Source organism: Elgaria multicarinata, chromosome 3, assembly GCF_023053635.1.
Source record: "Elgaria multicarinata webbii isolate HBS135686 ecotype San Diego chromosome 3, rElgMul1.1.pri, whole genome shotgun sequence".
Lineage (NCBI taxonomy): Eukaryota > Metazoa > Chordata > Lepidosauria > Squamata > Anguidae > Elgaria > Elgaria multicarinata.
In genome coordinates this window covers 15,298,570-15,406,635 of record NC_086173.1, presented here as the reverse complement: position 1 = coordinate 15,406,635, position 108,066 = coordinate 15,298,570, and the positions used below count along the sequence as shown (strand labels likewise).

The window sequence follows — 108,066 nt, the reverse complement described above, 5'->3', positions numbered from 1 at the left end:
TTTCTCCTTTCCTAGCCCCACCCCAAGCAGAACAGAGTTCTTGTGAACTTTATCTCCCTCTTGGGTGGATCCTGCAGAGGCTTATGTGGAACATGAGACTGCTTTGGACCAAAGAAGTCAGGAGCGTCAACTTGGGAGGAAATCAGGAAGCCAGAAACAAGGAATCCCACGAGAAGTTCTGACAAAATCGCTCGGATTGCTGCTTCCAGTGCACATGGCAAGGGGAAGCGACACAAGGGTTGAAAAGAAGATGTCAGTGGGGGACGGATGCTTGCCCTGCAAGTGACCACAAAAGGGTCTTTCATGGACACACAGACCCATACACCCCATGTTGAAAGTCTGTGCAAAGGGGGCTGCATGGGTTACCCTGCATCCATTGCAGGCTGTGGCCATGTCCACCCCCCCGCCCATGGCGGAAATATTCCCTCAATCATCCACGCATTCAGACAGTATGGGACAGGACTGACGTACACATCTCCCACACACCACAGACAACAGCAAAGCATTTCCCCCGTGAGCGCTGGGGCGGGGGAAGAGAGGGGCTTGTATGACCCACCCTCAAGAGTATAGATAATAATTGTGTAGTGACAATAGTACAGTGGTCTTTTACTTCTTTGGAAAGCGAATGCAAGTGCAGCCGAAGAGGGAACAGGAGGGACCCACCTCTTCCGCACGTGCAGAGAGACATACTTGGCATTGAAGTTCTCGATCATGGCACGTGAGGCCTGGTCCATCAGCTTTTGAGCCAGGCCCAGGCGGCGGTGGGAACGCTTGACCGCCTAGGGAAGAGGAAGGGCAGTTAGCAAGCATTTCGCTTTCCCCCAGAACGGAAAGGATTTGTCTAACCCAGGACACCACCACCACCTATTTGTAAGCTGGACCTAACTCCCACTAACAGTATGCCGACCACCTCATTGGCGCAGTGATGCAAATCCCCCGAAGTTCACGAGTACCTGGAGATCAGAGCGATTTGATGATGAATAACATTTTAGCAGGGAGCACAAACGGATTCCACCCTTTTGCCTGGGGCTTGACCTGAACGGCCATGATGCTTGAAGGGTTACTGCTCAGGATCTCCGAGAGAGATGATCGTCAGCTGCAGAGGATCAGGCCCGGAGTTGTGGCTGTCATGGCCACCTGGGGAACCTCCAGCCTAATACCCGGATAGGGGGCTCTTCCCTTGCCTGATGGCTTTGCCTGGATGCCCCACCCCTCAGAGAAGGGTGCCCTGATCTATCCATGCAGGAAGAGAAAAAATCTCTTCCTCCATGGACAGATTACTCTGTTTTCTCTGTGTGTGGGGAAAGGGGCTGCCCTTTTCTCCGTGCACAGATCCGTGCAAGTGTAAAAATGGGGGACGTGTCCCTGTCCATCACTGGCATGCAGCCCCCGGACATACTTTTGGGGTGCCAGTACAGTTCTTAGGGCAAAAAACATTCCCCACCCCTGACCTGTGGTCCTTCAGATACTTTGGCCAGCAATTTCCATCAACCCTTCCTCTCTGATGGAAGTTTTAAACCAAACCACCTGGAGGCCCCACAAGCTGCCCACCCCTGGTCTAGCAGAAGATCTCAAGTCCTGCTAGCAGCCCTGCGATTCACTGCTCTCAACTTGCCCGTCTTGGGGCCAGAACAAAGGAAAGGAAACGGCAAGGAGGTATTACCAGAGATGTGATGTGTCCATGGGGCACGTCATCGGGGTCTTCTTCCCTAGAGACAAAAGTGAGATCGTCCGCTCAGCTCCAACCACACCCACCACAGACAGCACTAGCTAAGTATCGATGTATATACAGCCTTTAAGTCCAAATTGCCCATAATGTCAAAAACTGTTGATTTAAGGTGCAACCCTTTGCATGCCTAGATGGAAAAAAGACCTACAACTCCCAGCATGTTCCAGACCAGAGCTTTCCAAACTTTTCATGTTGGTGACACACTTTTTAGACCATGCATCATTTCGCGACACAGTAATTCAGTTTTACTAGCAAACCGGAGGTTAAACTAACCCCTTATAAGAGATGCAGACACATACATAAATTGTAATACGTTCGCACAACACACCTACACACTGCAGCCAACACGCTAACGTGTCGCGACACACAGTTTGGAAAGCTCTGCTCCAGACAGTCATGCTGGGAGTTGTAGGCCTTTTTTTCTGTCTAAACATGCACAGCATCACACTTTTGATGCTGTGAAACCACTTAGCGTAATGACACCTTTTTTTTCAGTAACTGGACAAAATTTGAACTCATTTCATGAAAAGGAGATTAAATCTCTCCATTTAATACAACTTGACGTGGGGATTAACAGATGGCCAGCAAAAGTGAGTACTGAGAGCCTTTAGCAAAGAGACTTGTACTCCAAGCATGGAAGGAAAAACACCCTCCACCTATCACTCAAATGATACTGTTCAGACGACACACTAAGCCATGGTTAGTCCACTAACCCTTTTGCAGCAAATGGTTAGTGAGCGAGTTTAAACTGTGGTTCGGTAGCCACCATGGTAAGGAATGGTTCACACAATGTGCTAAGCCATAATATCTCGCTCAAAATGCTTAACCACTGTGGCTTAGCATGTCGCCTGAAGAGGGCCAATATATTTCCCTGCTCTTGCTATGTTTGAACATATCTCCTACAACCGTCAACATCAGATGGATGTATTATTTAGATATAATTGCTTATTTTAACATATATATATATATATATATATATATATATATATATGAATGAAATGGAAGTGTTAAATCCTTTTCCCCGCCTCTTTGTGTTCTTCCCACCCCCATTGTAAATAAAGATATATATATATATATATTAAAAATGTTACTGAGCAGAGTAGAATATTGCCTGCACATTATTCATTGTATTTCCTTATGTGAAAGAGCTACAGACCTTGGTCTGATGAAAATTCAGAGAAGCGGTTTGGAATATCTCTGAGCTGAACATACCTCCTTTGTGCCTACAGCTCCCTCCCAATTCCCTTTCCTTTTGTGTCATGTTTTTTAGATTGTAAACCTGTGGGCAGGGACTGTCTTATGAATTATTTTTGTAAACTGCCTTGAGAGCCTTCTATGGATAAAGGGCAGGATAAATGTGCTATAATAATAATAATAATAAAAGATGCAACTTCTCTAAAATGTATTACGCTTTCTTTCTATTACTTCCCAAAGGGCTTTGAGTTGCTAAAATTTAGATTTTTTGCCCCCCTGAGAACTTCGCAAGGAAGACGCTGAACAACAAGCTGGTCTACGGCCAAGAAAGGATTCAAAGTTCATTTCCTGTGGCGAAACCCAACGCCATATCTACTTCACCCAAATGCCACTGTGGACATGTTATGACAAAAACCAGCACTCTATGCTGACGTGAACAAAGACTTTCCCAAAGCTAGGAGGGCTGGGTTAGCATTTCTGAGGCAAGAGGCTGCCCCTAAACCAGTTGGAACTTCCATTTCTAGAACAGCGGAGATGAAACACGTGCCAATGAGGTGGCAAAAGAGAGAGGATGCCAAGTATTCTAGAAGGCCTGGGGGATCTTGAAGGTACCAACAAGAATGGAGCTGACATGCTTCACTGCCTCTGTGCCAACTCTCCTGACCACCATCACCAATGTCCTGTTTATATGGCTGAACCCCCTCTTTGCCCAACAGCCACAACCAGTCATCAGAGGGGAAAAGGAGATTGCACACCCTCAGAATTTAGACGCATAACCTTCAAATTACATGTAATACTAACATATTCTGGAGCCTCTTGTGTAATCTTTTTGCCATTGGGAAAATGGAATTGCAAATATAACACACACACACACACGCACATATACACACACTCCAATCAAATTTCCTACTCACATTTTAGCCAGCACATAGCCCACAATCTTGCCATTCTCATCCTCAGCAATGTAGGAGAGCTAGGGAAGAACAAGAAGGTAATTAGAGGGACAAAGATCATAAACACCCACAGGCAGAACAGGAGGCATCATTGGCCTGAGAAAAGGAACCTTATTTTTGGAGCAAGATTAAAAGGCATCAGTGCAGACTAGCAGAAAAAAACTGCTCTTCCACATGCCAAGCCAAAGGAAGAGATGGAGGAATATTCCATCAGTCTACCCCATCTCAAAGTCTGAGCCCATCCCTTAAGAATACAATGTAGCATGTAGGTCCTTCCCCATGAACCCGCCAAAGGAAATGAAGCCAGTGGTTACCAGGAGGAGGATCTTTTCTGCTGTGGCACCCCAGCTGTGGAATGAGCTCCCTAGAGAGGATCACCTGACACCTACTTTGTACTCTGTCCAGCGACAGGTGAAGAGCTTTATATTTTCCCATTAATTCAGCCATTTATTAGCTAATCTTTTAACTCTGCTGCTTTAAATGTCTGCATTGCTGCTTGGTTTTATTCTGGTTGTATTTGCATTATAGTTTTATGTTGTGGTTTTAAGCTTTCATATATTTTATGCTGTAATTATGGTTTTAATTTTTGTGAACCACACAGAGAGCTTCAGCTATTGGGCAGTATAAAAATGAAATAAAAAATAACTAAAAAAATGTAGATATCGATGTTTGAGTATTTAAGGCCCCTCACGTATAATTTCATTAAGATGCCTTTTAAACAACCACCCTGTAGGTAAATCAGAATTATTATTATTCCCATATCACAAAAGCAGTAAGATACCATTTTGCCTGGTTGCAACCTGGAGAATATGCACAGGAGGCAGGTTTAGTCATTTCCCCTCACCTTAGCAATGGTGTACTCCCTCTCCCCACCTGCTGTAATGAAGCAGGATTTTGGGTATACTGCAAAGCAGAGAAGTGGACAGACAGGACTGGGATGCGTAGCGTATGTTTTGGGAGCGGGGAGACGGGGGGGGGGGGGGAGAGAACAGCCATTAAAAACCACAGCTGCCTGAGGTAACTTAAACTACACACACATTGTCTGGGTAGCAACCTCATACTACCCAGGGAGTAGCAGAGGTGAGATTTGAACCAGAAATTTCCCAACTCTAATCCCATGCCAAGAGTAATGAGCATTAATTAGATCACGTGGCTGCAGGTATTACTAATTACAGGCCTGTAAAACCTGCCCTGTAACTTATTTGCTATCATGGCCACTCCAAACTGGAGGAGAGAGGCTAGAGGCCTAGTTCTCAGACACAGACTGGGGCAGAGAGTATACATTAGCGGTCAGTAAATGGAGGGTCCCGACCCAGAACTAGCTTCTGGAGTTGCCCTACTACCACCACAGCTCCCAATGCAAAGGCAAATGAGAAAAGGGGGGTGGAGGGAGCCATGGTTTGCGGCAATGAGGTTTGCAGTTAGGCCCTTTGAGGGGGTGAGATTGTGTATTTTCCGTGCCTTTATCTTCCACAATCTTGACAAAAGTAGCTGCTGACCAGGGATGAATACATAAAGGGAGTCACCTGTGGCCAGGAGAGTCCATGATAGAAATAATACTTCATCTGATAGTTCTCAGGCAAGCAAAGAAGGTTGCAGTGTTGCATGTTCATCAGGTCCTCAGGCTGGTGGTAGGGGAAAGAAAGATATTTGAGACAATTAAAAGGAGAATCCAATTACCACCCCACACATACCCCAATGGCTGTTAGATGTAATTGCTGAATGGAACATCCACATTCAAGGGCAGTATATCTCAGAATACAAGACACTGGAGGCAACCAATAGGAGCCGTCCATCAGGGCCAGCTCGTCACTTTCACAAAGGCATCAGGCTGGCCATTGCTAGAAACAGTATATTGCACTAGAGGTCAAAATAATGTCTGATTTAGTAAGAATCTCCGTTTTGGATGAAGCTGATGACTGTCGGCAACTCTTAGCTGCAGTGGCCTAACAGAACCTCCGTATTCAGAAGCAGAGGACTCATCTCCGAGTACAAAATGCTGGTGACCTCTACTAGCCCACCTCATCAAGCATTTCCTTTCAACCAGTAGTTACCCCTGGTCACTCACAAGAAAGGAAATAGTTGCCCCCATCATCTCACAACCCAGGTATACTGCTCTTGAACGGGGAGGTTTCACTCACCCCTCACAACTAGCTAACCCACCATTGACAGGCTTGAGGTCAATTTGATGCAAGGAGGCTGTTCTCGGGAAATCAGTGAGACTTACTTCAGAGTAAGCCCTCTTCCTTCAGACAGAGATGTTGGCTACCAGAGGGGAATCCGGTTTAAATTGGGTAGGATTTGGAAGGCAGGTTCAAAACACGCGGCCCACGAACCCACCCACCCCCGGACAATACGGAGCTGACTATTTGGGTTCTCTACGAAAAAAGATGAAAAAAACAGAAGCTTGCACAAATTCAGACCGACTAATTATTGATGGGGAGGGAGGGCTGAACAAGGGCCTTCACCGCCTTTTCTCCAGAACAGGTTACACCTATGCCAGGCCTCCTTATTTCCCCCCACCCCCCCACCCCCTGGACCCCGGCCCATCCTCTACACCACGCGGCCCCCTCCCACATCAACGCCCTCCCGTGGACCCCGGGACTCGAACCCGCGCATTCCGGATATTCATGGTGTCGGCGTCGACCCTTCCTTCAGATCACGCGGCGGCCAGACTTTGTCAAGGCAGCTAGTTCTAGAGGGGGGGAAAGGAGGTGGGTGGAGGAAAGAACGCGTCCATCTCTGCTCCTCAGCCAATCCCTGGGCACAGAAGAAAATGCCGTTAGCCAATCCCGATACACAGCTCGCATCGCCGTCCCTCCCGATCGTCCAAGAGCAAATAATAATAATAAGCCAAGTCCTCCTCAGCATCCAATCAGAACGCCCTTAAGTCTGGTCACTTTGACCAATTGCGGAGCTGCTTACTCTTCTCTGCCTTTTCCTTATTTGCAGTCCTGTGTGGTTCTCTTCGTTTGGCGCTTCCGCCCGTGTCTGGTTAGGAAGAAGTGACGTTAATCCCCGCCCCTTTAGACTCAAGGAAACAAATCATCTGTCTCTGGCCCGCCGTTCCGCGCCGAAGAATATTAATTGATTGCCAATTTAACCAATCGTAGAGCTCGGAGTTTCAGAATTTTACCGACAGACCAATGAAAAGGCGGATGGACCTAGATGTGGGAAATGAACCAAGAAAAATAGAGGAATTGCCTAAAGAACTGCCTTTGGTTGATAAAGTGGCAGTTTACCGTCGTGGCTAAACTGTGAACTCAGAATAGCTTATTTCAAATAACTTTTCTGCCTTGAACTCAGTAGGTGGCCCTAAGCAAGCCCGTCTCAGGCCATCTCCACTCCTATCTGCAATGTGGAGATAATAACACTGACCTACACTTCAGGGTTGTTGTGAAGCCTGCACTCTGAACACATACAAATGCTAAGTATTATTGGTGAGGGCGGTGGTGGAATTAAAACGTTGAATGTGTGGGGGAAATCTATTTGCCAACTCTTAACTAGGTAGTATAACTGTGCCTTTAGCAACAAAAGAGTCCTGCCGTACCTTATAAAGATGTAACTTTTTTTCTGGCATAAACTTTCCTTGACAATATCAAGTGATAATATTTAGCTCCATGCTGTGAAAAGTTTCACCTAATTTCTGCATATCAAAAGTCTGTTAAAGACCCAGAAGCAGACCAGGCTGCTGTTTTCTGTCCACTTCACAATCCTACTTGCCTTTCATTAATTTGGGAATTGACAAGGAGAACATGGAAATAGAGCTGGAGATGTTAAAAGTAGGAACTTTCTCTCGCTTGTGTGTGTGCGTGTGTAGAATGTTTTAAAAGTTGTATGCAAATATTGTAAAATAATTTTATTTATTTAAAATTATAACTTGCTTTTCCTCTGTTAAAAAGACATTCCTCAAAGAGTGGCTTACAAGATATAAAAACAATAATCCAAATACAATCTCATATACAATCACCCACAACCAGTAGGAAAAACAAAGACACAACAAACCAAAACTAACAGTCAATCGATTACATCAAGCAGCAGTAGAGGCAAATGCTTGTTTAAAGAGAAGTGCCTTCACTTGCCAGAAGAACACAGCTAAAGAGGAAAATGACCTCAAAGAGCAGGGAGTTCACACATATTGGGCACCACCAGCAAGAAAGCCCTCTTGTTCGTTGCCATTGATTGTGCCTCTGAAGGCAATGAGACATGCAGGAGCACAGCAGCTATCTCAAAGGACAAGCAGATTCATGCAGGAGGAGGAGGTCCTTCAAGTAGCCAGGTTCTGAGCTTTTCAGACCCTTAAAGGTGATAGCTGGCACCTTGAACTGCTCTGGGAAATGAACTGGAAGCCAAAATTGTAGCAAAAGCAGCATTCTGCACTAGTTGAAGGTTTTCAGTGGCTTTCTGGGGCATCCTCACAGAGTGTGGTACAAGCAGGCCAATTGAGAGGTGGGTTCATGGCCAGGTATGGCCATACCAGGAGCAGATCTAGCTGGCATACCAGGTGAACCTGGGCAAAAGCACTCCTGGCCACAGCCAATGCCCAAGCATCGAAGAACACCGCTGGGTCCAGGAGAAGTCCCAAGCTATGAATCTAGTCTTTTAAAGGGAGCACAACCCCATCCAGAATAGGCTGACATGCTATCCCTGGGCTGGTAGGCTTCCTAACCCCATAGCACCTCTTTTTCTTGTCCGGATTTAATTTCACTTTGTTTGCCCTCATCTAGTCCAGAGACAGAAATGAGAGAGACACCTTGATCTGACTCAACTTCTAGGCTAGTAGCAATTGCCATCTGAAGCCGAGGACTGGTTTGGTAAATGAGACTAGGTTTTTGTCTCTTAAGGATATGGGCATTTTTTGGTATTTTCCTTGGGCTCCAATGTGGCTGTTTCCAAGGAATTAGTGCATTAAAATACTGTGTTATTATGTTTTAGTACAGATTTGTTTTATAGGCCTCTTAAAGGACACTTGTTGAAAGGAAGCATCAATAAATCCCATCAATAAAATAAAATAGTTGCTGGAGTTGAGATTAGTTGCTTGTCCAGTAGGTGGCAGTCACATAGCACCTATTTAGGCTCTGCTGCTTCTCTGGTATTAGGAGCTGAGCTCAAAGGTGTAGCAGTGATTGAGGTTTGCTTCAGTGATGATGGGTCTTGTGAATGGACCCTTGATTTGCAAATGGTTATTTACCTGGTTGTCATTCTGGGCTGAATCGTCTTCTTTAGGGATCACTGCAGGGCTCATCTGACCTGCTTTGTATGCGCTGAAAACATTTGCAAAGTGTCATTTGTCCAAAATTCAAATGCAATTGTCCTCTCTGGTACTGATGTGTGGACAAAAATCTTGCAAATCATGTTTTGCTCTTCCCTGATTTGCAGGAGAGGGGGCTGGCTCCTGTTGTTTGTTTGTTTATTTATTGCATTTCTATACCGCCCAATAGCTAAAGCTGTAATTTCACTGCAGTACAATTGGGAATCAATCAGTGGATAGTAGAGCAAGCAATATAACAATAAATTGTTTTTTATGACCTGGGACAATGGTTTGCTTGTGTAGCACAGTGGCTAAGAGACCACTCTTTTATCTGCAACAATGAAATGCAGGCCTATCATACAGCATTGTTGTGAAGATTACAGTAAGAAAATGGGTGTTTACTAACTTTAGTTTAGCTTTCTGCACTACAACAAAATCAGCAGCTAGACTTTTAATCTGCAAAAATAAGCCATAATATTCATATTATGTAACGTTGTAAACCTATGCTTTCTTCCGAGCAAACTTGCATAGAATCTGTCTGGAAAGCAGCTTTTCCCAACCTGGTGCTCTCCAGTTGTTTTGGACTACAAGCCCATCATCCCTGACCATTGACCATGCTGGCTGTGGCTGATGGGATTTGTAATCCAAAACAGCTGGAAGGTACCAGATTGAGGAAAGCTGGCCAAAAACTTGTCAATGGAAAAAACAAAAGGCAGACCTCACTTCTTGTTTTCTGAACGCTTTATGATATTCCAATAAAGCTATGAATTTGACAGAAAACCAAGACCAGCCAGTCTAGATGTATTGAGCATGAGATTTCTTTAAGTCCTGGCAGCAGCTTTTTGACACTTCAGTAAATTAGGTATTATGTAGATCTCTAGTCTAGATTAACTAATCTTTAAAGTATACGGGACTCTCAATTAGAATGCAGCAAGGTGAGAGGAATACATGTAGAATTGTTTGATCAAAATGCATTGGCTTGCTCAAAAACAAAGACATGTCTGCAGATTTTTCCTTTCCCAAAAAAGAGCAAGCGAGTCAGAACGGACAATAATAATAATAATAATAATTATTATTATTATTATTATTATTATTATTATTATTATTATTATTTATATAGCACCATCAATGTACATGGTGTTGTACAGAGTAAAACAATAAAATAGCAAAATCCTGCCACATAGGCTTACATTCTAATAAAATCATAATAAAACAATAAGGGGAAGAGAATGCACCAAACAGGCACAGGGTAGAGTAAAACTAACAGTATAAAAGTCAGATCAAAATCAAGTTTTAAAAGCTTTAGAAAAAAAAGTTTTTAGCTGAGCTTTAAAAACTGCGATTGAACTTGTAGTTCTCAAATGTTCTGGAAGAGCGTTCCAGGCGTAAGGGGCAGCAGAAGAAAATGGACGAAGCCGAGCAAGGGAAGGAGAGACCCTTGGGCAGGTGAGAAACATGGCATCAGAGGAGCAAAGAGCACGAGCAGGGCAATAGTGTGAGATGAGAGAGGAAAGATAAGAAGGAGCTAGACTGTGAAAAGCTTTGTAGGTCAACAGGAGTTTATATCCTAAACCTTCTCCTCATCTTCCTCCTAAACCTTCTCCTCATCTCTCATTCTCTCTTACTGTCAACGATGTCACGCTTACTCCGGTCAAGGAAACTCGTAGCCTTGGCTTTATATTTGATTCCTCGCTCTCCTTTATTCCTCATATCGAGGCAGTAGCTAAATCTTGTCGTTTCTTCCTGTATAATATTGCCAGGATTCGACCATTTTTGTCTGTCTCTTCTGCCAAGACTCTCGTTCACGCACTGGTTATCTCTCGGTTGGACTACTGCAACCTCCTCCTCTCTGGCCTCCCCTCATCTCACATCAGTCCGCTGGTCTCTGTCCACCACTCTGCTGCTAAGATCATCTTCCTGGCCCGCCGCTCTGACCATGTCACTCCGCTTCTGAAATCTCTTCATTGGCTCCCAATTCATTCCAGAATCCAATATAAACTTCTCCTGTTGACCTTCAAAGCTTTTCACGGTCTAGCTCCTGCCTATCTCTCCTCTCTCATCTCACACTATTGCCCCGCTCGTGCTCTTCGCTCCTCTGATGCCATGCTTCTTGCCTGCCCAAGGGTCTCTACTTCCCTTGCTCGGCTTCGTCCATTTTCCTCTGCTGCCCCTCATGCATGGAATGCTCTTCCAGAACACCTGAGAACTACCAACTCAATCACAGCTTTTAAAACACAGCTAAAAACTTTTCTTTTCCCTATAGCTTTTAAACTTTGAGTTTGTTCTGACTCTATACTGTTAGCTTCACCCTTCCCGGTGCCTGTTTACACTTCCCTGTGCCTGTTTGCATTCTCCTTCCCTTCTTATTGTTTACTACAACTTTATTAGATTGTAAGCCTATGTGGCAGGGTCTTGCTATTTACTGTGTTATCTGTACAGCACCATGTACATCGATGGTGCTATATAAATAAATAATAATAAATAATAATAATAATATATTGGATTCTGAGGTGAATTGGAAGCCAATGAAGAGATTTCAGAAGTGGAGTAACATGGTCAGAGCGGCGAGCCAAGAAGATGATCTTAGCAGCAGAGTGGTGAACAGAAACCAACGAACTGATGTGAGAAGGAAGGCCAGTGAGAGGAAGGTTGCAGTAGTCCAACCTCATGAATCTTTTCACCTGTATCGCTACTATGCTGGCGAACCTCCCGCCCCGTGCCCTACGTTCTCCTTTCCCCTGCAGTTAATTTTTTATTTTTTAAAAAAAGATTTATTTCTTCCCAATACAATAGTTCAGCAGCCTGAAACTGCACAATTAAGGTAAAACAACACACTATACTTTCCCTTAAGATAATATTAAACAAACTCCAAGGAAGGGAAGCCGTTTGTAGGAAGCAGAAGGGAGCGCATGGGCTGAGACTGTTGCTGCTCCTTGGCTTGGGAAAAGTTTACAGATAGGGAGGAGTGAAGGTGTGTTTTGCTTGTTTCAAAGGGTGGGCAGCTGGACAATCACTTTAACTAATTTCTTTTGTAAAGGTGGTCAGGTCCCCTCCTTTGCTCTAAAGTAACCAAAATGCTTACATCTGTGTAATTTTTAAAGATAAAGAGATCAAACTTAGCATGGTGATAGTTCTTAAGGAGGGCTTTAGCCATGCCAAGTTTGAATCAGATCTGTTCATGCCTTGATTTTTTAGGATTTTTTTCATTTTCCCCCTTAAACCCTTTTCCTGATAGCCCACCAAGGCGAAACTCCACCTGTTTGCATTTGTGAAGGATCTATTTTCCTTTACTTTGATCATGCAAAGCTGTGCGTAAAATAGAGGCCTGCTGGCTCCCTTACTCAAGAGTAAATCCCATTGATTTCAAGTGCATTTACATCCAAGTCATGCTAAATTCCCATGCTTACCTTTGAGTAAACCCCATTGAACAGAGAGAGACTTACTTCTGAGTAAACAGAAGACCTCAGAAGTAAGCATGGAGTTGCAGAGCATTTCTTTCCAGTCTGCTGTTTTAAGGCTTTAAAAAAAAGCTTCTGAGTGATTATTAAATGTCAGTTCTATATGTGTCTACTCAGAAGTCTCGCTATTCAATGGGGTTTACTCAAAGAGAAGCATGCATGAGATTTAGTATGACTTGGATGTAAATGCAGTTGAAATCAATGGGATTTAGTCTTGAGTAAGGGAACCAAAGATGGTCATTTTCAAATAGTCTCTCTCTCTCTCTCTGCGCAATTACAGGCTGCTGCTCTTCTTGAACTTGCACTGGGGCGCCTGTGCTTCAGCCCTTGCTCAAGAGGTGCCTTAAGACGAGAAGGGATTGGGGAGCAGCAGCCTGGAGACTAAGGAGGCACCGCCTGTATATATTTTCCCCCCAGTCGTGAGGAGGAGAGACGTGAATTAGGGGTGTGCACGGACCCCCCCCGCTCCGCTTCACTTCCAGATCCGCAATTTGCGGATCAGGCTGCTCCGCCCCGCCCCTGCTCCGGCTATGTCCACTCTGCTCCGCTCGGAGCTACGGATCCGGATCAGAGGTCCGTTTCCCCCCCCCCCCATAGGCTTGCATTAAGCTAAATAAGTAAACAACTTTTTTTCTGTGAAAGTTAGAAACCTCAAGTTTGGCACCATGACACCTCATGGAGGTATACACACGCACGCCAAGACTCAAGGCAATCCCATCATCCCCTGATTTTTGGGGAATTTATGAAAACCGGGCACCCCATTCACACCCCTTTCCATAGCTCCGTCAATTTGCACGTTAAAAATCTCAAACTCGCCACCATGAAAGCTTATCCAGGGGTGCACACGCACGCCAAAACTCAAGGCAGTCCCATCATCCCCTGATTTTTGGGGAATTTATGAAAATCGGGCACCCCATTCACACCCCTTTCCATAGCTCCGTCAATTTGCACGTTAAAAATCTCAAACTCGCCACCATGATAGCTTGTCCAGGGATACATACGCATGCTGAGACTCAAGGCAGTCCCATCATCCCCTGATTTTTGGGGAATTTATGAAAACCGGGCACCCCATTCACACCCCTTTCTATAACTCCGTCAATTTGCATGTTAAAAATCTCAAACTCACCACCATGAAAGCTTATCCAGGGGTGCACACGCACGCCAAGACTCAAGGCAGTCCCATCATCCCCTGATTTTTGGGGAATTTATGAAAATCCAACACCCCATTCACACCCCTTTCCATAGCTCCGTCAATTTGCACGTTAAAAATCTCAAACTCGCCACCATGATAGCTTGTCCAGGGATACATACGCACGCCGAGACTCAAGGCAGTCCCATCATCCCCTGATTTTGGGGGAATTTATGAAAACTGGGCACCCCATTCACACCTCTTTCCATAGCTCCGTCAATTTGCACGTTAAAAATCTCAAACTCACCACCATGAAAGCTTATCCAGGGATGCACACGCACGCCAACACTCAAGGTAGTCCCATCATCCCCTGATTTTTGGGGAATTTATGAAAATCGGGCACCCCATTCACACCCCTTTCCATAGCTCCGTCAATTTGCATGTTAAAAATCTCAAACTCGCCACCATCATAGCTTGTCCAGGGATACATACGCACGCCGAGACTCAAGGCAGTCCCATCATCCCCTGATTTTTGGGGAATTTATGAAAACCGGGCACCCCATTCACACCCCTTTCCATAGCTCCGTCAATTTGCACTTTAGAAATCTCAAACTCGCCACCATCATAGCTTGTCCAGGGATACATATGCACGCCAAAAGGCAGTCCCAGCGGCAGAGCCCGGTAAAGGACCAAGGGAGAGGACCTTACCTGCCTCCGTCCCAGGCTTCCTGGTGGAACCACGGGCTCAATTAAAGACGCGGACGGAGGCAGGTAAGGGAGAGGAGGGCGGGGAGGGGGGTTACCGTGCCGTGCCGTGCCGCCGTCGCCACATGGGCGACAGCGGCAGGGCCCGGTAAACCCCACTTACCTTTCCGGCGGAGTTCTGGATCAAGGCGAAGGATCCGTCTTCACCTCGATCCTCTTCGCCACGCTCCGCCGGCCCCCCAATCCTCTTCGCCTCCACCTTAAGGGCAGGCGAAGCCCCCCGCTCCGCTCCTGCTTCTCCGGTCCGATTATAAGCAGAGCACATCCCTAACGTGAATGAAGGGGAAAGGAGTTAGGGCTTTTCCTCTGCTTGTTTGCACCAGCAACTAGTACCGGTTGAAGTAATGCAACCCTCCTCAAATCCAAGAAAGTTTCCTGTTTGCTTGTTCAAGGAACCAAGGTGTGTGTGTAAGCCCCACTGAGCTCTTTAAATCTGAGGGAGAGAAGGCAGGCGGGGGGGGGGAATGGAGAGAGGGGCAGAGAAAAGAAAACAGTGAAATTCAACTGGAAAAAATGGAAGGAACAAGCAAGGAGAGGCTAAGTTGCTCCCTGCAGCGACGGGACTTCCGAGCAACGTGGGTGGGGTGGGAATGTTTCTCTGCTCCGATGGTCAACATGCCCTTTCTGTACACCAGATCCGCCTCCTGGGTGGCCAGAGCTACCTCCAAACTGACCGAGGAACTGGGCTAGGGGCACATCTTCAGGCCCTTCAGCTGACCTGGTGCGCTGTGCGGAGAGTTTATCTGGGGCCCCACCCTCTTTCATCAGCTAGACTCGACCCAACAAAAAATGGGATGGTCTGATAAAACGCAAGGACAGCGATACACAGGAGGGAGGAGCGCATTTATTTCGCATGCAGGGGGGGGGAAAACCAGACTTCCCTCGCTCCAAAAAGAAATGAAACATGGAAGGGAAGAGGTGAAATGAGTGCAGGACAGGGACGACGTCATGTGAGTACTGGCCTGCAAAACCCGCATGCCAGGCATGGTGAGTACGCGATAAATAGCTGGTGTGATGGAGCTCTAAAGCTATGCCTAGCAGCTACATCTTTTTTATTTTTACTCTAGATCAGAATTTTCAAAGCAGACCTATCCCCATGCTCAAGTCCCAATCTAGATCAGGGTCCTTATGCCTACTCTAGAGCAAAAATAATAATTAAAAAAACGTAGCTACTAGACAGTGATTTGGTGTAATGTCTGTTTGGACCCTCAGGCCGGCTTACCAGTGTGAGCTGTAGTTGGAACACCAGGAGTTCTTCCTGCCCAAACCCAGAGCACAAATGACTAAAGAGGAGAGAGGAATCTAGAGAGCAAAGATCACCCCAAAGTTAACTAGCTCCTCTCAGTTTCACGTAATGTGAACACACGTTTCTTGCTCAACCGTATCGAAGACAGTGGTGTAACCCAGAGCAGATCTACACCAAGCAGGATAAAACACTTTGAAAACTGTACACATGGCGTGTGTCCTGGGCCCCAACAGTTGTCAATATGTTATAAACCCTTTTAAAGCAGTAGTGTAGATCCTGCCCCAGACAGGCCTTCTCTCCTCAGTGAAACTTAGGCATCTATTAGAACCTCAGAAACCCTTCCTTGTGTCCCTCTTGCACCTAAATAGGAAGAAAAACAAAAAGAGTAGATACAGCTCTTGTAACAATAATTTTTACAATGATTCTCTATTGCACAGATGCAGAAGAAAGGGCAGGTGTTAAGCAGTGATTAATCGGCAGGCTCCAGCAAAGGCTCCATAATAAGGGTGAAAATGGGGGCATTAAAGAAAATATCAACTGACACTCTGCTCCTTGTTCAAAATGATGCTGCCAAATCAAGTCTGGTCAGGAGCAGAAAGATGGCTGTTGGAGCTGGAATGAGAAGCAGATGGAAGGGAGTTCTTCAGTCTTCTGTCATAGTTGGAGAGAAGTATGGGTGGAATTGAAGTCCATCAGAGAGAGACTATGGAGAAGACTCTGCCCTTAACTTAATACAAGAGGCAAGGGAGCATCCTATTCCTGGGTAGTAGATTCAGTCTCCTTGATGAGCGATTCCAGAATTTCTTCACACATATGGAGAGTACGGGGGACGTGGAAGCAGCCTGCAGAGTGAGAAATAGGAGAGTGAAAATGAGCAGGACACAGGGATCCTGGCTCCCAAACGGCTTCCCTCATTTCCTAATCACAGCATGGTATCCCACTCTGGGCCATTTGAGTATTGATGGCTGTGAAACTTAAAACAGTGAGCAAGAGTTCAGTGGCAGAAGCAGACTGTAGTATTCTCTTGAGAGAAGGACACCACTGTTTAGGCAAGATGGTTGAAATATATTTATTAACTGAGATACCAACTGGTTAACTCATACCAAGAAGAAGCTTCTGCCAGGCTCAGACCTCCCTTCAAGAGTTGCTTGTAAAGCAATAGTAGCATGTGCTATACAGGCCTACTATGAGGCCAAACGAGGCAGCACATTTGAGATCTCAAGGGCATTTCAGCAAAGCTTGCACGGAGAACTTTCTGTGCACCACATTGCAGAGATGACCCACAATCTGGAGGTTCTGCTCAGGCCCTAAATCATCGTGAGACCAGGACTGGACTGGAGTTCTCACATTGGACCTGAATCTGGCTAAACCAAGTTCACCGACTGAGAGGCGTTCCATGCTCCAGTCAGTTTTATTGTAATCAGCCATTCTACAACTGCAAAATGGGAACTAAGCCTGTAATCCAGTTAAGAATTTCTAGTTGATTATGCAAACTTAATTAAAGACCATACAAATAATTTGCAAATCAATAAAACAATGATTGGGGACGGGGGAAGGGAAAAGCTTGCTTTCTTCAGCTTGAAGAGGAGTATGAGCCTCTGTCCCATTAGAGAAGAGGCATTCCTTCCTGTGCGAGGGATCGAGTCCTATTAGGAGACACTGCCCACTATCTCCATCTTTTAAAACCAACTATATTACAAATAATTAACCTTTCTTTTAAAAGAATAAAAAATGGGTTACCAATGAAATCAGGGGTACTTTGTTGTCTATGAAAAGGGTTTAGAACAACAATCTAACCAACCCACCCAAAGTGGCAGCCCTGATGTGAATATTCAAATGCTCCCCGCAATATTTGTCAACAGGCTTTGCATAATAAGATTGCTATACAGCAGAAGCCACATTTTAAAGCAGGAATGCTCCATGTCTCCAGAGCTGCCTTCCAGTGGTGGGTGGGGTGAAAGGCAAAGTGGGTGGAGGCCCAAATAGCAGCATATTGCAGCTTGAAGCTGTTACTGCCGGAAGCTGAGCCTTAGGAGAGGAACTTCAACTTCTTAGAATGTGGGGTGGAGGACTGCACAAAAACTAGGAAACCACCCTATGCTAGGTGGTTGGGAAAAGAGGGGAGCCATCTGGGGAACCCCAGAAGAGCCAGATTGGCCCCCGGCCCAGAGGTTCCTCACTTCTGTTTTAAAGGGCAGGAGTAGTTCCCCGCCCCCCAAGCCCTACTGATTTACAAGGACAGGCTGCAGGCCTGGTAATAAAGGGTGCGTTCTATTTTGCTCCAAAGCAGGGGACCTCAATACCAGAAGCAGAGACGGTATTGCTGGAGATGGATCCCTCTCTCTCTATCTTCCTGTCCTAAAAGCCTACACTTCTAATTCTAGATATCTGTGAATGGGCTGTGGTTGGAATACACACTCTGCATATAGCTCAGAGGCACTCTTGTCTTTTATTGAGCCCCTGATCCTGGAAGCAGGCTCTTGTTCGAGTGAAATTCTATTTCTGCCGAATCTCCCCACCTCCCATCAGTATCTAGCCATCACTCTGAGTCCTTTTACCTTTAAATGGCCCTCCTTTGATGGTGAGAGCCACCTTGCCCTCCTGAGTCAAGTAGCCAAACCATTCGCCTGTCTCTGGGTCACGAAACTAAGGGGGGGAAGGGGGAAACAAGCACAATGGTGAAACGGAATGAACATCTGATGATCCACATGCTGGTAACATGGAGGAACCAGAAGGTCCAAGTGTGATGTAGGTGACGGGATGCTCAATTTGGACCAGGAGGATCAAAGCTCAATGGACGGCCCTTGTGCAAGTCAGTTAGCCCAGCTTTCCCCAACAGGATGCTCTTCATATATATTGGACTGCAACTCTCATCATTCTCTGGGAGTTACAGTCCATCACATCTGGACAGCGCCAGGTTGGGGAAGGCTGTTTTAGCCAAAGCTGCCATCCATGCGTGCTGTGAAGACAAAATGCAAAAAATTCAGTGTAAGCCATTCTCAGAATAATCCAAAGGGCCCAACAGATCACAGTCACATTTTTTCTGCGTTCTCAACTCTTGCCCTCTACATCACAAAGTTTGCTCTTTTACGCACTCAAAATAAACCTTTTCAGGAGTATGAGCAAAGTGTGACTCAGCTAACAAGAGTCTGATAAACCAAGCATGCAAAAAACTGGGAAGTCGTAACAGATATCTGTGGTTAATCAGTAACATTATTCCTGCTTTGCGGACAGGTATGTTATTGTGTTACTACCAAAGGATAACTAATCACACAATACCAGAGTGATTTAAGTCAGTAGTTATACCAAACTGAATCCAAAAATGGACCCAACAACAGAATCCTGCCATTTTTCCAACACCCATTTAGGAGACCCACCTGCAAACTTGTGAATTATCCCTTTTAGTGCTTTTTGCCATGGGGAAAAATGTTTGTGCTTGAACACACTTAGAGGCTGGGAGAGGAGTGTTAGAGGGGATAGAGCTGCATTTAGGATCCCAACGTCTTGTCTTCTGACCATTAGGAACTCCCCCTCCAAATCCCAGATACGTTGGATTCCAACGGTGACCATTGGCCATGTTGACTTGGGGTAGTGGGAGTTGTACTTGTTAGATCAATGTTCTTTTCACCCAAGGACGAGATCCAAACAGCCCTTAAGCACGACTCCACCATTCCAACGACAGAGGGTTCAAAAGCGCTTTATTGATTAGTAATCAAGGCCTGGTCTCTTCAAAGGGAGCAATCAGATCTAGATAGCGTTAGGCTGGGGAAGGCTGTGAATAACTTTGGAGCCTTCAGCAGGCCCATCTTGTGTGTGTGTACCTGTCTCCAAAACCACAAGGGTGGGAAACCTGGCTATACTAAAGGAAAGCCAAGGCTTTCAGCTTCAGCTTTTGCGATCTAGTCCTGCACTTCACGTTTTTAGCTACGCAGGTTTTAGATTCCAAAAGTTACTCTCACAATGAGGGCTCCAATTGCACCCTGAGTTTTAAATTATATAATTTTAGCCTTAACTGTATTTAATGTTTTGTTTGATTGGAGATACTGAGTTTATATGTTAAAGACTTTGTTTTTTCTTGAACTAAGGACATTTATTGTCTGTTTTATGCCTTATGTTCAGTTAATTGTTCTAAATTGCAATGGCCAGTGGCTTGGTGCAAATAAAATTTGATTGATTGATTGTTACTCTCACAAGCTTGAAAATTGCCTAACTTTCATATGAACATCATTAAGTGTCTTATAACAAATCAGAGAATCATAGAATAGTAGAGTTGGAAGGGGCCCATAAGGCCATCGAGTCCAACCCTCTGCTCGATGCAGGGACAGGAATGGCCCATTTAATCTTTGATTCTGGCTGGCAGTGGCAACAATCCAAGGGTCTTGCCCAGCTCCATGAGCCTTTTAACAGGAAATGCCAGGAACTGAACCTGGGACCTGCTGCATGAAAAAGAACACACTGCTGAGGTATATGGCCTCCCTAAACATCATCTCCCCACCTCTATTCCAACCCGTTGGAATCCACCTCTCCCCCAAGCTCAAATAGACCCCATAATTCTCAATGCCCAGACTTACCTTGGCAAAGGTGTATTTAGCCACCTGGTCAAACAGCTCTAGCAGCTCTTGGTCTCGAGTCTCAGCAAAGCCCATCAGGAATGCAATCATGGCCTCTGTGTGTGGCCACCAAAGCTTCATTTTCCACTCTAACTGAAGAAGAGGGTAGGAAAATTTGAAAAAACAGGACATCCTTAGGGTGTGGGAGACAGAGAGAAATACATAGTGAAAGCCGGCCGAGCTCATACCTGTGTAGGGCAGAACCTGTCGACATCCTGGAAGGCAAAGAGTCCCTCGTGTTCAGGGTCCCAGCCTGAATGGAATGGCTGCTTGATGAATTTCTCCACAACCTGGGACAGGAGGGCCAAGTCATGCTGGCGTTGGGCGTAACGGAGCAGGAACCAGCCTGCTTCAAGTGCATGGCCTCGGAATGAAAACAGAAAGGAAGGAACATCCCAGATCACCCAGCAGTTCCAGCTGCTAGCTGCACCCAGCTCCTAACTCAGTAGACGCGTGAGTGTGCAAGTTGTGACCCTCTAGAAGTTTTGGCATACAAAAGCCAGGGTAGTGGGGTGGTTAGAGTTTTGGATTGGGACTCAGGAGATCTGAGTTCTAGTCCCCACTCAGCTATGAAGCTCACTGGGTGACTTTGGGCCAGCCATTGACTCTCAGGGGTGAGGATAAAATGGAGAGAAGGAGGACCGTGTAAGTTGCCTTGGGTTCCTTGCAAGAGGCAAAAAGGCGGGAAATTAGTGTAATAAATACAGGAAATGAATAAACAGATTGCTCCCATGATCCCTCGCCATTGGCTATGCTTGCTAGGGCTGATGTGAATTGCAGGCCAAAACATCTGGAAAGCCACTAGTTGACCACCCCTCTAGTAAAGCTTCCTCAATGCTCCTCATACTCTGCAGGTGCTGAGATCCAAGTTCTGTCCCAGGGCAACCCAAATTCCATTAGTAGAATATAAACAAGATTCAAGGAGTTCTCCCAATGCTAAATTCCTCAGCAAGGCACAAGATGCTTCACTTGCGCCACAAACCTGCGCCATTCAGCCCTGCAAGTACTTCTCCTTCGAGACTCCAAAAGCATCCCGGCTCCCGAGTCCCTTCTTACCAGCATTCTGTTGTCTTCCCAGACACCCTGGCAGTTCCTTGCCGTCTTCAGAAACGTTCTCCAACACAGCAGCGCCATTCCTCTGCAAAGAAATAAGAAGGATTCCGTTGTTGTGCAAGCTGCATATAAGGGGAACCGGACAAAGGAGGGGTGGCAGGTGTGGGTTGTTCCCGCCCCTTTACCTGCACGTGCATGAGTATTCGCTGAGCAGACCACCTCCCCAGCTCGCTGAAGCGGCTTGCAGCCTCTGCATCTCCTTCCGACAGCTGGTCCACCAGGTTGAGGAGCATCATGGGAACAGCCATTGAGTCATGGGGGGTAGCTCCCGCCAGCCGTGGCCGCCCCAGCTCAGAGGGGTCCTCCCTCACCCAGCGCACAATGGCTTCCATCATCGTCAGGGCTTCCCTCTGCCAAAAGGAAGACCATTACAACCCCAGAGGTGATTCGCTGCTAACCTACAGAGATACCAGGTACCAGGTTGACCAGTACTCTGTGTGTGTACGCATGTGGACTCACCTACATCTGCCGAGCTACTCGCCTATAGGGAAGATTAAGAGCAGGCCCTATACCAACCCCTGCAGTTTACTCTTTTGGACAAGAGTCAACAGTGCTCAAGGGCAGGCTCAGCCTGCTGACAGGCCTCGTGCCATACAGAGCATGTTTATCCTCCGTCTACTTCAGCCTTCAACAACTTGGTGCCCTCTGGATGTATTAGACTTCAACTCCCATCAGCTCCAGCCAGCTTGGGTAGTGGCCAGGAATGCTGGGACTTGTAGTCCAAAACATCTGGAGGGCACCAGGTTGGTGAAGGCTGGCCTAGTTCTATCAATAGAATCCCAGTAACCATAGAGATAAGGAAGGCCGTCCAACAGCAGCACCATGAGGTAATGAGCAAGTCTCTCCGCCCTAGGCCAAACCTACTAGCGCTGTACCAAGGCTTTGGGGGAGGGAGGGTGTTTTTGACAGGCTAATTGAGGGGTGGACGGAGAGGGAGGGAGGATGAACAGGCTTAGAGGGGCATTGTTCCCCTAGGGCAGCCTTCCCCAAGCTGGTGCCCTCCAGATTATTGGACTTCAGCTCCCATCAGCCCCAGGCAGCATGGTCAATAGTTGGGAATCCTGGGAGCTGTAGTCCAAAACATCCAGGTTGGGGAAGTCTGGCCTAGGGGGACATCTACATTCAGCATTCCCGGCCTCACCTGGTAATGGGATTCTCCCGTTGCTCGTCCAAGCTCATCCAGCCCAAGGACGTAGAAGCACTCGCTAAAAATGGTGCGCTGGATTTTCACAGGGCGCCCGTCCCGGGTCAGAACAAAGGCACACTTCTGGGAAGGTGCCACGCGCGCGTGCTGCAGCAGGAACTCCCCACCTGGGGGGAAGAAGTGGATTTGGGGAGCGGGATCTCCACCGGGGTTTCTCTCTATCACTGGCAACTTGCACTCACAGTGCTTGGGCTCAAGCCAGCCCTCCTCCGCCTTTTTTATGGGCTGCTTCACTGACAGCCACCATGGCACAGCGGCCAGGACACGGAGCGGCTCATTAGGAAACCCTTTCACCTCTGCCATGAACAGCCTTAGGGGGAATAAGGTGCCGCCCATCTCAGCCTCGCTCTCTACAAGACTTCTGGCCTACCTTACAGGGTTTTTACAAAAGCCACTCCGTTGATGGATGGAAAAAATAATATTAAAAATCACAATCATGCTCATAATACAATACATGCTAATAATAATAATAGGCATCAGTTATTATTATTATTATTAGGCGTTCAAGTCCTTCAGCTCCACTGCCATTCCAAAACATCAGAACATTCTAGATTTTAATCTATCCTCTCTCCTTATCCCAATCTACTCTTCAAAAGTTTCCACCCGCCCATGATTACCTTCCCTTTGCCTGCGTTCCCAAACCTCATCCTTGACATGCATAAACTGCCCAGAGAGCCTAGGCTGTTGGGCAGTATTAATATGTAATAAATAAATAAGGCAGAGAAAATTACCTGCTCGAGCTGCCTGCAGGAGTTCAGGGCGCCTAAATCTTGGCACTTTTCGATACAACCGACTGTACATCCACACCTGACAAGGAAGGATTTGGAGGGATCAAAACTAAGGAAGGAAAGGAAAGGGACCTCTCGTGCAAGCACTGAGTCATTACTGACTCTTGGAGGGACGCCAGCTTTCGCTGACGTTTTCTTGGCAGGCCTTTTAGCAGGGTGGTTTGCCATTGCCTTCCCCGGCCGTGATTACCTTTCCCCCAGCTACCTGGGTACTCATTTTACCGACCTTGGGAGGATGGAAGGCTGAGTCGACCCGAGCCGGCTGCCTGAAACCAGCTTCCCCTGGGATCGAACTCATGCCGTGGGGAGAGTTTCAGCTGCAGAAACTGCTGCTTTACCGCTTTGCACCACACGAGGCTCATTTAGCTTCTCTAAACTCATTGCTTAAACCCCATGTAGGGGGCGCCTTTTTCCCTCTGAAAGCTGTTGACCAATCGATCAAAGGTCCCGCTAGCCAATGGTGGGTGGAGCCAGAGCTATAAGTGGGTGGAGTTTGCAGGTTTGCATCATTCTCTGTGCCATTCCATTCCCCACCACCACCACGACCAACACACATTCTGCCACATGAAATTAGGCTGAAGGCATGATGTTCCCCACCCAGGCTTAACCCTAGCCTATGCCTGGCATTAAGGGTGTGTGTAGGGTAGTAGTGGGCAGGCTTTGGGCTTACGGGATCTGTGTTGTTGTTGTTTACTAAAATCCTGAGATCTGGCACCCAGAGACTGCCTGGTGCAAAAGACATACACCTGGAATGGAAGCATTCTGAACTGTTTTGAGTATCGGAACTGAATGGACCTCAGAGTCCTTCCACACAACAAGCTATTCTTGGAAACTCAAAGCTTTCTCCATTTCAACAGTATTGTTTGGAGTGGGATGGGGTTGGGTCATTTTCTTCTTGTCATTGTGAAACAGTTGGGAGTCAGAAATCCTTGTTGATCTGCAAATCCCCCAAAGAGATCTACCAGTAGATCTAGATCTACCATCTGCCCATCCCTGATGTAGCAACTAACCCTCATCAGCCTCAGTTCCACCCCCCACAACCATGCAATGGGAATAATGTCAGAAAATCTGAAAACATTCAAAACTCCACCGCTCTGAGGGGCCCTACCTGCCTGCCTTGCAACCAGACATATTTCAGGTCATCGTAAACTTTCCCATCCTGGCCCAGACATGTAAAGAACCCCCTGAAGAGAAAGAAGAGACAGCAGTTATAACAGAGATTTCTTTAATATTGGGCTTTAGTGGCTGGGGCGGATATGAGTTGCAGGCCAAAACACGGCCTCCAGTCATGAGACAAGCTGTTTTTATTAACCATTTTCATGTTATATTTCTAATTTATTTATTTATTTATTTACAATATTTATATACTGCTCCCTATTGAAAATTTTCGAGCAGTGTACAAGATAAAGTAAAAATAAAAACAGAATAAAACACTTTAAAATAGATTTTAAAGGAAGCAAAATGTACAGTGAACCATGGCTGGTCGTTAAGGAAAGGCTTCCAGGAATAATGACATTTTCAGGCGCTGCCGAAAGGAATACAAAGTTGGCGCCTGCCTGACCTCCAGAGGCAGGGAATTCCATAGGAGGAATTGTACACCACCCAGAGAATTTGGATTACTGGGTGGTTTAAAACTGCATTAATTAATTAATTATGCAAGCAAGCAGCACCCCAGGTGGCAAATTTTGAGTGCCATTAAAAAAGGATGTAAGCCATGAAAAGCACAATCTACTAGGATAGGGTTGGGCAATCTCCAGCCATCCAGAGGTTTGTTAAACTACAACACCCATCATCCCCGACCCTTGGCCAAGCCAGCTAAGCCTTATGGGAATTGGAGTCCAACAACTTCTGACCACATCCCTGCGCTAGGAAGCTCTCCTATGCAAGCCCCACTAAAATGAAAAGAGAAGAATCTGGACACAGCTCACTCACAGCTCCTCTTCAATTCACTTAGGCTTGTGCAGGAGAACCTCCAGGTGGCACAGCCCACCCTTCATGTTAATTAATAAGAGCAATGCTGGGGGTTGTAGGACTTTTCCCCTTCTAAACATAACATAGGATTGCACCCTACATTTCTCTGCCCCAGAAAACAGGGCCTTGTTTTGGGAGGGTGATGGTGGTGGTGGTAAATGTCTCCCCATATCTCAGTGGGACATTTTGCCTCTAGAATCATAGAATGGAAGAGTTGGAAGGGGCCTACAAGGCCACTGAGTCCAACCCCTGCTCAATGCAGGAATCCACCCTACAGCATCCTTGACAGATGGTTGTCCAGCTGCCTCTTGAAGGCCTCTAGTGTGGGAGAGCCCACAACCTCCCTAGGTAACGGATTCCATTGTCGTACTGCTCTAACTGTCAGGAAGTTTTTCCTGATGTCCAGCTGGAATCTGAGAAGAACCACTCTCCATTTCACAGCTTCCCCGTTCTCCATCTCAGTTCAGGCAACATTGTTTAGTGACACCCCTATCAGTGGCCTATCAAAGCCTCAGCGCTCCCCACCCACCCAATATCAGACTGAGACAGTATGGTGTAATGGGTAGAGTACAGAACTCGAATGGGAGGGGGGGAAACCTGTGCTCAAATTCTCACCCATAGCACTCACTGGATGACCCTGGGGCAAAGAGATAGGATAGATAGATAGATTTTAAATAGATAACCCATATTCTTCATCATGGGAGTGCCGCAGCCAGAAATCCATCACTGTGTCCAGCTCTTGAGAGATCCGTCCATGCCAGCTCCGCAGGGTCTGCAACTCCATTCTTGCTGCAGCTTCGGCACAGACCAATATACAAGGATGTGATCACTACGGCGGGTGGAGACGTGCTTGTATCAGCACATTCCTGGATATGAGCCAGTGAAAGGCCCAAACCCAAGGGGCAATCTGGGGAGGTAACAGAATAACACGTTCAGGCGAGGGGGCGGGGCGGTGTATGCGTGTACGGTAAAATAAGAAAGCTAGCAAAAAGTTCCAGGGCTAATTAGGGAACTGACGGTCATATGATTTCCCCAAGTCACCTGACACAAGTCCAACCTTTCTTCCCACGTGGGGGAGAAAAGACCCTGATTTGTTAAAGTTTTCTATACTTTTAAGAGGCTTGTTAACCCTACGGCTGCCGTGATCTATTCCAGAGATCCGCAGGAGGGATCCCGCAATAACAACGTGGGTGGCTGGTTGTGAAAGAGGACGGGGTTCTTGCACCTTAAGTAATAGCGTAAGAAGAGGGAGCTTCATCATATGTCGCTTGCATGAAGTTCCCTCCTCTACATAACTACTAAAGGTGCGGGAGCCCCGTCCTTTTTGCATCCAGCATTTGAAAGCATCTCAGTAATCCTTACAATGGAACAGGGCAGTGTTGTTGTCCCCATTCTGTGGGTCCGCGAGAACAGGAGTTTGTCTAAGGACGCAGAAGGAGTTTAAGTAGGGTGACCCTATGAAAAGCAGGACAGGGCTCCTGTATCTTTAACAGTTGCATAGAAAAGGGAATTTCAGCAGATGTCATTTGTATATAGGGAGAACCTGGTGAAATTCCCTCTTTAACACAACCGTTAAAGCTGCAGGAGCTATACTAGAGTGACCAGATTTAAAAGAGGGCAGGGCACCTGCAGCTTTAACGGTTGTGATGAAGAGGGAATTTCACCAGGTTCTCCATATATACAAAGGACACCTGATGAAATTCCCTTTTCAAAACATCTGTTAAAGATACTGGAGCCCTGTCCTTTTCATATGGTCACCCTAGTTTAAGGCTGAGGTGAGATTGGTACCGCTGGGACATCACCTGGCTCCACCCTAGAGGTGGCTGCATCAGGTGACTAAAATAAATGGCAGAGAATGGCTATTGAAATGCCGACTGGCGCACCAGGTCATGGATGTCCCCCAACACCAATCAGCAGCTGCCACAATCCCAGGCTAATCGTTGCTTCTACAGCACCTGGAGGCAACCCTGGGGCCTCCAGATGCTTTGGACTACAGCTCCCATCAGCCTCAGCAAGCAAGGCAAATAGGGATGATGGGAGTTGTAAACCAAAACGTCTGGATGGTTGGATGGGAGACCTGTGTTTGTTTTTAATTTGATCGCAAAATGGAAAAGAGTTCATTTCCAATACATTCTGTGGCAAAGTATCCAAACATCGAGTGGAGGCTGGTGGCTCCAATTTCAGAGTACTGTGAATCCATTTTGGGTTTCAATCAGGATCAGCCAGAACTCTGAAGAAGCTATCCAAGGTGCGGGATCTATTTTGGGATTTGGGTTCAGAACCTTGGTTAACTTCTTTAGAGTTCCAGCTGGTTCTGACTGAAACCCAGAATATTTACTTATTTATTTATTTATTACATTTTTATACTGCCCAATAGCCAAAGCTCTCTGGGCGGTTCACAAAAATTAAAACCATAATAAAACAACCAACAGTCTAAAAACACAAATACAAAATACAGTATCAAAAGCACAACCAGGATAAAACCACGCAGCAGAAATTGATATCAGATTAAAATACAGAATTAGAACAGTAAAATTTAAATTTAAGTTAAAATTAAGTGTTAAAATACCGAGAGAATAAAAAGGTCTTCAGCTGGTGACGAAAATAGTACAGTGTAAGCGCCAGGCGGACCTCTCTGGGGAGCTCATTCCACAACCGGGGTGCCACAGCAGAGAAAGCCCTCCTCCTAGTAGCCACCTGCCTCACTTCCTTTGGCAGGGGCTCACAGAGAAGGGCCCCTGTAAATGATCTTAATATGGGAGGAGGCATTCCTTCAAATAACCTGGCCCCAAACCGTCTAGGGATTTGAATGTTAATACCAGCACTTTGAATCAGGCCCGGACCTGGACTGGTAGCCAATGTAATTGTAAAAGGACTGGCATGATGTGATCTCGCCGGCTGGTACATGTTAGTAAACGAGCTGCCCTGTTTTGTACCAGCTGAAGTTTCCCGACCGTTTTCAAAGGCAGCCCCACGTATAACACATTGCAGTAATCCAAATGAGAGGTTTTCAGAGCATGGATAACTGTAGCTAGGCTTTCTCTGTCCAGATAAGGGCGTAGTTGGTATATCAACCTAAGCTGATAAAAGATTAGATTCACAGCCCTACTGAAATCAGAGCCACCAACCTCCACTGCAAACACCCAAGGAATTAATATATTTTAATGTCTAAATATATGGGGTGGGGGATAGAATCTGTTCTCTAGTTTACTTCTGACCCCCGTCACAGAGTCACTCCATAAATGGGTGGAATAAGGAATTTTGGCAGGTGCAGCTTCTTTCAGCTCTGCATCATGAGAAGGTGATCCTGCCAAATTCTTTCTTCTGCTATGCAATGATTAGGGATACAGGATACTTGTCCCCCTTTGAATTCGCTCCCCCTGCACAAGACAGATTTCTTCTGACACTGAGATCACTTCCGTATCAGAAATCGCCAGCATAGCCTCGCACGTACACTGTAGCGCAAGGCAGATTCATGCACATCTTGCATTTTGTCATGTACATGGCGGTGCACACAAGACACTTTTGGTGTCTGAGATAGACAATTCAAATGATACCATCAGCCCTCCCACCCCCTTCTTACTATTTAATATGGGGTAAAATCCTCTAGGTCTAGGACACTCATGCACCAGAACTATTGAAAATTAATGTGAGCACAAGACCTTATTTCCCATAGATGCCCCTCTCCTGTCTCCCCTACTATCAAAACATAGTGTGTAAGCGCCTAATAATATAAAAATGCACACCCCATTGTTCTAGGAGATTTTCCCTGTATTCAAGATGTATGCAAATGTGTTTGCTCAGTAGTAAGATAAAGGGAACATGCATTGACTTAGATGTGCTCTTTTTAGTGCAACCTCAGTAGTGTTCCAGAAGTGACCTCAGGGCATTCATTCATGCTAGACTTCCCGTCCCAGCCCTTGCACAAGACATACTACCTCATCACCATTATAAGTGTTCATATGATGCTCTAGGTTGTTCAGAACAGTTCACATCAATTATTCTGTTGTAATTGTTGTAGGAACTACATTGTAAGCCATTTTAGTAATGCCCGTATTGCAGATGGGGTGGGGGGATGACTGAGGCTGAGAAAAAGTGACTTGCTTAGTCAGTTCTTGGCAAATGCAATCTTCAAATCAAGGACTTCCCTTTTCGTAGCTCATGCTCATGCAGTGCACTCCTATGCATGTCTGCCCAGAAGTATGTCCTACTAAGTTCATTGGGGACTTCCTCCCAGGTATATGCATATAGGATTGCAACCTTAGCCACAACAGCTCCTACAACAAGGTTTTATGCACTGAAAACTAGGCCTTGGAGTTTTCACAATTACCTGCAGCCTGAGCATTGCGCCTCAGGAACACGGCACGTCTCGCCCCGCTCCACTCCTAGGGCGCACTAATGGACTGGAACCTCCTATCAACATTGCCACCCCAAGGGATTGCTTGTGCAGCTGGGCTGGATCACATTTAACCCTCCCAATCGATCTGGACTCCTCCTTGATTCAGCTTCAAGACACTTTTAGAATCTGTCCATTCCCATACAATTTAACCGTATTTTATTTTTTGATTTGGAGATAACTCAAGTGGCCCCAGAGCCTGTAGCTTGTGTCTGCATCCTCTCAACCCTGCCAACAGCTCATTCTTTTAAGAGACAGGTCTTGGGGCGGAGAGGGGGGGAGGGGGCTCCTAGAAGCATCGTCCTTGAACCTGGACGCTTGCCTTCAGGCCATGCTGGTGTGGGTGGGCCCAGCTTCATGAGCTGGCATCATCAGGCACCTGCAGGAGGCCCACTTGCGCTCAGCCCACTGGAACCTCGTGGTGGTCCTGTTGCTTCTCCTCACTCGCCATTGTTGCTGGTTCACCCCAGACATGCAAAGAATGGCCAGAGTGAGGAGGTGGAGGCCATTCTCCACTCACCTTACACTCACTCTCTCTCTTTCTGTGAACATTGAGCCTGAAGGGAGGGGACAGTAGTAATAGTAGAAAGCTAGAGGGGAGGGCCCCTCCCCGTAAATCCCCTTGCGCAAGCCACGGGGTGGGGTGGGGGGCTAGCGCAAGACATTTTGCTGCCAGAAGCAAAATTACAGCCCTTTTCCAGTGGAGGCTGGTGGCTCCGATTTCGATGGGGCTGTGACTCCATTCCAGGCTTCAGTCAGAACCAGCCAGAACTCTAAAGAAGCTCTCCAAGGTGCTGAAGCTATTTGGGGCTGGGATCGGAACCTTGGTGAGCCCCTTTAGAGTTCTGGCTGTTTCGAACTGAAACCCAAAACGGATGCACAGCCCCGCCGAAATCGGAGTCACCAGCCTCCACTGCCCTTCTCTCTCCCCCGCCCGCCTCCGGTTCAAGACGCGCAGCAGCACCCAAGCGATTTTGCACTTGTGGCAGAACAACCCATAAGCACCGTCGCTTTCCCTAGCAGTAAAAACACACACACCACAATGCTACATTAAATAAGAGTCCGCTTTCTGCCCTTTCGCCATAGCCCAAGATCAGGGGTGTCTGAGAAGCTACCTCGCGCTGCTTAACGTTAGGGCCAGCCTGACGACCCCCCCCTCCCCTCCTCCGCCCAGACACCTCAGAGAACCCATTCCAGCGGCGGGAAGCATGCACTCTGCACATGCTCGGAGCGCGCCCCAACAGCCCTGCGCCCAATCCAAGTGCCGGGGCCGCGCCTCGTGCGTTCCTGATCCGGTGGCGAGCGCTGTTGTGCTACGTCGCCCGAGCCCTTTTTCCTTCCCCGCCTGGGATTAGCAGGAGAAAGTCACAGCCCTTCGCGGAGCGAGGGCTGCTTGGATAAGCCCGGCAGGAATGCGCTGGGCCCGCAGAGGCCCAGGGGAAGCAGGCCACGGGACTTCGCCGCCGCTGCCGCTTTTGCCCCATTCACACGACCGCACAGCCAGCCCCTTCTTCTCCACCGGCTGTTACTGGCAGGCAGGCAGGCACTCCCCTCCGGCCACGGCCACGGCCAGCCCCCTCTTTCGGTGGGGAGTTCCCGCAGCAACAGCCAGCCTGGTCCGGTCCGCCCCGCCCGGGAGCAAGGTACCTGCCAGGAGTAGGCAAGATTGGAGTGGGGGCACAAAGAAAAACTTAGAGGAGGGTGTCCAGACACCTCGCAGGCTGCCTGCCAAGCGCTTAGGGGCTGCCGTCCCCACCCCTGGCACCAGTGGGCAGGGCAGGCTGGCAGCAACTTGGTGGTTAAGAGGCTCCTGGCTGTGCCTCCCTCCACCCGTCTCTTTCCAGGTTCTGGCGGAGACGCCCCATGTTCAGACGTTCACATCTCAAGATCCTAATTATTGGGAATTCAGGGTAAGTGATGGGCTCCACTGTAGCTTTTGTAATGATGGGGGGTGGGTGGGAGGGAGAGAGAGAGAGAGAGGCAATGTGTTTGGTTAAAATTGGGAAGCCCACCCTAGGGAAAGGGAGGGACCGGAGAGCTCACCCCACCCACACGGCACTGCTCCTGGGAAGCCCGCCTGTGTTTGCTGTATGGCTGTGAAGGTGCGGAAGACACCTGCTGCTGCTGTTGCTTAGCCCCAGGTCAAGGAGACACTGATTCTCGGGACATTCAGACTCTCGGGGACAAGTTGGACCCCTTGCTCTGGAAGCAGGAAGGAGCAGGGGAAGTGCCACAGCTGAGGAAGGGAAGGAGCAGCCCTAGGGCCCCACCCGGGTCCATCTCAGGGTGAGCACGGAGGGCTGGAGGAGGATGTGGTGGGTGTGATGCAGCAGAGCTGTCAGGGTGGGCAGCCAATTGCAGGGGGAAGAGAAGGGGGTTGGCTGGAGGGAGGACAGACCGAGCACATCAGATGCTGTCCAAAAGGAGATATCAGAGGGGTGATGTTCCCCAGGAGCAGAGCTCCATTCTTAGAAATGACAAGTTATACCAGCAGTGGGTAACTTGTGGCCCTCTAGATGGTGTGGACTGCAACTCCCCAAATCCTTCACTGCTGGCTGGGGCTGATGGGAGTTGCAGTCCAGGCCCACCTGGAGGCCACAAGTTGTTCAGCCCTGCCCTACCCCTTTTCATGGCTCTCTTTGCAGCCATAAGGGCTAGTCCCACATCCCTTTCCCACACGGTGTCCAATGAGTTGCCTTTGAGAAGGCCAGCAGCAGCGCAAGAGGGCAAGAGCCCAGCAATGGGTTTTCAGAGGCAGGCCGAACTGTCCCTGTATTGTATTCTGTGGCTGTTTTCTTTTCTGGGGGATTATAACGTTCACAGCCTTGTGAGGCAGTTGCTTACCAGAAGCTCAGGAGCTTGGGAAACGGAGAGCCCGTCCCAACACTGTCCTGTTTTGGTTCAAGAGTTGCCTATTTACATCACCCAAACTCAGGCAGGTGCTTACAGCTCGTTTCCAAACTATGCCAACAGCTATGGTTGATGGGAGGTGTTCCAAAACTCCTTTAATTCGACACTTATGCATTTGTGGTGCACCAGCGATTGAAGACTTGCCACATCATAAGTATAAGTCTTGCCCTTTATACTCTTGAGACAAGTTTTAAATTTCTGCGTTCTCTCGTCTATGTCTGATTTAGATTTTACTGTAATGTATAGTCTCGCTTTTTTGCTTTTGTCAGCATCAAACACTTGAGCAAAATTTATCTCTGTCAATGTGATTGTTGTGGGGATGCATTGACTTAATGGTCTCCCTAGCTGTTTTAACTTTTAGACTATAATTATCCATTCAAATGAATTTTACGCAGTGTATTTTGAATCTATTTTAGCTTGAGCATTTTAGAACTTGTTATTTCAGCTTAGCTGTTTTGTACGTGAACAGCCTCTGGCCTAAGCAAGAAACAATCACAGAAAGTATTGGTAATCACAGAAAGTATTGGTTAGCGGGAAGCAAGAGAATTTTGCTGCCTTAATTGTCCCCTGCCCTATTTCATGTATAGAAGCTGCCCAGAAGGGCAACCGAATCTGATTTCAATGCTAGTTCTCCAGCACCCGAGCACAACGGAGTCGCTTAGGGGATGTAGGGGCAGGCTGTGTGGTGTAAATACAGCTCTGTCTTCTAGCACCTTGCTGCCATAAATAAAAAAATAAATTCCCCACCCACCAGGGTTTGCTGCCTCCTTCTGTCTAATGGTAGGCTGGCCCTGACCGGCTCAGACCTGATGTCAACAGTGTTTCCTTCTTCCTCAGGGCAGGCAAGTCAGCCCTGATGAACCAGTATGTTAACAACCGCTTCAGCAGCCGCTACCGAGCTACCATTGGGGCCGACTTCCTCAGCAAAGACGTACACATAGATGGACGCTCACTGACGGTGCAGGTAGGCCCAACAGAGGCCCACTGCTGTTTGCCCTCTAGCCTCCCACTCCATTTAGTGGTGCAACCTGACCTCATCTTTAGGCTAACTGTAATGGTCTCTTCCCCATCCCTCATTCCCCCTGCATTTATGAAGCCATTCCATATAGGAAACCCCTTTGCCACCTGTAAATCCTTATGTAGTCAAAAAGTCACTCTGCACTCACACAAGGGAGAGAGAGCAGCATGCTAAGGGGATCTCCACAGTTTGTGGAAGTACAAAACTATTTAGGAAAGAACCAGAACAGGAAGGGAAGGACCGCACACACACGTAGCCCAATGTTCCACTGATGGGCACAGAAGTGTTTGGGGGAAGAAAGAATGGAAAACCAGCAGAAAGAGGAAATGATATGGTATACCGGCTGACACCTTGATCATGAACACTCTACATTGCAACGTTTTGTTGCAGATGCCGCTCCTTTCAGCATTCACCATAAAAACAAGTTTTGAGAGTTTCGGCTATTGGGCGGTATAGAAATGTAATAAATAAATAAATAAATAAAATAAATAAATAAATAAATTGTGGCACCTTGAAGTCTAACAGATTTGTCGTGATGCATTGGCCTTCCCCAACCTGGCTCCTTCCAGATGTGTTAGAGGACAACTCCCATCATCCTCAGCCAATGGGGATGGGAGTTGCAGCCCAACACATCTGGAGGGCACCGGGTTGAGGAAGGCTTTTGTGGACAATAAAGCCCACTCAGATCAAAAGGGCAAAGGGTTCACTTGCGTCTGCTGAAGCAGGAAAGCTTCTACCTCAAACAGTTATGGCTGCTACAGCAAACACTGGTAGCCCGCTAAAATTAGCTGTAAAAACAATTCTATAGTAGGTTCCCATTTCCTAGTTCACTAGAAGAGGCAATTTGCGTAAGTATATTTTTGAACACCTTTGCCACCCCAAGTGCTGTGACTCTTAGGAACCAACTCCAGCATTCTCTTGGGTTTTAATGTCTATTTAATGCACCTATAAATTAGCCCTTCCTCCAAGGTGCTTACCACATAATTTCCCAAGTGATGGAAGATCCAGGCAAGCTTACAAGGCTCTAGGTTGGGTTAGCTTCAGGGAGAACGTCTATGGCCTGCCATCAACCATTATCTGGCCTAGTTTTGCCCATTATTCCTATCAATTCATAGGAAACAAAGATGACTCAACACCATAAGCAATCAGACGAGTCCCCTTCCCTGTAACACACACACACACACAATAAAACCTCTAGAGCAAGCCAGAACACTGCACAAAAGGTACCTGCACAGCAAATTCTCCTGACAGGGGGTCCCCATGCTCCCAAAAACCCTCTGCCCAGCACCATCAGACAACTTGGCTGGAGGAAACATTTCTGACCCTACATATAGCAACTAATGATTCCCAGTGGATTCTGCACTTTAAAAATCACCATCATCTCTTCGGCGCTATGGTCTTTGAAATTCTTTGATGAGAACAGCTCAATTCAGCAACCTGACTTCGCATATGTGCATTTCCACAATTTCTCATTTTGTGCAATTCATCCTTCTTGAGTGCAGGTCACAACGGTCAGCTGTAAAGGGCGTTGGGGGGTGGGGAGAGGCTGAATCACTCCTCTTGCAGGCAGGAGTGGAGAAAGCTGCACCACTTCACATCACTGCCCTGTTACACCTGTTTAGCACAATCTGTACCCCAATATGTCGTTTTACGCGAAAGGAGATTTGGCACATACATAGAATCGTGGTACTCCAAATAGCCCTGGTGAAAAATGGAGAAACTGATGTTTAATCTTCCCACTGAAAAATATATATGGGGGTATCCAATTCACACCATCATCTGTGGCAGCACTTAACGCACCAAAGTGGGGAAGGGGGAATGTTGGAGAATCAATCCGACAGCACCAATAGCAATGTAGAACACCATGAGAATACAGATGAAGATTCAGCTGCTGCTTGAAGTCCGCCTCTTGTCTCTCTTCCTGCCCCTAGATCTGGGACACGGCTGGCACAGAAAGGTTCCAAGCGCTGGGCACTGCCCTCTACCGAGGGTCAGACTGCTGCCTCCTCGTCTTCGATGTCACATCGGCTCTCTCTTTCCAAGCCCTGGAGAAGTGGCACAAGCAGCTGCTGTTGCAGATGGAGCTGGGGGAAGAGCCTACTTTCCCCATCGCCGTCATTGGGAACAAAACGGACTTGGAGAACCGCGAGGTGGGGCTGCGTGCAGAGCAAGGGAGAGGGAGGCAGTGGGCTGGAGCCACCATTCTGCATCGGTCCTCACACCCAATCCAAGCACGGACGGGGTGTGCGGTTAGCGCAGGGGCAGTGCTGAGAACTCTTGGCGGAAACCCGTGGGTGGGAGGGCAGGGCAGGGGGTGAGAAGAGGCAAGCCCGGCACTCTTTAATGTCCAGCTCCTCTGCCACACTGCCAACCATCTGTCAGGGATGCTTTAAGGTGGATTCCTGCATTGAGCAGGGGGTTGGACTCGATGGCCTTGTAGGTCCCTTCCAACTCTGCTATTCTATGATCATTAGGGCACAGAGGGGAGAATCTAGAATCCGGGGAGAAATGAAATGGTCTTAAGAACTGCCCGTCGTTCTAGATGCTGAAAGCACAAATCGTTTCACTCTTAGGGCTGTGGACACAAAGAACGGGGATGAGAGCAAGTTTTGCATAAGCCCTGTTTTTCAGGTCACTTTTGAAGAAGCGGAACTGTGGAGCAAGCTTCACGATGCCACATACTTCGAAACCAGCGCCAAGGCAGCCACCAATGTGCAGGAGGTGTTCGAGTGGGCCATCCGGGCTGTACTAAAGAATGTAAGAAAGCAACTCACTCTCTCTGGCCCCCATTTTAAAGCCTTCACAGCTGATCAGACCCTGGCTAAACCATGTACCCGTGTGATACAACAGCTCCCTAAATGAAGACTGCCCCCCCCCCGCACTCATGACATTTCTCTTAACAAGGACTTCACACCTTCACTGCCCGTCCTGCCCTTTTCCCCATTTGCATTGATCACCTCTTGCCACTCACCATTTCCCTCCCCCCCATTTCCCCCTAGCGCAGGGGACCTGAACAGCCACAACCTGACTCTGTTCACCTGGAGACGAGGCCGCCAGAAGGGGCACATCGGGAAAAGTGTAGCTGCTGATGAGCCCAGCTGCTGATGGGAAGACTCCTTCTTTCTGCACATGCCCAGAGGACTCCTGTGTGCATTGTAACAAACAAGGACAGCCCCAAGGACATTTGGCACCAGGTTACAGCCAGCAGCTTCTGTAGCTAGGTCCCGGTGCAGCCCGTGGCCCCTCTGAAAGAGGCAGCCCCATGTGGGGTGGTGGGGGGAGAGCCGGGTCACATTTGGGGCTGCTCTTCACCCAAGCGCATGGAAATAAATGTGAATTCCAATTCTGTGCCTTCCCATAGCATGAACACCCACGTCCCAGCCTTTTCATAAGGGGAAAAGGTTCCTCTCCCAGAATTAGCTAGAAACTACTGAGGAGGGCGAGGAGGAGGGAAGGATCTGGTTTGACAAACATTGAATCTTGTTTCCAAAAAAAAAAAAAAAAAGTTCTTTAATTGTTCAAAATAGCACAAAAACAGATACGCAGCACTAGGGGGGAAGGGGTTGGGTAGCCATGGGAAACTCCTATGAGGACTGTTCCTTTCTTAATGGAAATTAAATCGGGTAAGATATCGGTAAGATATTTCTGAACAGGAAAGGGGGACACAGCGAAATACACTATAATACAAAAGACCAGGGCACAGAGCAAGTTGGGGAGAGAGGTCTGCTCCAAGGGGGTGTGGGGGGGTGTCTGCTGCTGGGTCTGCCGATCTCCTTGACAATGGAGAGGTAGGAGGCAGCCATCAGTGCGCACCTGGGGCACGTGCGTGTGCGTGCGCTCGCTTTGCATCGTCTAGCCTATCCGCACCCGCTAAAGCAGCAGCACTGGCTGCTCTCCTCTCTCCTCTCCTCTGTGGAATGTCCTGAGGGCAGCCAGGGTGGGATAGGGACATATTCCTCCGGAGGGAGAAACCCAGATTCATGCCCCGAGTTGAAGGGAGAGTTGGATTTCAACAGTCAAAAATGTTGTCCTGCAGCCTCGCTCCTAACCTATAGCCTTGCCCCAGTGGACTAGGCTATACCCACCAAAAAACATTTTTAAAAACTTTTCCCCCCCTAATTTTGTTTTAATACAAAACAGTGGAGAAGAATGGCAGGACATCTGCCCAGAGCATGCCACCTTGTGGCCTGGAGGGGAAGAGCAGAGGGGGGAAATCAGTTTGTGCTGCCACAGGGGGGTGGGGCTGCTGCATGGATAGGGAAAGAGGGGCGGGTTGAAGCCACAAATACCCTGGGCTGAGCATTAGAACAGCTGTTGTAGAATGAGCTGCACCCCCCCTCCAAATGTTCAAAGTAGCTACATCTGTGGTCCAACCACATCCTATCCCCACCCCCACCCCGCCCCAAACAGCAGACTCCTCTCCATTACCAACGCAGACACTAAAAACTAAACTGAGGGAGAGGGTCTGTACAGAGGCAAGAACTGGAGGCAGAGAGAATTGTTCCCCCACCCCCAACACACAGGATGCTGGGGAATACAAAAGAACTTCATTCCTGTAACTGCAACTTGTAAAAAACCCAACAGCCCCCCTCCCCCCCATAACAATGTCCCCCTCGAAACCCACCCCGAATATCAGTGTCCATGTCAAGGGGGTGGCAGCAGGGGGCAGGGGAGGAACTCTCTTCCTTCCTCCCCCTTCCTAGGCTGGGGCACAGCGGCACAGTGACGGCCCCCTGCTTGGGGCTCCGTCACGTGAGCCTCTGCGTCTCTTCTGCCCCCTCTGCCCCAAGAGTCCGGCCCCACGGTGTATGAAATGTGCTTTCGGCGGTTCCATCTTCCTCCACACACAGGGGCGGCTGACTGGCTGGGGGTTCAGGCGGAGGCTGTGGAGCAGGCAGGAAGAGGGGCCAGCTGGGGATGCCCTTCACTGCCCATCTGCTTTGGGCTTCTTTGGAGCGGTTTTCCTGAAAGAGGGAAGGAGGAACAGTGAGGTCCAAAGGCCTGCTGAGCCGAGAGACAGGTGGCCCTCTTCCTAGGCAGAGCTTCCCTTCTCCCTCCTCCACCAGAAGGCCAGAGGACTGAGCGGGTTTGCACCTTGACCTGCACCCTTCCCCGACTTACTGAATTCCACCACCACCCCTCATTCATATCAGCAACATCATGCAAACCAATAGTTCACGGGGCTCAGCTGCTTCAGCAGTCTTCAGGGTACGTTATGGAACTGCTCGGTTTGCAGAAGTTGCTGCAACACCCAATTCCGTGGCTCATGGGAGAAGAACTAGAGTGAGGAAACAGAACAGGGGTCCCCAAGCACAGAGAATGTAGTAATCTAGTCCCTTGGCAGGCTCAGGACTGGCCCAGGACATTTTGGTAGGAAAAGCCATGTGGCATCTCCTCTGTCTGTCTGTCATACAGGTCCAAAGCTATGTACTCTCTCAGTCAAGAATAAATCTCAATCTCCTAGACAGCCTACGCAGAACAGCTCCAAGGAAAGAGAGGCTTTGGGGGACAAGGAGGAGAAACATTCCCACCCCCCGTAACAGCCATGCCCACGCACCGCCCACAGAAAGGAAACTCAGGCCCATTAGAAAAGAGGATGCTTTTGCCCACAGACGCCAGGTGCCCCTTCTGGGCAACCGTCCCTCCTTTTCCCAAACTCTTAACAGGGCACACAAATACTCACAGATCAGGAGAAGAAAGCGGCCGCTTGTGGGCTGGTTTTATCATGGAGCCGTCCTTACTCGATTCTGCAAAGAGCAGAAGGGTGCGTTACATGCGCTGGAGATGCTACTCCTGTTCCAAAGAGCCTCCCTTCCAGACCCAAAGCATGCCCCAAGCTTGATAGCAGATTCCAGCACACAAGCTTGCACACCCAACAAGCAGGCAGAGCTTAAATAACCTGGGAGCAGCAGCCGCCACCACCTGGACTTTCAGGAGCCCACGCTGCTCTCCAGACCCTGGCGCGTGAGCCAGAGCTTCTGACGTCACCAACCAGCCTCTTCACAGCTGGTCACGCTCCGTAACCACTGTGCACCATATTCTTACGAGGAGGGCCTTTTTACCGGTAAGAAAGCCTAAGCTCTGGCTTGGACAAAGCGATGAACAAAACCCAAAGGGACAAGCAACACTAGGGTGTCATCACTAGCACAGGTTTTGACCATTGTTCTGTACAAGTGAAACTGGGCAAAAATAACACTATTTTGCAGGCTGAATTCTTCCCCCAGCCCCCCAGCCGGCAATCCCCCAGCCGGCAATCTCCCCCCAGCCCCCAGCCGGCAATCCCTACCAACATTAAACCCTGGTAGGTCAACACTGTGCCATGGTGGATAAGTAACCCTTGCCAAACACAACCCTTGGTTGTTTTTATGCTCTTCATGATTTTAATTTTTGTGAACCGCCCAGAGAGCTTTGGCTATTGGGCGGCATAAAAATGTAGTAAATAAATAAATAAATAAATAGATAAAATTATGGACACCATCAGGATTCTCCCTCGTGATCCAAAGAGGTGCTGGACGACTATTCTCGGGCTCAGTTCCACCGACGCAGTCAGAACAGGTTCCTCGGGGAAAATGCCTTGCAGAGCACCCAGCTCTGCGCTTGGAACCACAGGCAGCTGCCTGATTCCAGATCAGACCATTTGTCCCTCCAGCTGAGCCCTGACCAGTCAGGCCGGCAGTGGGTCTCCGGGGTCTCAGACACAGGTCTTTCCAACCACCTGACGCCCGATGCTTTTATATAAAACAGGAGATGCCAGCGGTTGAACCTGGGACCTCTAGCATGCAAAGGATAAAACACACGCAGGGGGAATAGCTGACAGTCCGACTGGCTGTTGTCAACTGAAGACAGTCAGTCAGTTGAGTTCTGAATGGGGCCCTGCGCACCCACCCCCCCCGGTCCTTCCGCAGACTTACTCACCCCAACGTGGGAGTCCTTTCCTATGGTAGCAATTCCCCACCCTCCACTTAATGCCCTCTGCGACCTCCACACAAAAAATACAACCTGCATCTTGGGAGACAAATTCTGCAGGTGTACTTCAGAGCCAGGATTTGAAATGTAAATCTCTCTCTGTGCCATTACAGGACCGAAAGAGATCAATGACTCCCGGTAATTGCTCCTCCTCTTGTAAATGGGGATACATTTAAAACAGCACCCGCCCCACATCATCTCCAACAGCGGGAAGGTGCGGGGCCGGCAACGTCGGTTACTGGACAAAGCCGCTCTTGGGGAAGTTCTGAGTTGGTGTTTTGCCTGGAGACCAATGATGCTGGCGGAGTCGCTCTGCATGGTGCCCCCATGGAGATGGCGGGCGCCACACAAAGCCAAGGATCTGGCCAGCGCTGAGAGGAGCACCTGCTCCCCCCACCCCACTGCTGGCCGAGTCCTTTCTCTAGCTTGGAGGAAGGCACAGTGTGCCAGGAGATGGCCTCAGCGGGCAATCTGGCCTCCCACCTAAGACCTGTTCCCCACCCCCGGTTGAAAGGCCACCGTCTCGCCACCAGGGAAGATGGTGACCCAGCAGAGACAGTTCTGTCCCTCCCTCCCGATGCCCATCACGGCAGCCGCTCACCTTGCAGCCACCGGACTTGTGTGGCTGGGCCGTAGCCCTTCTCGTTGCGGGCAGCAATGCGGAAAATGATGGCAGGCTTGGTGGTGTAGTCTATGTGGGCATTGGAGAGACTAGCTGACTGCACCAGGCACGAGGGGCTGGGCCCACAGTAAACCCGCATGAAGGCCAGCTGGGCAGGGGCTGCACTCTTTGGCTCGCCTGCCTGGGCGCTCTGGATGGCCAGGTACACAGAGTACTCCGTGATCTTCCCAGAAGTGACAGAAGGGGGCTCCCAAGTCAGGTGGGCTCCGTCGGGACTCTGAGAAACACAAACATCCAACGAAGAGCTTAAGGAACTGTACGGTTGGCTCACTGGGGCATGAGAAGCAACACACGTCACCTCCAGCTGCCCTAAGGCAGGGAGCTGAGGTGCCAGGACATGGGCACAACGAGGCAGCACCGACCTTGCTGATTTTAATGGCACAGGGTGCTCCAGGGAAGCCAGGCAGGCAGGTCTTGAATGCTGAGATTTCACTGAACGGGCCCCGGCCGCAGGCGTTGATTCCTGCCACTCGGAACTTATAAGCTGTACCAGGCTGCAGCTCCTGCTTCTTGAGTTGGGAGTAATCTGGTATGGTGCCCGAGTCATCCTGCAGGGAACAGGTTACAGTGAGAAGGGGACTGGGGACCATGGTGGCGGTGGCAGGGACAGCGGATGGGAGGCCTGCGTGGTGGTGGAGGGTTGGATGATCAAGAGGAGAGCAGCCACCAGAAAAGGTAAAAGGTAGGCCAAGGCCACTCACCTCTGTGGCAGGCGCATCGTCGGGAGGCAGGAAGTAGTGCGTCACCATCATGTTGGTTGCCTTGACAACACCCACATCAAACCACTGGTTTTCCTTCTTCACAACCACTTTTGGAGGCTGGGCGGGAGGTTCTGGTTTCTACACAGGGTGGGAGAACCGACTGAGCCTGGGAAGCTGGCAACGCATAGACTAGCAGAGTTGGAAGGGGCCTACAAGGCCATCGAGTCCAACCCCCTGCTCAGTGCCGGAATCCACCCGAAAGCATCCCCGACAGATGCTTGTCCAGCTGCCTCTTGAAGGCCTCTAGTGTGGGCACTCGTCCCTCCCCGCTCTAGATCTCCCTAAACTTACCACTGGAGCTGGCTCAATCCCATTGGCCACCTCTGCCAGAGCAGCTGCTGCTTGCAATTTTGCTGGGCTGGCCACCACCACCGGTTGCGGGGCCACAAAAGTATTCGATGGAGCAAGGCCTGGAACAGGAAATCGATGTTCAAGGATGGAAGTGATGAAGGCCTCCAATCCTGATCACCTGTCCCTAAAGAAATCTCGCCAAGCCGAAAGCTAGGCAGCAAACCCAGGTACCAGAACCTCCTCCTACCGTAACCAAGAGACACACATCACACAGAATCTAAAGGATGGAAGGGGCCTTAAAGACCCTTCGGACACGAAACCACCCGTCAAACGGCAACCTTCGCCCTTGGGCACCAGAAGGAAGGAAGGAAGAGGCTCTGGCTCTGCATAAGCCCAGCCTGTGAAGCGAGTCAGACAGAGCAATGGGCCGGAAGGCAACGCTGCATGCACTCGCGGAGGATGCAAGGCAGGTCTCCAGCAAACGAGCCAAACCCACAGGGCAACTAGTGAGCAAGGGGACTGAAGTCGCCTCCTTTGGTTTCGCTTACTCTCCGTGGGTGCGGGGGGTAGCAGGCCGACCGTGCTGGTGACTGCGCTGGCCAGCTCATTGAGGCCATTGCTCTCGCTGGCCGGGTCGTTGAGGCTGTCAGCAGGAGCCAGGGCTTCTGTGGGCAGATGGGAAGGCAGTGGGTGCGGAGGTTGATGTTGCTGAGCTGCCGCCGCCGCCGCCGCTGCTGCTGCCGCCGCCGCTTGAGCCTGGGCCTGAGCCTCCTGAAGTTGGTGCTGCTGCTGCACAAGGGCCGCCAGTTCTTGCTGCGTGAGCACAATGGGGATGGTGGTGGCCTGGCCTTCATGGCCCTCCGAGCCCAAGTGACCGAGCTCCGCTTGTGCCGCCGCCTCAGACGTATCCATGGCCTCTCCAGGCCCTGCGAAAGGCAACAGAGACAGACAATGAGGCCGAACTGGGCACGGGAAAGACGCAAGGATCTTCACCAAGCCAGAGCAGGAGGAACAGGCAGGGAGGAATACGGACAGGACGCCGTGACTCACCCATGACGGCCTGCTGGGCAGCCTGCAAGACCGCCTGTATGGCCAGGGCCTGCGCTTCTTCGGTGGCAGCGGCTTGGGCGGCAGCCTCTGCAGCTGCCGTCACGGCTAGCTCCTCCGGCATCAACCCCGTCACCATGAGCGTGGTGGTGGCCGGCTGGCTCTCAGCCATCAGCTCTTGGGGCAACGCCAACTGCTCCACTTCCGAAGGTGGGGGAGGAGCAGCCGGGGCGGCCTGGGGCAGCACCACCATCGCCACCGGCTCCTGGGCATGGGCCGCTGGGGCCTCCTCCACTGGAGCCATGAGCTCCGTTTGGGGGACAGCTTCAGCCGGTGGGGTCGCTGTGGGCGGAGTGACAGCGGGGGCAGCCTGAGCTGGCTCCTGAGGCTCGGGGGGTGCCGCCGCCACCACCGCCGCCTGCATCTCCACAGAGGGCCGCAGTGGCTCGGGGGGGCCTGGGAGGGCATCCGTGCTAGTGGCAGCCGGAGCCTCGGCCGGGGGAGCTGCCTCTTCCGCAGGTGCGTCCGCCAACGAAGAGATGTTCTGTAAAAGAAGGAGGCGGTGGTATTAGAAGGTGGGAATGCTGGACACTAGAAGGGTGCGCAATCGAAGAGTAAACAAGGCTACCTGGCATGCCAGTGTGGCGTTCCTTACGGAACGTGCCTCTGCTTCCCACGGCTTGCTCACAGTTTTTAGGCAAATCTGAACATGACCTAGGATCACCTCTGCTAGATCCGACTGAAGATCCACCCAGCGCTCTGTTGGGAAGGCCAACATGGTGCTCTCGGGAAGCCACCCGATTTCAGGACCCCAACATCTCATGCTCTAAACATGCTTCCATTTCATTGCCATGGTTAATATACCTGGCTCCCCACTTCTCTTCCTTCAACGTTTTCCTTCTTTCTTTTTGAGGAATGATACTACCCTTTAGGAATGCCACGTGGAGCGGAGAGATTACAGCAAGCTAGAAGTTTAAACGGAGCTTTGTGGGATGTTGGTTGTTTAATGTGGGATTTTTTTAAAAAAAGATAGTATTTGCACACTGTTGTTCCTGTATGTAACATGTGTGTGTGTGTGGGGGGGAATTGAAAATACAAGGAGCAGGCTTCTGGCAGCCGTGCCCTTGCCCACATTTCTCTTCATTTGGGGCTAAAACTGGGTCAAAGATGAGGGAAAACATACAGTTCTAAAGCTGTCAGTAGGGTATAAAAGGACAAACCCAGGATTAGGAGGGTGGTCTGAGAGGGGAGATCCAAGGAGGGACTGCTGGACCTCCCAACAGCCACCACCAGCAGGAAAAACAAAAAATTAAAATAAAAAACCTCCTCTCTCCTCTGCCTCTATTGCGGTGTCTGAAGTACTAGGAGATGGACACGTAAGCAACAGGGGAGCAGGAAAAAAGGTGATTCCCTCCCTGTCCCAACAAGCTGTACCAGTGGCGAGTAGGCTGATCAAAGCCCGATCTTCCAAGGGAGGGCTGCTCCCTTGAGAATCCGCCCGGCTATCTTGTCAGTCAGCTATATGGTCTCCGAGCCTGGACTCCTGGCACGTCCCATGGAGCAGATGTGGGAGCAGGCCGCCCCCAGGCCCAGATCCCTCCCTCACCACGGTTCTCACCGGCACTGAAGGCCCGGGTGGAGGCGTAGACTGCGTGACGGTGGTGACGGCCCGGGTCTGTGCGGCGGGAACAGTGGTCGTGACGGCCCCGGGGCTGCTGGCGGCTGCACTCTCGCTCACAGGGGCCTCTGGCTCCCCCTGCTGGCCGTTGGTAGCAGGTGGCTGATCTGTAAAGAGGAAACGAGTTATGCAACGAAGGCAAAGCCAAAGAGGGCGGGAGGCCCGTGCCGACCTGGCACCCTGCAGAAAGAAGAACTACCTGCATTTTAAGGCAGCCAGATGGGGGTCAGAGCTGGTGTCCCCTAAAGCGGTAGTGGGCAGAAGGTAGATCACCAGATGTTTGGGACTTCAACTTCCAAATGCTGGCAGCTGAAGTTCAAAACATCTGGAGATCTACTTTCCGCCTGGCCCAACTCTAGAGTAGTGTTTTATAGACCTTCTAATCCTGAGGAAACCCTTGGCATGAACTTGTCTGCTAAGGCTCCCCTCTGTACGGCAGAAGAGGCTGGCGCATGTGCTGAAGCACTTCTGCTGTTCGCCCAAGGCAGTCAGCAGGGCCTGCTGCCCCTCGGCATTAGCCTGCGTGACCTGAGAAGGCGACCTAGAACACAGCTGGAGTCTTCAGGGGACAATGAGCAGTGGCAGGTCAAGTGCTTCCCAAAGCCGCTCCTCTGCCACTGCTCATGTCGTCCCGTTCCTAGGAATACAGTTTCGAAACAGTGACTCTAGACACAAGACCTCTCATGTCACTAACTACTCAAGCACAGGGATCCCAGAGCAAGGGGCAAGAAGCCTGTTCAGATATGTATTTGGGTGTGTGTGTGTTACTTAAGGAAAATTGCTCTAGATAGGACAGGACAGGCAGGGACAAACGTCACAGGGACCCAAGCAGACAGACCCGGATTACTCTGATACAGCAGGCCACAAGTTATCATGACTCTCCACTCTCATTTTAGAAACTGGGAAAGGATGCTCTGAGGCTGGGCTTTGCCCTAGATTGAAGCAACATTACTCAGATTTCCTAGCCTTTCTATGGCTGCGTTCAGACAACACAGTAACCAAGGGTGGTTTAAGTAGTCAATTGTTAGTTGAATAGTCAACCGTTGGTTATTGTGTTGTCTGTCAGGCAAAAAACATCCCACGGTTGACTATTTCCCCAAAATAACCAACCGAGAAAGACAATGCTCTGTAGAGTTGACTAGTCGCACAACCATTGATCAGTGTGTTGCCTGCTGGGCTCTGTGGACTATTTCGGCTGCCTACAGCGTCCTCCAGCAAGAGCGACCGAAGCAGCCGCTGCTGCTCTAGTCCAGCCGGCAGAACTTGCAATGGCTGATGGGATACCAGCAGGAGGACTGGGGGGGTATGAGAGAGGGCGGGGTATGTGTCAAACACACAGCTGACTAACAGTCAACTCAACGGTGGGGTTAATCCACTCCACAGTTGATTATGATCATGTCGTGTGGGGAACACCCCCTTGATCATCAACCCCGGAGTTGACTATTAGCCCATCATTGACGGTTGTGTTGTCCGAACGCAGCCTACATTGACTTGCTTGCTGAGGAAGCCCTGCAAGCCTATGGAAACCAACAGGCATATTGCAGAGGAGTCTGGGGAGCATTCCGGGGACATGCGGGGAACTGACCAGCCGTGTGAGGCCTCCCCGTCATCCCATGTGAAATGCGAGCCCCAAAACATGCCCATCACTCACCTGCAGCTGCACGCTGCAGCAGGGGAAGAGTAGTAATTGCAAACAAGCTGGAATTCAGGAAAGCGCGTCCTCCGTTACTAATCTTCTCATTGAGAGACCCACACCGAGAGTTTCTGGGGGTACCCAAGTACAGGGTTGGGCAGAAGGTAGACATCCAGATGTTTGGGGCTTCAACTCCCAGAAGCCCCTGCCAGCATGGTTAATAGAGAGGAATGCTGGGAGTTGACGTCCCAAACATCTGGAGAGGCACCTTCGGCCCACCCCTGCCTTTGAACACAGCCTGAAAGACGCTGGCCTCAGGGGAACAGCAGCAGATGCCCTTAATACCTTCTCTCCCCTGCCGGCCCTTACCTTGGTTAGACCCCATAGAGGAGGTGACAGTGGTGGCGGTGTGCGTCGTCCCCGTCTCGTGAGTCTCACACGGAGGGTTTGAGCACACTCTGGGCGTGGGGCTCCGAGGCGGGGCTCCATCAGGGCCTGGAGTCTCTCCCGTGGGGGCTCTTCCTGGTTCCGAGCCCCCACCCTGTGCTGGGGCCGAGCTGGAAAGCTGGGGGCCATCACCTCCGACGCTGGGGGTCGTGGTGGTGCTGGTGGAGCTGGTCTGCTGCGTTTCACAGGGTGGCGTCGCAGGCGTTTGCTGGGCAGCTTCGACCTGCCCGGCCCCCATGTTGGAGGTTGTCGTGGTGGCTGTGTTGGTGGTGCCAGTCTCGTGGGTCTCACAAGGTGGATTGGAGCACACCTGCTGCCCAGTGCCCATGCTGGAGGAGGCCGTGGTCGCTGTGTTGGTGGTGCCCGTCTCGTGGGTTTCGCAAGGCGGATTGGAGCAAACCCGCTGGGTGGCACCCAGGTTTGAGGCCGCCACGGTAGCTGTGTTGGTGGTGCCGGTTTCGTGGGTTTCGCAAGGCGGATTGGAGCAAACCCGCTGGGTGGCACCCGTGTTCGAGGGTGCAACGGTAGCTGTGTTGGTGGTGCCGGTTTTGTGTGTCTCACAAGGTGGATTGGAGCATACCTGAGGGCTGCTTTCCGTGGTGTCCATTTTGTGGGAATTGCAAGGTGCACTCGGCTGGCCCGGGCTCGTGGCCGAATCCGGTGACACCATCTGCACCGAGCACGGCTGCTTCGTAGGCACATCAGCTTTGGCCGACATGGTGGTGCTGGTGGAGTTGGTCTGCTGCGTTTGGCACGGAGGGTTGGCAGATCCGACCCACTCGCCGTCAGGCTGCCCTCGGCCCATGAGAGACCGAGCTGTGGTAGCCGTGTTGGTGGTGTGGGTGTGATGGGATTCGCATTGGAGGCTTTTCGGGGCTGGTAGTTTTTCGCTGGCCGGTAACGTGGAGCCGCTGGAGGCAACACTGGACGTCCCGGCAGCCGAATTAAAGCTTACTTTTCGGATTGCACAGGGCTGCTCAGTTGGAACGTCTGCTTTGGCCGACATGGTGGTGCTGGTGGTATTCGTCTGCTGCGTTTGGCACGGAGGGTCGACAGGTTCTTTCTGTCCACCATCCGGTTGCCCCCGGCCCATGTTGGAGGTGGCGGTGGTGGCTGTGTTGGTGGTGCCTGTCTCGTGGGTCTCACAGGGTGGATTGGAGCACACTAGCTGACCTGTGCCCACAATGGGCTTCACCGTCATGGTGGTGCTAGTGGCACTAGTCTGGAAAGTTTGGCACGGGGGCTCTGTAGCTGCCTTCTCCGTTTTGGAGGTGGTGGCCGTGTTGGTGGTGCCCGTCTCGTGAGTTTCACAGGGCGGGTTGGAGCACACCTTCTGCCCAGCGCTCCGCGCCGTGGTCGCCGTGTTGGTGGTGCCCGTCTCGTGAGTCTCACACGGAGGGTTGGAGCAGACCCGCACCACTCTCCCATTGGGCTGGAGCCCGCCACCCTCTTGCCCATCACACACAAACTGCAACTGGGCTGGCCCGCCCAAAGCACCCACAACCGTGGTGGTGGCCGTGTTGGTGGTGCCCGTGTCATGCGTCTCGCAGGGCGGATTGGAGCACACCAGGGTGACAGTGCCGGGCTGTGGGTCTCCCTGCCCTGATTCTGCAATGGTGACGGTGGCTGTGGGCTGCTCTGTGGTGGGCGAGGCCAAGATAGAGACAGGCAGGTCGTGCACTGGCTGGGCCTCGACGCCACTCGGCGTTGTAATCAGGGTGACTTGAGTGGGCTGAGAGACAGGCTAGAGGCAACAAGAGGCAGATGAACACACCGTTAACACAGGCACCGCAGCCAGGGACACTGCTTCTAAATCATATAAAGAGGACAAGGCCATTGCATACAAGTTACCCAGAACGAGATGGTAGAACTACACGACTTCCCACTGCAGTTGGCAGACTACATTGTTGATCGGTCCTCACATAGAAACACTTCTTGCATGTAAAAAACTAGCATGTCATGGAGAAAAAAAATAGCATAGCCCATTCCCTGATGTACTGATTTCTCTACATGCAGGAGGCTAGCCTTGGGAACTTAACAAAAATTATGACTATCCCACATGCTGAAGTGGTCCAGTCCAGAGCTCTACCACCTCATTTTGAGCAACTTGCAGAATGGTTTTGCCCAGAGAAAAAGCAGAAATGAAGAACGTTATGAGGCTAGTGCTACCGACAACTGGTTTGCACGCCTGCGATAGGCTCTTTCCCAAAGTCTTCCTTGTTGCATCGCAAACCACCAAGTTACGGTGCGCTGCAAAGGCTCAGAGCTCCAGGTCTGCCTTTCTTTCTTGCTCAGTCTTGGGATTGCAATATGACAGCAGGCTAGTGTTCAGGCAGTCTGTAGTGTTCCAGGAATGTAGAATTATGCAACCGGACTACAGATGCAGATTTAAACACACAAATACACGTCTAGCAGAAAATAAGATCTGATTCTCCAATGCATCTCAGATACCAAGATCTGGTAGGAAGCAGCTGTAAAAGGCTGGGGCCCCTGGGAAGATAAACAGGTGGGCAGAGGAAACTGCCCACCCCAGGGCCACCAAACATCTTACCTTCTGTTTTTCGAGACATTAGCTGCTCTTGTTCAATGTGACAGACAGCTCACTAAATGCAGGTATTTTGCTACATGCACCATGCCTCTGTATCAAATTAGTAGACGCGAGTGAATTATTTTCTGGTTTCTATATTTGCTGCATCTATCAGGGAGTGTCCAGCTTAACTTTTCCTCCAGAGACACAATTCTTAGGACCCCTGAGGGTTGCAACAGGAACAGCTCTCTCTTGTATCACCATAGAACAGCCTTTCTCAACCTGGGGCGCTCCAGATGTGTTGGACTACAACTCCCAGAATGCCCCAGCCAGCTCTGCTGGCTGGGGCATTCTGGGAGATGCAGTCCAACACATCTGGAGCGCCCCAGGTTGAGAAAGGCTGCCATAGAAGATGAACAGAATTGTCAGGGAGATTGGGAAGACCCCAAAAACAAGAGTCAATGCCAATAATAACCTCGAGAGGGGGACCCAGTCTCTGCCCCCTCCACTTAAACCCTTGTTGGAACAAGCATCCTTGAGGCAAGACCTTGCTCCCTGGGCTTAGCCCTTTGCTAAGACGTAAGAGCCTGCTGGGTCAGACGTGGGTCCATCTAATTCACTACCCTGTTTTCAATTGCCACCAGGCGAATCGATTCCTCTAGGAAGCTGACATCCGGAGCATGACAGTGGCAGCAGCCTCCTGTTTGCCCCCTGACAACTGGGATACAGAAGGTCGCTGTCTCTAAAAAGAGGTTCATTTTAGCGAGCATAGCTAATAGCCAACCTAAGGCCTATTCCCCATGAATGTATCAAATCCATTTTAAAAGCCACCCGGGCCCAGTGACCATCATCACATCTTGCAACAGTAAGTTTTATACGTCAATTACGTGACGTGAGAAGAAGTCCTTTGTTCTGAATGGACGGCCCATGAGTTTTCTTGGGTGACCTTGAGGACTTCACACATGCGTCAGGAAAAGACCCCCCCTCCCCCCGCTGGCCCGCTCCATACCTGCATCGTGATGGTAGGGGTGCTCAGTCCCCCTGCTGCTGTCAGCGTGGTCTGCGCTGCTGAGACGGTGATGGCAGCTGGATTGATGACCTGGCTAGAAAGTGTGGCGATGGTGCCCAGGGTGGTAATGGGTGTAGCCAGGGAAGCGTTGGTATTGTGTCCCCCAGTTCCTGCCAGGCTGGTTGAGACAGTGCCTGTTACGGTGCCTAAAGTTGTGACACCTGGGGGGTGGGGAAAGAAGGGAAACTTTGAGGGCAAGAAAACAGGGGTGGGAATCCTGCACCAGCGTATGAACTTCTATAGCCCAGAAACTCATTCTGTACCCCTAACGTGACATAAGCATGGCTTTTGAGGCTCCTGAGCAATGATCCATCGAACCGTATTTTTAGGGATAAACCACTTACATAGTGGCAAGAACATGCTGCTGGCAGCCGGTTTTGGGGATCCCAGCGGCGGAGATGCAGCCAGCATTTTACCCAAAGCAACTAAGGCTAATGGAAAGTAGACGTACTCACGTAATTGCCGGGACCATTACTTCTGCCCCCAGGTCAGCCTGCTTACCTGTCGTTCCTTTCACCACCAGAGTGGTGACAGTGGGCTTGACGGCGGACACAGTGACAGGGGTGACAAGCCGCACTCCCCCCATAGGGACAGTTCGCAGGATAGTTCCAGGCTGCCCTGGTGCTCCTTTAAGCACCACCTGTGAAGGCAGGAATTTGAACGGCTAAGATATAAAGGTGACCTGCTGTAAGCTTGGACCAATCAAACCCCACCCCCCAGCCTTCCAGGTCTCCCAGTGGGCTCACCTGTGTTAGGCCCTGTTGTCCGTGACCTGTGGCCAGCTTGGGTACCGCTGTGATGATCTTGGCAGGCGTGCCAGTGCCAGAAGTCATCACTTTTGTGGTGATGATGGTGATGGGAGACTTGATCCCTGGACTGCTGGTGACACCTGGAAAAAAGAGGCGGAGCTGTAAGGGGGGCTTTAACCTCCCCATCATACGTACACCCTCAAGTGCCTTTGCGCCTCTCCAGTGCTCCCACTGGCTGCTGCCAACCCCAGCGCCTTCTGGCTCTTCTACCCACCTTCCGGCCATATGGCAAACCGCAAAAATTGGGGAGTTATTGCACGTTCCCACTCTCAGGTGTTCTGCATGGGTACGCTATACTTTTGGGAAGCTCTTTCTCCTGGTTAGCAGACAGGGCTTCCAGCAAGAATGATACCATGAGGGAGGGGCTTCCCTCAGCTTTTATAAGAGCCCTATCTGGCCATCTGGCAGGAGGCTTCTAGCATGACTCGTAGTTGAGCCGTTTTGCCGCCGTATGAAAGAACTTCAGCAGTTCTTTCGCTTGCAGGAGAGGAGCGCCCCTTCAGGCAGGGACTCGGGTTGTGCTTGGCTTCGCCCCGACCCCCAAAACCTGAGGGGAAAGCAGCGTTCCCGAGGCAGGACAGCCTCCCACTCCGGGCCCAGCTTCCTGAGCTTGGTTTCTCCTCCTCCTGTCTGGAGCTGGAGAGCAGCCAGCGCCAAAGTAGATGGGGCTTGCAAGCACTGCTCTGTGGGCTGCACACTCTTGTCAGCTCCCCACCGCGGGAGTGGCGAGGCAAGACAGTTGCTCGGCCACCCTGCCCAGCACGAGGCCACACAGCAGCGCCTTACAACACAGATGGAAGTCAATTTGAATTTTGGGGAGAAAGCAAGTGGGAAGCATTCTGGATCTTGCACTTGAAATCTCTAGTCCCAGGAGGTCTAAATGAATCAGTAGAGTGGAATACTTACAATCCGTAAGCGAGAAGCATTACACGTATTCGGTTACACTGTGTAACCTATGGCAATGGAACTGAGTACTGTCAGAATCACTTTCGACTTAGCTCCCCACAAACAACTGTTCCTATTTAATCAGTGCGAAAGCAAGGAAAACCCCGTGGGGGAGTAAAAAAATAGCCAACGGCAAGGGTGGAACCAAGTAATCTTCAACAAAAATATTAGCAAAAGTTTTATTAAAGTGCCAGGTGCCTACACGTTTCGAATGCAGTTGCGTTCTCCCTCAGGGCTTTATAACATTCGTGAAGTTTTCTGCAGAAGCTGCTAGCTTTACTCCTATTTAATCAGGCAAGATAGGGTACATGTGACCTCGACTTGCCAACAGGGCTATTCAAAAACTACGAATGCAGTTCGAAGCACAGAACCCTGAAGATTGCAAGAAGAAAACTACAAACCCCAATCCAAGAAACTTTGAACTACAGCAGCCCAATGGCAGCTTGTTACCCCTTTCTAGATTGGATTTCTACGTGTCTACAGTATCACAGAGTGGGCTCTGTATGAGGTATGCTTTTTTTTTTGGCTCTTTTGCACATTGTTAATTCCAAAGATAAGGTGCTAGCTATTTCAATGGGGAAAGTGTTGTTGTTGAAAACAAGCAGACTTGACTCATGAACGATGTTGATAACTAACAAACTTGATTTTCAAAGTGCAATGATTGTTTAATATTTATCTATCATGAATAACAAGCCATAATACCTACCAAGTATGATTAATGAGACATAAAGTCTTGTAACTCCCTATGTATTTACCTGGAGATGACAAATGTTATAAACAGGGAGCGCTATGATGCAAAAAAGAGTTATTTTTTCAAAAGAATGTAACTCAGAACTTGGGTGGTTCCTCTTCTCTACTTTTTCTAACTTGTTTATTTTAAAATTATTATAGCTCCTGACGAAGGACACCTATTCCAAAACTTTGAGCATTTCTGGATAATTTTTTTAAAAAAAAAATTACAAAATTTTTATACAATCTCCTGAGCTTGTCTCTTTTGAGTCTACGCTATTTGGTGCTCTCCCCTCCCCCTCACATATACATCCATTTGTTGGGGTTAACTGTCATGAGAAGCAATGGGCCTCAGTTTAATTCACATCAGGAATAAGCAGCTGGTTTTCTCCCTAAGAGCCTGGCGTCTCTCTTTTGATGGAAGCTGGAGAACAACTGCAATGCCCCTTTACAGCATTATATGGAGTGGCATGGCGGCTCTGTCTCCCTATTCACCTGACAGAAAGCGGCTACGTTTGCCTTTCCCTCATGAGGCAGAGGGATGGAGCGTAGCAAGGGCCAACTGGCAGCACTAAGGACTAGCCCTTGAGGCAGGACAAAATGGGAGAGGGATTGTGACCTCCAGCCCCCCCCCTTCCCTGCTCGCCCCCTATTCCCTCTCTGAGAGACAAACAATAGTACTGCCACCGAGGAGCTAAAGCACATGTTGGAAACAGAACCATACTTAAATAACCCCAAGTGCACAGGCCTGCCTCCATGCGAACAGGTTTCCCTTCCCTTCCAGGCTTTTTAAATGACTGTCTTTGTAGTGGAATGCATCGAACTGGAGCTTGCCACGGTCAACAACTAGGCATGATGATCTTTTGACAACTGAATGGTCTGGATTCCACGTGGTTATTTTCAGAGGATCTTTCTGCCACTTAGCTTGCAATTTCAGAGCAACATGCCTACAGATTTATGTAATAGAAGCTGTTTGGGGATCACTACAGAGGAGTCCGCTGCCAATAAAACTCCACATAAGGATATCATATGAGAGCCACAGAGTGTCCTCTAGGCTCAATATCTACCGTTTTTTGTTTTGCAAAGCACCCCGGTTTCAAACACTAGGATGACTTGGCACAGCCAAGAAAGCTTCAGCCAGCTGCCTTTGAAAGCTATGAGGTTAACATACTGGGCCTTCGGGGAAGAGAGCAAGGGATTATGAGCTCCCACTTCGAGGCCTGTCTTTTTTACGATAGAGGCATAAGACCTTCCCTTCTCCAGCAGGAAGTCTGTTTTCCAACCAGTAAGAAGAGCTTCCCAGCAGTATGGAGGACACGACCACATTTCAGCCAGTGCTATGCAAAGTGCTGCTGCAATCACATTTCACAGCTTACCTGTGGCGCCTGCCTGAGTAATGATAGCCGACATGGGGATGGTCTTGATGATGGTGGTGGTGCCAGGCTTCGTTGTGTTGGGGGAGACACTGCTGATGCCCAGGATGGTGGGCTTGGTACCTGTACCGCCGGCCTGGGAGCTGGTGATGATTGTGGTGGGCTTGCCATCCGCTGAGGTCACCAGCTTCAGGATAGTGCCTGCCGGCAGGGGCCCTTTGGTCTAAAGAAACGGAGAAAATACTGAGAATCCACAAAGGCACAGGAAGTCTCAAAATTCTTGCGTTCGGCAAACAGGGAGCATGCTGTGCAAAAGAATGGAAGATCAAGAAGAGCAGAATTCTAAATTCTGTTCTTTGCTCTAGGGAGTTAATAACACAGGCCACTATGGACTGATCTGTAATTTGCCCAGGGCTGGGATTAGAAGAATTTCAGGGTTCTTCAGTCTTAAAATAGGACTCAAAGCAGGGTAGCCCTCCAGATATTGGATTACAGCATCCATCATCCGAGCATTGGCCTTGCTGGCTGGGGATGATGGAAATTAAGAGTCCAATAACACCTGGCGGGCCAGTGTAGACCTACCCACGACTTAGTGAGCTGAGAGCCACAATAGCCAGCCTCATTCCAGACCTGAAAGGGCAGTGGGCAACATCACGGATAGCATACCAAAGCAAAGTGCTCTTGGACTGGGGTTAAATTTGGCCACCTCTCCTTTGTCACACGTTCTTACCTGGATGATCTGGGTCACAGGACCAGTTGATGCTTGGCCTGTCACAGCTGATGTCTGGACAGGCTTGGTCTGAACGACAGACATCACTTTACCCAAGTTGGAAATCTGCCAAAACGAGAATACAGAAGGTCTGTTCTTGAGACCACCAAACCTGAATGGACCAGTCCCCTCTCACTCTGCTGCCACTCTTATTCAGAAGATCCTGGACCAGTAAAGTGATGGCTAATGGGGAGCTAAAAGAAGAACTACCCAAAGCCTAGACCTTAGAGAAAGCAGAGTCCCATAAAACTGTCCAGTGGGCTGAAAGCCATATGCTGCTCCTAGCTCTCTTTTTGAAACACGCCCCCCCCCCCGCCGCCCCTGATCTCACAGCACTACTCTGATACTTACCAACGCACTGCCTCCAGGCACCGATATGGGACTTTTCACCAAGGTGATGGTCTTCGTCACCCCACCCACCACAGTGGTCATCACTTGGGCCTGCTGGGCTACGGTGACAGTGCCCGACTTGTGCACAGTGATGATGGGCCGGGTCGGGGTGTTGGTGGTGGACGAAGAGACTGAGGTGCCAACCTGGGCAGCTGCTGTCTTCAGCATGCGGGTGGCTGGGTTGCTCACCTGTTTGTCAAACATGGTCAATATTAGAAGAGGATCCTGGCAATGATTCTATATTATCCATCAAGAAAAAGTTCCCTGGGCAGTTTATACCATGTAGCTTTCCCCACCCACAAACACTTTTTTTAAAGGGGGTAGTCTAGAAATTCAGGCTCCCATGTACAAGGTACAAGCAGGATGTTGTTGCTGTTGCGTCCCTCCCCCAGGCACTTGCCGTGTGTGGAAATGGTCGCAGACCTTCAGCAAACAAACCCAAACAAGCCAACCCCAGGCGGATATGCTGCAGATACTTACCATGACTGGAGAAGAGGCTACTTTAACTGTGGTGGGTAACGTGGTTGTGCCCGGGGAAACAGCAACAGTCTTAACTAGTGTGGTGCCAGCAGGCATGCTCAGCACGGTAGGGGCGGAGGAGGGCGGGATTTTCTGAGTGGCGGCAGCAGCAGCAGCCAGAGCAGCCATGCCACTCATCTGGGGACTGCTGCCAATCACCTGAAGGTCAGAAAAAAGGGGTCAGGGAATTCATGCGGGGCAGAGGGATGGGCTCCTTCCAGCACAAGCCCCCGTTCGTTTGGGCAGCACTCACCGTCCCTTGCGTGTTCTGTGTGGGCACCACCATGCGCACCCCCGCTGGCAGTGAAGTTACGGTCACTGGGCCCTTCCCAGCTTGCCCTGCTGAACGCACCGTCACCAATGGAGCCCCCGCAGTGGCTTGCGGGCCTGTGACCTTCAGCACAGCTGGGACAGCTGCCGAGGGAAGAGGGCAAGGACAGAATAAGGCATGAGCATGCAGACTCCTAGTTCCTATGATCACATGCATCATCGTCATCATTATCCTCCAGCTATGTTCTTGTAAAATTGTCATGTATTTTAAATGTTTAATGCAGGGGCTCTCAACAAGGGGGGAATTCCCCCCCCAGGGGGTAATTTTAGGGTTCCAGGGGGGGAATTGGGACCACTATTCAGCAAAGTACGATGTCCAGTAGATTATGTCTTCCTACACGTGTTATTAAAAACGTCCCAGAAAAGTGTCATGTTGTCTGCAAAAGCCAGGCCTTTGCTCTCTTTTCCCTCCCTCCCTCGCAATCCTAGAAGTTTCAAGCTTCCCATTTAAAGGGGCAACGCAAAGCATGGGAGCTGAGAATGTAAAAGGGGCCATGCTTTGCATTGCCCCTTTAAATGGGACTAATATAGAAAATAAAATAAAAGAATTTCAATATTATATGCATATTATTTGGAATGCACCTTTTGCGTTAGACTATCTTGGGAAGGGGGGAAATTATATTCTGAACAATGGTGAAAGGGGGGAATGGAGCAAAAAAGGTTGAGAACCACTGGTTTAATGTTTTAATATTGTATTATTATTATTAATTTTTGTACATTTCTTTCCTAGGTTTAACATGTATATGTTTTAAAGTTTGTAAGGCTGCCTTGAGGACCAGAATTGGGCAAAAGGCGGGATACCAATAATAATAATAATAATAATAGGTCCTCAGCATGGCTATCTCAACAAAAGACAGCCAATTTGGCACAGAAAGTGCATGTAGTTCCTTGATCCCGTGCACAATATCAAAACAGCCCATCTCTCAAAATTAGTGCAAACTGAGAAAGTGCTCCACCCCCTTGCAATGATTGGCAACACAGCAGCATAAAGGAAGCAATGCCTGATTGGGAGAACCTTCTTCTAAAACGGGGACCTGAAAGCACAGGGGTGTTTAATGCAGCTTTGCGCCCTGCCCCAACGTTTTCCTTATGGGAGTCACTGCTAGGCAAACCAGATTTTTAAGGGAATTCTTCAGAGGGCTCCCATAAAGGGAAACGTCACGTTGGTCTAAACGGCCCAATACAGACTAGAATTTGGTTCCTATGTATTTTGCTTGAAAATATTAATATCCCACCAAATGGCAAGGCTCAAGGATGCTCGTGGCAGGAAAACTCGCTGAAAGCTTACATCAAAGTCAGGAAACAACAGGAATGAATCACCATCATATCATTCCACATAGAACCCAATTTCAAGAGATGCACTTTATTTTTATTTTTATTGAAAGAGGTTGGGCTCTGTTGTACTACTTTGGGGAGCTATTCCCAAAACCTGGGGTCACCACAGAAAGAACCCTGTTTGTGCCTCCCATGCACCACCACACAGCTCCTCTAAAGCACAGCTCTTAAAGGGCAGCGTGTGCCCGCGTTGTCGATCACAGCAAGATTTCCTGCTGCGCAGAGCTCCTGGGGTCAAGGAAGTACACATTGACAGAATGGGGTTTCAGCTGTACAAATAAAAGCTCCCTGCTGCACTCTAGGGTTTCTCCTTTACCTTGTGGGCGAGGAGTGGCGATGGCAGCGGCCGCCGCCACTGGCATTGGGCTGCTAGGCACAGTAGGCAGCACCTGGATGGTGGTTGTGGTAGGTGGGGCAGGAGCAGCGGCAGCAGCGGCGGCGGCGGCAGCAACAGCCGAGGTCTGGGGCAGCAGGGTGATGCCCATCTGAGCCAGGGGCTGCACAGGAGGTGCAGGTGCAGCTGGCGCAGGGCTCTTGGGAGGGTTGACAGGCACTGAGGGTACAGGGTTGGCAGCTGGCGAGGTGGCAGCTGGGATGTCGTACTTCTGCAGCTGCAGCAAGTAAGTGTCAGCCGTAGGGACAGAGCCCCAGCTAACTTCCAGGGAGTTGGTGTTGGCACGGACCAGCTGCACCCGTGAAGGCGACGGAGGTTTCTCTGCGATGGGAGAACAAGAGCAGATGGCATTAGGAAGACGACCCCCACCCCTACAAAAGGAAGCTCAGCACCCTCCCACCCCTAAGGAAGTGGGGGCTCAAAAGTATTTCACACCCCGTTTCGCATTCTAAAGGCAGCTCAGGGCAAATGAAGCACCGTTTCTTGGAGTGGGAAGCCACGTTTAGAGTGGCTTTTTTGACCCTTAGAAACTGGAAGACAGTCTACCCTTGCCCTCCCCAACTCTGTGGCTGCCCCTTCCCATCCATTCGCTTTTGCCCCCTGGCCCATTTTTGTTTTTAATCAGGACCGAGTGGCGACAGCCAAAGCTCCAGCTGCCCACCATTTTGATTTCCTCAGAATGTCTCTGAGCTGATGTAAAAGAAGAAAGGAACCCCTTTCTGTTACTGTCTGGTAAGCCTGCTGGCAGGCACCAGGGAGAGAATGAAGCAGGTAGGGTTGGGGCCGGGGGATGACGTAGGGGTCAGGAGAGATTAAGAGAAAAGCACACACACACACACACACACGTAAAAATTGGATCCAGTAAAACATATTTAACATGCATACTTTTTATATGTCCTGCAAGTGGAAAGCTAGCAACGCTGGAGGAAGGTTGAACAAAAATCTTCTTCCCGACATGGGAAGCTTTCCATGTGGAGTGAGTTCCCCCCGCCCAAAATGCAGGGAAGCCCTCAAGCATGCAATTCCTCCACCTGCACTCACAAGGACGGGCTGCCCCATGCCCTATTTCTGTCCATTTGAACTGGTCCCTCAGTCTGGAAAATGTGCAACGTTTGAATACCAGCTCTGCCCCTCTTACCTGTCTCAAGGTACCAGAGATCCTTGCAGCAAACCTGGTTATTCCAGGCCTTGCGGTAGCCATCACGGCCACTCCAGATATACAAGCGGGTATTGATGGCCACTGCACAGTGCCCAGCTCGTGCCCGTGGAATATTATCCTCCAGCGTGTCCATCAGAATGGGCTCCCAAGCCATGGAGTCTATGGAGAGCGAGAGGTACACACACGGAAAGGAGATGAGACAGGAAGTGACCCTGAGGTCGAGGGGAGGGGAGAAGCCAAAGAAGAACCAGCACATCCCCTCACATACCTAGGTTGAGGCAAGCCAGAGTGTTTGTGCATTTCCATTCCTTTTCGTGCGTTGCTACTTTGACATCGTCCATGACAAGCGGCACCCAGCCCCCAAATACATACATCCTGTGGTTTTTTTTTAAAAAAAGGGGGGAAGCAAGGGGAAAAGGAGAAGAGGTGAGCACAAGTTCAAATAGGAGTGGGGAAATCAGGCAGAGGCATGTCAGGCCCATGGCTTACTTGTTCCCGATGGTTGTGGCTGAATGCAAGCTGCGAGGGAGCGGAGCTACCCCACTCAGGGTTGGCTTATTCCACGTCAGAGTATCTGAAGGGAGAAAAACACAACAAGGAGGTCACTGCACTGCTTGATCCTGTTTCCAAGACTTCCAAGGTGTAGCGTACCCATGCACGCAGTCTGGATCTGGAATCCCGGTCAGGGGCTCCAAGGACCTGCCCAAATCCGAAAGTCTGCACCACAAATTTCACCCTGCCCCCAAAACTCCCAATCCTGGTGCTGTTACCGATGTCAAGCGTCCAGAGGTCACCAAGACGGCAACCGCTCATGCCACCATATATGACCAGCTTGGATTTCTTGTTGTCCTTCTCGGTGTACACCACAGCAGTGTGGGACTCCCGTGGGGGCGGCAGTACACCATAAGTGATGGGGATGTCCCAGGCCACCACACCAGAGCCTGGACGCAGCTCCAAGATATAGAGGTCATTCAGATACCTGTACAAAAATAGAAAGGCAGGTATGAAAGACAGGCCAGGAGTGACAGCTCTCTGCTTTTCCATTGTTTACCACTGACACCACCCAGGCCCTCATTGCCCCCTTCTAAAGGCAGTGCTATTTATACTTTTCTCAGGAATGGAAAGTAGGGAGGTAGGAGGGGAGATAATGGGCTCCATTACAACACTCTCACAAATCAGTGGCTTCTTTCAAAAGGCCTTACTTATGGGGATACAAATTAGAAGCCTTTGTCCAAGCTGGCAAAAAGGCCTTGCACCTGGACCACGGTGGCTCCATCTTGAAACTGGGCAAGGCACAGCCAACGTACCTGGGAATGTTATTCTTGGGGTCTTCACTGTCATTGGCCAGCCCCCCAAAAAGGTAGCACTTGTTGCCCACCAATGAGAAGCTATGGCCAAGGCGTGGGCAGGGTGGGGGGCCATTCTTGGGAGTCTTGGCCTTCAGTCTCTTCCACTCCCAACGGCTGGCCTGGAACAAAGAATCAAGTGGATAAGGAAAGAGAACAAAGCAAGATGTATTTATTTTTTCTTTTAACAGAACATATAAGCAGTAGAGACAGTTACTTGGAAAGAAAAGAGCGCATATAGGGAGCTCCAGAGATTTCAAGCCTCTGCTGCTTCTGAAACAAGTTGTGGCTTGATGCAGTGGCTACAGGCAACAACATCTGAGTGAACCAACAAAATAAATCAAGGACTGAACTACAGACCTCGGCACTGTGCCACTAGTACTGAAGAAACCTTCCTTGCTTAGCCCTCAAATGACCGCCCCCCTGTCCTGAATCGTGGAGAACACATCCTTGCATCCTGCTACCACTCACCTGCAATTCATAGAGGTCGTTGCTGTACTTGCCATACTCCACCATCCCCCCGAACACCAACAGGCGAGTCCCATCACAAACAAAGCCATAGGCGGCGCAACCAGGGGGGATGTCTCCTCGCACAGCTGGGATGAACCACTGGTTTGTAGCTGGAAGACAAGCACAGGAAGTCAAGAGGACTGCCCTAAATTCAGCATACAGATGCAATTGGGGTCGATCGAGGCAATTCCCACACAACAGACCTCAGCATAGATGTGACAGTTAGGCTGTTTCTCCCACTCTCTCAGCTGACGGTCTGCCAAGCATAGGATGCCCACGCTACACCTGATTTGAAGGGAGAATCTCCACAAATATGCATTCACTGTAGTGGTTGGTTGCTTCCCTTCTCCCCAAAATGAGGCTGCCATCATTGGCAACAGCCCTATTCTTTGCTCTCTCAATTCCCAATTATGCCCTGCACTGCACCTCTCAAAAGGATGTTCGCCTTTCTACACAGAGGCTAGCACAGAGTGTGGAAGGGCTACAACCTCAGTTTTGAGAGGAGAGGCTAACACAAGTGGCCCACAACTATTGGCCAATATTCGCCACAACATTGGAGTGAGGGATTAGGGAGTTTTCCTTCCAGCTCTGGGGCAGGTCTTCCCCAAGTGCTCTGGATGGATGCAGCAGCCAGCAGCTTGGCCAAGCCAGAAGTGTTTACAGTGACAGAGGAGGAGGAAGCAGCCTATCAGGAAAATTAGAGAGACGAGGCAGCTGCCAGTCAGGAAGCTGGGACCCACCTCTCCTGCTCAGCTCTTGTTACACAGCAAGACTCCCCGCCATAGAAGATACAAACGCTGGGCTCCCTCACTCCCATGTGGGCTGACAAACCCAATGCACTCCTACGTGCCACATTTTTATTCTTGGAATCAACCTAGGTTGCAGCCCCATTACGTTTAATCAGCTTTAAAGACTAGGTCACACCAGGAGTCCCAGTAGAAGCCCAACAGCCTAGCACCTCCACCAAAAACTTCAAGTGCTTCAAGTAAGATGCCGAAAAAGCCACTTTCCTGCTGCTTGACTGCAGAGGCTGCTTTCACAGCAGTACAAGGACTAGTAGAATGCAAAGACTAAGGGTGGGAAAGGCAGAAAGCCAAGATGCCTGGTCTGGTTTTTTTTCTCCTAGGATCGAAGCTTTTTCTTGGTGCGAGAAAAGTGAAACCAATTCCAAAGTTACTAATTTTGAAATTCAGTTTAACATAATCTCAATACTTTTGCTGAGGAAAAGCGCTCCCTGCTGTGCGTTTTCTGGGCGTACTGCTTAGAATTCTTTCAGGATACAAAATGTGCCTTAATGTCATGTTCATTCATATCTCCACAATTGTGCTTTCCAAGCTAGGAAGTGCACACAACCCACAGAACAGGGATGGAGTACATCATACAGGCACCACCATGCAGTGCAGAGAACACTTAGGATGAAGGCAAAGTGATTTGGGCCCTTCTGATCCAGAAGAGCCTTTAGTACTCTTCAAACTCAAGCAACAGTGAAACCTATTTTCAGGAAATCTCTATCAATTAGGTTTAATCCCTAATTTAATTAATCTATGAATTTACAGTTATTCCTGGAGTCTAAAGCACCCAGTATCACTTAGTACTGGCAACACAACTTTTGGTTTTCCAACTACTGGAAGACTAAATGACCCCAAACCTAACTCTGATGCAGGCTAAAAGCCTGCTGGAATGATGGGACGGGTAAACTGACATCCCCTAGAAAAGACTAAGCACCAACTGTGTGTTCCCATAGGTTGCAGTCTTCTGGTAATGTATTCATAATGCCCGTCCCTCCTCCCCATTTTGGCAGGAAAACTGAACCCACATCACAATGCATGGATAGGCAGCTTAGCTTGTAGAAGCCAACAGACTCCACCCTGAGCCCGAACTCCCAATAACGAACAGGCAGAGCAGATGATGGGTGGGATTTGCTTACAGAGAGGCAGAAAGTGGCTTCTCCCATTGGCACCAAGAAAATATTTAAACCCGCTACACTCTCAACTACTCCAGCCAACTTCAAACCAGAACTGAAACTACGAGGGGTAAATATCCCCTGTCTTGGCATCAGAGATAAGGGTCTGACCCCTCCCAATTACCTACAGGGTGGAATGTTCCAGCATTTGCTCCCTAAATTGCTCCTCTCTCGTAGGCACAGCACCGTCGCGGTGGCGCTCTACGTATCTGACCAAAGAAACCAGTCAACAAGGAGTTAAAAGCTGCAGCATTTGAAAGTTGAATTTTACGCGCCAAGCCCTTGGGGAGGAAAAGCTCCTTCACCAGTGCCCCACTACCTACCACATGAGTACATATGGGAAACAGGGTACTAACACTAGGAGGGGAAAACGTACTAAGCCAGGCAAAATGCGCGGCTACCACCAATACACCAGGGTTAACATGAAAGTGCGAGAGCACTTGTGTCCTCAGGGTACCTTGTGCTATGTTCTAAGCTGGCCGGGCGCTTAGATGGACAATTCCCTGGAATTTGTCTTTTGTTCAAACTGGCACAGAGCTCTCTCTTTCTCTCTCTTTGCCAGCCTACTCATTCCCCCCACCCCTACCATCCCTCCAATGCCACAGAGACTGATGACTGGGTCTCCCATGGTTGAAACAAGATAATCCTCTTAAGATATTCTGCCACTGGGAGATGAGAACTCCCCCATAAACATACCCTTTTCACCCTCCCTCCCCAAGATAGGACATTCCCTCGCCCCACACTGCAAAGACAGGCATAGCTGTGCAATTGGTCCTCTATTGGCACATACACATAAGGGTAAAAAAGTTCCCAGTGTGTTCCATCTAACGGAGAAAGCACATGCTACTTATCACACCCAATAGAGAAGAGAGACTTTACCGCGGTTTTGCCCTTCTAGCTTTCTCCTCTATTGCCATGCATTCCAGTATACCCACTTGCAGCTTTGGGGGCATGATAAGAGTTAAATTTAACAAGTCTGATAGGCACCTCATAAGATAAAGTAGTAGTTACACATACATCTTTCCCCATACACAAAATATCAGAGTTCCTGCTTCATCTGTTCATGCAGAATTACAAGTCTCTGTGGGACCAATTATAGCCAATCTTTTCCCCATCTGGATACAAATGGGGCCAATTCCACCATCCTATAAATACCCTAGACACTGTCGCCCATTCAGACCCCCCTTACCTGTGTTATAGACATGCAACTCATCCACGATGCCCTCGTTGCCCCCTCCGAAGACCACAATCAGCTCTTTGATGGCCACAGCTCTATGCCCATGTCGCGGTCGAGGCACAGGGCCTGACCACCCAACTACTCGCTTCCAGCGGGGCTGCAACAGCCCTGGGGTGGCCCCGACACCTGTTGGGGAGCCCCCACTAGGGACAATAGGCGAGGCGGCAGCCATAGAACCCACCTCCCTACTCTCAAATAAGTACCCTTTCTAGGAATCAGTCCTCAGTTCTCTTATCTAGGGATGGCCAAAAAAAGAAGAGCCCCCACCCCCACCCCAAACACATGCACTCTACCTCTACTGAGGCAAGAGTATGTGTAGGGGCAACACCGCCTTTACTTTTTAAAGAATTGGCTCAAACAACCCCTCTTAGATGGGGCACGACACCCTACAACTCCTCGTTCCACTACTAGGATACCTCTCACCGTGGGAACTGGGTCAGAGTCAATTCCTTGCTGCTGCTGCAGCAGACAAACTAACTCGGATTAATTGTGAAAAAGAGATGCTGGAAAATATACACCCTCCAAAAAAAAAAACTCTTGGCGGGGCGAATACCTGCCTATGTTTTCTTTGACGTGGGGCAGTTGCAGCGTAGAGAACGAGCGTGCCCCTTTGCTGAGGGACTACTAACCCTCCACGCCGTGAGAGTGAGTTTAGACCGCCTTCTTCCCCCACTCCCCAGTACAGACACCCTCTCTATGGGGCAAATACCCTCTCCTTGTGGTAGGAAGAGAGGGGTTCAAACAAAATCACCCCCTAATTGCTTCCCCCCTTTTGAAAAACTATACTAATTCCCCTTGCGAGGGAATTACCCCGCATGGGGCAGTTACTCCTCCCCCGTCGTAGCAGGGCCCCTCTGCCGCCCCCCTCCGGCCCCCGCTCAGAGCCCGGCCCTGGGAGCCGCCATCTTGTGTTGCCCGAACGGAAAATGGCGGCCGCAGGGAGGGAGAAGCCGCCTCCCCCTCGTCCCCCCCACCCGGCGCGTCTTCCCCTCTGCTCCTGCCTGCTCCCCAACCCGGAGTTCTAAGCCAGGGCTCCCTCCCACCGGCTTCCAAGCACAACGGGCCGCTCGATTCACCCCCGCTGTACGGCACCGATGGGCAAGCTGCGGGCTCCAGGCGCCTTCACGCCGCCCTGGGAGCCGCCATCTTGCGCCTGTGAGGAGTCTCTCTTCCTCGGCAGCGGCGGTAGGCGGGGCCAAACGAGGCCTCTGTACGGAACCCCTCCCACCAGGGCGCCGCCATTTTCTGTGGGCAGGGCCGCCTGGATACCGCCATGTTAGTGGATATTCGAACTCCTCCTCTTTCTTTTGTAGGTGCTATTGGTGGGAAAGTATTTATCACCGGCATTCGCCGCATTTTTTTATTACTATAACTTGAAGCGGACTCTCCAATGCCAATGCCAACTGTAAGTTGTGTAACTAGCTGAATATTATGTGGGCGTCGCCATTTTGAATAGGAAACTCCGCCTTCTTGCTTTAAAAAAATTGTTCCCTCCAATAATCAGCCAGCCCGCTAATACCGGCCACGAATACTATGGGGAGGTGCTATACACTTCCTCCACAGCAAATACAGTACTGTACTATATAGCAGTCTTATGGGCGCCGCCATCTTTGATTTAAAAATTGAGATCTGCTAATAACCCAGCTTTTGATTTGCAGACACACCTGAACACTCCTCCATATGCGAAGTAAGGACAAAAGACATTTCTGCCTGTATGCCATTCATAGGAGAGCTAGTAGTCTGTTCACACAATCATTTACACTTCCCACCCATAGTCACACCCCAAAACCCGGAGTTCCCTTTTCCTTCAGATACGGTTCTCTAGGTTTTTCTGTGCTTCCCCCTTTCTTGAATCTTATTCAGGATCTCAAATGGTTAGATTACTCTATTTGGGATTCGACAGGGTTTATATAATGCTTCGCGTGATAATAACGTAAAGTTTCATGCTTTCCTGGAAGCTGCCATCTTGGTTCCACCCCCTTTCCTATCACTGTCACAAAATAGAAAACACAGATGGCGCCACAGACTTCCCGGATGTGCCGCCTCCCTTTCAAACATAAGACCAAAATGGCGTCTTTCCCCAGTGCCCGTATATAGCAGTCCCGTATTATATGTGATTCAATATGGCGGTTTCAGTATGCCCGTATGTGCCTTCTGCGGATATATACACATTCAAGATGGCTGCTTCATGAATACCCGGATGGGCGGAACACTGCCCAAAGATGGCTTCCCCCTAAGTTTCAATAAGCCTCCGTACTGAGTTCCCGGATGTAGTTTCTACGCAATAAAGATTAAACATGGCGGAACACTGAATTCCCGGATGTTCAAAATAGCCGATCGCTCGTTCCTTGAGAGTTGCTCCGTAAACAGGAGGACCATCCAAAATGGCGATAGGCAAAATCTAGCGGCTGGCGCTTCTCAAAATGGATCCAAGATGGCGAGAACCATCAGGATCAGGAATCCAACAAGATGGCGTTAACGTAGTAAATTACCCGGATGTTGAAGGCGGGAACAAATAGTGTTACTAATGATCCCTATGGTACTGTTATGACACTAGTTTTTCAAGATGGCGACCAAAGCTCTTGAGTAAGTGTATAACCATCCCTCAAGATGGCTACTATCAGCTATCCGGATGTGCTTAAACAAGATGGCGCTTAAAAACCTTGTTCGGTTGCTAGGAGACAGATCTCTAGAAGATTTATACAATTAACACAATCCAGTTTCTCTCGGGTAAGTAATAACAGTATGAGGAACGTATAGGCGTGAGAATAGTTAATAGCTCGTCTTAGTAGCTATTCCGGAACCGCCTCGCCCAAACCGCCTGCGCACTAAAATTGTTAGTATAGCAACCAGTCGTCTCAACGCGCAGGCGTAGACGCATTTTCCCCAGCAGCGCTCTTCCCCCAGTCTCTGCGCCGTTTGTATGAAGACCCGGATGTGGGTGGATTTAAGCTTTCACCGCCATAAATGAGAAATCAACACTTCCTTTTACCGTTTCTTTCACCTCGCAATACTGTACGAATGCTAAATTCCTATGTATCCTTACCTGAGAGTAAGCCCCACTGAATACAGTACGATTTACTTCTGAGTAAACATGCAGGGGAATGCGCTGCGTTGCAGCCTATTAAATCTTGCATGCTTATTCGAAAGTTAAGCTGCGTTCAGTGGGGCTTACTTCCAGGTAAGTGTGCACAGGATTGCAAACGTTTGGATTTTATAATACTTTGAATAACACCTACGCTTAGGATTAAGAGTCTAGAGATGCTGCCAACCTCATATAAAATCACTAGCGAAGTTATCCCTTTTTATTTGCATTTGTGAACATTCTTCCCTTGTTTCACTTCCTCTTGCATTTCCCCTCTGCTTACTCATCTATCAGTATATAGTAGGGATCTGCCTTTTTGGTTGAGTTACTGTTTAAAACACTATGTACATCTGTGATATTACATAAATAGCGCCAAATAGCTGTGTTAGAGCCAGCTGACACAAATAAGCAGCACTCATTCACAAAGCTGTGAATATAGGTACACTACTGGATAGAGAAAATTTAGTTAAGAATCATAGAGCATTTTGGATACTGAAAATGGCATAGAAAGTATAACCAGATGGATTTAATTTAAGCTAATTATTCCTACAAATATCAAGCAAATGTGATGCACACATAACTGTCTTGCAACTAACAGGAAAGTTTTTTGTTGTCTTTTCTGCTTTTTTCTGATCTTGAAATAGTACTTTTTAATGTGTTTAAACCCAAAGGCTAGCAGGAAATTATAGAATACTCAATTGCTAATATGTAAGATATATTTAAAATACCATTAAAACATAACAAGAAAAGCAGAGGGGAGGAAGGGTCAGCCAAATCTGAAGGATTTCCAAAATTACTCATTTTAGTTACTAAAAAAAATGTGATAGTCTTTCTTAGATGACTGGCAAAGTGGCAACAGTTCCCTTATAACTGGAGGGAATGAAGAGGTGTACTTGAGAATACCATTGAGGTGTGAAATAAACCTCCTCCTGTCCCTAGTGCCCCTGTCCCTAGTCCTCCTGTCCCATCAAGTGTGCTTCTGTGGGTGGTGGGGGAGGTCAGTTCCATAGCCATGCTGGGAATTGAATTTTGTGATAGAGATTAGTGCGCCAGGTCAAACTGCCCAGTACAGGTTCATTAAGCATGGGGCTGCCACACTTTTTGTTTTCTGCTCTTACGCTTGTTACAGCAGCCAGATAAAGTTGAAGCTTGTCTACTTTTTATCTCTGTGCCAGAAATAGTTTTCACTTTTTTGGCAACCCTATCCATAAAATCTGATGTCATGATGCACACAACATATTTTAAAAAAGTAAGTTGTGCATCTAATAAATCCCTTAGGCCTTGCTCCCGTTGTCCAATTTTGCCAAGCTCTATGGGACTGCAGCTGCAGAAACAACTGTGGGTTTCCTGTACTAGTTTGTGGGGTGGGAAATGTATGCCGAGGCATATCCAGCCCTGCAGCTGTGGGTGACCACTGAGTAGCAGGTGGCAAATAGAACATGGGGGGGGGGAGATGCAAGAAGAAACTATCAGTGATTGGCTGTTTCCCAGGCTTGCAATACACATAGGCACACATCTTAACTATTTTTAAGTGTAGGTACATTTTTTTATACCACCCCATAGCCGAAGCTCTCTGGACGGTTTACAAAAATGAAAACTATTAAAAAACGCTATACAAAATATATCAAGAAAGGCAACTTTAGAATGTGAGAAGATATGGTTACGTTATATGGTTGCAATTCTATGGTTACATGTTATGTGGTTGCAGTTATAGAATATGAGAAGATAGGGTTACATGTTTTTGCTGTGGAGAAAATCGGAAGTCTATCTTAATTTTGTATGTTTTTAAAGTCTTTTGTGTTGTTGTTGTTTTGTATGTTCTTTTTTACTGCCGCTTTCTCTTGTATTGTGTGTATCTAAGTTGGATGTGTTTTTAAAATAATAATAAAAAATTATCAAGAAAGGCATTTACATAAAACCACAGACAATTTGTTATAAACTATCAGCCAAGATGATCCAAGAACTAATTTAAACTCATTGTATGCTGCCAAATGCCTGAGAGAGGAGGGCAGTTTTAACCTGGCACCAAAAAGCTAACTATGTTGGCACCAGGCAAACCTTGTCATTCCATAACTGGGGGCTACCACCGAGAAGGCCCTGCCTCTTGCCATCCTCCATTCCTTCAGAGGAAGCATCCAGAGGAGGGTTTTAGGTGTTGAGCATCGTATACAAGTTGGTTCATGCCAGGAGAGGCATTCCATCAGGTATTGTAGCTGTAGTGTGCAGAATATGAATATGCTTTTGCCTCATGTAATAATTACTTCAAAGTGTATTTTTCACCTGAAAGCACATGGGCAATAGATTCATTACCTCCTAAGCCAGGGCTGCCCTTGCAAAATGTTTAACCCATGAGTTATACTTCAGCAATTTCAGGTTGATAACTTTGAAATTCTTTTGTTCAAGAATGGCCACCTTAAAGTCATTGACAGAAACCAGTCGAGGGACATTTCAGCCTTGCAAGACATTCTATCAATGACCTTAAGGTGGTCAATCTTGAACAAAGGTTGAATACGGACAAAGGTTTCTGGGTGCTTTTTTGAAATTGCAAGTAGATATGTTAATGGGCTCACCATTGCAATATGTCTGTGTTATCACTCATCAACTGTTTTGTTAGCAGCAACTTAAGGTAATCATTACTGTCTATATTTTTTTTGCATTTCAATGCCCCAGCAACACAGTTGCTCTCCCCACCACCATACCTATCTCTTCCCCCTCTCCCCACCCACCAGTAGATGTATACAAATCTGCCAATTTGAGGTTAACGCTTCATACCTCTGATATGTCAGAATAAATTTGTTCGCCTCTCAGTCGCTTCCATACTCTCAGTGGTTTTTGCTGCTGAAGATGAAAAGGGATACCCATCTGGAAATCATTGCAATCTGTCCTAAGATAAGAGAACCAGTGTTGTGCAGGGGTTAGAGAGTATCAGAGTAGGGCAAGGAAGATCCAGGTTTAATTTCCTGCCAAGCCATGAAGCTGACTGGGTGACCCTGGGCCAGTCTGAGAGAATGAAAATGTCTGCCTGCCTGCAGAACCTACCTCACAGGCTTGTTGTAAGGATATAATGTACATAGCCTTTATTTTCTTGGAGGCAAAGTAGGATATACTGTACATATAATAAATCAGATTCTCCTTTTATACTACCTTTAGATCCCAAAGTATTTTATAACCAGACATTTCCAGGGTAACCTTTAGAACCTTCTTCTAAAGCTGAATTGCTTTTTTAAAAAACAACCACCAACAACTTTGTTTTGGCTGCTGCCCCAGGTTCTAATCTACAGGGGGCAGGAAGTCTTGCATTACGTGCTTGCTGCAAAGCTGACATAGGTACTACAGGGGTTCTTTTCAAGCAGGTGGGAGCAGCGTCTCTGCAATAACATAGCCTGTACTTTGAAGTGCAGCATGCCTCTGGCAGGCTGAGCCCAAGGGACCATCTAGTCTAGAGCCTGGCTCTGGCTATCCCCATGGTTACAAAACATAAGATCTTGGGAAGGGAACAACCTTACCCCCCACCCCACTGTGCAGTGATGTCACCAACAGCCAATCCTGCCACTGCAGCTGTTTCATAACTGCAAACGCTGGAACCAGCGTGACTAGCACGGCTGCCAAGGGAACAGGCTGGGCTAGCGCTTGAACGTAATCTGACATAGTCACCAAAGTCTGCTGTGGGGAGGGGGAGGGGGAAGGGCTCTGGCCGGCAGTCCATTAAATCCACACGATAAGAGCACAACCGTCTCCCATTGCCATGAATGCCCACTCACTTTTTTGTAACATTACTGGGACAAAGATCAAAGTCCACACTGGGACAGGAAACTCAAACTGGGACAGGAAACTCAGACTTGACAAGCAGCCAGCCCTGTGATCTGCTGTGTAGTCTCTCCCCTCCTTATGTCAAATCGGGTTCAGGAGGAAAGGAATTCAGAGCACACCCTCTTTTACCAGCTCTTCGTGAGCGAGCGAGCAGTCTATGGAACAACAGAGGGGTCGCGGTCGGAGCAGGAGGTGCAGCAGCAGTTCAGACGCCATGCACCGAGACCCATGCAAAGAAAGGGCTGCTTCGAAACTGGAAGGCAGAGAACCGCTCTTGCACGTGGCTGGAGGTCTGGCACTTTGTGTGGGAGTTGTGACTTCCAGGGTTTTCGATGCCGTTCACACCGACGTTGGGTACAAGCACTATGCGGAACCAACCGTGCCAGGGTTGCCTGCTGCTCTGGCTATGCCTGCCAATTGCTTAGTCAACTTGGCCTACATACTCCTGGGCTGGTACTGGCTGCCTTCAGGTGGCAAACGCAGGCAGGCACACTACCTCCAAGAGGTCTTTGCCCTCATGGCCCTCATGTACGGGCCTGTGCAATGGATCCGGCTCTGGACGCAGCATCATTGGGCGGCTGTCTTGGATCAGTGGTTGACATTGCCCATCTTTGCTTGGGCCGCCATCTGGTGCCACTTCCTGCAGCACGGCTGGCAACCGGGGACCTTTCTGGCCATGGAAGTAACTTCATTGGCAAGCTATGTTCTGGCATTGCTCCACCCCCAAGGTTTTGAACTGGCATTGGGTGGACATATATTTGTCGTCGTTTGGAAAGCATTGAAAGTACAGAGGCGCCTGGGCAGTGCCACTTCTGTCTGGATCATGGCACTGGGGATGATTTCTTGCCTGGGTTTTGTAAGCCTCAAGCTGTGGGACCAAGAACTGGCACAGTGGGCACCTTTCCGCCGCTTCACTGGCCACTTTTGGTCTAAGATCTGTGATGTGCTGCAGTTCCATTTTGCCTTTCTCTTCTTTACCCGACTGAGCAGATGCTAGCTCAAGTCTCATTGAATTAACCCCTAATCTTCACAAACTTTATCATCAAGTCAATGTAATGGCAGGGGGATTTCAGATTTGAAAATAAATAAATAAAATGAAAACGTGATGAAAAGAGGAAAATTCTGCTCTGGCTTCTCTAAATGTGCAAGAGAATAATAGGAGTGTTGGTAAGGTGTCCCATTTTCCTGCCCCAAGCTAAGGTTCCTGAGCAGGTTTGTTGCTTTCACAAAAGCACAAATTAAGAAGGAAAAAAGCCAACCATTCAGCAGTGCTTTTAGACCCTTGCTGTTGACAATCCAGATATGGCCATGGCACCACCAGGCCACGTTCTCAGCTGATCTGAAATGCCGTGATGAAATAACAGGGAGGCGGGGGTCCTCAAGGCACGCCAAGTGCCAAACACTGTCCTATAGTTTCAGAAATTCATCCTCCTCCCTGTGGCCTCCAGGAGAGAGTTAAATGTCTAGGGAAGGAGCAAGAGGATAAACTATTTCCCACAGCACCTATCCCTGTTTTCCTCCACTGTAAAGTTTAACCCACACAATTTCCCCAAGACTGATCTCTAGCTTCAGTATTTCTCCTCTCTTGTTCTGCAATAGAGGGGGACTGAAAGAGAGACACCAATAAAGGCATCATAAATATGTTTTGGAAACACATGGGAAAGAAGGCAATATCCTACACTGCAGATCATTTAGTGAGGCACCAAGGCAGAGAGAGGGAGCTGTCCACAAAATCCAAAGTAACTCATTTCAGCTGTACTTTGGGAAAACAGTAGGAAGCCAGTGCTATGATCTATCGTCCATCTCTAGTCTTTTAGATGCCCAAACAATGCCAGCTTCAGGTTTATGAGGGCCCTTTGGCAAGACACCCTCAATGGCCCCCATTCCTCAGTGAGTCTGCCTTCTTACTGCCATTGTCACCACCTGCTATCCTCATCTTTGGTGAGATGCGAGCCCTGGGCAGGTGCCAACCATGGCAACCTTTGATGGCAACCCTCTTCACAAATTTGGAGTGGCTCTGGATGACTAGGGGCATGTCATGTACATGGTGCTTATACAGCACCATGTACATTGATGGTGCTATATAAATAATAATAATAATAATAATAATAATAATAATAATAATAATAATAATAATAATGTCTACATCTACAGATGTACAGGGCCAGAGAGGGGGCGATCCCAGACTTACCTACTTCCGGGATCTTCACCCTATGTCTACACGCGGCGCGCAACATCCTGGAAGGAAAAGGACGTCACACTTGCCATTATTGGTTTTTTTTTATCGGAAAAGACCGCAGGAGCGCTCCTGCACAAAGTTAGTTTTTTTAAAAAAAAACAATTCCCACTCCCCCCCACCCCCAATGGGCACAGAGCTCCGTGCCACGTTCCTGGCTCCTCGCAATTACTCTCGAGGAGCCAGAATGAAACTAGGATGGCAGCCCACTCATCCGGAGACCGCAGGAAAAGTCGGGATAGAAGTGTAGGGCCATATCCCAGGGAAAGGGAGGGCTCATCCCTCCCTGCTCCCAGGATCCCCTGTGCGTCATGTGGACAGGGATGATCCCGTGGCGATATCCCCTGGGATATCGCCCCGTCTACACATGCCCTAGGTTGTAATGGTTGTTTTGTCATGCCTTTCACATCTTTAAGGATCTATTCCAGGGGTGGGGAACCTCTTTTCAATTGAATTCGGCTCTCTTCCCAAGGGACAAGTTCAATTTCAGAGAAGTTCTTGGAGGACACATTCCAGTGGTGGGCAGGGTTGAAGGAAAAAGGGTTGGGGACAAAAATACCAGAATATTTTATTGCCAGTAACTAACCCTTGGGAGAAGTATGTCAACTCTTTAGAATGGGGAAGGAGTATACAAAAGCTTGGGCACTACCAAAGAATGGGTGGGGAAGGGAGCGTGGCCATCTGGGGAATCCTGCAGGGCCTGATTTAGCCCCTGGGTCCGAGATTCCCCATTCCTGATCTATTCTGTCAAGACCTAGCTATTGCCATTCACACCTCTAATCTTGGGACAAGAATGTTGCAATATGTTCTTGCAGGGCTGTTCTCAATAAGATTTTTATTTTCACTCTTCTTTTCGAATTATCCCCAACATGGAACTTATCCTTTTCATTGGCACCACACATTGAGTTGAGCTGTCCGTTGTCCTGTTCACCACAGCTCTGGGAAAAGGTGGTATAGAGCCCAAAGCTCTGTACTGTAGTGATCCATGAAGGATCTCTGACAGACACATTTGTATGCCACTGTGGAACACCAAAGCCACATTGACGTTCTACAGCAGTGGGGCAACCAGCAAGAGTTCCCATTGGTAGAGGTACCTGCTTTTCATGCAGCACCCCATCCTTCCTCAAATAAAAATCATAATTGTCTCCATCGTGTTTGAATTCTAGCTCTGCATCCAGCCCTCCACAATGGACGAACAGCAGATGAGCAAAGGACTTAGATTTTATGCAGGGACTAGATGGAAACCATAGACAAAGAGAAGAGAGTAGTTCAGCAGGCTTTGGGACCACCTGCTACAAAGAATTCTGAACCCCTCTGGAACCATCCTATGAATTCCTACTAAGTCCTGCAGCTAAATTACCAACTCTTCATAATCAACGGTATCAGACCAGCCATAAAGGTCTAGCAGGATCAATAAGTGAAATTGCCTCTCAGTTGCTAGAAAAGTCAACCTAGGCATCAACTATGCCATATCTCAGGCTCCTTATTAATAAGAGGCTACCTTTGGGCTTCTTAAATCAGGCACTAAAATATCCCTGTGCACCCGCCCCAAGTACATGTAGACTCTGAACACCAACTAGGTGACTCAGGGACACTCTGGAACCCTCATTTACCATTTATGCAGTTGGCCAAATAAGAACCATCGCTCACCCACCGGTGTGCGGTTTTTGTGAACCGCCCAGAGAGCTTCGGCTATTGGGCGGTATAAAAATGTAATAAATAAATAAGAGCACCTGCTTTGCATGCAGAAGGGCCCCGGTTCTATCCCCAGCATCTCCAGATAGTGCTGGGGAAACGCCTTGCTCAATCCACTTCCAGGCAGTGTGAACAGAGCTAGATGGACCAATGATTTGACTTCTTCAGTGCCAGGTTAAGACCTTTCTCTTTTCTCAGGCATTTGGCAGCATATGCTAATTTTTAATCCGGTCCTGGATTTTTCTTAATTGTTGTAGATTTGTATTGTCTCTGTGTGCGCATGGTCTGTTTTTATGTAATGGTTTTACAACTTGTATAAAGTGTTTTAATGGTGTTTAATCTTTGTAAACCACCTAGAGAGCTTGGGCAATGGGGAGGTTCAGAAATGCAATAAGGAATAAGAGTAATAATAAAAATAATGATGATGATGATGATGATGAAAGCTATTCCAGAAGAAGCACAGGCAACAGTCCTCTGTGCTCTAAGGATGACCCTGTTTGGGACTTTGACTTCCATCTTGCTTCTCCTCTGCCTGTCCCAATTTTCTCACATGGCAAAGGCAAGGAAAAGGAAGGAAGGCAGAAAGAATTCCCAGCCAAGTGGAAGCTCTGAAAGAATGGGTCTGGTTCTTCTCCATTGCTCAACGTCTCCTATAGTGGGGAGAGGCAGAGAGGCTGGCTGTTCAGTCTGTTTTCTAACTACCTGGAAGTCATGCCTCTAATCAAAAAAACAAAAGAAACGGGTCTCTATCACCAGAAGGATACAGATAGGTTACAAATATATAAAATAATTTTATTTATTGTACCAGTTCAAGGAAAAGGAGAATGTAGTGAGGACCCTGTGTGGGAAGGGGTCATAGGGGTAAAAAAAAATCCATACGAACACCACCTCCCTCCTTCCCCCCAGTTGTGAGATATGGACTTCGATCCCCACCCACATAGGCTCCAATGCCCCCCCACCCCGCTTTTGAGTCATGGGGCTGACTTGATGCCGGATTCCACCAGATACACCTGTGCTGCTGGGTGGATGGTGCCAGCTAAGGACCTTGCCCGTACACCATCCCAGGGAGAGTGGTCCTTGTAAACTGCAAAGTGCCATCAGCGCTGTGAGAACTTTAATCCTTCCATGTCCATAAAATGCATCACTCAAATTCGTCACTCTCTTCGGGCTCACGAGGGGGCTCTGCAATGCATTCTAGATGGGGGGGAGAGAGAGAGAGAAACTTTACAACCAATGCTTCACCCTACGATGGAGCAAAATCGCCCCTGTTCCTCTTTAGCTTACAGGCGACAGCTGGCGCAGTACCTTATGTGCCCCTGTTCCTCTTTAGCTTACAGGCGACAGCTGGCGCAGTACCTTATGCGCCCCCGCTACCGCCCCTCCAAGGGAGAACCCAGAAATCATTGCTGTGGGAAAGGAACCCAAATCCCCACGGCTTTGCCTACGCTCCATGGATTTGTCTGGCTCATTGATCCACAGCTGGGGTGGGCGACTCGAGGCTATCCAGTTGTTGGACTGCAACCTGCATCCTTGGCTATGCTGGGCGAGAATGATGGGGATTGCAATCCAACACCATCTGGAAGGCCACAAGTTGCCCACCTTCGATGTACAGGAATTATTCTTGTATGCTTCGGGTGCAAGAGATCCTGGGCTAAGTCCTCAGACCAGCTCACACTATGGGGTGGAGGAGAAGAGGGCCCACGGCGCAGTGGGAGAGCATATGCCTTGCATGCAGGAGGCCTCATGGTCCGCCTCAGGCTAAAGGATCTCTGGCAACAAGGCTGGAAAAGGCCTCTACGCTGCCTGTGCGAGACTTTGGAGAGCCACTGCCAGTCAGATTAGATAATACAGAGTGAGATGGACCAGTGGTCTCAAAGGATGTACTTTGTCACACAACACATGCTATTAGGAATTCACTGCCCCAAGTTGCAGGGTTGGCTCCTGGCTTAGGTGGCTTTAAAGGGGGATTGGATGGATGAAGTGTCTATCAGTTGCTGTTAGCCGCAGTCACTAAACAGAGGCAGAACCTCCCTGTTCAGAAGCAGGATGCCACGAAAAGGAGGCAACAGTATAATGAGAGTGATACCACTCAAACCACAAGGATATCAAAATAGCTTTCATAAATGAATATTTCAGAAATTTTTACAAATTTTTACAAATATACAAAATACAGGCACAACAACAATATTTCACAAAGCCTGTAATATCCACATACAATCTACATAAGTGAATTATTCATATACTGTTGTTATTTTCAAACCACAGCCTTCCATTTTCCGTATAACGAAAAGGAGGCAAGCAGGGGTGGGGAAAACCATCACTCTTGTCCCCTGGTTCTGGGCTTCCCAGAAGCACCCAGTTAGCCATGGTGGGAAACAGCTTGCTGGGCAAGACGGGCCTCTGTTATAACCCAGCAGGGCTCTCGATCATCTTCTTATGGAATGCAGGCCTCAATGCAGAATTCAACCTTCCAGATAAACCCAAGTTTCTAGTTCTCATGATTACCAAGAGGAAAATACACATCCCCCCCCCCCACTGAGTCCTGCACACACATCTGTTTCTTGCGCTGGCACATGTGGACCAATTCCTTCTATACTTTACTTTTTTGTTCATACGCTTGACCACTTCTGCGGGAGACTTCAAAGAATGGGAAGGAAGGGTCAGGCACCAATAAAACAAGGAGCGTATGTCAGCGGATGCAATTATATTTATTTTAGCTTTGTTTTGGTTGGGGCTGAGGGTTTAATCAGTGTCTTCTCAGAAGAAGTAAATTTTTAAAAAAGAGAGTGGCAGCTCCACATAAGCCAGCTGTTCCCCAAGCTGGTGCCCTCCAGATGTGTTGGGCGACTCCCATCATCCCCAGCCAACATGCTATGAAAGGCATCAGGTTGGGGAAGCTGTATTTGCACACACACACACACACACACACACACACACACACGAATTCCTGCTGCTCGGCTTACACAAGGGGCTATTCCTTGTAGTATTCTGTTTAAATTGAGGGATTTATAATCCTCTTTTCAATAAAAATTCCTACAGTGGCTTGTGATGTTCTTCCACTTAGTTCACAGAAGGCCCTGCCACGACACAGGCTCTGAACACCAGACCTCCCGTCTGCCACCACTTATTATGGGGCGACACAGGCTCTGAACAACAGGCCCAGCCGCGGACACTCCCTGCTCAAGCCAAGCACCACCACTTGGTACGCCTGAGGCAAGGGATAAAAACCACCTTCCTCCAAACTATGTGGAGAAAGGGGTTTAAATGGAGAAGGATTTTAATATATATAATAATGCGCTGTGAGTTATATCTGCTTAGGTGAATGATTGTCAGAGTGGGTGTTACATGTGTAAACTTAAGATGATAAATTGATAAATGCCAAACAGACACGTGGGATTTTTGTGGTAGTTTAAAAACAAAACAATCAAAATTTATTTTTAAAAGTTCACAAGCTTTGTTTCAAATAACAACATTTAAAAACCTTTTTGAAACCTTTCATACAATCCTGTCACTCATTCACATACGCGCTTTTTCTCACACAATCACTCTTGAACTTTCTTTATTCTCAGTATTGATTTATATACTTCCACTACATGCACACCACACTCTAAAGACACCACTCACTGCACTGACTCTCAAATTTCCCAAAATTTAAGTACCATAAATACAGAGAGCACTACAGACTCTAAGAGTCCCTAACAAGTCCCCCTGAAAAGCTTTCCTGAAAAGAACAAGAACAAGAACTCTCAATCCCCTCAGTCCTTCCCTTATATATCACTCCTCCCCCCTCCCAAGACATTCTAACTCCGCCCACTCAGGCCAACATTCTACAAACCACAGACTTACAAACTGCAGACATACATTTGGAATTGACTTGTGGGGTGTAACGCCACAGGCCCCCTGCCCAATTTCACTGCCAATCTCATCTAGTGCCGTGGGAAGGAATTTCACCTAATGCCACAGCTTCAGTCTTGAAACAAATCCTTTACATACACCTTTGCTTGAACTATCCTACAACTGCAGATGTATTCACAAATGGCTGATGCCCCACATGGCATCTCCTGATACAAATCAATCCTGTCTAGTGTCAACAAGCTTCGCAGTATGCCAGGGGGCAGGGGGAGGAGGAAAGGAGGGCTGGGTAAAAGAAACATGGGAAGCAAGAGCCTTGTGTGTACATGTAAGCCAGTGACGGGTAACTCATGGTCCTCCAGATGTTTTTGCCTACAACTCCCACCAGCACTTGCCAGAATAGCCAATGGTGAGGGGTCATGGGAGGGCACAGCTGGAGGGCACAGGTTGCCCACCCCTGATGTAAGCCAAGCTGTGAAAGGCCCAAGGCAATGGCAGGCCTGCCTTTGTTTGTGCTACACCAAACATCCTCATTTGCTCCGTTTCCGTGGAGGAATGCTTCAGGGACCAGCAGTAGCACAAGTGAGGGAGGAGTTCCGAAGTGGCAGAAGGAGAGAATGAACGGAGAGAGCACCTTTCCCTTTACCATGACTGTTGTGGCTGCACTCGGAGCATCAGAACTAAGCCATGCCCCACATATGAGGGCGGGAAAGCTGGCAAGAGGCAACAACATCAGGCCTATTTCCATGAGCAGAAGATGAGGCGGTAAACGTGTGTCTTGTCTGCACAAATGCAGGCGAGGACTCAAAATGAACGAATGCTCCTCCCCACCAACACCACCTCCCCACCATGCAAACTGAGAACCAGCATGTTGGACCGAATGATCTCAGCCTAGGCTTTCCCTCCCCATCTTCCCACCAGTTTTCCATGTGTAGGGAGTTCTTGTGGGTGGAAGGGGAGGCATTCCATCACGTGAAGTGGGGCAACCAAGACCTCTGATGCACATGCCAACCACATCATCTGCTGTTTGTGAAAACTAAGCCAACGCTATCAGATGAAAGATGGACAGAAGAGACTATGGCCCTTGAGCCACATCCTGAGGCACCGGCCTCGTATGGCGGTGAGCAATTTGTGGCCCTCCTGTTGTTTTGGGCCTACGTCTCCCACAAGACCGAGCCAGCATAGCCAATGGCGAGGGATGATGGGAGTTGTACACTAAAACAGCTGGAGGGCCACAAGTTGCCCACCCCTGAACTACAGCCTGGAAAGAAATTGGAAGGTGTCGGAAATAATATGACCAAATTGCATCTAACACCAGCCTTCTTGCCTTGTTTCTGACCCATCCTAGCCTATGTAGGGATATATTTAGGTTCTTTATATTCTGCATGTAAAAATCAACAATAGCAATGGCACATTTTAGATTTCAAGCTTTTTTTTCTTTTTGAGTGATGCTCGGCTTGTTTTATTTGTTTTGAGGAAAGTAAGTTTTTCGAGTTTGGACATTTCTGACAAGGCACAGTCCGGTAGCAGGCAGGCAGAAAGATATAAATGAGGAGCAGGGGCAACTGAGGGTAGACAATTGTGACTGGGAGTCTTGAGGAAGGGGCTGCCAGCCACACTGGACATGAACTCCAGACCATGAACAATGCTGCCTTTTCTCTCCCCATTCTCATGAGGTCTAGAAACTTGTTCAGATTCAAGTTTGCATTGTTTAAATAGATCCTCAAGAGTCCACTTCTGCACCATATTCCCACATGAAGACACACATGGAGAAATCAGGTGTCAAGCAAGTCTTGGGCATAGGGTAAAATGTAGCCATGACCTCAGTGTAAACTTTACATTTGATGTAGATAGCTTCTGTGTGGCAGGGGAGGGGAATTGTGCCTGGTACTGCTCCCACCCCATTTTTATGTCATCAAATGTCCCATTTGCATAGAGCTGTACTTGGACAAGGTTGATCTGCAGACCACAGACTGTGTCCAGGTCACGTGGACCAGCACCATCTGTTTTAGGTTCTATGTACAAACGTTGACATCTAATAACGCAAACCTCAGGCAAGGCTGCTCCTGCATCACACAGAGCTTCTCCCAATCAGATATAAAGCCTGGCTTAAGGCTTCTGATTACATTATAAAGGACAAGAGAATGGTTTACAGAAATGAACTTGGTGAACACGGATTGCTGGGATGGGGCGGTGGAAACTGAACTCCCTAGTTCAAGGAGACCACTCTGGAGACTGCCTACTGCCACCCTCGAACCGCAGCAGTGAAAAAGTGGGGAGGTTACCTTCCCCTGAAGGTGTAGAGGTAAGTACCCCCAGGCTGTCAAGCGCCCCCTCGTGGTAGAGTGCAAGCCGTTCCATCATACGCCTTCGTGCTGGGTTGATAACTATCTCAGGGGCAGAGTCACCTGCAGAGAGAAAGTAGCCAATCACTGAGTGACAGCCTGCCCCGGTGCTAAGATCGTCATCGTAGGCCCAGCTCTGGGCGCCTCCACGTTCTGAGCGGAGGTGGGTGACTACCAAAGATAGGGCCTTCCTAGTAGCAGCACCTCATTTGTGGAATTCCCTCCTTTATCTGCTCACCTGGTGCCAACTCAGCTTTTCTAGGAGCCAGGTGAAAGGAGTTTTATTTTCCCAGGCCTTAAAGACTACTTTTTTGTGGTTTTGCTACCGCTTCTGAACGGCTGTCGGGTACTGTTGCCATTTTATGTAGTCATATTGTTATTCTATTAGTTGGATGTTTTTTCAGGCAGAGTTTTTAAGCTTCTCAAGAATCTTGTGTTGAAAGACCCAGTTAAAATGTTTTAGTAAACAAAAGCAGTGAGACGGAGACTAATCATTTTAAATCAGAGACAGGGCAGAAGTTGTCACATGCTGAGTGGTTGGGGGAGGCCACAGAACAAGCTAGCGAGGAATAGGAAAGGAAAGTGTAAAAAGAAAAGGAAAGGTGCATGCTGGCAGGGGTTGAAAAGGGTGGCCAAACAGGCTGCAATTCTTCAGATGTGGCTAAGAGGTATAAACACATCAGAGTAAAGTTCAGATGCCAGAAAAGTGACTTCCTTTGTACACAGGACGCTCCCCAATAACAAGTCAAACCACTACTCCACCAAGCCCAATATCATCTACACCAGTGGTTTTCAACTGGTGGGTTGTGACCCAAAAGTGGGTTGCGAGATCAGTCCAGATGGGTCACGGTAAAGCTGTTGCCACCATGTTGGGCTGCTGCTGCTATTATTATTATTATTATTATTATTATTATTACATCCCTACAAAATACCCTACAAAATTCAGTATCTACAAAATACCCTAGGCGACAATTGTGAAACGGTGGTGAAGACCACTGACTCTACACTAACTGGCCGTGGCTCTCCAGGGTTTCAGACAAGAGTCCTTCCCTGCCTTACGTGGAGAGGCTAGAGACTGAGTCTGGGACGTTCTGCATGTAAAACAGGCCACCTTCTGTATCCGATTTGTTTACCATCTAATATTCCCCAAAGCCATTTATGCAGTTGGTGACCTGCCTGTTTAATGGCACCAGTCTTTTTATCTGACAGCAAAAAGCAGGAGGAAAAGCAGGCCAGCTTGGCATAACTGGGCACATGGCACTTGCATGCACATATTTTAGAAGCAGGTGGCCCTAACTCTGGAGTCGCAACCGTGTTTAAAAACTGAACTCTTGTCCTTTGGCTTTTTATGATTTTTTAAGCACTGACTGGGCAAACTTTGGAACAGTTGGGACCACCCCTAGGGTTCCAAATAAACACTAAGGACGACTGTTCAATTGTTTGAATACCGTTAAGGTTCCCATATGTTTGTTATCCAATCACATTAATTAAGAATTAAAATGTCCTTGTTCCATAACAGCTAACCAAGGTTTTGTTTGTAACGACCAGAAGCTTCCATGGACTTTGTTCATGCTTTAAAATACTTGACCATCATATGCCAGTATGTGTTTGATCAATGAGCCAAACCTACCTGGAAGAGGCTAAGGAAAGAGTGAGGTGAGGTGGGTGTGTGGGGAGAAGGTGCCCAGCAGAGCATCTTACCTAGTTGGCCTACAGAGGCATTCCCTCTGGGCACACTTCTGTAGCTCAACAGCTCCAAGCTGCGCTCCAGGCTTTCATCGCTTTCCTCAGGCTGGTTGGGAGGCCTGGGGGGGTACGAGTTCTCCTGTGGAGTGTGCAGTTGCCCCAGGGGTAGAAAAAAGGCAGAAGACTCCCCATACAGAGATAGCTGTAGACTCTCCAGCTCTTGGTACACCTGCAGAACAGGAAGAGCTGTGAGTTCTTGAGTTTCCTACCAATAAGGTCATAGCCAATGAAAAGACGGCACAGTCATTCTCCCAGAATTCCTAATAAAGGACGCTGTGGCTAAACAGCCCCATTCCCTTTTTGAGAATTACTGTCCACCCCACAGCCAGCCTTACTCTTAGGCCAATGCCTGCTACTGCTAACAGCAGAAAGGCAGCAGATTATACTGTGAACGTGCTGACTTGACCAGGTTTCCTTTCAGTCATTATACAGGATTTTTTTGAAAGAAAAGCCACCACGCATGAAGACGGTGGCAAATGTAACACGGCATAAAGCAGCAGGAGTGGGTGCAATAAAGGCTCAAAATAATTTGGCAGAAGGTGGCAAGTGGTTTAAGAGTAGTGCCGTATATATCAGTCAGCTCCATGGAACACATGGCCAGAAGGACTTGCTGCTGCTATACCTAGAGGTGTGACGGCCTGGGGGTGGGGGAACAGGAAGGAAAATAATAAAATAATGCTTTCCCCCCTCTAGTTCCCCCACATACCTCACCCCCTTGAATAACGGGCTCAAGTTAAAAGAAGCCAGTTTCCAGCTGGACATCAGGAAAAACTTCCTGACTGTTAGAGCAGTATGACAATGGAACCAATTACCTAGGGAGGTTGTGGGCTCTCCCACACTAGAGGCCTTCAAAAGACAGCTGGTCAACCGTCTGTCAGGGATGCTTTAGGATGGATTCCTGCATTGAGCAGGGGGTTGGACTCGATGGCCTTGTAGGACCCTTCCAACTCCGCTATTCTATGATTCATCTCTGGTTGCATACCCTGGGGCTGATCTCTTTTGTAGTAGCAGCATCAATTATTAAATCTCTCTGATCACAGGTGCTATGGAAGGGCATGTGGGTGGAGTGTCTCCTTTCTTCCCCTGCCCCACCATGAGCATCTGTGGTCACCCCGCTTGTTTAAATCTCATGGCCCACCCCCCAGGCTTGGACAGATGTTCATATTTCCAATCACACAGACTAAAATCCAGTCAGACTGAAAGTAGCTGAAAAGCCACCGCCCTTGTTCAGTCTAGACCTTCCCAAAAGCCAGCACAAAAGTACTCTTCCAGACTTTCATTTCTGACAGTCCAAGGGGTGGGATTCCCATCTGCAAAATCAAAGCCATCTTTGGGTGATCCGGTAGGGCACTTAGTTGTGGTTTAGATGAGAGAGGTAAAGGATCAAATTAAAGATTTCCAGAGGAACAGTGGTTTGGCCAAACTGCACACCACAAATCAGAGAAAATTGAGAGAGAAGGGGATGGTGGAAGCTGTGGTAAGTGCAAGTTATTGGGTCAGCTGTTGTGGAATGTTTATAGACATTCCAATTGCTAAGAGGTTGTGGAAACTGACAGCATTCGAGGCCTAAGGAGAGATGGGACTGTGTTCCGTTGGTAGGTAGGCATTCCAGAGAGGGGCAGGCAGCACTATTGAAGTGTTGGTCTATACACAAGTAGCGTGAATAGCTTATGTGAATGGGGAATGGACTGAGAAAATGTTATACACAACAACACCTCATCACACCACAGATATACACGGATGTGCTGTGCATATTTTTATTTATTCCCATTTCACATAAGGGAAACAGAGGCCCATGACAGTCATTTGCCCAAGGCTTTGGCGCAGCAGAATTTCAACTCAGCGAGTCGAAGCTTAGTGCTGCGCTCAGAGAAAAGACCTAAAGAATCCAGGTCCCACCTTCACCCGCCTACCTCAGCCATCGGAGGGCGCTGCTTGGCTCGTTGGTGGAGGCACCGGCAAGCCAGCCTGCCTAGTGTTGCGCCCAGCTGCTCTGGACAAGGCCCGGCCCATGGGTCCACGTGCTTTTGGTAGAGATGAGTGCCAAGCTGGGCTGCCTGGGAGGAACCGGACATCGTGGTGGCAGAGCGCAGCTGGACTCCCTGCTCCTCCTCCTCTTCACTTAGCAGATCCTTCTGAAGGCAGAGAGGTGGACAACCCATCAGAAAAACAGTAGGCGGGGAAGCTGGCACGGGTGTAGCGGCAGCAGGGTTGACCGGTGTCAGAAAGGAACAAACTGCCCGTTCAGAAGCGAGCAGCGATGGGCGTGGGGGAGGAAGAGGGACTGGCGAGCTTCTCACCAAGTACTTGCTACGTCCATGTGAATCCACCTCCATGGGCTGTCTTCCAGTCAAGAGTTCCAATAGCACCTGTGGGATGAAGAGGGACGGTGTTTCAAAATGGTGGAATGCATAATGAAGGAGGAAAAGGAGAGCACACAGAAGAGGGCCACTGAAGAGGGGAACCTTCCTCCACACTCCAAGTCAGCCGGCCCATGTGACCCAATCGCAGGATCCCACTGTGTGATTAGGCTCCCTGCAAAAGTCCAATTTGCTTTATCAGTTGCCAGCCAGCATCCAGATGTGAACACTGTCTGAATTCTGAGCTGCGTAAGGGCTGAAGGGCCAACAGCATCTGCTCTGCCCACTCGCTCGACCCCACGCAAACCCGATCCTCTCCTCCCGAGAACTCCACCAGTGAGGGAGGAAGCAGCAGCCAGGCACCTCTCCACCGTGCCTGGGTCCAGCTCCAGCTGAGAGCCCCCTCCCTCCTGCTGTCAACTGCAACTGCTGAACTTTCCAACTAAGATTGTAGTGCCTGAGTTTGCTTTCCTTTTCCCCCTCCTCCTCCTCCCTCCCAATCCCCTTTCCTTTTGTGTCATGTCTTTTAGATTGTAAGCCTGTGGGCAGGGACTGTCAAGAAATACTTTTGTAAGCCGCTGTGAGAGCCTTTTTTGGCTGAATGGCGGCATAAAAATCCTTAAATAAATAAAAATAAAAAATAAGTAAACTAATTATGCCACTCCATTTTACTGCTCCTTTATTGTAATTGGAAGTGGTTTTATGCAGCATTTTAATGCTGTGTTTTAATACTGTGTTTTTAATATTGTATTTTAATGTTGTGAACCGCTGAGAGATTCTATTATATTTGGCGGTATATAAATACGACAAATTAAATAAATAAATAAAATTCAGAAAATTTATTATTATTAAAATAAAGTCATAAAAAATCATTATCAGTCAGAATCACTACTGATGTTAATCCAGTTCAGTCAATAACAGGATTTGTTTTAAAACTGTAAATGCGATATCTTGCCACTATAGCAAAGAATGCCACCATGTAGACCATATAAAACTGATTATCCGTTAGAAGCTCAATCACAGTATCTTGTGGTGTTGATCCAAATACTGAGGCAGAATATGCAATAGAGTTTTCCTCTTGGATCCAAATATAATGGGCAAAATGGTGAAAACAAGGAAATTATGTCTACAATTTGGGTAAACCCAGAAAACAGATTTTGGCTCCTCAGTGGAATACCCTGTGAATTTCTCTTCAAGATGTACAGATGACATTACTTGAAACCTTAAGGGCTCACTTCCATTTGTTTAGCTTCACACATGGAATAGCTAAAGTGAGCAACTTGTGGTCTTCCAGATCTTCTGGCCTATAACTCCCATCAGCCCCCGAAATTGGCTATGCTGACTAGACCTGATGGGAATTGTAAGCTGGGGGGCCACAAACTGATGAACCCTGACATAGCGGCAGAAATAGCTCTCCCTAAAGACTTTGTTCCTGCCATAGAGGAGGGGATTAAAGATCCCAAGCAGCGAAGGGACAACACAAAAGTAGGACACTTACGACATGATGTGTGTGGGTTGGCGGTGAGGTGGGCTTGGCTACTAGTTGCACCTTCCTAGATTGTATTTTCTGCCTCTGAATGAGCCAGTAAGAGGAATGAGGGCGTAACTGACACACCCTGTTACAGTTAGTGGCTTTGAGTGTTGCCTCAAGATAATAAACCCTCCAAAGCTCTGAATCTTAACTCAGCACTGAATTATTTCAACAGCTTTTCAAACTGATCATATGCTTTCCCAACTTATCACATTCTCCCTGGGACGACCTCCCTCCACTGTGGGAAGGGTGCTCAGGGGACAAAGAAGAGGCGGACCTAGATGAAGAGAGAGACACAGACAGAGATTTTGTGAGTGTGAGCGTGTGTGTGTGTATAATTTCAATCTGGCTTTTGAGAAAACGGACAGGAAGGAAAAAGAATATCAGTTAAACAATGCGATGAACTTCTCTTCTATGTAAATATTTTGTCCTCATCAAGCAGCCTTTGTGGTGCCCCCACCCACGTTCACGTTACTTACCACACCAAAGCTGAAAACATCAATAGCAGTAGAAAGCGTCCCAGTCCGGACGTACTCAGGGGGTAGGTAGGCCAGAGTGCCCCGCACAGTCTGGGTCCGGCCCAGTGAGCTGCTCATCCCTCCTTGCTTTGGTCGGCGGATGAACCGGGCCAACCCAAAGTCTGCCAGCCGTGGGTTGAGTGCCACATCCAAGAGGATGTTCGAGCTGCAAGTGGTAGGGGAGAAAGGAAGGATTACATCCAGTCCCTATACACAACCTACCATGCCCCTGTCCCTAAAATAAATCTCATCAAGATTGTCTGTGTGGAATGAGGTGTCTGTACTCTTCATCTTGTTACTGTGCATTCTGCACCAAAAAGCCATTCAAATTCTGCGGCTAGGAAGACTGGATTCTGCACCACCTGCTCTTGATAGTTTCAATCAATTTTCAAACACTCTTGAAAGTAAAAAGGAGAGGCAAGGGGATAGAAGACAGGGCACCCGAGCCCTGCCTCTGATCATGGACATTTTAATCCAGCAATTGCGCTGACTCCTAACATTGGACCAAGCATTGCCCAAACACCTTCAAACATACCTTTATAACCCAGAGGGGCTAGAACCCTGGTGTTTGAAAAACAAAAGCCAAGTTCCTTGCAAAGCTGATCTCTGTGTCTAGTAGTGCATTCTGGGCATTTGTGGAATCATAGCCCTGACTGCTCTTGTGGTGATAAGTGGATATGCAAGGTTATCACCTTCATGGACTTCTGAGGACTAGATTTCTTATTGGGCAGCCATATTCCAAAATACAGCAGAGTTCCAAAGTTTTTTATATTTGCTAAGGAGGACAGGAGAATTCAAGGCATCCAGAGATTCATAGAGCTTCATGAATAATGAGCCAAAGACCCTTCTGATGGAAGAGGCTATTTGTAGCAATGATCCTTCTCTGAACTACTGTTTGCACCATGCTAACTACTAAGTTGCACGGCTCCAGACATCAAGTCACTTACAGAACAAGGTTAAAAAAGAAAATTCAACTTGTCATGTCTGCAAATTCACTGGCTTTTAAATTATCCACCAGGGAACTCTTCCCAAGTTGACACCTCTGTTAAAGAGCTCCAAAACACCAGCCAAAATAGCACAGTGCACTGCAGACCATTTTGGAACCTATTCTAGGCCAGCCACATCAATTTAGGGTCCCAGGGCACATGGAGCATCCACCTTGCTGAAGCTAAACAGGTCTGGTCCTGGTCAGTGCCTAGAAGAGGGAACACTTGGGAAGTCATCTATACACGTTCTGGAGTTCCATGTTGAACGTAAGAACATCAGAAGAGCCCTGCTGGATCAGACGAAGGGTCCATTTAGTCCGGCACTCTGTTCACACAGTGCCCATGGGAAACCCACAAGCAGCACATGGGTGCAACAGCACCCTCTTCCCCATCAACTGGTGTGCTTAGGCATACTGCCTCTGATACCGGAAGTAACACATAGCCATCAGGACTAGTAGCCATTGATAGCCTTCTCCTCCATGAAGGCGAAATATAAACGCGTGCAAAATGAATAAATTGATGCAGCGCGCTGGTCAGGCCAATTGGTCCTCACTGTTGCCCAGCATGAACCAACTGGGCAAACCCAGACATAACGCTCTCCCCTGCGGCTGCACACAAGGAAGGGGGAAGATTGGTAGTGGTGGGCAAATGGCATTAGTGAGAGGAACCCCAGGGCTTCCATGGAACACAGGGTTAAAGTTACTGTAAGAAGCCATTTTATATCTTTCCTGGCCCTCACACTGGATGGGGTGGTGGAAGCTGGGCTACTTTTGGAAGAAGGGCATGTACATTTTAATGGCTGAAATGTGCCTAGCAAGTTCCCTTGCTCTAGCTTAATGTGTGAGATAACAGATGACATTTCCCCCCAGAAAATGCCACGCATGGGAGTTAAGCCAAAGGTTGCGTTCTGCCTGGCCAAGCCATCACTACTTTCAGCTTCCCTGCTTCTTCTCCGTTTGTATTCTCTCAGTCGGAGAAAGACCCTTCCAAAGTCACAGAATTATCAGCCTTTAAAAATAGGGTAGGTGGAAAGGAGATCTCCAGATGGTTTGGACTTAAACACCCAGAATTCCTCTCCCATTGGCCATGCTGGCTGGAGAGTTATGGGAGTTACAGTCCAACGTATCTGGAGGAAGGCAGGTTGGGGAAGGCCAGTTTAGATGGAATCCATTTACAAGGAGGACTCTAGATTCCCAGGTAGCAAGGCAGGCCCTTTGCAATGGCCCCACTTACATGGAAGAATTTCCTCTCACTCCTTTCCCTCCAAAGCAACAGGTAAGGACAAAGCACCCCTTGCAAGGACATTGCGCTGAAAACGCAACGAAATTAGAATCCTGCACTGAGGCAATCCAAATTCAGAAACCTGCATAAATTCTGCAGATGGAGAAAGTCTGCAGAATTTCTCTTACCCGGCTGAATTCATTCTAGCTTTGCTAGTCGTGAGGAGTGGAAAGGAGTCGTGCAGAGCGCTGAAACCCCCCAGTGCTGAGAAGTCTCATACAGACTCTGCTGGCTTCTGCAATTTCAGCAGGCACTGCCCACATATGTCGAAACATACCTTCACAGCTCGTTTCCCACCCCCCACCCCCAGAAGGCTGAATTCTGCACTCAAGTATCATGGTCTAGTATCACTTTGCCTAGGGCTTTGCAGAATAGGAGTGCACACACACACACAGTTATCATCCCATCCCGCCCTGGGAGATGTTTTCCCTCCTCGTCCTCTCACCTCTTGACGTCCCCGTGGATGAGGCTGGGAGAGTCGCTGTGCAGGAACTGAATGGCTCTGGCAGCTCCCACTGCCACATGGAGCCGCTGGGCCCAGGAGAGGCAGGGACCAGGCTGAGGAACAAAACAAGCAGCTCAGAGTACAGGGCAGTTGCTGGAGGCCCTATTTTTTCAAAAAACCATTAAGAAAGAAAGAAAGAAAGAAAGAAAGAAAGAAAGAAAGAAAGAAAGAAAGAGGAAAATGAATAGAAGTTGAGTTGGGTACCTGTCTATGCAAATGGTCCTCCAAAGAGCCCTTAGGAAGGAAGACGTAGACAAGGCAGAAGTATCCCTGTTCAGCACAGTAGCCGGCAAACTCTACGATGTTGGGATGGCGGAACCTGGGGTACAGGAGGGGCCGTGTGAAGGAACAGATGCTCCAGCCCAACCCGCTATGCTTCATCACGTTTAGGCAAAACCCCTCACGCAGTCTCCCAGCCCCTGGGGTTCCAGCTCCATCCCCAAAAACCTTCCCAAGCATAGCCCTTGGTTCTCACCGAGAAAGTTTCTCCACCTCTGTGACAAAGCTGTTCTTTATTATATTCCAATCCAGTTCTGCTTCCTGTTAAGTCAGAGAGAGAGAGAGAGAGAGAAGAAAGAAAAGAGGGTCTGTAAATTCAACAGCAGGAATACATCTCTCCTCAAGAGAACAGGGTTGAGTTGGGAGGCTGAAGAGCAGTGCATTCTGGGTACAATGAAAAAGTAGAATTGAATCACCCACCACCACCTCAGAACCAAGCACAAAGACATGTGGAGAACAGGAAGTCGAGTCATACTGAGGGTCCTACTAGCCTGGGGCAGGGAACGGAACTACAACTCCCCTCACCCCTCTCCACAGGCCTGGCTAGCTGGGGCTGATGTGAGCTGGAACTCAAGCAGAGCTCTTGCTTGGCCCTGTTGCTAGGAGATCGATGCCAAGAAATGAACCTGGGACCTTATGGCTGCTATCAAGCCATGGACCGGTTGGGAAGGGGGGCAAGAAGAGTGTGAAAGGGAACACAAAGTGAAATGGGAAAGCTTGCAAGCTGGAGCTCCACCCCCGCTCTCCCGTGGCCACCGGGAAATACCTCTTTGAGCCGTTTGACAGCGTAGGCCGTGTTGCGCAGTCGGGCCTGGTAGACACAGCCGAAGCCTCCTTCACCAATCTGTAGGTGCTCTGAGAAGTTATCTGTGGCCTGGCGCAGCTCCTCCAGTCGCCACATGAAAGGACAGGTTGGGGTCAGAGAGTCAAGGCCCTGGATTGGGAATGGGGAGAGAGAAGGTAAATAGTTCAAAAGGGCACCACCGTGCCACTTCAGCAGGCATGCCTCAACTCCCATGAGCCCCATGACAAGAGCGCTTTTGCTTGTATCGCCTTGTACTCTTGCTACTGACCACGTCTGACCACAACACACATACACCCCCCAAAAATCTGGAGAGAAATCCAAAGACAAGATTTTCAACAACCACGTAAACAGTCATAGAAGAGTTCCAGCATGAGGATAACCAGAGTGGATAACAGGAACAAGAGGAAGAGGAAGACAACGAAAAAGAAGAACTAACAGGAGGGGGCCCAGAGCAAAGCCATCAGCAACCTCAAGCAAGGAGAAATAGGAAGAAGCACCATCAAAAAAAATGGCAAGAGGAATGGTACAGGAGAAAACTAAACGGTAGGAGAAGATGACTGAGGAATGAACAAGGGGTCGCGACGCATGGCACAAAAAGATTCAGACCCTGAACCTTTGAGAGACCATCACCTGCTTCACATAACTAGGCAAAATGTAGCTTCACAAACCATGAGGACTAGAAACGTTCTAAAACAAAAAATACTTTAAGGCTGAGGATCCCACGAAGGACTAACCATCCAATCTACATGTAACTGCCATAAATCAGTAGCCCAGCCAACAGCTTCACCTAGGGTTTCCTACATCTCTCCTCCTCTGAAATCCCTGGCCTCATTCAAAGACCCACTGTAGTGTCAGCCAACAGGATTAGATCCATACCTGTTCATTTAGGGAGGCAGGAGGCAATGGCAGATGGCTCGTGGTACTGCTGCTGCAATGGCTGCTGGGAGGTGGGTCTGGCAAAGATAGCGGAGGACCGGAGGACTCTGTTTGCAGGGGAACGAAGCGGGAATGCAGTTATTTTTATTTTTATTTATTTATTTAGAGTATTTTTATCCCGCACCTCAGCCAAAAGGCTCTCGGAGCGGCTTACAATGTATCAATAAAGAAGACAGTCCCTACCCTCAGGCTTACATTCTAAAAAAAAGACGTGACACATAAGGAAAAGTGGATGGGGAGGGAAGAGGGAGAAAATAAAAAGAAATTAAGGAGACTGTTTAGGCTGGTGGGAAGGCCCTGCTCTGTCCTCTCATCTCCCAATGGAGGGGCAAACCAACAGCTCCTTCTTCCCTACAAGGTGAAGATGTTAGCCCTGTGGGGGGGGGGGGATCCAACTGAAGCAGGCTCCGATGGTGCCTGCCTGCTCCAGTCTCCCTCGCATCTTCTTCCCCACAGGGTGAAGATGTTAAGAAGCTAACAGTAGAGAAACAAAATGGGCCCTTCTGTTTCCAGTCCTCCCAATACTGTACACGTTCAGGACAGCGGGAAAGAGAGCAAGCAGCACATGTGATTCTGAAAAGCCACAAACGTTACAAAGCAGACTCGGAGAAGCACCACACTGATGCAGCTATATTAAGAGGGAACTCTGCATCCCGAGGAACTCCTGATCATTTGGCATGAGCAGCGGGGCTGCACTACCCCACTCCAAAATGGTTCCTCCTGTTCTTGGCAGGGAGGCCCTAGTTTAGGAGGAAGAGTGGGCACAGAATTCAACATCCTGAGAACCTCCTGCTTTCATTTTAATGGAGAAAGCAAGTTTAAGGCTGCTAGGATAGACCTGAAAGTATGTGGGCAATGCCTGAAGTCAAAGGCCTGCATGCGTGTGTGTATGCACACACAGGTTTTCTAGTGGCTTCACACTTTGTCTCTTCCCAGAACTAACAGAAGCAGAAATCATTGCTTATGTGAAATGTAGAACTCAGTTTTTATTGGCACAGAACTTGGGTTGCCTTGGCATAGAATATGAATTGTCTGAAGTGCAGGGCACACACAGCCCTGGTCACCAGGAACTCACTAAACAATGTGGCACCTTAAAAGTCTACAGAACACGTTTCAAAGTGGGCCCCTGTAAACCTTACAGTGAGGGCAGAGTTTCCTCCTGCTAGGACCATCAGTCTCAAAGATCAACTGAATGCGAAACACATACAACCATCCCACACGACTGTGTTAACCCTACACCACAGCCATACAAGTCTTGAAGAGAGAAAGGTACAGGTTTTGCTCCTCTCAACAGGGCTGGTCGGAAACGTTTCAGTACTTAAACCTAAATTATTATTTTTTAAAAAAAAAAACACCTGAATGCCTCAGCCCCGGCCTCTCCTGAACAGGTATACCCTTCCCCAGATCTCCTTCATTTCTGCAGAGGATGGAATTGCACAAGAATACTTCCTAATGGAGGATGCCCTATGGGTCAGATTTGCCTCCCACTCTGCTGTCCAAAGTCCACCTGGGCTTGTGTGTTGTGGGAGGGTCACCTCAACCGTTCAATGAGAGAATTTCCCCTCAGAGACACGTCTGAAAGCCACACCACAAATTACGTGTGGTTGCAGGATTCTCCACCTCCCACGGCAAAGTTTTTCTTGAAGGAAGTCTCCCCATATCTTTTTCTTCCTGAGGCAAAAAATAAAAAGCCATGGGGAAGAGAGGGGATTTTTCACTAGAAGGATGGGCTGGCAGGGAATAGATTAAGAATAGAGAGCTTCGGCTATTGGGTGGTATAAAAATGTAATAAATAAATAAATAAATAAATAAATAAATAAGCAGGCGCTTTCTTTCCTCCACCCACTCCCAGAATCTCCCCTCAAGATTCCAACCACCCACACATGCTTTTGTTTGAGGGAAAAAGTCATGAAAAAAGGTCACACAACAATTATGCAATGTGTACATTGGCCTAAGAACCAAACTCTCTTACAGAAGCTTTATGGCACCTTTTTCTTTGGGTTAGTGTTCAAACAGGGATTTCAGTTCTGTACCTGGGGGATAGTCTTGTTTTTCACAAGTTATTACATTAAGCTCACATACGTAGTTTAAATATGTTCGTATTTCAGACTTTAAATGTACCACTATGAGCCTTCAGGAGAGGTTTGTTTTTTTAAAATGAATTGTTTAGATTTCAGGGGAGGAGGCAAACCAAAGAGATATGGTAAATATGCTTTTAAAAACAGTGTGAATAAACTAATAAGGGCAAATTGCACATTAAGACTATTTTGTTCATCATTACTTTCTCTGAAAATTAAAGTTGCTGATGTTAGGCAGGAACAGCCCGTTTGGCAACTCCATATTCAATAGTTAAAATAAAATGATGAAGCACATGATGACTGAGCAGCTTGCAGTAAAACCTCCAGTGTCCAACATATTCTGATCCATCTACATGGTGAACAGCAGGATATGTCCATAATCTGCCCGGATTTTCTCCCTCAAACCCAGGTGTTCCTTGAAGTCTTGGCTGCACCTTTTCATCCTCTTTTCCACCCAATACAAAGCTCAAGTACATACCAACCAAGCTTGCTCATAGTTCACCCTTTCTTAACTATGCGCAGGGGTGTTGCCCTCCAGTTGTTTTGGCCTACAATTCCCATCATGGCTTAGCGTTGACTATTTTGGCGAGGGTTGATGGGAGTAGGCCAAAACATCTGGAGGGCCACAAGTTGCCCACTCCTGTGTTTGTCCCCCAGGCCTTAGCTAGACCTACCTGAAAGTCCAGGGGAGAGGAGGGGAGACCTAGCGTTGGGATTAATGCGAGATCTCGCCCCTGTTTACATGTAAGGCGCAATGACCTCAGGAAGAGAGGCATCGCGCCCGCCATTTTTTAAAAAAATTAAAGCTCGTGCTTCTTTAAAATTTAATTTGGTTTCCCCACTCCCCCCACCCTAACTCCGATGGGCGCAGCACTCCTGAGGAAATCGCGTGGAGCGGGGTCAAGCCGCAGAAACAGGCCAGATGTTCCGCTGTCTTGGGCTCAGCCCGGGACCGCAGAAAAAGCAGGCCCAAAGGGGAGGGCTATATCCCAGGGCAAAGGAGGGATGATCCCTCCCTGATCCTGGGATCCCTTGTGCGTCATGTGGACACTTGGGGACAATCCTGGGGTTCGCCCCGGGATATAGCCTGGTCTAGCTAAGGCCCCAGTTGAAATTTAGATTGCAAACTTCTTCACAGAGTAAACAAAGCATAATCCACATTGATGATGGCACACAACAACAACAAAGAGAGGCTTGTAAATAGCCACTTGCCTGAGGTAGGTAAGAACTGCCTCCAAGTGGGCAAATATGGAAGTGTTTGTAAACTGGATGAGAATGGGTTCTTTTCCCCCCAGGCTGTAGATGCGCCCAAAGTGACTTACATAGATAGGTAAGCTGGTAAAACATATATGTGGTCTAGTAAACATTTGAGAACTTATTTGCAAGGCTAAACAAATGAAGACCTGGTTCGTACGTAACAACAGCCCAGAATATGGCTTGTTGCCTTACTCAGAGTTTTAACTATGATTTGTCTGCCAGACGATCGTGCCAGGGGCAGGTTGTTTTTTCACTTCCTGGATTGCTTGATTCGCTCCTCATTCACCCACTTTCTCCCTGTATTACAAATGCCTTTGTGGTGCTGTAGTGCTGGTCTGTAGAGCAGCTGGGGTTTTACCATGTTCCCCCACCAGCTCTGTAACCTAGCAAAACAATCTATGAACAATCTACAATTTCAAGTTCACTTGCAGTGATGACAACTCAGTTAAACAACTCAGAGTTCACAATCCAGAAGCAAACCATGGGATCTATTCCTGGGTTGTTTGTGGTTAACCCATAGTTAACCCATTGTTTCAGTTTCTCATGTAACGACAACCCAGGATTCAGCAACCCATACTCAGGGTTCTTATTTATTTATTTATTTATTTATTACATTTTTATACCGCCCAATAGCCAAAGCTCTCTGGGCGGTTCACAAAAATTAATTACATGTGAACCAGATGAAAGAGTGCGGTAGACACTATTAATTTTTTAGGATTTATATATCATTGTAAAACAGATCATTTGAGGCAATTCACAAGAACAAACATTGAATAAAAGTCAACAAAAAGCAATTTGAAGAAACCTTTATAATCTACCCAAACACAATTAAAAGCAACAGTGCAACCATTAAAAATGTTATACAGCTCTAGGATCATAAAACCTCCTATAAAAATGCTATGGCAGCAACAGATGAAGGCTAAAACTGAAACAGACTTGGGGTCAATGCAAACATTGTGCCAAATGATGGTTGGTGATGTGATGGAATATGCATTGTAATGTGTGAGGTTGAGAAGAATGTTACTGGATTTTGTAGACGTGACTAATTCTATGTACGCCATTGAGTGAACTTTGAGTGAAAAAAATTGTTTCAGGAAATGGGGCACAGGAGCTCACCTCAGGTGGTCTGGTGGATCCTTGGAAGCAAAAAGCTTATTGATTTAGGAGATGCACATTCACAAGGATGCTTTTGAAGTGAGCTGAAAGCCTGGCTGCATTAAGAAAATGCCCCCTTAGAGTTAAGTACAGAATCTAGGTACAGGAGCTATGACTAGGCCTGAAGTTCCTGTTCGAGATGTTTAAGATAAACTACCTGAGCTACTGTTAGAATGTTATAAAAGGTAAAACATTTTACCTGGTTGAGCATGATTAAGTAAGCTCTTCCAATCATGTCTGCCAGAAAGGTAACTATAAGATTTCACTAATGATTGCTTGGATGGTTGAGAGGAATAAAACTTTAATTTTACTATGCTAGCCACGATTTCTATTATGCTTTTAATCACCTTAATTAATTGTATTGTAATGTGTCTTGCTCGTTTTATCACTGCAGAGTTTTGTTATTCTCTAATACTGTTGGAGCAATAAATATATATTTTGTGGTACCCCTTTGTGTTGTCTGGCTTGAGGATGCTTCGCAAGCCATAAATTAGTTCTTGAAGCCCAGAACACTCAGCTGGGATTTATAAGACTGTTGTTGAGTGGGGTCAGTTCATATAACCACTGTTTTCTCTCTGGGTCAAGTGAGTCACGTGGTTGTACAACAGGAAGACTATGGTTTAGATTGAGTTTTGCTTTCCACCCACTCAGCTTCATCAATTCACCCTCATCTCCATGGTCCAGCAGCCTCCGGAGGCTGAGCGATGATAATGATATCCTTGGGCAAAATGTTAAGTTCTCACTTTGTGCCCAAAAGTAAAAATGCTAGCTGGGCCTCAGAAGAGGTTTTAGCACAACTTGACAAGATCCTCCTCCAAACTGCTCTGGATGTCTCTGGGACAGGAGGTTAACATGTTTGGCCTGCTCGATCCCTTTTCAGACCTGTGATTCTATGATCAAATCTCTTTGTTAAGTGGGGGATCTAAAAGCACAACTGCAAAAAGCACAACGCCATTACTTTACCTGATGCAGGCGGGGAGGCTCCCTTGTGGGGCTCCCACTTCAATGTCCTGGCCCTGCTGCCACTGTTATTACCAGCAGGATCTGGGGCAGGCAGGGCAGGAGGGGGCTCAGGGCAAACGGCTGGACGATGAACAGACAATGCAGAGGGCTTCACGGAGGGCACTGGTGGATGCCCTAGGAAAAGAAGAATGGAGAGAGAGGGCATTAGGGAGAGGGCCTTTTCAGTGGTGGCCCCCCAATTATGGAATGATCTCCCTGATGAGGCTCGCCTGGTGCCAACATTGTTATCTTTTCGGCGCTAGGTCAAGACTTTTCTCTTCTCCCAGGCATTTAACAATGCTAAGTTTGTTTGTTTTTTAACGGACCCCAGAACTGTTGTTTTTTAAATGGACACCATTGATTTTATACTGTTTATGTTTTTTAAATTTTGTATACTTTTTAATGTTCACTGTTTTTAACTTTTGTAAACCGCCCAGAGAGCTTCGGCTATGGGGCGGTATATAAATGTAATAAATCAAATCAATCAAATGTAGGATGCGCTCGAGCTGTCACCCTATTGCCTTCCTTTGTACCATCTTGGGTGCTCGGTCTGCCATGTTGTTCCCTCAGTGCAAGGGTGGGACACTTGGGGCCCTCAGATGTTTTGGCCTAGAACTCCCAGGATCCCTAACCACTAGCTAGGCCAAAACCTCTGGAGGGTGTTGCCCACCCTGCCCTAGCGTTATTGTGGAAAGGCAAAAAGCGTTCCAGAAACATGCAGAAGTGATACCAGCACACGTGCGATCTAGGCCGTGAAGCAGAGCTCAGCATTGCCCCATGGGGAGGAGCCGTAGCCCAGTGGCAGAGCACCAGTTTTGCATATAGAAGGTCACAGGTTAAAAACAGAGCTGGGAAAGACCTCTGCCCAAGACCCTGCTGAGCTGCCAGTCATCAAAATATACAATATCAGAAGCAGTAAGTCTGTGTGCACCAGTTGCTGGGGAACATGGGTGGGCAGGTGCTTTTGCACCGTGTCCTGCTTTGTTGGTCCCTGGTCGACAGCTGGTTGGCCACTGCGTGAACAGTGTGCTGGCCTGGAAGGACCCAAGGTCTGATCCAGCAGGGCTCTTCATATGTTCTTAGATAGACCAACAGTCCAACTCAGTATAAGGCAGCTTCCTATGTTTATGGGCACAGGAACCAGGAGTATTTTTAAAGCTGGAGCCTGCTACCTGGTCCCCATGGCTCAATTGCCACCCAGGTGTCTATTGTATAGGAGCAAGAGATATTATGCACAGACATGGCAATTTGCCTCCTTTTCCTCTATTGAACTGCTCACCCCAGCTGCCTTCAGCTTTGCTTCACAGCCTAAGAATGCTGCCCGCAGGAATTTAGAGCGGCAGAACTGGAGTGCTGAAAACTCTGGGAAATGGTCCAATGCATGTACTCAGCATAAGATAAGGAAGAACAAGTCAGGCAAGGAAGCAGGTGGGTTTGGGTTTAGAAGATGGACAGTGCTCGACTCCGAGCACGCATAGATCCGTAGCCCCCACCGATAGCATGCCAAAAGTTCCAGGTTTAATTCCCGGCATCTCCAGGTAGGGCTGGAAAAATCCCAGCCTGAAACCCTGAAGAATCGCTGCCAATCAGTGTCAACCACATAGGGCTAAATGGACCGTGGGTCTGACTCAGCTTCCTATGTTCTATGTGTACATCCTGTGCTCTGCCTCTTTGGCACTCCCATATTTTGGGAGATCCAGTGTTGACGAGTTTATATGCACATAGGGTGCTGGCATATTTTCGTTATAAAACAGAAGCAATTTCTCAAGGTTGTCAAAAGGAGTTGGTCCCAAAAAGTAGACACTGTTTAGAGTTTAGAAGTGTTGGCCCTCTCTCCTGCCCCCGCCCCTCCACCGCAAGAGGCAGGCACCCTTCCCCACTTATTCACCAGCCACAGATCTGTGTTAGTCCAGTCTTTTGCTTCCCTGAACACAGGAGTGAGCAGAAGCCTCTCTGCCTCTGTCTCCCCCACTTTTGAGGCATTAATTCTCCCCCACCCCCTATCAAAAATTCATTCATAGTGGTTTGCTTACACATCCATTTATATTTAACCTTACAGGGCTTGCTTTAGGAGGAAGTTGTTCAATCATATATTTTGCACCTTATTTTTATGAGGCTGGCCTTGCTTCTTTGTTAACCCTTTCTCCAGTTTAATTAAACAAAGCAATTAAAGCTTTAGCACATTGTCTCCTTCATAAAGACTCTAACGCTTATAAGGCTGTATGATTATTAATTCTGAAATCAATGGGAGCATGAAATAGGAATTTTTCCCGGGGTGGCACCCACCTCATGACAAGAGAGATCTGCAGGGGATAGCATGCATTTATTTTCACCAGTAGGTGAAAACTACTATTTCTTACAAGCAGTCTCAACTATTGGGTGATACGTTGTTCTATTTTTTAACGGTGCATTTTAAATTTTGCTCTAACATTTCCAAATTTTACATTTCTGGCTTCTGATCTTCTTTATTTTGCATGTTTAAGTTGCTTTATACCTATAGGGCTTTTTTCCCCTATAGAAAAGCAGCTCAATATTTTCTATTTATACATAAAATGCTATACTCCACTTTTCAACAAAAAGGTCTCAAACCAGAGTACAGAAAAATCATAAAACACACAGACACACACCCAAGTAAATGCAGCAGCAAATATATACAATCTGGAGGAACTGCTTAAGCAAGAATTTGATCTTGATAAAGGTTTTTTAACTGCCCACCTGAAAGGGCTTAAGCTCCAGAAGGATATCAACTAGAGGCACATTTCTAGGCATGTTTAGACAGAAAAAACTCCCAGCATTCCCCAGCCAGCCTCTAAAACAACAATAAATAAATAAATAAAACAACCACGTGGGTTGATTGCCGGCTGTCATGATGGAAAGGATTTTGATAGGCAGAGGCCATAACTCTGCAGGCAGGAGGATTCTGGGACTAATGACATAGGCAGTGGAGCACAGAAGGCTATAGAGCAGTGGTTCCCAAACTTTTTCAGGTAACCGCCCCCTTGGTTCCACAAACTCTTGCCCAGTGCCCCCTGCACACAGCCCCTCTAAATGGGAAGCACCCACCGCAGGCTTGCTGAGGGAGGGAGGAAAAGAGAGTGAACGCCTCTGTTTTGCAGCCGGCGTGGCGTGGCACGCCAAGCAGGGTATGTCTCTTCATTAGCATTTTGGTGCTTTTGAAACATTTCAATTCACCGTTAAAAGGACTCTTCTTAAACGGTATTAATACATGTGTGGATTCTTCCCCTATATGGCTTAGGACCAAACTACCTTCTCCCATAAAAATGTCTCTGGGTCTTAAGACCTACTGGAGAGGCGCTTCTCGGAAAAGACCACCTCAAGCGCTCCCCTAACACCCCTTTGCTTCTTAGCGCCCCCCTGCCACGCCATTGCCTCTTAACACCCCCCTATGCAATCCCACCGCCCCCAAGGGGGTGGTACCGCTCACTTTGGGAACCACTGCTATAGAGGGAGGAAAGAAGAGGGGAGCATTCCATCCCATTTTTGAAAACTTTCTTAATGGAAGACAGCCTGGGGGAAAATGTGGCTTGAGACCCATCGCATACATTCCGCCACAGCAGCCTCCCAACAATCCGGCGCCCTTCAGATGTTGGAGTACAACCTCCATCATCTCCCAGCCACCGTGGTTTGGGCATACTGGGAGTTGTAGTCCAGCACACCTGGAGGATGCCAGGTTCGAGAAGGCTACTCCAGAGCTACCGCCCAATATCCATATGAGCAAGCGGCGAGGGGGTGGGGGATAGAGTGAGCATGCGAGTGTGTGATGGCTCACATGAGGTGATGATATCACGTGCCCGGTAAAGCTGCAAGTCATCAAGGATCTGAAGTAAGTCGCCGACACAGGCGTTACGATTCATCCAGGCCCACATGACGTTGCGCGTCCGCCCATCCATCTTCTCATACAGGCGCAGCTCCACTTCATCTCGGACAATTCTGGAGGCTGGAGAGCAAGGGAGAAAGGCTGTCAGGCGGTGCGACCCCCAAGACCTGGGCATGCGTCCAGCTTAATTACTGTGCCATATCTGAAGTCACCTGCTGTGATGGAATCATATCCTTCTCTGATTGTAACGAAACATAGCAATATCCCTCTACTTCTCCCTTCCCTGTCCTAAGCCGCCTCTCAGTTCTACAACTATGGCACATCTCTATCAAGATTCTAACTTTTGATCCAAACGAAGGACAGGCAATCGATGACCGAGAAGCCTCCAAAATCTGGGCCCGCAGCACGTTTCTCTCAATCTCATACCGCTGCCCCAGTTCCCGGATGAGCCTACTATGCCAACACCTGGGCCAAAGCCGCTTTCTTGATTCTCTTCCCCTGGAAGAGCAAAGCACGTGCTCTATCAGTAAGCGATGCCCCCACCTTTCATTACAGCAACGGATGCTTGGCCGGGTTTCTTCCTGCATGCACCTTCGTTGCCTATACTTCTTTGTGAGCCAAGGAAAAAGGATTCTGCCCAAATCTCCGTTGCTGTTCGTACAAGGGAAAGAGGGGTTAAGGAGCTCTATTTATTACTTTTATATGCCACCTTTTTTCCTCCAAGGAACCCAAGGCGGCGTACATAATCCTCCTCCTCTCCATGTTATCCTCACAACAACCCTGTGAGGTAGGTTGGGCTGAGAGTCTGTTTGGGTCATGTGCTTTGAGTCTGCACATGACCCAAAGTCACCCAGTGGGTTTCCATGGGGACTAGAACCCGGATCTCCCGAGTCCCAGTCCAACACCTTAGCCACTACACCACACTGGCATCTGACTCAAGTGGGAGTGAATCAATGTTGCCGTCCTGCAGCCCCTGGTTTAGTTCAAATCCTGGTCAAAAGGAGCCGCCAAACCTGGAAAGCAACGCCAGCCTGATAATCCAGGTTTACAAGCACTTCCCAATTTACCCCATGCTTGCCCTGCCTGATTTGAAGCTTAGGCTGTACTGTCAGGAACTGTTGGGTCATACTTTTCTGGCAGATTGCAGACTAACCAAGGACTTCAGCTAACATCCTCCACATGACCTAAAATCCACGCTAGACAAGGAAGAACAGCCCAACCAGATTTGCCTGTGGTTCTTCTCTCCTTACCTTACAGCTACTTTGCATTGAGGTCGGCAGCGGCTGCCACCCTGTCAATAATTCCCCAAACACCATGGGGGAAATAAATACTCCAGAAGATTCCAACCTGCAATCGGAATGTATGCCACAATTATCCTAGGCGGCCCTGCTCTCTCAGTTCCCACAGGTATTTGGGTCACTTCATTTCAACCGTATTAAAGAGCCCCAAAAGGGCAATTGTAGTTAGATTCCTAAGCTTTGATCTTAAGGTTCTAGGCAGAGAAAAATTATAGTAAAAAGCCCCATAATATTTATTTGGAAATCATCAAAGAAGAAATTTGTCCTACATGCTTTAGATTGTGAAAGCTCAGCTTAGTTGACTTTCCAAGAAACCGCAAATGGAGTTGTCTAAAGCAGGGGCAGGGAGATCACAGATCTCCAGATGTTTTGGACTTCAACTCTGAGAAGCCCCCATCGGCATGGCTAGTAGTCAGGAACGCTGGGAATTGGAAGACCAAAACATTCAGAGATCTCTTTCTGCCCACCTCGGTCTAAATCCGTTAAGCAGAAATTCATGTTGGCTCCTGAGCCAGGCAGTATCTAAGGGAATGCCACAGCCTCCCCTTCATTCAATGCGAATGCATACAGAGCTTTGGCACGTATATTTAAAAGGGCCCCCCCACATGATAACATCTGGAGGAGGAAACTCTAGCAGGTTTGTGGCCTGGCAGGAACTGAGAGGAGGCATCAGCTGTACGAACCAGGACTTCCACGTGGTGCTGATCTGCGTAGCTGCCAACCGTCGAAAGTAGACTTGTGATTGTGCAAGGAGCAGTGGCGATACGGACAGGCCCCCCATGTGAAGGCACAAGTTCACCAACTGGCACCTCCACCCAATTCCCCTTGAGCTGCAAAGCCACCAGCAGCTGCTCATGAGACCACAGGCGGTGGACCCTCTGGGGTTTTTTAAGTGTATGAACCTGGCCAGAGTTTCCTGTCAAAACCACACGTGGCTCTTTGATGCAAAACTACGCAGCAACCCATCGACAATATTGATGGATTTGCCAGTACAATCCTACTCAGGCGCGTTAAGAGTTATGACCTCCTCAAACCACTTTAAAAAGTTCACGCACTCGGCGAAGGAGGCTGCCGCCCGCAAAGGGTTGGCCTGTGGTAAATCAGTGAAACTCTTAAAGGGCCGCTCCACAGCGTTACATCTCTCCTGCCAGCCCTGAGGAAACCGCACCAAGAGATCAGCCTCCCCAAGTGGCATACTGGGAGTGCTATTAAAGAAAGCAGAACAGAGGAGAGGCGGCCCACAGAGACATTAGCCAGGGGAAGTCCCACAGCCACGGAACAAGAGCACAGGAGAAATTCCCCGGAGGGCTGTGCCTCATTAACCAAGGTTGTGTGCCTATCGGTTGGACTCATTTGGATCTCCCTCCTTAGTTACCAAACCATCTTGGGCTGATCCTGAGAGCACAGCTGCCCTAGTGTAGGTTATTTTAAAAATACACCTAGTCCGGAGGTGGGGGAAACTCAGCAGGTTATGCTTGACGGGAGCCAAGCTGTGCAGCTTATCGTCATCCAAGTCAAGGGACTCTTGATCCTGGGACTATTTGCATGGCCAACCAGTCCCCACCTCCAACTTACCAGCCAGCCCCCTGCTGCTTCTTGAAGAGTCGCTTTCTCACCTCTCTGCTGTTGATGTGGCATCAGAACACATTTCTCAACTTGCACAAGACCCCCTCCTCCATCTTCAACGCTCCCCCTACATCTACTTTTAGTCCATATTGGTGAGGATTGCAAATCTGATCCTGGCATCAATTGATTTCCACCCTGGGGTGTGTGTGGAAACGTGAACTGGAAGGGAGTCAATAAAGGCCTTCAGGCTGCATACAGAGGCAAAACGTTTATGCCCCTGATCGGCAATTAACTTTCCCAGAGGGGCATTCTGGGGATTGGAGAAAGATGGATGTGTGAGCTCCCCACCTTGTATTCCTTAAACTGGGTTGCTTGAAAGTCCCATGGCCACAACTGTCTGAGAGAGAACCCTCAGGAGGCCAGATTTGCCCCAGAATCTCTAGCTGCTGATCCTTAGTCTATGCAGAACAACTTCAATGAAGGGGACATGTGCACATTTGGAGGTGCATCTTTCAAGGGCCGGCAATCGATGGAGCTGCAGCCTTTGGAAATGATGTCATGCCAACATCACATTACTTTCTGTTTGGTTTTATTGTGGTCATAAGAACATAAGATCAGACTAAGGCATCGCTTAGTCTGGCATCCAATTACAGGTAGTGGCCAGCAGATTACCTCCGGGGAGACAAGTAGAGCAAGAAGGCAATAGCTAGCCTTTCCCCCTGTTCACCCCACTCAGCAACTGGTATTAAGGAACACTGCCCCTGAACAGGGAAGCTCCATTCACCTATAGTGGTTAATTGTAGGCAATAGACCTCTCTAGTAACATGCATAATCCCTTTTTAGAGCCATCACTGTATCTTAGGGTGACCATATGAAAAGGAGGACAGGGCTCCTGTATCTTTAACAGTTGTATTGAAAAGGAAATTTCAGCAGGTGTCATTTGTATATATGGGGAACCTGGTGAAACTCCCTCTTTATCACAACAGTTAAAGCTGCAGGTGGCCTGCCCTCTTTTAAATCTGGTCACTCTAGTAGAGCTCCTGCACCTTTAACTGTTGGGAATTTCACCAGGTTTTCCATATATACAAATGACACCTGCTGAAATTCCCTTTTCTATGCAACTGTTAAAGATACAGGAGCCCTGTCCTCCTTTTCATATGGTCACCTTACTGTATCTCAAATTCCACAAGTTCAACTAACTCCTTGAAGGAACAAATACTTTCCTTTTGTCTTGTTGTGATAATATTACCCATCAATTTCAGATGGCCAGCAAGTGAGAAAGAACTGACTCCAGCCACTTTCTCCAAAGGATTTAAAAATTCCATACATCTCTTTATGTCCATTTTTATAGAAGTGCAGAGCTATATAAAATGAATGATACATTACTTTCACCCTTTTCCCACTCTCCCATTCCGTTCTAACTCTTCTTTCTCTCTCCCCTGCTGTGTCAATGGTCTTTTTTCTGCCTTTTTTTTAAAGTATAAATTCCCTAGGCAGTGCTTACCATAAGCGGCACATAAACACCACAACTACTATTCCATTTCACCCATAGACACTGATTGAAAGGAGAAGGAAAACAGATCTGTTGTTGTTGTTATTATTGTAATTTAGATTTGATGTGGGAAAGAAATGGAAAAACTGAAAAAGCATCAAGCAGGGCAACTGGTCCACATGAAGGAATCTGTACTACACTGTATTCCAGTAGAGTGACCATATGAAAAGGAAGACAGGGCTCCTGTATCTTTAACAGTTGCATAGAAAAGGGAATTTCAGCAGATGTCATTTGTAGATATGGAGAACCTGGTGAAATTTCCTCTTCATCACCACAGTTAAAGCTGCAGGTGCCCTGCCCTCTTTTGTATCTGATCTCTCTAGTACAGCTCCTGCAGCTTTAACTGTTGTGATGAAGAGGAAATTTCACCAGGTTTTCCATAAATTCCCTTTTCTATGCAACTGTTAAAGATACAGGAGTCCTGTTCTTTTTTCCATATGGTCACCCTAATTACAGGCGCGGGCAGACTTCAGGCTTGCGGAATCTACTTTGGGTCTGTTGGAGGATTTGCTTTGATATTTACTAAATCTCCAAGATCTACCAGCTAGAGCCAAGTCGCTTAAGCACACACTGGGGAATGAAAGAGGGGGGAAGTGGAGTACTTCTGAGCACATTGCTCACCTCCGGAATTTGTTTTCAGGACCTGAATTGTGCTGTCTGAGCTCAGTACAAAAACCCACTCCTGGTTCTGGCCACCCCCTGTTGTTGTTGTTTTCATTTAGGGAAGAGAGAAGTTCCTTTTAATTGAAAAGTTAGGGGGTAAGATCCAACTTGAATGAATGGGATTTCAGCTAGTCATGAGTAACTGAAGCCCCATTCATTGCAGCGGGTCTACTCTAAGTAGGACTCACGCTGGATTGTACCCTGGAGACCCTCTCCTAGTGGAGCGCGGCTGCTCTTCCGTCGCCGACCCCTGCTTCGCCATCCGGGGCGCCCACCCCACCCCGCCTCGCCCGGCTGCCGACCTCCGCTACTCACCGAACCGCTCCCACTCGGCCCGGCCCAGCGCGTCCATGAGCTCATAGAACTTGCACATGACCGAGGCTGGCAACTGGTAGAGGAACCGGGACGACCCGGAACCGGCCATAACCCGCTGGACCTTCCTGTGCCTGCCGCCCTCCGCCGCCCAGGCCAGGCCATAGGAGAGACTGGACAAAGGGGAGGGAAAGGAGAAGAAATTGAGAAAGGGAGAGGGGGGAGAGAGAGAGAGAGAGGGGCGGGGGGGGGGAACACCAAAAGAAAAACGGCCACTTCCCCTTTAAATACTATTTGGGATGAGGAAGGAAAGGGTCCCCTTTGCCCCGCCTCCCCGACCGCTCTGCGCGTGCGCCAGTGACTCGGCTGATACGGGCTTCCTTGTGATGGGCTCGTGACGCTTGGCGTTACGTGGTCTGCGTTGATCTCATGCCTGGGCGGCCATTTTGAATGTGGCAATGGTGGGCGTTCCTAGACCAGAAGCGTGGGAGTCCCTCCTGCCCTGTCATGTAGCGCTGCTCTGGCTCCCCCTAGTGGTCCGAGGGGGAGCTGAGAGTAATGGGCCTTTTAAAAACTTTTTTTTTAAAAAGATATTTTTCGGGATGCCGGTGATTGGTGGGGCTGTGGCCTTCGAAGGCGGAGTAACGATGCTATCGCCGCACTAATGAGTGCTTTACTGCGCACTTGTTGACGTCATGGAACTACTCTAGCCCCGTCCTTGCAAGCACTTC

At 48.5% G+C, this 108,066-nt stretch overlaps 6 protein-coding genes across 9 annotated transcripts in view; 2 read left to right on the top strand and 4 right to left on the bottom strand.

Annotated features, from left to right (window-relative positions):
• The window catches only part of NAA10 (N-alpha-acetyltransferase 10, NatA catalytic subunit), a 9,378-nt gene extending 2,782 nt beyond the window's left edge, over positions 1-6,596 (bottom strand). The window contains exons 1-5 of one of the 2 annotated variants that reach the window (XM_063119344.1): positions 6,488-6,596; positions 5,403-5,501; positions 3,838-3,896; positions 1,664-1,709; positions 664-779 (exon numbers count right to left, since the gene is read on the bottom strand). In XM_063119344.1, coding sequence (XP_062975414.1) covers positions 664-779; positions 1,664-1,709; positions 3,838-3,896; positions 5,403-5,501; positions 6,488-6,508 — 341 coding nt within the window. In that variant the 5' untranslated portion in view covers positions 6,509-6,596. The remainder of the gene's footprint in view (positions 1-663; positions 780-1,663; positions 1,710-3,837; positions 3,897-5,402; positions 5,502-6,487) is intronic. The other variant, XM_063119343.1, reaches the window with a different exon arrangement.
• A 9,538-nt stretch (positions 6,597-16,134) lies between these two features.
• On the bottom strand, positions 16,135-26,329 carry RENBP (renin binding protein). Its single transcript, XM_063123070.1, has 10 exons — positions 26,095-26,329; positions 24,549-24,624; positions 23,384-23,459; positions 22,590-22,759; positions 21,574-21,798; positions 21,392-21,473; positions 20,524-20,699; positions 20,297-20,428; positions 18,284-18,371; positions 16,135-16,567 (listed from the first exon to the last, which is right to left on the bottom strand). Exons 1-10 carry the CDS (start codon positions 26,193-26,195, stop codon positions 16,479-16,481), a joined length of 1,215 nt encoding a protein of 404 aa, XP_062979140.1. The 5' UTR covers positions 26,196-26,329; the 3' UTR covers positions 16,135-16,478.
• A 5,046-nt stretch (positions 26,330-31,375) lies between these two features.
• LOC134394164 (ras-related protein Rab-7a-like) lies at positions 31,376-37,137 on the top strand. The gene is made up of 6 exons (XM_063119369.1): positions 31,376-31,450; positions 31,652-31,717; positions 33,555-33,681; positions 35,667-35,885; positions 36,367-36,492; positions 36,735-37,137. The coding sequence occupies exons 2-6, from the start codon at positions 31,671-31,673 to the stop codon at positions 36,822-36,824; spliced, it is 609 nt and encodes a 202-aa protein (XP_062975439.1). The 5' UTR covers positions 31,376-31,450; positions 31,652-31,670; the 3' UTR covers positions 36,825-37,137.
• Positions 37,138-38,340: 1,203 nt separating this feature from the next.
• HCFC1 (host cell factor C1) lies at positions 38,341-65,467 on the bottom strand. 2 transcript variants are annotated; one of them, XM_063119357.1, is made up of 26 exons: positions 64,597-65,467; positions 61,406-61,554; positions 60,896-61,056; positions 60,359-60,567; positions 60,078-60,162; positions 59,857-59,963; positions 59,568-59,747; positions 58,352-58,750; positions 56,624-56,784; positions 56,332-56,529; positions 55,813-56,040; positions 55,423-55,527; positions 54,696-54,915; positions 51,583-51,725; positions 51,338-51,500; positions 50,777-50,997; positions 47,163-48,984; positions 45,101-45,267; positions 43,486-44,026; positions 42,984-43,361; positions 42,436-42,554; positions 42,085-42,222; positions 41,746-41,931; positions 41,303-41,600; positions 39,419-39,482; positions 38,341-38,699 (listed from the first exon to the last, which is right to left on the bottom strand). In XM_063119357.1, exons 1-26 carry the CDS (start codon positions 64,814-64,816, stop codon positions 38,660-38,662), a joined length of 6,702 nt encoding a protein of 2,233 aa, XP_062975427.1. In that variant the 5' UTR covers positions 64,817-65,467; the 3' UTR covers positions 38,341-38,659. The 2 variants fall into 2 exon arrangements, with proteins under 2 accessions (XP_062975427.1, XP_062975428.1); XM_063119358.1 differs by having other exon boundaries at positions 51,338-51,476.
• Positions 65,468-71,585: 6,118 nt separating this feature from the next.
• Positions 71,586-72,641, top strand: TMEM187 (transmembrane protein 187). The gene has a single exon (XM_063123069.1). The coding sequence runs from the start codon at positions 71,697-71,699 to the stop codon at positions 72,534-72,536; it is 840 nt and encodes a 279-aa protein (XP_062979139.1). The 5' UTR covers positions 71,586-71,696; the 3' UTR covers positions 72,537-72,641.
• A 3,600-nt stretch (positions 72,642-76,241) lies between these two features.
• On the bottom strand, positions 76,242-107,571 carry IRAK1 (interleukin 1 receptor associated kinase 1). Of its 2 annotated transcripts, XM_063119340.1 has the most exons (14): positions 107,339-107,571; positions 101,897-102,064; positions 98,068-98,241; positions 92,555-92,661; positions 91,640-91,807; positions 91,070-91,134; positions 90,799-90,913; positions 90,535-90,647; positions 87,784-87,988; positions 85,714-85,782; positions 85,327-85,548; positions 83,369-83,582; positions 81,608-81,730; positions 76,242-76,664 (listed from the first exon to the last, which is right to left on the bottom strand). In XM_063119340.1, the coding sequence occupies exons 1-14, from the start codon at positions 107,445-107,447 to the stop codon at positions 76,612-76,614; spliced, it is 1,905 nt and encodes a 634-aa protein (XP_062975410.1). In that variant the 5' UTR covers positions 107,448-107,571; the 3' UTR covers positions 76,242-76,611. The 2 variants fall into 2 exon arrangements, with proteins under 2 accessions (XP_062975410.1, XP_062975411.1); XM_063119341.1 differs by lacking the exon at positions 81,608-81,730.
• Between the last annotated feature and the right edge of the window lie 495 nt (positions 107,572-108,066).

Excerpts from the sequence above, each read along its gene's own strand:
- RENBP (XM_063123070.1), bottom strand. The coding sequence starts at position 26,195 with ATGGAGTTGCAGACCCTGCGGAGCTGGCATGGACGGATCTCTCAAGAG. Across the intron at positions 21,799-22,589 it reads CGGGAGAATCCCATTACCAG|AGGGAAGCCCTGACGATGAT; the intron begins GTGAGGCCGGGA and ends TCCTTTTGGCAG. Across the intron at positions 16,568-18,283 it reads CAAAGGAGGGCCATTTAAAG|GCTGCTTCCACGTCCCCCGT; the intron begins GTAAAAGGACTC and ends CTCACTCTGCAG.
- IRAK1 (XM_063119340.1), bottom strand. The coding sequence starts at position 107,447 with ATGGCCGGTTCCGGGTCGTCCCGGTTCCTCTACCAGTTGCCAGCCTCG. Across the intron at positions 91,808-92,554 it reads CTGCCTCCCTAAATGAACAG|GGCCTTGACTCTCTGACCCC; the intron begins GTATGGATCTAA and ends TTCCCAATCCAG. Across the intron at positions 85,783-87,783 it reads ATGTTTTCAGCTTTGGTGTG|GTGCTATTGGAACTCTTGAC; the intron begins GTAAGTAACGTG and ends TTCATCCCACAG.
- TMEM187 (XM_063123069.1), top strand. The coding sequence starts at position 71,697 with ATGGAACAACAGAGGGGTCGCGGTCGGAGCAGGAGGTGCAGCAGCAGT.
- HCFC1 (XM_063119357.1), bottom strand. The coding sequence starts at position 64,816 with ATGGCTGCCGCCTCGCCTATTGTCCCTAGTGGGGGCTCCCCAACAGGT. Across the intron at positions 58,751-59,567 it reads TCTCTGGTACCTTGAGACAG|AGAAACCTCCGTCGCCTTCA; the intron begins GTAAGAGGGGCA and ends CTCCCATCGCAG. Across the intron at positions 45,268-47,162 it reads CTCTATGGGGTCTAACCAAG|ATCAGCCACCTGCTACCAAC; the intron begins GTAAGGGCCGGC and ends TCCTCTTTACAG.
- LOC134394164 (XM_063119369.1), top strand. The coding sequence starts at position 31,671 with ATGTTCAGACGTTCACATCTCAAGATCCTAATTATTGGGAATTCAGG. Across the intron at positions 33,682-35,666 it reads GACGCTCACTGACGGTGCAG|ATCTGGGACACGGCTGGCAC; the intron begins GTAGGCCCAACA and ends TCCTGCCCCTAG. Across the intron at positions 35,886-36,366 it reads CGGACTTGGAGAACCGCGAG|GTCACTTTTGAAGAAGCGGA; the intron begins GTGGGGCTGCGT and ends CCTGTTTTTCAG.